The sequence below is a fragment of the Bombyx mandarina genome, chromosome 07 (assembly GCF_030267445.1).
Source record: "Bombyx mandarina strain Sakado chromosome 07, ASM3026744v2".
In the NCBI taxonomy this organism is placed as follows: Eukaryota; Metazoa; Arthropoda; class Insecta; order Lepidoptera; family Bombycidae; genus Bombyx; species Bombyx mandarina.
The window spans coordinates 6,604,111-6,723,769 of NC_143214.1; the positions used below are offsets into that span (position 1 = coordinate 6,604,111).

Here is a 119,659-nt window from a genome sequence, read left to right on the forward strand (position 1 = left end):
GCCGGGGCCCGCTGGCGCCACTTCGGTACTGACATCGTCCAAGTCCACTCAATAGCATCTTAGTTTAATTAATTGTTATAATTATATTTCTATAATAAATAAGTTCATAGAATTTTGGTTTTTTTTAAACGCTACGGCTGTAGTCTACATAATTGGCGCAGTCGGTAGGATATTCGAAGCAGTGCGCGGCGCGGTAAAGAACACCAAAAATCGTTGATTCTGCCGACTCCGTATAGTCGCTGCTCGTGCTATCAAGCCCTTATCGAATACCTGAATCGTGAAGACACGGCCGGCGTAGTATCTGGAAATCGATACGCGAGAAGACCAAAATGATATATCGTATGTAAGTACTTGAACCTTCTTTTTGTGTTGCCTCCTTGTCAATCCAAATCCAAAATTTTTCATCCGAAGAATTACGGTGAAAAATCTGTCTCCTCAAGGCAGATTAGTAGTAGACAGAGAGACGTCGATTTAAATAGAAATTTAGATATTAACGTAAGTTATAAATTAGAAATGGCCGTAGACCCGGACCAAATCTACAAGGCCCTTCGCCCAGTGCCAGAGTTCGACGGCAATCCGAACATACTGACTAGGTTTATCAGAATTTGTGACCAAATCGTCACACAGTATATAAGAACAGATCCTGGCAACGAATTAAATAACCTCAGCTTAATAAACGGTATATTAAATAAAATAACTGGTCCTGCCGCCAGGACCATAAATTCAAATGGCATACCAGAGAACTGGTTAGGTATCCGTACTGCCCTCATTAATAATTTTTCAGACCAAAGAGATGAGACCGCTTTATACAATGACCTCTCCTTACTAACACAGGGAAACAGTAGCCCCCAGGAGTTTTACGACAAATGCCAGACCCTATTCAGCACTCTCATGACATACGTAACTTTACACGAAAGTATTGCCACAACCATCGAGGCAAAACGCGACTTGTATAAAAAGCTAACAATGCAAGCATTTGTTCGAGGCCTCAAGGAACCCTTGGGATCTCGCATACGCTGCATGAGACCGACCTCCATTGAAAAGGCTCTGGAATTTGTACAGGAAGAACTTAACATAATGTATCTACAACAGCGAAACGGGTTCACCTCTGAACGGCGCAACCTTATTCAGCCTACACCGACACCACCTGTAAAAATACCACCTATGTTTCCGGTAGCAATGCCGAAACCGCTTTCATTCGGACCGAACCCAGGACCGAGCTGGGAGCGACAGCCACCACCAGGACCTAATAACCATTGGAAACCTGCTTTCAAATTTAACGCCCCTCAGCGCATGCCTAACATGCCATCACGCACGCAGCAAATGTTCGCATCGCACCCACCAAACTACAACCCCCGTAGCAACGTATTTAGGCTACCTCAGCGGAACCAGGGACCGCAACCTATGAGTGGTATTAGTCACTACGTGGCAAAACAACTTCCACTCACAGGTCATGATTGGAGTAAGTCAGGTAACCCACCTCCAACAAATTATTTTAAAACAAGAGAGATGAACATTAACGAATGCTACAATAGTGACGGTTATTACTACCCCGACAATGACTACTATACCCACGACTATGACCGTAACTATTATACAGATTACACTAACTATGACGCGGACTATAATAACTATGAAATATACGAATATTACGACCCTACAATAAATGACTGCCCACCAAACGAAAATAAAGTTAACGAAATAAGTAGTATAGGAGCCGAAGCGCAACCCTCTACTAGTCATTCGGATCAGGATTTTCCCGTGAGCCCCCCATTAAAACTGTTAAAATAGAATTAAATTTACAAACTCAACGCCAGTTACCGTACCTAAAAATTAAAAATCCACCTCTAAACATATTAATCGACACGGGCGCAAATCAATCCTTTTTAAGCCCGAAAGCGGTGGAAAAATACTATTCAAATATACCTCTTAAATATGACCCCTTCGAAGTAACGAACGTCCACGCTACAACTAGGAACGACTTTTCTATCACTATACCAGCTTTTTCAGAATTTAACGACGCGGGACCTATTAAACTGTTTGTCTACGATTTCCACAAATTTTTTGACGGACTTATTGGTTTAGACTTGCTGACTAAATGGAAATCTAGAATCGACCTTAAAGACAACTTACTGATTACAGACAATTCTACCAACCCTATTGAAATGTTCAATTCTCGCAACGTCAACCTGTACGAAGACATCGTACCGGCTAACTCTAGTAAGCTAGTTAGAATTCCAATAAATTCATCTGACGGCGAAGTCTATATCCCGCAGCAATATCTGAACAACTGTGTGGTGAACGAATGCATCACGACAGTCGTTAAAAACCGTGGTATAATTGAAGTCGAAAACACATCACATAACGACATGATATTTTCAATGAACCGCCCCATAGAAGCGTTAACGTTTAATATCGAGTGCAGCCGTACCGAACAAAGTCGTAGTCGCGTTGATCAGGTCTTATCGCGATTACGTACCGATCACCTTAATGAGGAGGAAAAAATGAATTTAATTAACCTCTGCTCGCAGTACGCTGACGTATTCTATCTTGAGGGTGAACCGCTCACCTTTACTAATAAAATAAAACACCACATTAGGACGACCGATGAAATTCCGATCTATACAAAAAGCTATCGCTATCCTTTTGTCCACCGGGAGGAAGTTAGAGACCAAATTTCTAAGATGCTGCAACAAAATATAATAAGACCATCCGACTCAGCATGGAGCTCGCCTATCTGGGTCGTGCCTAAAAAGGCAGATGCATCTGGAAAACAAAAATGGAGATTAGTAGTAGACTTCCGTAAGCTAAATGAAAAAACTATCGACGACAAATATCCGATACCAAACATATCCGACGTTCTAGATAAATTAGGTAAGTGCCAGTATTTCACAACCCTGGACCTGGCAAGCGGATTCTACCAAGTGGAGACGAACCCTGAAGACATCCCAAAAACTGCGTTCAATGTAGAGCACGGACATTTTGAATTTCTAAGAATGCCGATGGGATTAAAAAATTCTCCGGCTACATTTCAAAGAGTTATGGATAACGTCTTGAAAGGTCTTCAAAACGTTATATGCCTAGTATATCTTGATGACATCATCGTTTTTAGCACATCTTTACAGGAACATCTTGTTAACCTCGAAAAAGTGTTTCAGAGACTTCGTGAGTCCAACTTCAAAATACAGATGGACAAATCAGAATTTTTAAAATTAGAAACAGCCTACTTAGGTCATATAATTAGCAACGAAGGAATTAAACCTAATCCCGACAAAATTGCCACCATACAAAAGTACCCGATACCAAAAACCACAAAACAAATTAAGCAATTCCTCGGACTTATAGGATATTATCGAAAATTTATACCCGACTTTGCTAAAATAACGAAACCATTCACACAGTGCTTAAAGAAAGGACGGACTATAACCCTTAGTAAAGACTACATAGACTGTTACGAAAAGTGTAAGCAACTTTTGACTAACGACCCAATATTACAGTACCCTGATTTTACAAAAGAATTTATTTTAACAACTGACGCATCAAATGTGGCTTTAGGAGCTATATTGTCACAGGGCCCCATAGGCTCCGATAGACCTGTATGTTACGCCTCGCGTACCTTAAATGAAAGCGAGATGAATTACAGTACAATTGAGAAAGAATTACTCGCAATCGTGTGGGCCACCAAATACTTTAGACCATATTTATTTGGCCGAAAATTTAAAATAATAACGGACCATAAACCATTACAGTGGATTATGAACCTTAAAGAGCCTAACTCACGTTTGACCAGGTGGCGACTTAAACTTAGCGAGTATGACTACACCATCGTCTATAAAAAGGGCAAAACTAATACAAACGCCGACGCCCTCTCGCGAGTAGAGATACATAACGAAGATGTAAGTTCCATGATAGCGAACCCTTCAGAAAAACCACCCTCAGTCACTGGTTCAACCACCGCCACAGCTCATACCAGTAATGAAAACCCCATATTAGAGGTCCCCATAACCGACGAACCATTGAATAAATTCTATAAGCAAATATGCATAACAGTGGTCGGAGACATCAAGAAACGACCCGTTGTCAGTAAGCCATTTGAAACGCACACTCGCATATCTATACAAGTTTCTCAATCAAACTTAAGAGAAGACATCATAAACGCCATTAAAGAATTCGTTAATCCTAAAGTAAAAACTGGCCTCCTTATTAATCCAACATTAAGCATGTACGACATTATACCCATAATTCAAGACACGTTCAGAAATTCGGCAATGAACCTCCTACTCACAAAGGTCGAATTAGAAAATGTGAAGGAGTACCTTCGGCAACAAGAAATAATAAGCCACTATCACGATGGAAAAACTAACCACCGCGGAATAAACGAGTGCTATTTAGCTCTTTCGCGAAAATATTACTGGCCGAAAATGAAAGATCAAATTACAAAATTCATAAACGAATGTACTATATGCGGACAAGCTAAATACGATCGCGCACCCATTAAACAGCAGTTTAGCATAGTACCACCCCCGAAGAAACCCTTCGAAATAGTTCATATGGACTTGTTCACCGCCCAATCCGAAAAATACCTGACATTTATTGACGTATTCTCTAAGTACGGACAGGCTTACCTGTTGAGGGACGGCACAGCAATTAGCGTATTACAGGGTCTATTGCAGTTCTGCACGCATCATGGTCTACCTTTAACGATAGTAACTGATAATGGGACAGAATTCACAAACCAATTGTTTTCCGAATTCATACGACTTCACAAAATAAATCATCATAAAACCCTAGCACATACACCTAATGACAATGGCAATGTAGAGAGATTCCATTCAACTTTGCTAGAACACCTTCGCATACTCCGCTTACAACATAAAAATGAACCTGTAATAAACTTAATGCCTTATGCAATATTAGCTTACAACAGTTCAGTCCATAGTTTCACCAAATGTCGCCCTTTTGACATCATAACGGGACACTTTGACCCTAGAGACCCTCTCGACATTGACATAACAGCCCATTTACTGCAGCAGTACATGGAATCACACAAAGCTCAAATGACTACAGTTTATGAACTCATAAATGAAACCTCACTTGCTAACCGTACATCGCTCATTGAAAATAGAAATAAGAACCGCGAACCAGAAGCGACGTACCAGCCTAACCAACAAGTTTTCATTAAAAACCCGATAGCAGCCCGACAAAAAACAGCCCCGAGGTACACTCAAGATAGAGTGCTAGCAGACTTACCAATTCATATCTACACATCGAAAAAACGAGGCCCTATTGCTAAATCTCGACTTAAACGTGCACATAAAGACTTCCAATTGTTACAGGATTCTACTGAACCTCCTGACCCGACATCTGACGACCGCACACGAGATAAAACTTGAGACCCTCGAGAACGGACCTGGACTTTTACCTTTTAAACTCGGACAGACTAGACTCGTATCCCACTATCATTCCTTTTTACAATATATAGAATTAGCTGATGTAGACAACAGACTCGACTCAGTACAAACTCAACTAAAATATTTTAAAGACCAACTAGACGAACACACTTATCTCCTTTATGAACTGCAAATAAACTACCTAACTAGCAAAATCACTAAAATCAATTCTAAAATTAACAGCCTCAAACCCAATCGTGTAAAAAGAGGTCTCATTGATGGCTTAGGTTCAATTGTTAAAAGCATTACAGGTAACCTAGACCAGTCAGATGCCGAACTTTACAGTAAAGCTATTAAAATTTTGCAAAATAATGATAATCAGCTATCATCCGAGCTTAACCAATATATTAGTCTGAACAAAGCATGGATGACCGAACATACACAGCTACTTTCCGAAATCGCAAAGAATCAGGAAAAAATTAATGTTACCTTAAGCTGGTTATTAGACAGTAAAATATATGCCGATAGTAATCTGCTTAAATATGCTAAATTTGCCCAGTTACTAGCTATCATTAGTGAAAATATTGAGGATTTATATAACGAATTATGTAGGATTGAAAATATCTTAAGTTTTATCCGTGCATCAAGCACACACCATAGTATGATAAGCATAGATACGTTAAGTAATATGACAGATAGGTTAAGAAAATTATATACGGAAAACCGTATTTTAAACGTAGATTTAAGAGAATATTATAATATTATAAAACCAGGCTATTATTATGTAGGAAAGAAAATAGTTATTGTCTTTAAATTTCCTGTAATTTCTCCGGATGAATTCGAACTATATAAATTAACCATTGCCCCTAATAAGCATCAATTAACTTTCGTCCCTCCTTATCCTTTCATCGCAACAAATAAGAAAGCGTTCATGTACATAGAGGCTGAATGCCCGAAGTACAACAGGTACTACCTCTGCGAGGAAAATATAAATCACCAGCCAAGAGATGACCCTGATTGCATCCACGATCTTATCTACAATCAAGCCATGAACACTTCATGCCAGCCAACCTCTGTTTCTTTCACTAAAGAAGCCATGGAACAACTAGACGATAAGCATTACGTCCTTATTTTCCCCGAGACCACGAAGATCGAACTTCATTGTCAACGCCTGGAGTACAGTACGCTTCAAGGAAGTTATCTCGTTACCATTCCGCAAAATTGTAAGCTGCGAACCGGACGACTAACACTAGCAAACAATAATGATCAGATCAACGGACAGCCTCTGAAAATAACTGAAATCCCGAAGGATGCAAAAATCACAGGACCCATTAGACCTCATATCAAGCTCACCTCCTTGAACCTGGAGAAAATACACCAAATCCAAGATGATATAATCCAACAACATCCTGTGGACCTGGAACAAAGTGACGTCACGAACCAAGCACTCTTTCATACGACAATACCTTTTTACGGAGCACTCTGCGGCGCAATTGTCCTAGCTGTTGTAATCGCTGTTCATCGGCACAAGTCTTGCAACATAACCCTGGAAAAGAAGCCACGCGAAGAAACCTCAAAATTTCACCCGTACGAGAGTCCAGAAGAACCCCAGAAGAAGGACCGAATTCCGGCAACATTTGCCCTCAAGATTATCAAATAGTTGCCGAGCTAAGGGGGGAGGTGTTACGTACCCTAGTTACATGCATTTTGCTAATTCGCGATTTCGCAATTAGCAACCAGTGGCGTACGTGACTACAAATTGTCGACGCAGCAACCTCATTCCATGTTCATGGAAAAATACGCGACTGGCGTCAAGTGCTGACACTGCAGCGTCGCTATGCCGCCCGGGCCGGGGCCCGCTGGCGCCACTTCGGTACTGACATCGTCCAAGTCCACTCAATAGCATCTTAGTTTAATTAATTGTTATAATTATATTTCTATAATAAATAAGTTCATAGAATTTTGGTTTTTTTTAAACGCTACGGCTGTAGTCTACATAATTCATAAGACCCCGCTATATTTATAAACATTAACAAAAGCAAAACATTAGCTGTCCCCTTCACTCTCATAAGCTAGACCGCGCGCGCATAAACACTACATAAGCGCAACGTGTGAATGTGTTGAACGCGAGCTACATAGTAGGCGGAGTGGGGGTGTTAGGTTTTATTTTCGTTACGGAATTTCTTGATTCGGTCGCCGCGCTCAAAGCCCACGATAAAAACTATGCATTAGCTTAAAAATCTAGCAATTTTCAGGTGAATTTGGATCCTTTGTCGATCACTCGCAGTATTTTAATCTATACTGATTTAAAGATCTACAGTGGTTTTTACGGATGTTCCGTTATAACTACTGGACCATGCATCCGATTGACTTGAAACTTGGTATCCACGTAGAAAATACACGTACTTAATGGATAGGCTAATATTTATATGAGTGTTGGACTCCCTAATAATAATGACAATAAATAATAATGTTAATTTTAAATGCCCAGCCAAAGGGCGAGTACGGCTAGTATACATATAAGTTTACATTATAAGCATCGCATACTATAATATTTAAAATCACATTTGCTTTTACGATCAAAGGACAGGGACATAAATAACGCTTTTCATGTTAACGTTACCTGAGGATTAATAATAGGACAGAAAATCTTTTTAAAAAAACTAAGGATTTTTCCCAGTATATTTTGCCAGGTTTTTTAACTAGTACCTTTTTTTTTCTACCAACAGCATTTTGAATATCCTTTCAAAAATTTAAAAGCAGTCATTGAATATTGGTTCAGAGACAAAATCTTTGCAGTAATTTATAGCACTCTAGTAAGAGTGAACCTAGTTTTCATATCTACTTCGCTAAATCTACCATCGGATCAGAATCATGATTCATGACTCACCAAGAAGATCCGACGAGAAACTCAGTTTGTGTCTATGTCTATGGGCTAGGTTGCACGTGGAAATTATATATTCAAATAGAGCGGTGACGCGGACGGGTGCTTAAACAGCTTAAAGAACATCGTCAGTGGGTTCGGTGGTACTGACAATCTATGTTATCCCTCTGTTTAGGAAAGTATAATAACGGTGGCTTATTAACTATTTAATATCTGTGAAAGCGCTTAAATGTGGGAAATGTGGGGAATGAAACATAGCCGCTGAACATAGTTTCTCGGAATCAGCCAAAAAGTCCACTGAAAAAGTATCAGTCAATAACTGCCATGTTACTGAGAATATATTTCATCCCCTAAAATCTCATCTCATTTCATTTAACTTCACTTCAAATGATTATTTTTCATAAATAAAATATAAAAGACTGGGCTGTATGGTATGATACTTTTGTCTTACCAGTTAGAAAAATAGAACTACCACTAATGTTAGAAAAGACTGTCAACTGTCAAATCTTGTCAACAAATTCATAACCTCAATCTTTTCCTTAATACCCTTCCATAAAAACAATATATTTTGGTAATTTATGTACTAGCTGAATACAAAAACTTGTTAAAAATGTGCTTACTACAAATGGCAAAATCTACTGTCACGTACTAAAATGGTCAAAATATCATGTCACTTATTAAAAAATCATATTGAATTGAACAACACAAAAACCAAATAATTTAGTATTCTTTTCTGATCAATAATCATTATCATTTTGCCCAACGAAATGCTAAGCCGCAGAATTTTCAATTTTATCAGATACATCACCCGAACCCATGTAACGCTCGCAGGACGTGGTACGAGAAACTTTAGAATTCCAATTGCATTAGGAATATTTAGTGCTGCAAAATGCGACAACATTTTTGACGATTCATCGAGTGCCGATACGTTAGAACACGAGTTTTTGATTAAGCAGGCGACAACAGTAAATGTTAATGCGGCCACACAGTTACTGACCGTAACTCTAGTAGCTATACAAGATACAAGTGAACGGTGAGGTTATTTTCTCAATAAAAAACTATACACTAAAATAATTTTTGTTTTTTAAAGCTGCCAACAGTATAATAAAAATGAAACATTTTCTTTATATGCAGATTACGTGATGCACTATCAAAAGAAATATGCTTAGTACAACAAGCACTTGAATGGGGGGAAGAAGGAACACCTCCTCATCATTGGGATCAACTTGTTGCAATTCGAGGATCTTTGAGTGACCTTAAGCACAATCTTCGTACTTTGATAAGTAAGCAGATTGATTTATCTTGCAAGACTATCTTAAGTGCAATATTTTGTTATACTTGTCGCCACGTAAGTTGGCAAGGTTTTGGAGTAGTGGAGGTAAGGTCGCGCATATTGCACTTAATGCAACAAAAAAAAAGGGTGCGTGTACTTATGTACGTGCGTAAGAAGTTATACTTTATTTTTATAAAATTTATTTCTTTTTTTTATTAAACTGATTAAAATCAGTTTGAAAAAAAATCGATTAAACAACATCCTCAAACACGCATATTTCCCTTTTCTTGACATCGTATAAATTCGGTAATTCTCGGTATGGTTCGGAAAGTTCACCTGCGGCTATATTCAGACTCGCCAAGTTACGTCGGTCGTATTGTAATGAGCGATTTAGTGGGCAACTTCATTTCTGTTAATTTTGTGTCACGATGCGCGCGCATCTTAAAATTTCACTCTCATCAACTTTTCATAACGCGCCTAAAGAAGTATAACTTCAAAAATTGTCACTTTTATTGCCCGCATTATTCTACGGTTATTGAAATAATTTTGTTTTAATCATGTCCGTTTAGAAGAAAATTAAAGAAAAGAGAGAAATTCGTGAAGTGTATTAGGTGTTATAAATAAAAGTTAAGATGTTTATTTAAAAAAATATACTTAATATTAAAAGTTATGTGTTGCTGTCTATCATTTTCTAATAGTGCTACCCCTTGCATTAAATTTATGGTAGCACCTGAACTGGTGGAAGGTCTTGGCTCACTATCTATATGGTATGACGACTATATGGTCACTTTGGATGTAGTCAGCCTTAATTTTTTTTACCTTCCCGCATAATTGCGACCATAAACATACACATCATAAACCATTTTTTGGCATGGCCGCGTAAAATGGTATTTGGTTCTGGCATTGCAGTAAAATTTAAAACAAATAAAAACTGAATTTGATAAAACAATAACAACTCGTAATAAAAGCTCAACATAAAAAAAGGGTGCAACTTTAGTACACGCAAGTGTGATCGGGAGCGAACGGAACGTAGACGCGGTGCGGGGGGCAAGGGTCGACTGACGCACCAATCGTGCGCTCGGAACGGTGCTACGTCATTCCCCGCGTCCCGCTTGACAACCAAAAAGACCTAAAAAACGACTCTTGCCAAGTAACGTGCCGGGGACGTAATCGTAATAGAATTCTGGTCTATCTAATTTAGTGTAATTTTAATTATCTAATATAGTTTAATATGCAAGCATGGGCTTTAACAAAGTCATTTACTTAACTTTTAGAATGTTCTTTACTTCTTACTTTTTAGGTTATATGGATTATGCTGAAAAGCTGGCCACAGTTGCAGCAGAAATATCATATTTATCTGGGAATGTTATTGCTTCAGATGCTATTTGTGAAAGGATAGAGCATGCTAACAGGTAAATAAAAACCAGAATAGACATTAAAAAGATTTATTAAAGCATTATACAATTTTTAACTAAGTAAATCATTTTGAAAATGAAATGATAACTTTAAGTTGTTTTTGCAAATTGTCATTCTACAAATAGACACTTTGCTAGTTATTACACAATAATATTTCACATTTAAGAACAATAATAGCCACATCTTTTGACCTCTAACATTGTAATAATTGATAATATCATAAAATAACAAAATATAAAATAAACAAATGCAGTAATACTTAATTTTATGTGTTTATATACAGTGTAATTATAATAATTAATGTATGAATTTTAGGACATGCAACATTCAGAAACAGTTGAACCATGATCTTCAGCAAGAAAGTCTTGAACTTCAACAAAGAGCTATCATCACATCTCCACAGCTCGAAGAGAAACTGAAACAAGATTCAGCAAAGGATAAGTCTAATGCAAAGACTTGAAGATTATTATTTATCTAAAATTTGGTCACAAAAATGTAAATAGATTAGAAACAGAAGACAATTCGATAAACAGTATGTGTTATCATTTCAAATGGTTGTCAAATTTATGTTTTATTTCCTGAGCTTTATTATTTAAACATGCATAGAGTGAACTTAGATCCCATGACCACAAAGTTACTCTTTACAGATAATTTTTTTTTTTTTCAAAATACAAATTGAAGATTTGTTTTTTTCTATACACTATTAGAAATTTGTTTTTAATAACGTTCACTCTTTTACTTAAATATATGTACCTGTACATAACGATTGTTAGGGAATGATTTACAGTTTTTCAAACCAGTGTGAACATGTTTTTGGGTCTACTACTACTACTCATTAAGATCCCAATTGCATGAACATGTGTAGAATAACTTGAACATCAGGTTTTTAGTTCTATAGGTGCCAGTAACTTGATTTTTCCAAGCAGTTTTCATATTTACTATGGTATGTCATTCTGTACATATCATACTTAGTTACTGTGTATCCAATACTAAACAAAACTGTACAAAGAAAAAATTGACTAGTTTAACTTGTTACGTCATCTCTTTGGTACAAAGCACTTACAATCTATGTACTGAGAGCTATGAAATCAAATTTGATATTGATCGAGAAATGCACATTTTCTTACTCTACTTTTGCTGAGTATATTTAGTTGATCAATAAACTGAAATAATATTTGAAATAGCAACATACTTTGAAATTTAGAATGTAGCATCTTTGCTGAGATGGGTCTCGATATCGACACGGCATATTGGGCAGTGTTTGTTGGTGCTGAGCCACTGGTCCACGCACTCCATGTGGAACAAGTGCATGCATGGCAGTCGCCTGGAATTAATAAGCAATCATAATACAATCAACTCAATGTTAATTTAAAGTAGATGATAGTATGTGATTTCTGAAATTTTGGTTTAAAAAAAAGTTTATTTTTTAATATTCGTATTATTTTTATATAAGGAGTTACGCACAAGATGTTTCCTGTTTGATTTTGTAAATTAGTTTATTTTAGTAGAAAAAAATATTTTTTTCATGATAAACTATATCGAAGTATTCTTATGTAACCTAGCTATTCAAATTCTAATTAAATCAAGCAAGAGCGAGTGCGCCGCTCTTTTAACATTTTTTTCACGTCTGAACTTTAATGGCAGTGACACTAGAGACCTTAACATATTTCTAATGTTCTTGTTATTTGACGCTCAACAAAATTTTTTTTTTTTTTTGACTAACAAATTTAGTCAGCACTCCTGATCTGTTGAATTACTGACCTGCAGTCGGAATCGACTTCGAAGATCGAGAGACAGATGGTGCACTTCTCGTCCTGGTGGTGCGGCGCGGGCCGTGCGTACGCGTGTCGGTACGTGTTGCGGTCGATGACGGCCCGCGACGCGCCGCGCGCCGCCCGCCACGCGCCCCGCCGCGCCTCCGCCGCGCGCACCATGGCCGCCGCGAACGAGCTGCTGCTCTGTATCTAATAGGCATCGAATATTTTACAAGACACATTTTTTGGCGGGAACGCGAGGAGTGAAACTGTGTTATTTGTTTTATTTAATATTAAATTATTATTTATTTTCAAACATTTACACAAAATATTTTTTTTAATAACCTAAAAGTACATATTATTATCCGCATCACGCTTCGTCAGATTATAGAAACAGAGTTATCAGCAACATGCTTCGTCTTTGTTTTATTTTGTCTATTTAGTGTTTCTTCAAGTTCTTGAAATGTGTAATAACGGTGATTTATTAACTATTTAATAAACCCGCAAAATTATAATTTGCGTAATTACTGGTGGTAGGACCTCTTGTGAGTCCGCGCGGGTAGGTGGTACCACCGCCCCGCCTATTTCTGCCGTGAAGCAGTAATGCGTTTCGGTTTGAAGGATGGGGATGCCGTTGTATCGTTAAAAGTGAGACTTTAGAACTTATGTCTCACGGTGGGTGGCGACATTTACGTTGTAGATGTCTAGGGGCTCCGGTAACCAACGATTACCATCAGGTGGGCCGTGAGCTCGTCCACCGATACAAGCAATAAAAAAAAACAGATGCGGCTTTGGGTGTGTTGCCACAATATTTAATGTGCCACATTACGGTCACATTAAAACAAACACATGCAGGTTTCGATGTGTTGCTATATTAAATAATGTGCCATATTAAACTAGGTAAAACAAAGATCTTTTTAATTAATGTAAATATGGAGACGATCTCATGGCCAGTACGAAGCTCATATACAATTGTAATACAGCTATCCAAATGAGAACATTATGAAATCTCAATTGTATTGTATAACTGAGGACATCCCACGACGTTTCAAGCTAAGACACACGATTGATTCTCGGTTCAAATAAGCTGGATAGTGATACCAGCCCGCACAATGGTAATGTATGCATTCTACATGGAATACGTCATTTAACGGCCGTCTGGTGTAGTGGTAAGAGACATGGTCACTACACTAAGGGGTCACGGGTTCGAATCCCGCCAAGGGAAGATATTTGTATGATAAATATAAATGTCTTTTCCAGGGTTATGGATGTATATTAAATAAATGTGTGTGTATAATAAAAATCTTACATTTATTTCCGTTATCTGGTACCTGTAACACAAGTTCTTTACGAACTTACCACGGGACCAGTCAACGTGGCGTAATTCTTAGTAAATATTTATTTATTATATTTAAAAAAAAAAAACACATAAAAGAAAAATCTTACCATCGGTTGTATTGATATGTGGACGTGAGGCGGATGCATCTGCAGATAGTGATGCATATGATGGTGCACATGCTGCCTGTCTCTATAACAAAAATTATAATAATCAAATTAATAGTAAACGTCCTATACTACGCTAACGAATTGACAGTCTCTGATAATGAGTAACTCACATCATCATTTGTGTTGGCGGAAGTGGCATTTCTCGTGACTCCAACTCATCCGGAAACTAAAAGATTAAAAAAAATATATTATACTCTATGCACGCAGGTAGAACATCAAACGGTATTTGAATTACACATAACTTGTATCAGATTTATTTTATTAAATCATTAGGTATTACACCATGAAACCATGAAACTTGACGGTTTAGTGTAGTGATGATCCGATACAATAAAAATAAAAAAATCGAGGAACTACTACTACATATTGCATTTATCTGATCGCACAAAATATTTATCCAACTGGAAAAACCAAATCGCATATAATCTATACATTAATACGTGAAGCAACGACTTTGTACCCCTTTTTACGAAAATTGCGTGGACGGAGGAGTATGAAATTTAACACACTTAAATAGGATATAGAGAAGTTCAAAATTTTAATATTTTTTTAAATTATACAGCAAAATACACTAAATCAATAAAAAAAACATTACACACTACCATGTATTTGACACACACACGCATGCATATTATTTGTTTATTATCAAACTTTTCTTATTGCTTATAATCTGTGGTCAAATTGAGAATAGATTAAATATTGTTTGTCTTTATTTAATATTTACCTACTATTTTACCTACTATTTAATATTTATCTACTTAATATTTACCTAAAGTGTAGTAGAAATCGGTGATTATAGAAATATAATAGTCTATGACAATAGAACCATACCTAATAATGTTCAAAATTATAATTTCAATTAATTATAGTCGAACTTCGACTACTGCGTAGTAATTATTATAATTCAACTAACGGCTAGGACAGTAGTGGGAGCTAAAGCCACGTGTGGGATCGGCGTGAATCCCGAACCGAAGCCAACGCCCATGTCGCCCATCATACTACGACGCTGCAGCTCCTGGTAACACAATCAGATATTATATTTAGTTTATTTATTTATTTAACTTCATGCACAAAGGTACAATGGCGGACTTAATGCCTGAGGCATTCTCTACCCGTTAACCAGGGGTGTCCAAGCAGGCAAGTCCTGTGGTGGGTACATTACTTAATGTGAAAATAACCAAATTGATAATAATATTACATACATACATACACAAACACATACACGGTATATACTTAAGTCTGGCCATAAATACTGTTACAAAGAAAAACAAAAAAAAATCTATGGCAAATAACATTTATTACTTTTACAGTGTGTTAGTTTAATACATAAATATAAAACAATTTAAAGTATAAAAAGCTTATTCGAAATGGTCTCCATTGGCTGCAATACAGTCCTTTAAACGTTGAGGCCAGTTATCAATAGAAGCACGCACTCTTTCCATGGGAAAATTTTTCACTGCCAATCGTACGGATTGTTTTAGGGACTCCGAATTATCATGGCGTTTAAAGCAAACCGTACTCTCTAAAACTGACCATAAATCATAATCCAGCGTATTAAGATCGGGACTAGACGACGGCCAGTCTTCAGCTCTAATGAAGTCCGAAACGTTCGTTTCCAACCAAGACTGCGTAGACAGAGCTTTATGACCTGGCGCCGAGTCTTGCTGGAAGGACCATTCTTGATTATTGAACATGGTGTTGTTAAGGGGCTTCACTACCTTCTCAAGAATGGTACCTTGATACATTTATGCCGATGTTTTGATACCTTTTTCACAAAAGTATGGCCCAGTCACTCCTTCATAGCTAATATCCCACCAAACCATCACTGAAGTCGGATAGTGCTCACGTTGCACTCTGTCGACTAATTAGGAAGCTTCCTTAGAGCTTTGAGCATATATACGGTCATTTTGTTTGTTAAAATGTTGCTCAATTGTAAAAATTTTCTCATCCGTAAACAAAATTTTTCTATGACCTCCCTTTGCGTACCGCTTCAGTAGTTGTTTCGATTTTGCCACCCTGTTCACTTTTAAATTATCAGTTAAGAAATGACCAGTACGTCTCTTATAGGCTGTCCTAAGTCATCTTTTAAAATACGCGACATGGTTGTAGGTGCTATATTCATCTCCGGAGATAAAATCTTTTGCTTTCGGACAGGATTTCTTCGAATTCTTTCCCTTACTGCTTTGACCACCTTTTTTGTAGGAACACTACGTGGACGGCCAGATTTTTTTCTGTCACAAACAGAGGAAGTCAAATTGCATCTATTAATAGCCCGGTACACAAACATTTTACTAATACCAAGCGTATGGGAGTTTTAAAAATTGCATTTGGCTCTATACCTACTTTGTGTAATGCAATCACAGCGATTCGGTTCTCTTTATCACCCCACTCCATTTTAATATCACAAAATACTGTACAACGTATTGGCGCCAAAATGAGAAAACTCAATGAGCAATCATATAAAAATGACAGATTCCAAATTCAAATGTAATTTTTTTTAATTTTTTTTAATTGTAACAGTATTTATGGCCAGACTAAGTATATATAGACATAAAGCAATACACAATACACACAGTACACAATAACGTTTAGTGCGCCAGATTAGGACGCATCGTACAACGCAGTTAACGCGGCCTATAAGCATCACAACGTCACCCGCCAGCACTAATCAGTTCTCAAGTCTGAATGTTATTGTATAAAGAACGTCCCATTCTTACAGCTGGATACGCCCAAAATAACCCAAATTCTACAAACAATGCACATTTGTCTTGTTTAGTCGTGCGCACACGGCTTATATTACAAGCCAGATTTCTTACTTCGTCGTTGCAAATTGAAATTCTCCTATGTGACATTCTGGGCCAAAAATTTTATTTACATAATAAGAAGGTTATTTTGAATACCTATACTCAACAAAAACTTCCATGTGCATATCTCAATATTTCACTTTATTACGCGTCAATCTTAAACACCCCAAGTGTCGGTTTGTATTTTATCGTAGATAAAAGTATCCCATGCGCTAAAAAAAATATTTGCATTTTTTTTTTCAGGGGGCAGTTTTATTAGATTTTCTCGAAAACTACATTTATACACATTAGAGATTTCAAATTTGCAAAGCCGATTTGTTGTTATTTATTGTGTATTTTTTTAACTTGTAATGTGTATTGTGTGCCTAATAAAAAAAAACGACGTTTATTCCCGTACTGCAGAAATCGTTAATGAAAACGAGTTAAGCACGTATTGCCTTAGAACAATGTGTACTTGGCTGCGGATTTTCACCACCAGCCGCATTTAGTGAAGCTGAAAAGGCTTTGAGAATGAGCTATCCATAATTCCAAAAAAAATATGACAAAGCCGCGTCCTTGACATGAGTATACTGGGCGTTTCCCCTTTAGGCCACGACGACATCAAAGAGACTAGTCCTTTGTATATATATTACAACTTGATCCATTTTGAGTCATTAGGTTGTCTCAGTTGCATTGTAATTACGATAGGACAAAAAATACAATAAAAAAAGATTATCCGAGATTCGAACGCATGGTCGTTTCACGGTCATCTACGTATTGAGTATTTCTTTCGAGGAAATTGATTTTGTCAAATCGGTTTTCAACTAATTATAATAAGTGCTTTCTTTCAATTTTACGAAAACACATCTCGCTTTCACAGTTATAATATATGTGCATATGTATTTGGCAACTTTGAATACTAGGGCTCTTGATTATTCCTTTGCCTGTTAAATTGCTCATTCAAGCAAACTAATGTATTTTTTTTTTCTGAAAGGTTATGAACGGTTTTACACTTACTAGCAGGACTTTTTGACGGCAACGCGAGGAGTGAAGTTGTGTGATTTGTTTTATTTTGTCTATTTAGTGTTTCTTCAGGTTTAAATGTGTAATAACGGTGGTTTATTAATTGTTTAATATCTGTGAAAGTGCACAAATGTGGGACAATGGTCCCGATCCTGCGGAAAGAATGGAAAGCAGTCGACGTCGCCCAAAACACGTCATTTCGGATCCTCCCGATCCACTAACGGTGCTTTTAGGTACTTCAAGCACCGGTCACCGTTCTCGTCGAACCCATCGCTTGCGACGAAGAGCTCGACGAGTAATTAACCCTCAGACACAGCCCACTGAGTTTCTTGCCGGATCTTCTCAGTGGGTCGCGTTTCCGATCCGGTGGTAGATTCTGCAAAGCACGGCTCTTGCTAGGGTTCGTGTTAGCAACGTCGTCAGGTTTGAGCCCCGTGAGCTCACCTACTAGTTAAGGTTACGCTGGAATAGCCTCTCAAGGCTACCAGCTTAGGTAGGAACAAAAAAAAAAGGGGACAATGAAAAAAGATCCTCCAAAAAGTCCACTGCAAAAATCTCAGGAAATGACCACTATTTTACTGAGATTTTTTCATCTCATCTCATTTCATTTCATTTCATCCCAGTTGATCAATGTCTCAAATTAATCATTTATTTTTCATAAAAATAAGAATATAAATTAAAATAAGGTCATAGTTACCAGGTCATAAATTCCCTTAAAAAAGACACTTACCAGCATGTGATGTTGGCGCTGCCACAGACGCTCGTGAACCAAATACGGAGGAGCCACCGATAGTCCGTCGCGACGCCTGTCACCCACTGAAAACATATATACAAAATATACTCGTACAATTTGCAGCTTTGTGAAATTGTGATGTTATAACACACAGACAAAAGGAGAAAATAAAATAAACACATCCTTATGGTAATTTGGAAACAGATTATACAAAACCTTATAATAAAAATCTTTTACAGGACCATGTATAAATTATAATCAAGTCTAGTAAAATATATTTTACAAGGCCATGTATAAATTGCCAAGTCATCCATAAAACTTTGTCACAAGATTACAACAAATTCTTTTTCAGTATTCAAAACTCGTTTTTTTTTTAATTGTGTACCTTTATTTTCATTTCTTTCTATATTTCAGTTACATTGGGGAATCTATAATTGACTGTGTTTAGTCATCATTAGTGTAGGATTGGTAAGAACGGAACGTATGAAAAGAGCGTGGAACGGAACGTTAAGATGTGAGTAAGAGAAAACGGAAGGAAAGGGAGAAGAGAATGACAGGCAGAATGACAGAGAAAAGAAAGATGGCGAAGACGGTTAAAAAAATTAAGCAAAGCGTAATAAATGTGTTCATTAATATTTAATTATTATTTTAACAGAAGATTTTGGAACAGTGGAAGATTTATTGTATGCGCTGCGATCCCTATTCTACATTAGGTTTGTACATTTTATTTAAAGATGGCAACTGTTGGTTATCTGTAAATAAATAAGAACTTTTTGGCGGGAACGCGAGGAGTGAAGTTGTGTGATTTGTTTTATTTTGTCTATTTAGTTTTTCTTCAGGTTTAAGTGTTTAATAACGGTGGTTTATTAACTATTTAATATATCTGTGAAAGTGCAAAAATGTGGGAAAATGAAACAAAGTCGCTGGACGTAACTTCCCGGGATCCTCCAAAAAGTCCAATGAAAAAATTTCAGTAAATGACTACCATTTTACTGAGATTATATTTCATCCCATATCATCTGATCTTATTTCATTTCATTTCATCTCAGTTTATTTAATGTCTCAAATTAATCATCTTCATTTCATTTCATTTCACTCCATATTATCATTTTTCATCAAAATAAGAATATAAAAATTTAAACAAGACATGACTTAAAGGTCTTAGTTACCAGGTCATAAAATACCTTAAAAAAATATGTAAATAAATAAATGAGTAGCTAATACTGACAGTGTGCCGGTGGAGCGCGCAGGGAGGGCGGCACGTCGGGCGCGTGCGGCACGTCCGCGGGGTGCGGCACGTGGTAGTGCGCGCCGTGCGGCAGCGACACGCAGCAACACCCTCCGCAGCCCGGCCCGGGTCTGCCGCCAAACGTATATCGCGTCAGGGCTCACTCAACTATACAATTCGCACCTTTAGAATTATAGAGACCCATTTACGAATACCCGGTCGAGGGGGGTAACGGACCGGGTTATGTTGGACTACGGCGCCTCCAAAGAGGAAGACGAGGAGGGCCAAGGTCCTCCACATCCCCCAATTCCTCGCAGAAGACTACGCCTTGAAAAAGGCCCGCGAGGCGCTCGCCCCGCAAAACCAACTACCGACTAAACCACATCGAGCTCCGCTATACCGGCTACACCAAACTTACGGTACCGCAGAGCGCGACGAAAATTATAGAGACCCAATCCAAAAATATATTTTTTTTGGGCCAAAAAGACCATAAAGAGGAAGGGGACGGAGTGAAAGAGACGGATGGATAAATATGTCCCTTCATAAGCTAGTTTTGGTCATTTGATTAACAAGAATCGCTGAAAAGGGTCGTGCTAGGTCCATTTTTGAATTAAAGGTAAAATCCAATTTTTTTTTAAATAGGTTTCTATAATTCTAAAAGTTCGAATTGTTCCCATTTTCCTCTCGTTAATTTTGTACATTTAAACGCTTTATACATTTGATTATTAATTAGTACGCACTTAGGTGATGAAAACGTTTCAACTAAGTAAAATAATGACAAAACAGAAAAGGCAAACAAAAACTTTTGGTTTTTCACTTGCCTCATTCTTGTCATGATGTTGATAATTAAATACTATAACGAACAAAAAAATATCGAAGACACGATGAAGATATTCTAGACACATTACAAATTAAATGAAAAAAAATTCTAAGTATAATTTGTGGTACTTCAAAAAAAAAAACATACCTATTGCGCAATAGATGTGCCGGTGGTGGCGCATCATGCACGTGGTGTTGAAAGGGTGCGAAGGCTCGGGCGGTGTGGGCGGGTCGCACGGGGGCGGCCGTGTGCGCGGGGGGAAGCTGCGGGGGCGCGGGCGGAGAGGTGCCGACCTCACTGGCGGCGCCCTCTGGCGATCCCGTCAGATCTATTACCAGCCGCTGAAAATACACTACTCTTACCAATCTGCTACTATCTATACATATAAATAAAATTGGCGTGTCTGTTTGTAATATTGAAATAACCGCTTTTTACTACATACATGCATATGAATATATATACGGTACATACACCAAAATAACATTTTTTACAATTTTTGTCCGTCTGTTTGTTCCGGCTAATCTCTGGAACGGCTGGATCGATTTTGACGGGACTTTCACTGACAGGTAGCTGATGATATAAGGAGTAACTTAGGCTACTTTTTTTAGACTAGCTTCACCCCGCGGCGTCACTTGCGGTACGACAATAGCCGCGGGTAATATCGCGAGACCAGCTATTAATAAAATTTAATGTTTCCGAAGCGAAGCGAGGGCGGGTCGCTAGTACAATATAATTTGAATTTTGGGATCATTGGTTTTAGCTGGAATGTAATCCTTGTTATAGATAAATATAAATTACGTTTGTTTAATTTGGTGGTACTTTTGGCGATATATTACTTTAAGCATGTTTTTTAATAACAACGTTTATCTTACTCAACTGTATCGTTTTCGAAAAAAATCTTACTAAGGACGAGGTCTGTTTCTCTTTTAAGCTTTACTTAAAACATTTTATGTGAGCTTAAGCTCTCTGAACTTCTATCGTAGTCCGAGCACTAGACCCACCAGTGTATTTAAAGCGCCTTCTAATCACTACACTGTAAGAAAGTGTTTGACGACTTAAGTCTACATAACCAAACCAAACATCAGCAAGTCTTTTGTCCTTAATTGTATGTGAAAATTGAAAACAAACTTGAAAACTTAAATATAAGATCATTCACTTTTTAGTGACAAGAATAGTTTGGGCTCCAGTAACCACTTAACACCGGGTGGGCTGTGAGCTCGTCCACACATCTAAGCAATAAAAAAAGTTTTTAAGAAATATAACACCACCATATTATGTTAATTAACAAGAATTTAATTTTTTTAAGTCAATTTCTTTAATCGAAAATAAGAAGAAGTAAGCAATTGTTTAGTTTATATTAATATATATATAAAATCAAATATTTATATTAAGTCCAAGGTGAGGATTTCCAAAACACAGAACACAATTCGACAGAGCCTCAGTTGTGTAATTAGGGAGACTGTTATTAACTTTTATGTAAGTTGATTATTTCAAAGTAAACACTGAATATTAACACACCACATCCGGCCCCAACAGTTGTACGTCGTCATCTGAACTAGAGTCTGAGACCCAGTCTAATTGGAGATCAGGGGCCGCCAGTAACATGTTTGCAGATGAGGTATCCAAGTCCTAAAACATATTAAATCTTTTATTTTTTTAATGTTATATTGAAATTATGATAATTTTAAAAATGAGGGTATTACATATTTACATCATCAATATTCGAAAAATAATTGAGGGTATGAGTATAAAAACTATCAGCTTTTGTGATATCGTTCATGGCTAATTAAGGCAGGCATGTACTATATTGAAACATGTTGGGCATCCTTAATTTATAAATTGCAGTTTTAAATGAACGATTTATCATATTATTTCAGAAAGTCTTCCCATGCTTACTAACCAGCAGCAGACTATAATTTTTATTGACCGCTAAAGTAAGGATTTTGAAGTTCAATTTGCACAATTTGTTCAAAGGGCACTTTTTATACAATCGAGACTTTAACTTCTTATCTCAAAATTCATTTACATTGTGTTTCAGTTAACATCAGGTCATCTTACATTTTCATTCTTAATTTTTCCTTGACCCAAACAATAACACTATCCCTAAAGTAACACGGCAATGAAATAGTTTGGTGAATGTGTTGCTAATATAAGCTGTAAGATTTTCTGACTGTACATCCCTGAATTTTGAAATAGTAGAAAGAATATTAACCTTCTAAAGATTAGTCTAGTTTAGTATATATTTGTAAATTCTAAACCAAGTTCCTTAAGAGTTGGAATGTCATCCAAGAGTAACAGCAATTACCACTGTCTTTGACAGTATGCATATATCTGCAAAAACTAACTTCCTACTTTATTTATAGTTTTGAGAATTACAAAAAAATCTAAGCTCTTTTACCTCAACTGCATTGGGTCCAACTAAGTTTATATTAGTTTGAACAGATTTTGCACTAGTGCTGGGTTGTGGAGATGTATTCCCGGCTACAGTTTCATTGTCAGCATCACAGCTCATCCTAGAGGTGTTACCACTCTCAGTCTTTACTGTGACATCTAAACTTTGTTGTTGATTTGAATTGTGTGGCTCAGTTTTGATCTGAGAAGTTGGTTTTATCTCTGGTGCTTCTAGTTTGACTTCGCGTGGTAATGTTGAAGAACTCATTGAACTTGACTCCTGTTTTACTGAAGGTGAATTCTCTGGTTCAACTTTAACTTGAGATGCTCGTGATGTTCCAGGGTTTGGGTTGCTTTCAGTATGGGCGTATCCAGTTACCTGATGATAATTTTGAGGACGATGGTGAAGACGTTGGTAAGATCCACCTTGGTGGCCACTATGTGATGAAATGTTTCTTTGACAGTCCCTTAGGTGTTGTTGCAAATTATAAAGATGATTCAGTCTACTTGTTTCTGTAGAACTCGGAAAACAGCCTTTAATTTCAACATTCTGACTTGGGTTATTTACTTGTGCATTCAATTGCTGCTGATTTCCATCTAGATTATTTGACGACATGCCTGTGTTGCCATTTCTGTCTACAACCGAATCAGATGATTGAGCTGCATCTAGTGGTTCTTCTTTAACATCGACCCAGGCAGGATCAACTGTGTGGGCAGTACTTGTTGATGCTTCGGCTCTAGCATGAGTTTGATGATTTGTGTTGTTAGGGCCTTGTTTTCTCTTAGGGGCAGATGCATTGTCATCCTCATCAGAACTGAGTTCTATTGGGTTTGAGGCAGGTTCACTCTCTCTAGATTGCCTTCTCCTTGGAGATATATTTAGTTTTCTACTGGGCCTTTCTAAACTACTTGGGCAGAGATCACGGCGACTGTTTTCAGATGTTATGTTTTGATTATATGTCATGTTAATACCCACCGAGCTATCGTGTACCGGTCCACGTCCATTTGGTGGTAATCCATATGGAAGTGGATGAGACATATAATTTCTATTGTCACTAAGCACAACAACATTATTGTGATATGGTGAACTAAAGTATTCCCGATAGTGAACATAGTTTGGATAGAAGCAGCTTCTTTGAAGCATAGGTGGCTTCGGCTGATACCTGATGTTTACATCTGGCATGTGTCTGTTGCCAGGATTAGAGTCCAAGTTGTTTAGACATTCATAATAAGCGTTTTCAATTGAGCTGGAACTATCAGGTAAAGGTTGATATTCTTCAGGCACTGGAGTATGCGCTGATGAAGGTTCTGAGAGTGGTTGTAAGTTAACATCAAATGTTGGATTTGAGATTGTTGAGTTCACATAGTTAGATGATACTGGTTTGGGCACCTGTTCGTTAAGTATATTTGATGCAATATCAGATGTGGGTAGCACCTCCACTTCATCATCACTCTCAGCAAACAAAGCATCACACTCCATTTCTTCTAAAATACAAAACAAAGTTGACAGGTTCATAATAATAATAATCCACGTTAAAATACCTAAGATTAAGGCAGGTACAGAGGCGTGTCTTTGAAAATAAAAAATGGTTTCGAGATTATAAAGCAGTTAACATTTTTAACAAATTAATAACAATTAATATAGTACGAATTACTTGTGATGTAGGTATCTGCATAATATGTACGTAATAGAATACTGCGTAATTGTTTGTAGTTAAAATTGACTCTTATTTTAATTATTCTAATTGTCATTGTAAAACTTAAAAACACCGCAAAACGTAAACAGAAATACCATTTCTCTGTTGATTGTCAGCACTAGATGTGAAGGCAGTATCCAGAATAGCACCCAGAGACGACGGTCCGGGAACGTCCCAAGAAGACGTAGACTGTTCGCCTTCGAAACCCTTCTCAGTCATTCTTTTTAATAATGTTATCCCATACTGCACTTTAATAATTCAGGAAACTCGGACTGTTTGCGTCAGAAAAGGTTGATTAACCATTTCATTGGTTATGGGAGAATATTTAAACATACATAGCTATTTTTAACATGAATTTTCAAGAAAAACAAATACGAAATAAGTTTGTTCAATTTTGTTATTGTGAACAAAAATTTACATGGCTGAATTGGCACTTGGCAGGTGACTGCTTTTTTCTCTGACAGTTGAAACAAGATAGAGTCTTTTGAGCTTATGAAAAACCCTGTGATTTTAAGAGATGATTAAAATGTAAAATTACTGTATGTTCCTAATATTTTTATTAAATTCGTAGTTTATACCCACGAAATATTAAAAATCTTAAATTTAAATAACCCGATGCAATCTCATCGAGTCGTTGATTACTGACTGACTTAAAATTTTCTTTTTCAAAGTTAAATTTATTCGATTAACTGGGATTGTGATATTATATGTTATGATATACTTATCTAATTGAAGAAGAAACATACAAATTTCGCTCTTTTATCATGTAAATTATGTTAAAGTCTAAAGCTAGATGCTGTATGTGAAATTTGTTGCACCGTCTAAGCTATATCCCTGCTGTCTAGACTTTTAGAGGAAACTAGAAAAAAAAGCGGCTCGAAAAAATTTAAAAGAAAGGCAACAATCTCAGGAATTTATATAGTAAATTAAAACATGTTTATATAAAACTGTATTCTTAAAATAATATTAAATTTCATATTCGTATGAGTACGCTTAATAAGAATACAATTCAGAGTAAAAGCCCTGCTATAAGATTACTTTTAGGCAAATTAAATATGTTCCAAATTACAATTTCAACATTGATGCAATATACCTACTTGTAAAAAATAAAATTCTTTAGTAATTTTGCAATCCTTAAGCTCTTTACTATTTAACATTATTAATTTACTACTATTTTTCCTTCTAATCGGAGTTTTGTCAAAGGTCTAACCAGAAGACATTTTACCTCATCTCAATTGTTACACCGGTCACTCACATGCGCACGAATACGCTAACCCACAAGTGTAGGACGACATTTGCGAATGATTCTGCAAAGTTTTCGCTGCATTCGTGGTTTTCCAAGCTGTGTCGGTTTTTTTAACAGACATCAAAGCGCGCGAACCTCGAACCTTCGCGTAGTTTCCCACACATTCGCTTGCCCAGTTGCGCCGACGATTGCGAAGTTAACGGACGTATACTATAGCCATTTTCATAGTTCGTGACGTCTACTGTGTAGCGTATCTTCATCAAAACAAATCCCATAAAAACAGCATGGCTGTTAATGATGTCTGGGAAAGAATTCAAAACTCTTTTTCTCTTCAATGTTCTATTGACGAATTAAAAAGGAGGAGAAATTCGTGAGACATTCGTAAACAAGTGTAGGAGGAAGCGCAAACGGGTTCGCAAATTGAGTATGCAAACCCATTTGCACAGCTGCTAGGTTTGCGAATGAATGTTTGACGGCCCTTCACATGCGCGCAAACATTCGTACAATGTACGAATATTTGCGCGCATGTCAGTGGCCGGCATTAAGAATGCCCAGCTAATGTTAAGTATTCACATATTGAGGTAATCCTCCATATTTATAAAACCATTTCTAAACTGTATGTAGAAAACGTTTTTATGTCATGTCAAAGGTATTCTTTTAAGAATATAAACAAATCTATCATTTTTCTTTTTCCTTAAAGCATAATTATTGCATTATTTTCAATTTCGTACAAATTTTGCAGCTCTAGCTTTAAAATCAATGAAACTAAAATTCTGACTTTTCCAAAAGTGCTTAGGACAGAACAGGTTTACCCGGTCTTTGATGACTGGGTCAATCGTGGCGAGGGACGTCTCACCTTTCGTCTGGTGCAGGTGCTGACCGGGCACGGATGCTTCGGGAAGTACCTGCGCCGGATAGGGGCTGAGCCGACGACGAGGTGTCACCATTGTGGACACGACCTGGACACGGTGGAGCATACGCTCGCTGTCTGCCCCGCTTGGGAGGTGCAGCGCCGTGTCCTGGTCGCAAAGATAGGACCTGACTTGTCGCTGCCTGGCGTCGTGGCGTCGATGCTTGGCAGCGATGAGTCATGGAAGGCTATGCTCGACTTCTGCGAGTGCACCATCTCGCAGAAGGAGGCGGCGGGGCGAGTGAGGGAAAGCTCTCCTCACTACGCAGAAACCCGCCGCCGCCGAGCAGGGGGTCGGGACCGGGGTCGTATCCGTGACCTGGCCCCCTAAGAGCTAGGGGTCCCACCCGTTTTGTGCGGGGAGAGACCCAGACGTGGGGTGGCGTGCTTTGCACGCTCACCCGCAATAGGAAGCCGGGTGATGGTAGACCGCGTTCCCCCGACCGCTCTGGGGGAAGGTGTAACGCGGCGCCATCAAAGCGGGCTCTCGGCCCGCTGAACGAGGGAACCGGTGGTCGTGTCGCTGGCGGCCACCGGTCCGGCATCCGTGGGACGGTGGGATGGATGTAATGTGCTCTGCGTCAACCATGTCCCGCCGTTTCAATAGCCCCGACTGGGCTCCGGCCCGGTCCGAGGTAGGGCGCCGGTTGTGAGCGGCAGGAGTTTTTAGTGAGGTTCAACTCCCACATACCCCACCTGCCGCGCGGGTGGGGATCCGGCGATTTTCTCCAATGGAAAAAAAAAAGAAAAAAAAAAAAAGGACAGAACAAAGAATAGAATAATAAATGTAACATATTTTATTATTTAAAATGAGGGAACGGAGGAGGGAACTTTTTAGCGGGGACGCGACTTGTTTTATTATTGTTAAATGAATGATTCATAAAATTTAAAAGGTGCCATTTTAACCTTTAGTGTCTGTGAAAGTCCTTAAGCATGGGAAAATGAAACAAAATTGCAAATAGCTTCTGAAATTCTTTCAAACAGTCCGTTGAAATCTTAATAAAATCCAGCCATTTTAGCGGAAGGTTACATTTAACACTATCCAACATATATTCGGTGTGATCTCATCTTATTTCATTTAATTTTATAATTAATTTTCCAAACGACTTTTGCGGAGGGTACTTAGCGGTAGGTAGCGGCTTGGCTGTGCACCTAGTATTGGTGATGGCCATGAGTGATGGTAATTAATCAACAGTAGACTCGACGTATGCTCGTCTGCCCACAAACGCTATAAAAAAATTAGGTTCAGCTTTTTGTTATGAAACATTGCGTTCTATTATAGTCCAAGATCCCAGGGCCACCAGACGTCACGTATTTTCTGACGAACGAAATGTGGCCGATTGCATAGTGTTAGTATGTACTAAGAACGTATGCCTGCCTGCTAGACGGCCAATTTTCAGGTATCAGGTAATTATATTATACATAATTATATATAAATTTTTTTACCCGGAAGGATAAAATTCAAGAATAATGGTAGTCAAAAGAGCATTTTTTTCCAAATATATTTTAATTATTTACCTGAATATTTAATTTTTAACTGTATTTCTTTTAATATTAATAATTAATTGATATGAGTCAACTATAAGAGAGAGATAGAGAGATAGAGATGTCAATATATCTTAATACATGTCTCACTAAGTCTCATGCGCGTGGATAATGCCCTCGCGCTCTTTCCTACAGAGGTATTAAATTGAATTTAGGGGATGATTGGCCCCTTGGATCGGTCTGTCTTTTTGTAAGAGGTTTTAAAATAGTTGTCTGGTGGACATATATAAAAATGAAGCATCAGAATTTACGTGAAGTTAGGTCATTATTTTGGGAGCTTTAAAGCGTTTGCAAAGCAATTCGGCCGACGGAAAGTGGCTGGGAGTATTGGCGACCTATTTTTAAAGATATTGCCTAAAGTATACGTAAAGATCAGCTTTCAGAATTTACGTGAAGTTAGTAATGATTTTATGTACCATGATTACCTGATACCTGAAAATTGGCCGTCTAAGCAAGCTAGCAGGTAAGCATGCGTTCTTAGTACTTACATACTAACACTACGCAATCGGCCACATTTCGTTCGTCAGAAAATATATGACGTCTGGTGGCCCTGGGATCTTACTCTATTAGTTCAATTAACTATTTACGGAACAAATTAAAATAAAGAGAGGCGATAGAATAATTATATAAAATCTCTGTTAAATGGGTACGCTAAAACCGAAGTTGTTTATTGGTCTATTTTGTTAATTTAGTATTTCTGCAGATTTAATCAAACGTATAATAATATACACTTAACCGTATAGGATCTGTGTGAAGGGTATGGAAATGCTCAGATGATGGAAACAAACCTTTTATTAATATTAGTTATTTAAGACATTACTGTTTTTATTGATTTAAAATTTCTTGAGACCATAGTTTTCAAGCTACTCTTCTATCCACTGACTTTAAAATATTACTAGTGTTGTGCTACAGCTTACACTTCTTAATAGGGATGTACCTACTAACACTGAAAGTACACAATCGTGGAATAATGAAATAATCGCTAGACGTATCATCTTCGGGGGATCAAAAAACTCAGAGTATAAAAAATAAATAAGTGGGAACAAAGCACGCACGGTCATCGGGCCCTAATTTAAGATACCCTATGCTATGGGTACCAGAAACTAACAAACATACATATATACGTTTAAATATACAGATACACATAAAGATAATAAACACCCAGGCAAAGAGCAAACAAACCTGTTCATCACACAATGTTTGTCCGATGTGGGAATTGAACCTATGACCTTCGGCGCACTAGTCAGGGGCGCTAATCACTGCATCATTAAGTCGGTCAAGTCAGTTAGTGAAGTCATAGTAAATTCCCACTATTTGAATGGAAATTATTCCATTAAATCTCATCTCCCTTCGTACCATTCCATTTAATTTTCATCCTGATTGATTACAATTAAAAAAAAAAATCCCATTCCGCTCAATATCAATTTGCAATAGAATTTGTACGTACAAATTAATTAAAATTTTAACATTTTTATAAACCCAACACTGACAGCAATGGTATTTACTGGTGGTAGGACCTCTTGTACGTCCGCACGGGTAGGTACCACCGCCCCGCCTATTTCTGCCGTGAAGCCATTGCCATACTAAATAATAGAAGGAGAAGAATATTTGGTAGGTAGGTATGGATACGGTACGGATGGTGGAAGTGTGGAAGTAAGTAGGTAGGTAGTACAGTCACAGTCGCTATGAACAAGTAATAGTGTTCTGTGGCTATGAAAATGCAACCAATAACCAATTAGGGTGCGTCACCCACCACTTGCTAGCTAGCGATATTTTTGTTGGGTTTTGAGTTATAATTGATACTTTTTCAACTTGTCCCCATTTAAGATGGTTCTTCATATCTTACGAAGGGTACCTACATAGGTAGTACGGTACGGTACATAACTGCAATATACCTACCTACTTGAAATGTGAATCAGCTGTCAAGCGTCATTTTGATAATATTTGATTATTATTTTGATCTAAATGAACACTATGAAAGCCTGTTTAAATTTTAAAGGAAACGTTTGTTTACTTTGTGTGTAGTTTCAAGATTATGGCCGTGATAAGGCTTGTAATTTGTAATAATTAATCTATGGATTTTTATCACTTTTAAATTATCGTTATAAATTACTTAAATCATTCTTAAGTTGTGACCTAGATGAATGCCACACAGTTGTATTTTGTGTCTGGTGATGAAATGTTTATTGCGTCAGTTTTTCGTAATTAGTTCATTCATTTACTTCTAAGTAAAAAAAAGAATCGCATGAAAATATTTTTTCAATTGAGGAAAATGTCATCAGTTCTGCCTTTTTTCCTTGAAGGAGAGGTAGTCAAGGGTTTTGGAAGAGGTTCTAAGGAACTAGGATGCCCAACAGGTAATTCAATTTTGAAGTAGACATGACGTTAATTTTTGTCTCAAAAACCAGTATTCACCAATGGTCATAAAATACCTACCTTGTTTTAAAATATGTGAAAATAATAATGTCAAAATATGTTAATATTAAAAAAAAAGCGGGAATAAAAAATTATCATGTGCAAAAAATTTATAGTTAAAAACTTAGATAGCAACAGTAAAGCTAAGCTAAAATAACTTTTTTTCAGACTTAAGATTTTATAGTTAAATGGAAAAAATCTAACCCTATCAAATGTGATTTGATTGAGTTTCACCATTTATTTATGTAAGGTCCATTAGTAATTGGTATACCAAATGAAATGAATATAACAGGTTTTACAACAATTGTAATTCATTGGAGGTCAAGTGGTACCTAATGTAAATAGGCAAAAGTAGCTTATTTGCACTTTAATGTGTGTTCAGAAAAAGTTTTAAAAATAAAGAATTTGTTGTCCATCATAAAATTATATCTTATTGTTCAAATTGTTCTGTATCAAATTGTTCTGTATTTAAGACAGTCTTAAATACAGAATAATTTTAAGTCAAATAGGGCTAAAAGCTATAATAAGATCAAAAATAATAAAAAGGTGCATTTGAGAGATATACATAGTTTTGTGTACAAAATAACTAACATTTGTGCGGTTTAATTAAAATAATTCCCAAGTTAGCATATGATTAACACCACATTTGTGACTAAATTAAGCCTCCTCTAGTTACTGCTAGGTACTACTTTTGGTAATGTAATAGTATCCTCATCTATATAAGTAAGGAATATTAGGTACCTACAAGCAACTATGCAGATGAGTAAAATCATCCTGCCTATGTTTAGTTTGAAGCTTGATAGTGTCTATAGTCTCAAAAAATGGTCTCCTGTTAGCTCAGGTGAGCCATGAGCTCTTCAGACTCTGCTAAAACAGCTATGTAGGTATTACAATCCCACAGAGAAGCAATCCACTAATGATTACATTTTTGTTCTACAATACTGGTGATTCCAGCACCACACACAGCAGTAAGAAATTAAAGAATTAATTAACGTTAAGAATGCATAATTAATTAACTGTTTAAACAGGTGTAAAATTTAAATGCACTTCATTTTTATTAAAATTGGAGCAAAGTTTGGATTCGCTTAATTCAATATACTTTTTTTGTATTTTTTCGTGCCGGAGGCCGATCCTAGTACGAGGTCCCGCGCCTACGTGGCGCGCGGTGTATGTGGGACTCGTCCGTGACCGCGAGTCCGCGGGCCCAAGGATGTTTTTAGGGCCCTACCCACCAAACGACTCCCCTGCACTCTTCGCCCAAGCGTCCGATCCCCACCGAGGTCAGAACCCAGATGAGGTAAGGAGGTTGCCGCGGTCAACACTACAACCAGACGGCGCAGCTCACCCCAAGGACGCCCGGCGGACGGAGCCTTCGAGGCGAATCGAAGGCTCTGAAACGTCGGTCGTCTCGGTACGGCAGCCCGTCAGGCCGCCCAGACGGTGCCGTTGGTGTTCTGGGACCCACTGGACCAGAAACAGCCTGCCAGGTCTGGACGCGATACACCGCCAACCGATTGCTCTTTCGTATCTCCTTAGCGGTGCGCTAGAGTGCTGGTAGCGCGCCGCGCGGTCTCGGCCCTCTCAGGTCGCCCCGTGATCTTCACCGGGGGGAAGCCGCCACCTACAGAATACAATACATAACAATTCTGAGGTGTTTTTATTGGGAAAAATAAAAGTTCTCTTTGGCAAAATTATCCTTACTAAATTCAAATCTGTGCTACTACGCACGGCGGACGGACTATGAAGAAACAGCTAGAGGTTTGATTTAAGCTCTGGTCACTACGCAGAAATCCATCGCCGCCGAGCAGGGGGTCGGGACCTAGGTTCCATTCGTGACTCGGCTTCTAAGAGCTTCGGGTTCCACCCGCTTTATGCGCGGAGGAACCCAGGCGGGGCGTGCTTTGCGCGCTCGCCCGTAATAGGAAGCTGGGTGATGGTAGACCGCGTTTCTCCGAAGGTGCAGCGCGGCGCCATTAAGGCGGGCTCCCGGCCCGTCGACCGAGGGAACCGGTGGTCGTGTCGCCGCACAGTGGGTCGATACTATGATTTTAGTGACTTAGGCACCAACTTTGTTTTTTTACATTTTTCTTTATGTAGATAGATAGAGCTCGTTAATCTAAATAATAATTGTTTTAGGCAAAAATGAAAAAAACTTTATAGTTTGGTCAGAAAAATGTGTTATGTGATTTTTTTGTATGGAGCGGGTCACATTAAATTAAATTCCTGCTAAGTACTGCGAGGTCCCGCTTTGAAACTTTATTTTCCTTACACCTTGTCTAGTCTACTATCATTTGATGCTATGAACATGTGCATAAAGTTGCAACTCTGCCAAATAAATGGATCGAAAAAAATGAAAAAATACATAGAATAAAAACCTTAATTTTTTTTTTCGTAAGTGCTTTTAAGTTAAATTTTAACCCATAATTAAACCCATAATTACATAATACCTAACAACAATACATTTAGTAGGTCTCTAATTAAGCAATCTCTCTAAGTTTTATATATTTTGTTTCACCATTCGATCTTTAGGCCAGAAGACAAAAGAAGATTGTGTAAAATATCCTCATTAGTCGACGTTCTACTTATTTTTCTAAAATAACAACTCTCTGTATATTTCCGAAAATCTTTATTGAGAGCTTCCGCTGCCTCTTCCGAGAGCTTACCTATTCGAATGGCACCAAAGTTCTTCATTATTGTATATCACCGCCATGAGCCAACAATTTATGGATACTGAAAGGCATATAATACCAAGGATATAAATTAACATACAATTCTGCAGTATATCTACAAAATTCGGAAAAATTGGAAAGGTCCACGCGCTCTCCAGATGCAACAGTCTGAAGAATCACGTGAAACCTCTCTATTCAATCTTTACGTATTCCTGTTATGCGGGCTGTTCCTTCTGCATCCCTGAAAAATCTTCTGGCAGTATTGTCATCATTGGTTGTTCCTACTTCTTGCTTGAAAACATCTATAAATAAACCGCATTCCTTTTTAAACGCTTACTGTATAGCGCTCTTTCTGATTGATATTTTTTCTTTGTCATCCCCCCCTGTAACCCCATTTCTTGAAGTCCAAACGATAAGACGAAAACAAAAAAGTGTCATAAAAAATAATCTCACAGGAAACCACGTACGATGAAAAAATTGTGAAGTAATAAAATTATATTTACCGATATGAAGTAAGCACTCCATGCATCTTATCCAGGCATGTAAAGATGGCATTCCATACTGGAATATTTCTTCATTATTTTCTCTTTGACAAGCAAGTGACTCCAAAAAACTCTGACGGTTTTGCTTTGCAAATATCACAGATAGCAGAAAATGTTTCTAACAAATATGAGGTTATTTTGCCGTCTATCATCGTCATGTGCAATTGATGCTTCACTTCAACTTGTTTGATTTTTGATGGCTGAAGTCATTCTATTTCTTCTGTTATGCTAGCTTTTATAATTGCCACTGTTGACTGCGTTTCTTTTGTAAATTTAAACATTATTGGACGGCAATAAAAAGTTGATTAGGGTAGATCGTTTTCCCAAGCAACTGTTCCATCAAATGTCTGAAGCCTTATAAGAACTAGACTGACCATGAAATAGATGAATCATCAAACTCTGTTTCAGTTTTCTGTTTATAATTACTTTGACCTGGGGCTCTATCAAAGCCTATTTGCTTATAAGCAGTAGCTCTCTTGCTGAGTCCAAATCCGAAGTAATCACATCTAAGAGCCTATATAGCGCCAAGTTTAGTAATACTTGCATTTTAATAGCAGCTCCTTCTTCAGTAATAATTACCTCGTCTTTCCCTGGATAACATTTGGTTTTTCCTTGCTTAATTTTATATTAAGAAGGGTATAAATCAGACCCATTTTCACTTGCTGCTTCTCTTAGCTTTATATACTGCCACTTACTTAATTTAAGTGAAACTAATAGTGCCTTATCGGGAGAATATGTACTACTTTTCACTTTACTTGTACTTAAACACTCCTTAACTTTTTCTAGATCTTCGGGGTGATTTGACAAGTGGTTTATTATTTCTCCTACATCTTCATTTCCAGTGTTTCTCAAACTAGCAATTGTAGTAGCTTTCATTTAATCCGGGGATAACGAAAGCGATTGGTAAATTTGTTCAATGCGTCTTCGTTTTTGCCTGGATCCCAATTCTTCAAAAGGTTCGAGGTGTAAAAGTAGATGTCGAGGCTTCTGTAGTACATTTGAGGGTGGTACATTTTCAACATCTTCAGTAGTAGAAATCTCGAGTCTTTCCTGTACAGTGTTGATAGCTTCAGGTATCATTCCTACGGGCCAGTTTATTGCACCTTCTAACCAATCACATTTTTTCTTATAAACTGTGCTAACATGCAACTACTTCGTTTTTATATTGCACTTATATTTGAACAAAGTGCGTATAGAATTTTTGGAGCTCAATACTTCGGTCACGTTTATTTGATTTTGTAGGAATTGAAAGAGTTTTTTATTATGAGACAGCGACTGTAGTTGCTCTCTTAAAATCATAAATAATTCTAAATTGTTAACAAAATTATTCATTATAACGGAAAAAGGAAGATCACAACGACAATCACGAGATGTTAGTAGTAGTTAGTAGTAGTACGAATAAACGAACACTAGTTAGTATATAATAAACATGGTCACTTTATACTTCCAGAGACAAACAAATATTTACTATATTTTCTACTACCCAGTAATGGTTGCTTAACTAGTTATCCTCATTAAATAATGTTAACTATCCTAATAATTAGAGAGATTGCTTAATTAGAGACCTACTAAATGTATTGTTGTTAGGTATTGTGTAATTATGGGTATCATTACGTGCTTTTACTTACTAATCCATATCAAATAAAAGCAATTACGAAAAAAAATATAAAGGTTTTTATTCTATGTATTTATTAATTTTTTTCGATCCATTTATTTGGCAGAGTTGCAACTTTATGCACATGTTCATAGCATCAAATGATAGTAGACTAGACAAGGTGTAAGGAAAATAAAGTTTCAAAGCGGGACCTCGCAGTACTTAGCAGGAATTTAATTTAATGTGACCCGCTCCATACAAAAAATTCACAAAACACATTTTTCTGACCAAACTATAAAGTTTTTGTCATTTTGCCTAAAACAATTATTATTTAGATTAACGAGCTCTATCTATCTACATAAAGAAAAATGTAAAAAAACAAAGTTGGTGCCTAAGTCACTAAAATCATAGTATCGACCCACTGTGCGCCGGCGCGGCGGCCGCCGGTCCGGGGTCTGGGACGGCGGAATGGAAGTAATATGCTCTGCGTCGACCCTGTCCCGCCATCTCAGTAACCCGAACTGAGCTGCGGCCCGGTCCGGAGTTGGACGCCGGCTGTGAGCGGCAGGAGTTTTTAGTGAGGTCCCATATACCGGGGATTCGGTGATTTTTCCTGTGGAAAAAAGTGTCCAGTTCGTAGTAGGTATCCATATTTTATTAGTGCCCACTGTTTGTTGTGGCATCGAACATGGAAACAAGATTATAATAAAAATATTATGATAAACTCAAACGTTAATACAAACTCCGTGACTTGGCAACTACAAGTTTTGTGTTCCAAATGAGATTAGCATTGCAAAATACATAGTCCTGCTTTTTTATCTTGACTTAATTTAATGTTTAATAGAATAATTTAATGCTTACAATAATGAAAAACCGAGTTTCTAGAATAGGTAGGTACTTCACACAAAAAAGAGTAAATTTCGCGGAGATTTGTGTGAAAGAAATCGCAAAAATAATTGCTACATTCATTGATGGGGCAGTTGAACGCCAGCAACCAACACTTCTTTATGTTAAAACCAAGCTTCCGGTCATAGCCGCTGCCGAGCAATTGAACATCAACACAATCATAACAACTTACGCAATGACAAAATAGTTTTTTTAAAGATAAAGTTGTTCTGTCTGTCAACTTTCGCGTTATTAACAAGTATTTTGGAAGTAGTCATGATTTTTTCTAAATGTAAAAAAATGAATTTACTTATTAGCAATTACGAATGAACACTACCTAATTAAAAATAGTGTTCAGACCGTTACAATGTCTTTTTTAACGTATGACGGTATGATACCATATCAGTATCGTGTTTTATTTGGTTTAATTGTACCTACCTATACCAGTTGTTGCGAGGTCATTCGCATGGCGCGAGGCGCCATACATAACATAAATGAGAATTTGTAATCTAAATGTATTTTGGTACACAAGTTTGGTAAGCAAGTAGTTCTTAAAATACAGCCAATTAAAATGGATAATTAATAAATATCCGATTGATACAGAGCCGCCTTGTGCAAAAAGGTGATAATAACATTAGCAGTGCATTTGCAAATATTGTTGGCAAATCGCAAAGAGCTGCGTAGAGCTTTATTTACGGTAATCACAAAACATGTTGTCGTCGTCGTGGCCTATACGATAAGACGTCGGTGCATTCGTATCTAGCGATGCACCGGTGTTAGAATCCAGCAGGTGGGTACCAAATTTTTCTAATGAAATACGTACTTAACAAATGTTCACAATCGACTTCCACGGTGAAGGAATAACATCGTGTACCTAATAAAAATCAAACCCGCAAAATTATAATTTGTGTAACCACCAGCAGTGGTAGGACTTCTTGTGATTCTGCACGGGTAGGTACCACCACCCTGCCTATTTCTGCCGTGAAGCAGTAATGCGTTTCGGTTGAAGGATAGGGCAGCCGTTGTAACTATAATGAGACCTTAGAACTTACCTCAAGGTGGGTGGCGCATTTACGTTATAGGTGTCTATGGGCTCCAGAACCACTTAACACCAGGTGAGCTGTGAGCTCGTCCACACATCTAAGCATAAAAAATAAATAAAAACTTATAATTTATATAGATTAGATAAAATTATAGATAGATAGAAGTTACATTTTAAGAGGATTATCAAATGGTTGAAGTATCACAACTTGTGCCGTGCACCGCATTCCATCAGCGCTGACCAGAGCATTCGATTTCAGACCAATACACGATTTGAGTGGACTTACAATTTTTATCACAATTACAAATATACTTTAAGCGCACTAATGTTCAATAGCATACAAGCCCAGGAATCATAAGGAATCAATAACATACAAGCCCTCTCCTTATACACGCGACAGTGTATTTGGCTTCAATGATCGTATATTCATGATAACTCAAGCCTCCGTATAGCTCACAAAGCCAAGTTTTAAGATCTGCTGAATTAGGTACCGTCATGATAACGCTATGAAGTAGGTAAGTTCTACTATACTGGCACAAATTTTGGGGCAGAGGCATGGTACCGTCTTTGGTTGGGTACGTGTCTTCGCCAATATGAAGTAACAAAAAAAAAGTATTAATAACTATTACTGTCTGTTTTCGTCCTCATATTGATCTTCAATTCTGGTCGTAGTCCAGAGCTTTTTAAGCAGACGTTAATTTCAGCAGCTCTTGTGCCTCTGGCCTAACATTTTTCCTGATATCTTGCAATGTTCTATCCACAGCCTCTATTCGTACTGCTTTACAGTATGCTATCGTGCATTTATACCACAAAATAGATATCATTCACACAAAACCCGTAGAGAATAAATTAATACTATCTTATTGAATAGTATACATTTGATATTAAAATACATAAACTAAAAATAGATTATCGCTGGTGGTCATGTCGGCGACACAAGCCACCATTGCTTAGGGGTTGAGTGAGAACCTCCTCAAGTTACGCGTCTTATCAAGAGTAATTGCTTGTACAAGGCCCTTAACCCAGATGGATAACAAAGTTTTTATTTATTAGATATTAATTTTAAATACAGAACCGATATATCGAGTACAACCGTTCGCGTATAGACGTATCGTCTTGTCTCAAACTGGAGGAGCAGAAAATGATACGGTTTCTAGAATAGCCAAAGCGCTACCTTCACACTTTGACCCATATGGCGACCCAAGGAGTGACTCGATTGATCTTTCGTTAAATTGAAGTCAGTCTTGCTGCATGGGTGCGAAATATGGAGGTTAATTACTTAGTCTTTTCCGATCTGAGAAGATCACCAACTAACGCCTGTGAGAGGAGTGTTGAGAAATTGACATTTGACAAGCAGATCATGCATCTCAAATGGATAGGCCATACTCTCAGAAGAGATCCCATACACATCCCGGAGTGGACCCCCCAGGACAAACTGAAAGCAGACCATCCCAAGCAGACCTGGCGACGCAGTGTTAGCGGAGATCAAGATAACCGGGTGAACCTGACCTGAAGTAAAGCGTGTAGCTCGATTAATAAATAATCGATAAAGCCTCACCTGGGGCCTTAGGACCTCAAACAATTTAAAATATACTAGAAAATCAATGTTCTGCTGCCTTCTAATCTGTTTTCGTATTTAGGAATTAAACCATTCCCATCCTAATATCCCATGTATATTTTGTTAGCAGTAAAAATATGATCCTAAAGGCGTCACCAGTACCCAATCTAACGATTCCACAATTCACAAATTATGTTTTTTGCACAAGCACAAGTTCCAATTTTTTATGTGGAATTTTATTTTAATATTCTAATGAGTTAAGTTCCAACTAAGTCGAGTAGTTGTATACAGCTAAAATATGAATAAAGAATTGCTGCATTCTATTACGTTATAAGTGGAAACTACAACTGTTTTAATATGTTTCAGCTAATTATCCTTTGGAAGTTGTAAAATCTTTACCAAAGGTTTGGAGCCAGGTGTTTATTATGGATGGGCTCAAGTTGACACAGGACCTGTATATGAGATGGTAGCAAATATAGGATGGTGTCCTTTTTACCAAAATAAAGAGATGTCTGTTGTGAGTTGACTAACTTAATATTTAAATAACGTCACTATAAAACTGAATTAATTCGTCTATTTTGTTTTTAAATTACTAATATGACATATTTTGTTGATAAAAGTACTACTGGATCGAATAAGAGTCCCAATATAATGTCAATTTTTTTATCTTTCAGGAAACCCATATAATGCATAATTTCCAGGGTGATTTCTATGGTTCTAATTTAAAAATTGCTCTAATTGGGTATCTGAGGGAGAGAAGAACTTCAATTGTCTGGATGCTCTCATAGAGCAAATTCGAGAAGATATAAAAAATTCTGAACAAAATTTAAAGCAACCCTCAGCACAAAGTCTTCGTAATCATAGCTTTTTCAATAAAAGCATGTAATTGATCAATGATCAATAACTATAACTGGATGAGATACATAAGATATCCCATTTCCAAATCAATTTGAAATTAGAAAAATATAAACAAATATCAAATTATTTAGTAAAAGGAAATAGCTATTGTTGGTTCAACTTTAAGAGAATAGATCCCCAAATCACTAGCAAGGAAATTAGCAAACAATTCACATCAAGAACTTTTAGTGTTGCACTTGCATAGAAATTTTAATATTAAAGTTTTGTCAACTGGGCTACATTGTATGTTTTCTACTATAATTTCAACTCTGTGCCAATACAGTGGTATGAGTTAAAACCTAGTTTACTAAATCTTAAAAAAATGTGCTGGTTGTTTTAAAATTTCCCCAACTAAACTCAAAACCCAACATTGAACAGCTATGCATTTCAAAGATCAATTAATTAATAAAATTATTGGCAATCAGTAACAAATTTAAAAAAAGTTTTGCACTTTTAAAATACAAGCAGCATAACAGCTATATATTCGATGCTATATAATTATAACAATACCAATAACATTTAAAAAAAATTGCTCACCAGACTGTATCCACATTTCTTTTCAAGAGGGGTTTACATACAATTAGGACAATTGAATGCATGCAAAATACATGTTTCGGTTAGTTTATAGTAAATAAGAATATATTTTTGTTTCTAAAAAATCGAATTTAGAAAACCATTGTTCCATATAATGTGATATTGTTGACTATAATATATATATATATTAAAGATTGTGCAATATACTTTTTATAAATAAATTAATTAAAGAACTTACTATTGTTATTTAGTTGTTTTTTTTGTAATGAAAGACAAGATTCCCTTTGAAAAAGCCTTTATTTGTAACGCTCAGATGGATCCATTGTAGTGAACTTGAAAAATATCACTCCATTATACAATTGGAAAAAAAATCTTAAAATTAAATAGGCTCTGTCCAGGACTTAAATGTTAATGTTGTTTTCTTCTAAAAGAACATCCTGAAAACAAAATTAAATCAAATAATTTAATTTTTGCGTATTGTTTAGCAATCTAATTCTGTTTTTATTGCTAACAGTTCATTTCATAGAGTATGGAGTAATCAACACTTCAAGCATACTGCTAAACGTACCATTTGCAATTGTTGAACGGTTAAATTTTGAGGGGATTGGGTTCTGTAGGTGATGAGGGGCTATTTAAAACACTGCTTCATTATAATTATACTGCAGATAGTTTGAACACTGTTACACCATTTTAAAATAATTATCTTTTATATTTTTTACAAAACTCTTACATGTTTCTTTGACCGTGTCTAGATTAGAAGTTCTGACTTTTTCTATGAGAATACAATCATCTGTTTTTTAAACATTTAAAATAATTCTAATATTCGAAATCTGTAATCATGTGTCAAGTGTTGCCTGCCATTACATTTATATTCAAGCTCCAACAGCAATGTTATTAAAAGTAATGTAGTATCCTCAAATAATCAAAATAGGGTAATCATTGAATCAAATATTGACTGATACTAAATTGAGCTTAAGCAAGATTGTGCAATTCATTCTTATGGGTCACTCAGGTTCCAAACTTTACAGCATCTTACCTTCAGTTAATCTAGCACGGCCACCAGTGGGTTGACAAAGGATCGTTGAGCATCCAGCGCAGACCACCACTCTCTGTGCGTGACTAAAAACTGTTGTAATCTTGTAACAGCCAGGGCACTTAACATCCATGAAATAAGAGTTAGGATGTGGCACTAGCCGCTTAAGCTTATGTTTCCTCCTCTCCGACGCAGGGGAAGGATGCAACAATCAATTGCGAGCTAGAAATGTAAACACGCAAATAGGTTATTTCACCATGAATCGAAATTAATATTTTTCTTCACCTAAATTAATTTTCATTTCTTAATTATTATACTTTCAAGTTCAAATTTCGATATTATACTACTCCACTGATGTATTTTACGATTTGCAGTATATTTATGTGAATTAATCAATTGCTTCTGACATTTTATGCCATGTGTACTTTTCAGTGTCTAACCGTATTTATTTGAACTTGCACTCAATACCGTTATTAATTTATACTATTTTATTAATATTAGCACACGCATATCTTTTAATAACCAATGAAGTCACTTTACGCTATTTTAACAAATGTATTTTGTAAAATACACACCGGCATGGTTACAGCTTTAATGCACAACCGGAAAAGGAAAGGCGTCCAGAGTACCAACGACAAGTATCAACTATCAATCACTAAGCATAGACTATCACTTGGAGCATAGAGTAAATTGTCCAACGCCATCAATGCAGCTAGGATTTGTAGCGGATACAAGGTCCGCTAGTAAATAGAACGATTTCAACCTGTTTGGAGAGAGCTGGAAAATAAGTGAAGGGAGAAGAGATATAATGAAAAACATGAAATCACTTTCATAAAACCATATTCAAATAGTAATATGAAATACTATATACAGAAGCCTATCCCCAAACTTCAATAAATGATACATTATATGTACATATATTCTTTGGTGGAAGCTCGTGCAATAATCTAAATTGTTTAAGTTCGTCAATTTGATATTTCTTCAGGTTTAAACGTATGATAAAAGCGCATTACTAATCGTTTAGTATCAGTAAAAATGCCCGACTATGCAAAAATCAAACAAGGCTTTTAAAAAGAGTTCATTGAATCCTACATTTAAATTCCTACCATTGCATTTTATTAGAGAATCAGTTTTATTTTACTTGTCGTACCGTAAACTCCTTAGTTTAAAAAGTTTTAGTTGTATGAGCTATTTTCCTTAACGAATACATTACACAAAAAAAGTTGTGAAATGTGAGTAGAATTTATTCTATTATTAATATTTTGCTTCGATAGGTAAATGAAACAAAGCCGCTGAACGTAGCTTCTCGGGATCCTCCAAAAGGTCCACAGAAAAAGTCTCAGTAAATGACCACCATTTTACTGAGATTATATTTCATCCCATATCATCTCATCTCATTTCATATGATTTAATTTAATTTCGTTTCATTTCATTTCATGCCATGTTTCATATTAATCAAGTTTATTTCATAAAAAAAATTTCATATATTTTTTTTAAAATATTAGGTTATTATATGGTATGACATATTTGCCTTGCCAGTTAGAAAAATACATCTACTACTACTTACAAGTAATAGTGTTCTGTGTACTTACTACTTTTGACTTTTGCTTCGATCAACATTAATTGTTGTTTTGAAGATAGTTTGCTAAAATCCTACGATCACTTACCTACTCAGTGTTTATTCTTTGTTCATAACAATAAGAATAAAAACGTTGTTTAAATAAGTTTCATCAATAGAATACTATTTTTTTATTTTATAAATGGCAGATGAGGAGTACGAAGCCGATGATGGTGGTGCAGATTATGACGACATTGCAGAAGAAGATGATAACATTGAAGAAACAGAAGAACAGGAAGAAGATGGCTATAATGTGCAATGTCTGGCTTTGGGACAGGCTGGCGGTGGAGTTGACAAATCTAAACGTATAACTACTCGGTACATGACCAAATATGAGCGCGCGAGAGTTTTAGGTGAGGTTATATTTGAATAAGGATAAATTTTTGTGCTATTCGTTCTTACATTAATAACTTACCCGCAATCAAACCGTGTGTTATATTAGACTGGTTCATTCAGCACCACGTCAATATGATTATGACTAAAATTAAGGTTTTTGAGACAATTTTTTTGGTCCATTTTGAATAACGAAAAGATTGTGGAGGCTCTGACTTAATTACTAGAAGGTACTTGGCGAGGTGTGAACCAGAGAAAAAATAATTTAAGGGCTAATTAAGGATTACTATTATAATTTTTCAGGAACCAGAGCTTTGCAAATAGCAATGTGTGCTCCTGTCATGGTGGAACTTGAAGGAGAAACTGATCCATTACAAATAGCCATGAAAGAGTTGAAGCACGGTAAAATTCCCATCATAATTCGAAGATATTTACCGGATCATTCATATGAAGACTGGAGCATAGATGAACTCATAATCATAGATCAATAAAATTAATTATAAAATATGTTTACATTAAGAAATCTTTCTAACTTTTATAAATTATTTTACATTTCAAAATTGAATTCAATCTCATCATCATAAAAGTAAATTAGGTATTGAAACTCAAATATTTACTGTTGATTGAAAGATTGAATTTTTTAAATGAATAAAAATAAAAAATAAAAATGTGTTTTTATAGAAGACCTAAGCTGATCCAAGTTTGAGAGTAACCTTTCTATAATTTTAATTGGCTATATTGATCTAATGAGAGAGGATTTGCTGGGTGCAAGCAGTGTAGGACTGATCGTTGTGAGAGATCATGCCAGGCTTCGGGGAAACCTATGCCCAGCAGTGGGTTGATTGATACTGATCTGCACATTTTGCAATTTATGAAGTATTGTAACATGACAAAAAAAAGGGGGAATTATGGCATTTCATTAAATAAAAATACTAATGATTAAAGAATTAAAAACCATAATGCATTACTGTTCCATGGCGGTAATAGGCAGGGTTGTGGTATCTACACATGCAGCAGGCAAGTAAAAGAGTAAATGATCTTATCTCATTTTGATATTGAAAATCATGATTTCATATATTTTGTACCTATTGGTCAAATGGGGAGCTCTCAGAGAATCTACTTGAGGTACTTCATCTTCTTTTTAAATACTCACCATACCAAATTATTTAATATCCTTACAAAAAGGTGATCCAATGAAACTAGATACTACAGTATAGTGGGTTAGACAATAAAGAAAATGTGGATAAAGTAGGCAGAAAAGAACTTAAGAGGCCTGTGGTCCCAACAGAAGTGACCCTTGGTTGTTCAAGAACTCACTGAACACCCAGGCGTTTATCAAGGGCAAATCATTCAGGCAAAGTATTATATGTGAACTCTCAAGAAAATATATGATCATTGATACACACTAGAAACTTAGCAGCAGGGTCCCAAAAAACTAACAAGTCTAAAAGAATAAAATTTTTGTTGCCCCCTTCATTTCGATAAAGCGGCACGACACGAAAACCCTCTTATCGTGGCCGCCGGTAATTACATAGCCGATCCTGCGGATCGAATTATAAACAGTCGACGTCCCCCAAAACACATCTCGGATCCTCCCGATCTACTAACAGTGCTTTTAGGTACCCCAAGCACCGGTCATCGTTCTTGTCGAACCCGTCGCTTGGGACGAAGGGTCCGGCGAGTAAATGAACCCACAGACACAGCCCACTGAGTTTCTCGCCGGATATTTTCAGTGGGTCGCGTTTCCGATCCGGTGGTAGACTGCGAAGCACTGCTCTTGCTAGAGTTAGTGTTAGCATTGTCATCAGGTTTGAGGCCCGTGAGCTCACCTACTATACCGGCGACGCTGATGACGCATGGTCTCTCTAGACCATCGGCTCGGGTAAGGAAAAAAAAAGTTGCCCAAACATGTTTGTAAGCTTGCATTGCTTGCTTGTAAGTATGGTGGGGTAAGTCATATCAGAGATGAATAGATTTAATACTCCTGTGGTTCAACTACTCCCGGTCGAGCCTCGGATGTGACTACTTAACTAAGACCTTTATTATTTGCTCAGCTGCTCACCTCGTCAAATATTTAATAGGGGCTTTTTACTTACATGTATTGTTTTGAGAGTGTCTAAATAAATATTAAATGTTTATCATGTTCTTGTTTTTTTGTGTTTTGTTTGAATAGACGCCGAACGAACTAACAGTATTTTGAGGTCTGAGCATCTGGCACTGCAAATAAAAAACGCGAGATTAAGCCGCCAAAGCAGTTTTAATTATGTCTACGACTCGCAAAACCGAAGAGAACCAATATTAAATATACGCTAACTCATCAAAAATATTAACTACCACTAGTTACTAATGAAAAAAAAACTTAGTTGGAAACACAAGTGTTTATTTTATTGTCCAAGTGGGTAAACGAGCTCACGGTCCACCTCATGCTCAGTGGTTACCGTAGCCCATAGACATCAAGAGCATAAAATTAAATGCATCCACTCACCTTGAGTTCTAAGTATTCTATAGCATTATAAATGGCGGCTCCACCCTTCGAAACGAACGCATTACTGCTTTGCGACAGAAATAGGTTGGTATATACCTACCTGCCCATGCGGGCTCACTAGTCACCAGTAAAATTTTGTATATAGATAACTGTTATATCTCTTGAAATTGATTAAATTAATAAAAAAATATACTTAGATATTTATTTTCCCTTGCACATACCTAAATGTGCTACATAAGTACCTATGCATATTTATAAAGTTTATTTTGACATTCATTACCTAAGTAAAAATGGCATCCAATTTACAAAAACTAAAGTGAAGTACATAATAATATCTTGTCGTAGAGTTGCAGATTCATTTAGGAACTAATTGAAACAAAAAAGTCGTAATTAAGCCCTTTATGTTTGTAAACATGTACCTATGTGAGAATTCGAAAAAGCTATGAAAATACTATCTTGTTGTTTTAAGTTCGTCAACCTTTTCCGCCCGATATAGGTACTGATGAAACGTCTTTAGAAAAGTATCTGTTACAGCAACTACTAACAAAAAATCAAATGAAAATACAAATTTAAAATAGTTTAGGTACATACGTGTTATTAAGGCTTTAGATTAATAATTAAGAGGCAAGAACATTTTAATTCAACAGCTCGTGTTACAACTTCAAAAATGCATGCACACGAACATCATTTTAGACAGTAGGTATACGGCCTGGCCTACCTGGTGGTGAGTGGTCACCGTTGCTTATACGTCTGTAATGCTAGAAGGATCTGCAACGCCAAGGCGCTGTTCAACGAATCTAAAAATTTAAAGCAGCTATTTAATATCGGCAACCGGCGTCTAAATTGATTTGAAGGTATTGAAGGTAATATCAATTATTTATACTTAGATGTCGTTCGTGCTTTTAAAATCATCGCTCACAAAGTTCTTAATAGTAAATTATGCGAGACTATTAAGCCTTTTTTTTTCTCTTATAGCCTTGAGAGGCTATTTCAGCTTCACCTTAACGCGTGTAGGTGAGCTCACGGGGCTCAAACTGGAGTGTTGCTAACACTGACCCTAGCAAGAACAGTGCTTCGCAGAATCTATCACCGGATCGGAAACGCGACCCACTGAGAAGATCCGTCGAGCTGTTAAGCCGGACTTTACTGATGAAATTGTTTTTGAGAAACATTTCTTTAACATATAATTTTGCTATTATAAAGAACACTGCCTACAATAATGCTTTTGTAGAAAATTTCAATGAACTCTTGACTTTGAAGACATAGAAGAACTGTGTAAGTAGGTACTTAATAAAATTATTTATGACCGTATTTATTAACGGTACCTCATCTCTGTACTTTGGTTTGTGTGCATTGCGAGTAGCAATAAAATTGTTTGTGGAATGTTAAATGAATTCATGAGGTAATAAGGAATCGATAACCGTATGCCGATAAAATACGCATTTGAAACAAGTTCTTTACTGCGTTTAGTTAACGAACGAAAACTTATTTGAATTGTAATTAATGTATATTTGTAGCTTAGTGCGTCAGTGAAACTGTTTGATTAGTTTCAGGCGTCGGGAAACAATTAGTTAGACGGTAGAGAAATGACTGTGATGGAGCGCGTCGCGTGTGCCGTTGTCGCCTTCGTTCGTGGGCCGAGCTTGGCACGCGTACCACGCTGAATATTGCTGAGAGTTCTGGCGAGGGGAGCACCTCACACGCGCGCCAGTACCCCTCCGACCAGCGATGCTGTGCTGTCTCCGGAAATAGAGTACGTCCGATTTCTTTGCGAATATCGTAGTTGGCCAACCGCATTGCACCGGCGTGAAGCCGATAAACTGCGGTTCTGGTTTGATGATAGAGGCTATTTGGTTCAATTGATCGAAAGTTACTAATCCTTTACAAGAATTTACTATACCGCATTTTAACGGCAGCTATTTCAACCCGACCTTCATTCTGCGGAATCAGAGTCGGGCTGAATTAGTGCATTTAGTGTTTTCTCTGGTTTAGTGTAGATGTGTACAACGTCTGTGGATCGACAGATCAGGTGCGCGAGTGTCAGTGCAAATGACTAAGAGCCCGCCGTGACGGGCTGAACTTTACAAAATGTGGACCAAGAGATTAACGCTATGGAGGCTTACGTTGTGCGTGCTGGTATCGTTATCGGCGCTGGCCGCCCTGTCGCAAGGTGAGTCCTTGTGTCGCGCCGTTCTACGAGTGGGAGACGCACATCTCATTCGCGCTCTGCGTCACTATATCGAGGCTATTTTCGGAGTTACATGCGCTGAAATTATGTAAAAAGCTCACGTATGTGCGCTATTTTTGGCGATAGCCTTAGTAAAATTTTTTGTATGTCAAAATGATCTAATTGACCTAAATGCGTCGGAAATTACAATAGCAAATGCTATAAATTGGTAACGAATAACAATATTTCAGTGCCATGGCAAAATGCCGTCAAGCGTTGTACATCACAAAGTCAGATACGCAAATAGAAATACTGGGATTTGTCGCTGAGCGTCGCCATCTTGTGAAAAACGATAGGATCGTTTAATGCCGCCATAAATTTTCAAGAAAGTAGTTTTAAACGTTCTCGTACGATTCTTTTCTTTTAAACTTTATGTTAAAATTTCTTGATTCCATAAAAATTCCATAAAATGTTCTAATATTATTTTGTAGTATTACTTACTGACTGGGTCAGCCATCATTTGGCTGCTCCAGTTCGTAGGTATAGCTTAGCATTTTGTATGATCCTATAGATATATTAGTCCAGGTGTCTATGATTGGATTGATCTAGGTGTATTTTTTGTGCGTTTTCATCTTGTTCTTGAAATTATAACGGTCGAAAACAATTCATATTCATTAATTGAAATATATGGATAGAATAAGCAACTTTATACTTCATGTAGGTACCTATAACCTAACAAATTGAGGAAACTGTATGTTGGTTGAATTTTTATTCACATTGATTAAATTCAGACAAAAACGGTTTACCGTACAAAAGCAATGTAAGAATTTTCAATGAACCTCCGTTATAATTAGTTAGTATTAACATTATTAGTATTAACAGTTCGCAAAATCATATCATCATCAAGAATATAACAATAATATCAAAAAGTTTAATTTTATCTATATCTATTTTTTTTCTTTCAATTTATATTACAAATGTAAACTTAATCAATGTGAAGCATAAACATCATTAATTTCATGCAAAGACTTGCATGCACCTGCCCACGAATACTGACTTTGTGCGGCGAGGTCAAACTTTCGGCCGTCAGATATAAATAATAGCTGATAGTAAAACTGATGAACGAAAAGTAGCGCCGAAGAAATATATTATGTTCTTTAGATACGTGAGATTTTAAAATGAGTAATACCTATTCTATTATTCCTGTTTGATTTTGAATACCTACTTTTTTTTAAGTGACCTACTCACGTACCATTATAAGATACTAGCCGTACTCGCCCGCTTCGCTGGGCATTTAAAATTAACATTATTATTTATTGTCATTATTACTAGGGAGTCCAACACTCATATAAATATTAGCCTATCCATTATGTACATGTATTTACTACATGAATACCAAGTTTCAAGTCAATCGGATGCATGGTTCAGTAGCTATAACGGAACATCCGTAAAAACCACTGTAGATTTATATATTAGTATAGATTGGTCTAATTTCCGTTATAAAGTAGGTATTTAAATTTTTATAATACTTATTATTCTGTTAATATAAAATATACTTGCACATTTTCCAGTAAAGACCAATTCGATCAGAATATTCCCGGCAAGACTCAAGCTTAATTTTTTATTGAGCGAAATTATATAAATCTATAGGTACCTACCTACTCGTAATAGCAATAAAGTAGTCGTTTTCTGTTTAGAGCCATATGCTATCCGCCTAAACTTTAGGTAACCTAAACTTTAGGTGGATAGGACATGGTCTATTTCATTATTTGATTAACTGTCATGTAGAAATTTACGGTCGCGCGATGTGGAATAGTTATAAAAGCCGTTGTATATCACGTGTTGAATACGGCTGCTCATTCCGAGACATTAGATTACTGGTGGCAGGGCGTCTTGTGAGCTCGCACGGGGAGATAGCACCGGCCTGCCTATTTCTGCCGCGATGCATGCGTTTCAGTTTGTGGGATGGAGCAGCCGTTATACCATAGAACTGACCCTTTCAAGTCAAGTCATAAAGTGGAGGTCGGCATTGATGTTATTGAAGTCTCAATTGCTTCGATAAGTTCTTGTGACAGGGACTTTGGGTTTCTATTTCCCTCTTGGTGCCGTATCGCCGCTGGCGAGTTTGAAGACTTCGGCTGTATCTGTATTTGTATGACACGGGTGCCGGAATTCACGTTGTGTAAGCAATGGGCGCCGGTCGCAGATGATATCGTCCGTAGCAGTCTACACATCAACAGCAATAACTCCCTCTACCCAGATTTAAGCAGAAATCATGGTTGGTTTCCATCTAAAGCCTAGGTTAAGTTATAATCAAATTATAAATGTAAATGTATGTATGTATTGCGAATTTTTTGACGTTCTCCATAGCGTAAAAGTTCACTAAAATTTGTATGGAGTTGGAACGTTTGCCTACGTTTGCCGCTAGGGGCGCTGTTCTCCATACAAATTTTAGTTAACTTTTACGTTATCGAGAACGTTAACAAGCTCGCACTAAGCACACTGTTCAATCTTGTGCTAAATTAATAGTTTCGGTTGACTCAAAAGGTTGAAGATAAAATTAAAATTACTTTGTCAATGTTTTGTTGACATGCATTGATTATTTATTTTTTGTAATAATCGAGGATTACAATGTCAATTGAAAAAAAATACTACTTTAGATAGATCAATTTAATGAATAATTTTAATTAGAATGGAATCTCGATATTGATTTTCAATTAAGAGTCAATATTGTATTTAATTTTAATGTAAGCATTTTGTAGCTAATTTTTAAATCACATACCTAAAGCTGTTCTATTTCTTTTCGATAAAGTAATTATTTAGTAAAAATATTAATTTAGTATAAATACACCAACTGTTTCTTTATTTAATATACGGGAAATGTGTGAGTTCTGTATGACGTGTTTGTACAACGTGCCGAGCGGAAGACTTGAGCTCAACACTATGTGTATACAATCTTTGTTTTATAAACAAAAATAGATCTTCTGAAACTAATGATCAGGCAAACCTTAGAAACCATCTTAGTACTAACATTTCGTCAGGTTCGTATTTCATATTTTCTTCTATGGACATGATCTCTATTGGACTTAAAAGCATTACTACTGCGCGGCAGAAATAAGGACGATAGTAGTAGCTATTCGTGTGGGCTTACCATACGCCCTATCGCCTTTAAGAGTCCATTGGTGAACCCAGTACACTGGTAAGTATATACATGACATGCTGTCTATTGATGGCATGCATTGCTATGCGGATGACAGCACGGGGGATGCGCGATATATCGGCCATCAGAGTCTCTCTCGGATCGTGGTGCAAGAGAGACGATCAAAACTTGTGTCTGAAGTGGAGAACTCTCTGGGGCGAGTCTCCGAATGGGGTGAATTGAACTTGGTTCAATTCAACCCGACAAAGACACAAGTTTGCGCGTTCACTGCGAAGAAGGACCCCTTTGTCATGGCGCCGCAATTCCAAGGAGTATCCCTGCAACCTTCCGAGAGTATCGGGATACTTGGGGTCGACATTTCGAGCGATGTCCAATTTCGGAGTCATTTGGAAGGCAAAGCCAAGTTGGCGTCCAAAATGCTGGGAGTCCTCAACAGAGCGAAGCGGTACTTCACGCCTGGACAAAGACTTTTGCTCTATAAAGCACAAGTCCGGCCTCGCGTGGAGTACTGCTCCCATCTCTGGGCCGGGGCTCCCAAATACCAGCTTCTTCCATTTGACTCCATACAGAAGAGAGCCGTTCGGATTGTCGATAATCCCATTCTCACGGATCGCTTGGAGCCTCTGGGTCTGCGGAGGGACTTCGGGTCCCTCTGTATTTTGTACCGCATGTTCCATGGGGAGTGCTCTGAGGAATTGTTCGAGATGATACCAACGTCTCGTTTTTACCATCGCACCGCCCGCCACCGGAGTAGAGTTCATCCATACTGCCTGGAGCCACTGCGGTCATCCACAGTGCGTTTCCAGAGGTCTTTTTTGCCACGTACCATCCGGCTATGGAATGAGCTCCCCTCCACGGTGTTTCCCGAACGCTATGACATGTCCTTCTTCAAACGAGGCTTGTGGAGAGTATTAAGCAGTAGGCAGCGGATTGGCTCTGCTCCTGGCATTGCTGAAGTCCATGGGCGACGGTAACCACTTACCATCAGGTGGGCCGTACGCTCGTCTGCCTACAAAGGCAATAAAAAAAATAAAAAAACTCAGAAAATTCGGTGAATCCCTTACCTTCCTCTTATTTACTTATTTTAGTGCACGGACGAGAAGAGATGAGTTTGTGCTATAATATTATTTCATATAGCTACGTGTTTCTGTTGCAAAACATCAAAGAGTTTAATCGGAAGTATGGTTTCCTCTCAAAGATACCAAGTAAAATATTTGATAAAAAAAAATGTGTTTCAGAACACAAAGTATCACTTTATTTAATCTCACAAACATATGATATAGTACAAGTACAAGTAAAGATAACAATGAACAATAGTGTTGAAATGGTAGATAAATCCATGAAAAATGATTCGAAAAGTCAAGATTTTAATTATAGGGAAATCCACAACTACATTACAATACATTTAATTTTGTCTTAATATCATACAAGTTCATCAAAATGTAGGGTTATATAGTAAACGAAAAGATGTGCATTCGATATATACTAGAAATAAAAATAAGGTTCAACCATAATTCAATTTAGCAGTTAATTATTGTAAACCAAAATAATCACTTGTTCCTTGGCCAGTGCATATTATTACAACAAGGGTATTTTGGATCGAACTCTTTTAATATTAAAAGTTTATCGTAAAGAAGTCTCATCAAATTAAACAGTATAGTCTAGACTGTATATCTTATTTAAACGTCATGCTAACTATGAAATACGTGCCTAATCATCACTTCACAATAAAACTTGATATGCTTTGTGGCACAAACGCTCTTTGACAACTTTAAAGAATACTATGTGAACACAAAAATTTAGTATTTAATACTAGAACGTTTTGTGTGATATATTGGAACGAAGTTCCTTACGGAAGGCTTGGAGGGGATAGGGATTTTGCTGCGCGACCGAACTGAAAAAAATGTGATAGTAAAACCGTAAGAAAAAATCCGTGGAAAAAAGTGCGTGGAAAAAAATCCGTGGAAAAAAGTGCATGGAATAAAACCGTTAAATGAGACGTGCGCAGGCGCGACAGTCGTATACACAAGCGAGTAGTGTATAATACCTTTCTCTTTCTCCTTCTTTCTTTTCGTTCTCTCATCCCTTCTCTCTCTATTTTGTAATTATTTCTATTTCTATGTAATTTTATGTTGTCAAACAAAAATAAAGAGACATATTTTGTTATTTTAATTGATAATTTGAATTACGATTTTTTATTTTTATTTTACGTAATTTATTATTTCCTAAAATACTGAATTTTCTAAATACTTTCCTGTACTTAAATAAAAACTAATCAGCAAAATTTAAGAGAAAAATCAAGAAAACCAACATAAAATTGAGCACGTTTTTTTTTTGCAAATTGTGTTGATTCTACATTAGCCGAAGGAACTTCGTTCCTACCTGGTGTCCCACGACACCACATAATTAGTTTTTTTCATGTAATTGGACCACTGGTAGTGACTGTTAGTTTCTTATGTTATATTGCGCAAATCAGAACCTTTGTCTTTATTCTTACGCATCCAGATAATGTCAAGATTGAAGTAAAGGCAACTAAAGTGATTTAGTTAAAATGAATTGTTTTTAAAATTAAGCCTCAAGGGATTCTCCTCACGTGTACTTCTATTTTGTAGAACGAACAAACGAAAAAGAATATCATTTTGAAATCTGCACTGCCTCATGTAGCAAACAGCCATGAAATAAAAACAATTAAATATGCACCGTCGTCGCTAGTATAGGTTTTTTAAATGCAAATATTGCCCTATTAAGTTTGTTCTTCACAGGAACACGTGAATTTCACCGTTACACGTAGGTAATACCAAGAAAAACAACCGCCCACACTAAAGCTCGTCGTCTTGAAGTCGTCGTGGCCTAAAGGATAAGACGTCCGGTGCATTCGTAGCTAGCGATGCACCGATGTTCGAATCCCGCAGGCGGGCACCAATTTTTCTAATGAAATACTTACTCAACAAATGTTCACGATTGACTTCCACGGTGAAGGAATAACATCGTGTAATAAAAATCAAACCCGCAAAATTATAATTTGCGTAATTACTGGTGGTAAGACCTCTTGTGAGTCCGGACGGGTAGGTACCACCGCCTTGCCTATTTCTGCCGTGAAGCAGTAATGCGTTTCGGTTTGAAGGGTGGGGCAGCCGTTGTAACTATAATGAGACCTTAGAACTCTTATCTCAAGGTGGGTGGCGCATTTACGTTGTAGATGTCTATGGGCTCCAGTAACCACTTAATATCAGGTGGGCTGTGAGCTCGTCCACCCATATAAGCAACAAAATAAAAAAGCTCCAAGCTCTCTAATTTACGAGCTTTTATCAGCGTCAGCGAGTTTAACATTTGCAGTAGAGTGAATAGTCAATATTGTTTTTTTACTATTTTACAATATACTGGCACCCCTATTGTTACTATCGTAAAACTGGCAGTCCAATAGGGTGCTTTTGCTCGTGGCTGTATTTTAAACAATAAATCGGTCTATAATGGCGAGGTGGCATCATATTCTTTGAAAGTTTTATCAACACTTATATTACGAGTATTAAGAGGTATGATTTGTTAAGCCTTGACCGATTCGTTTGCTTTTAAAGATACTGCAACAGCTCTTTACATGCGCCTGATACAAAAAAAAATACAAGCCATTCATTGGGGGTCCAGTCTTTTTTTTTTTTTTTAAAACCTAATTTTAGATCGGAATTATTTTAAGTTTTTATTATCAAGAAATTCAGAAACAGTCTCTAGTTCCACCTTTAGGTTTTTTTTACGATTAATCTATTTTGAAAAAAAGCGCTGTCGTTTCATTGTTTGCGATTTATAATATTTCTGTTTACTTATTCCAGCTGACGGCGAAATACCTTCAGAATCACAGTGCCGTCCTTACATCGAAAAAGCCCTTAAAGAGCTTGAATCTGGAGATTCGGAAAAAGGTATTGTGTTACAGTAAACAATGTTTTTTTGACAAGACACCTAGACGTGATATTGATTTGAGGTAATATGCATATTGAGGTCAATGTATAAAATTCGTCCGTCTTCCAACGCCAAAGCATGAATACTATGCGGTAGTAAAATTTATGTACATATGTCGCGGTTGTTTTTTTCCATCCATCTGCACTGCATGTATCCGTAGTTTTGTGAATCTGTTGATCATGATTCCTTTGCCATTCGATAGATGTTCATAATTTCTTAACGATCTCTTAATACAGTCTCTAAGTCTTATCTAGGTCTGCTGATAGGAATTATTTGTTCTGATTTGATGAGTAGGATAACAGGTTGCACGCAGTTGAGATTTCACCTCGTTTCAAAGTAAATGACGCCATTTACGTTGTATTATCTGTGGGCTTCGATAATATCAAGTGTTTTCATCGGTTTTTGCGAATTTTATGTAAACATAACTAAAACTATTGTTACGGTTCAATCTCGAGTCTCTCGACGGCTCGTTCCAAAAATTGATTGGGAGGAATTAACTTTCGGAGCATACGTTTTTGTTATAAGTTATCAAAAACTTATGCAGATGAAATTCATAGTAGATAAAAAACGAGAATCTCGATTATTACTTCAGAGACCTTTGAGCACGCGAATAATAAGAGTGATTAGCGTTGCAGAGTTACTCGGTAAATTTGTTTTAATTTAAATTTTTTTCAAGGAATCATAGTTGCCTACGTAGTAAAGTTTTTACGACCTCGCTGAAAACCAGGAATAGCTTCGAGATTGACACAAGTTTGTTGGTGTGGATGTTGCGTCTATTTTAATAGCCCAGATACCGGGCTGCGTCATCGATATATTGCGACGTTAAAGAATAGCCATCACTTGGAACTCTAATAAACTAGTTCGACGTGAATGAATCATTAACGAAATTCCTCATTCGTTTCGTGTTTGGATGAATATTGACTGACACTCGCAGCTGTCGACATTACACTCGTGACCTTGTAACGATATTTTATCGTCAACAAAGTCATTAAAACCATGTAATAACCGTACTTCAAAAGGACAGTGAGAAAGTTTTGTATTTTAATTAAAAGAAAACAATTATTTATCTCTAAGAAGGTATCCATGCCGGCACGCGATTTAGTGTTTTTAAAACCGTCGCTTCCGTATATTGTTAACTATGTAATACAATGTCCTAATACTGCCAGGCGTGAGCAATCGCGACCACACATCTCATTACTTATGACGTATGCCCCGTCGATCTTATATAAATCTGTTTATATTTTAAAACCAAGAAATGGGTTTCTTCTTAAGCCATCCTATCTGCCAGTAGTTTCGAGGGTCTTCTATTCCAATTACGTGCGTACAGGTAGGGCTCCGTCTAATATAATTTACTAAGACTAGCCTTAACTAGGGCAGTGCTTCGCTGAATCTACCACCGTTGTGCTTAGTTAGGAACAGCTTCCCTTCGCTTGCCGCTAGGGGCGCTGTTCCAACTCCATACAAATTAGAGTTAACTTTTACGCGATAGAGAAGTTAAAAAAACTCGCTCTAAGCACACGAATCGGAATCGCAACCCGCTGAGAAGATCCATCGAGAAAGTCAGTGGGTTGTGAGTGTCGAAAAGAGGTACGCGACCTCTGCTTAAACTGATGCTTCCAATTAGGTATCTAAAACTGAAGCTGACGTAAATTGTGTAGAAAATTTTCTCTCATTATGTAGCCTGTTAGCATTTGTGGCATGAAATTTACACTACACGTATATCAGTATAAAGTATAAACTAATTCTTAACAACTAAACTGCTCAATATCGTTTAAAAGACGTGCGAGTTTATTTAAACAAACTGACAACAAACAAACGAAAGCACAATAACACTTTTTGTAATCTAGATAATGTAATATCGGTAGTTAAGTAACATAACCAACATAAGCATAACATAAGCATTCAATTAAAAAGCGATCAAATCATATTTTTGTAACTCCGACAGTACATTTAAAATTATTAAACACTAGCGACCCGCCCTCGCTTCGCTTCGGAAACTGTAATTTATTATTGATTTCTCCACTATTTAATGGATGTTATTATACATATAAACCTTCCTCTTCAATCACTCTATCTATTAAAAAAAAATCGCATCAAAATCCGTTGCGTAGTTTTAAAGATTTAAGCATACATAGGGATATAGGGACAGAGAAAGCGGCTTTGTTTTATACTATGTAGTGAAGTATGAATTTAATTCGGAATAGGAATGCTGCATTTAGAAACCGGAGAGTTTTTATATTACTAAAGTTTCAAAAAGTATTTCCATTTACCTACATACCTAGTACAGCACCATGATTGGAATAAAAACTAAGGTAGAGCTGTATTGCTTTTCAGGCCACGTGATTGATAAACACGATAATGCATAAGCGATAGTTCATATATTACGGATATTTATATGTATGTATGCGTATAAATTGCGAAACAATATAGACCTTTCAAACCGCCATCAAAAAAATGAATCAGGCTCCCAGATGTTCTTAGCTAAGGATTTGATTAAACTTTCCATAATATGGCTGAACCATAACAATATTAATTAAAAAAGTTTATTGTTTTTTCGAAACAGAACAAAACCTTTAGCGGATTCGAAGTCAAGCATCAAATAAACGATTTTATGAGGCTTATTTTTTGGACGTATTTTTTTATTGTTATTATTTTGGCTGATATCGATTATACTAAAAGTATGTTATTTTTGAATGCAAAAAAGCTTTCATAGGAGTTTGTCACTGGTTAATGGTGATTAGGTTTTTAATATGCAGCTTTCTCTATATTAAAAAAAACTTACGGCAGAACGTTGTTATTCTTTATGTAAAACTTACTATGTTGTTTCGAATGCTTTAGAGATATCGTGGTCTTCTAATGCGTGTTTTCAAACGACTTCAACGATAAAGGAATAGCATCGTGAAATAAAATTCACAGGATTATAACTGTATAATATACTTGAACATCGCAAGCCCGGGAGCTACATAATTTATAGGGTATAAAATACAACCTTAGGTTTCTGTTCACAACGCAGGAACCTATAGTATATTATAGTACCATGAAAATGTATTTTTTTTCTTTATGGTAGCTACTCATATGGAGTAACAATTATTCCTTAGGTATTATTTTTAAGTGATTGACACTTCTATCGAGAGTACGTTGACATACTCTCGACTCATCTTAATAATACCTTGTCAGTTTTTTGTGGTTTTTTGTAATAATCTTAGGCTTAGTACCGTGATTTATAATATATTTTCAATGCATTACAGATTCCACAGAAAAAAACGACAGTAGTGAAGTAAGTATAAACGACGACACGAATGAAATAAGCTCTTCAGAAAATGATGGGGAAACGCTAGAGGCCGGGGAAAGCAACGAAGACGATACACCTTCTGTTGAGATTGCAGACGAACCCTATGTATCTCAATTATCTGTGGAAGATTTAGATGACAAGCCGGACGAATCTAGTGAGGACGTTGCGTCTGGACCTCAAGACGAAGATAGTGTCGAGCAGTCAGAAAATAACGAACAAATTGAAGACGGAGACAGCAAAGAAGATGGAGAAGCATCTGCTGAAGAGACAGCTGAGCAAGGTATATATAATAATATATCCATAACATTAATATTAATTTAAGCAGTTTTTTTTATCATTAACAAACAATAATCAAATTTCAGACAGCGGTGAAGAAAAAGAAAGTGAGGATGGCGATGAAACAGAAGATTCTAGAGAAGATAGTAAGGAAACAACAGCCAATGACGAAAATGATGATTCGAGTAAAGAAGATGGTGAAAACGATCAATCTGACGATGTAAATGAATCTGCGGATGAGGAATCTTCTGTTGAGGCTAAGGATGACAAGTCGAGTGAAGATGATGACGGATCTCATGAAAAGGCTGATAATGAAAACAAAGAAGACCAGGGCGAGTCACTTGAAGAAAGAGAAGACGGGGCCGATGAACAATCAGACGAAAAAGATGATCACTCAGAAGACGGAAATGGTGAGACTAATGATTCGGAAGAAGCACAAGACGATGGTTCTGAAGATAAAAAATCTGCAGAGAATGAGCCTTCTGGTGAAGATAAGGATGAATCTATCGAAGAAAAAGTTGAAGCTGAAAATAAATCAGACGAGGAAGATAAGGAAGATGTATCAAAGGAGAACGATGAAAAACAAGAACAAGACAGTAAAGAAGACAACATCGATGAAGGAAAATCTGAAGAAGCAAAATCCGATTCTGATGAGAAAGATGAGAAGACGTCCGACGAGGAGGAAGGAGCTCCTGAAGAAGATCTATTGTTGGTTTGTATTTTTATAAGTTTAAACGGCCAAACGAGCTAAACGCCATATCAGCTCGTTTGCGTTAAAAAAAAAAAAAACCCATTAACACCACTATGAGAATGACTTCTCTCTTACAGTGAGACGTTTACTTGAATTCTATATTGCATTGGTATAATGTCTTTCTAGCTCCTTAGACCAGAACACGTAATTACTTTGCAATTGAAAAAAAACCGGCCGGTGGTCACAACTTGCGCGGGCTTACAATTTACTTATTTCCTATTACTCAAAATATCAATCATAGGGAAGGTTCCGAAAGCTTGAAAAATATATTGTAGCTGCTATTATCACAACCGAATTCATATGAAATTAGTTCCCTCTGACCCACTCAAGTCAGAATAAATATCAGAGTATATTTTAATGCGTGAAAACGATACATTGCAGACTGGTGAAATTCCTGAAAATCTGAGATCTCGTGAGCATATCAACCAGATTCTGAGACTAGACGAGGAAGCTAGTGAAGCTGAAATAACCGTTGAGAGATCGGCAGATATAGTACTCAGGGACTTGAAAAGACTCTATGAGAATTCTATCAAACCATTAGAAGGTCTTTACAAATACAGAGACTTAAGTAATCGTCATTTTGGTGATCCTGAAATATTCTCTAAGCCTTTAGTACTCTTCATGGGACCTTGGAGTGGTGGAAAATCAAGTATAGTGAATTATTTAACTGGCTTGGAGTTTACAGAGTGGTCCTTGAGAACAGGTCAGTTGCTAAATCATTAAAGTATGTTTTTTCAGTTTTGGAATAAACTTCCTTTTTTTTTTGCTTTGATGGGTGAACGTGCTCACAGCCCACCTGGTGTTAAGTGGTGGTTTTAAGTGAAGCTCATAGACATCTACAACGTAAATGCACCACCCACCTTGAGATATAAGTTCTAAGGTCTCAGTATAATTACAATGGCTGCCCCACCTTTCAAACCGAAAAGCATTACTGCTTCACGGCAGGAATAGGCGGGGTGGTGGTACCTACCCGTATGGACTCACAAGAAGTTCTACCACCAGTTCCTTCAACGATGCTTCTTGATCGCCATAAAATGTAGTGTATATTCTCTCAGCCTGTGACTAGTAAAGTTGGTGAATAGTTTCTGTGAATTCTGAAATTATAATAAATACGACTTCAATTTCATGTCTTAAAACTCTCAAGATTGGCGGCGGTTGAGACAGTGCGATCTCTATGGGCTCTAGCAAGAGCAAAACGCGTGGCAGTCTGTGAGTTCATCTACTAATTCAATTCGCAGGTGAATAGACTATAAAACAGAAAATTCTCTGTTCTAAAAATATTTGTTTGAAGTCGATCTTCAGTCATTTTTTTTAATTAGGTGCTGAACCATCGCCCGCCTATTTTAATATCCTAATGCATGGAAAAGATCCTCAAGTTTTGGACGGTACGCAACTGGCCGCCGATTGGACGTTCTCTGGCTTGCAGAAGTTTGGTCAAGGATTGGAGGAGCGACTCAGGGGCTTGAAACACCCCAGCAAAATATTAGAAAAGGTAAAATAGTGAGATTAATATTATTATGTGTATTAAGCACTGCCACGCCTGGGAAGACGGCAGGACACACTCCGGCGAGGTGGGCAACAATCGGCCGGAGCGTTAGGGACTATTGGGAGAGAAACCGGCGAACTATACGGGCATTGTCGAGCAAGACTGCTTTTTGCATTTGGGCCACCACCGACTTTTTGTTGAGACCAAGCCTCTCGAGATGTTTTGAGAGGCTTTTAGGGACCAAACCATTCACCGACACAACTACCGGGATTATTTCTGTAGATACCACCCTCCACCATATTATTATTATTATTATCTACATACGACAAAACACTTGAGATAGATGTACGTCATTTGTTTCTTTATTTTAGGTGAACATTGTGGAAATTCCTGGTATTTTGGAAGTTAGAAAACAAGTTTCACGAGTTTTTCCATTCAACGATGCCTGCCAATGGTTCATTGATCGAGCGGACATTATCTTCCTTGTTTATGATCCTTCTAAATTAGACGTAGGTCCGGAGACTGAAGCTATTCTCGATCAACTCAAGGGTAGAGAGTCCCAGGTAAAATGAAAATGGAAAAAGCTATGCTTTTTTAATACGCTTTTATTAGCTTCAGACGTATATAAGTTAGTATGTAACGGAATCTTTGAACATGATTTTGACCCCCCTCAAAACGTCGGATTAACTCGAAATTTGGCATACTTATTAATGACCGATTCCAATTCAATATTAAAACAAAATATTGAAAAAATTTAATTTCAGCTAAGAAATGAAAAATAAATAATAGTTTAAAAAAAACTAACAAAATACGCTTTTATAGAAAATCCAACTAAAAGTAGAAATTTAATTTTAATAAATTTGAATTAAAGTAGATGCTTTTCAGGATATTATCAAAATAACCCTTCTACTCATATCTGTTCATAAAATATTTATAACTACTGATACCATGCACTCCACGCTTTTTTTTTACAATAAAATCATTACAATAAAACATATTTAATTAACGTGTTATTGTTGTATCTTTGTAGACCCGTATCGTGTTGAACAAAGCGGACTCCGTCAAACCCGAAGAGCTGATGCGTGTGCAAAGCGCGTTGATCTGGAACATATCTCCACTGATGAGTTCCCCGCAGCCCCCGGTCATGTACACGGTGTCGCTGTGGTCGATGCCGTACGAGGGCGGAGCGCCCGTGCGACTGCTGCAGGCCCAGGAGCGCGAGCTGCTGCGTGACCTGCGACACGCCATCGACAAACGCATCGAAAACAAAATCGCTAGTGCTAGGAGATTTGCCGTAAGTTAAATTTTTAATTGAATTAAAGGAAGATTACTACAAGGCAACTTACACCACTTCGAAAAGCGGCACGACACGAGAACCCTCTCACCGTGGCCGCCGGTAACTACATTCCGGTTCCTTTCGGATCCTCCCGATCCACTAACGGTGCTTTTAGGTACCTCTTTTATTTTATTTTTTTATTGCTTAGTTGGGTAGAACGAGCTCACAGCCCACCTGGTGTTAAGTGGTTACTGGAGCCCATAGACATCTACAACGTAAATGCGCCACCCACCTTGAGATATAAGTTCTAAGGTCTCAGTATAGTTACAACGGCTACTCCACCCTTCGAACCGAAACGCATTACTGCTTCACGGCGGAAAATAGGCGGGGTGGTGGTATCTACCCGTGCGGACTCCCAAGAGGTCCTACCACCAGTCATCACCGGTAAGCACCAGTAAGCACCGGTCATCGTTCTCGTCGAACCCGTCGCTTGCAACGAAGGGCTCGACGAGTAAATTAACCCACAGACACAGCACACTGAGTTTCTCGCCGGATCTTCTCAGTAGGTCGCGTTTCCGATCCGGTCGTAGATTCTGCAAAGCACGGCTCTTGCTCGGGTTCGTGTTAGCAACGTCGTCAGGCTTGAGCCCCGTGAGCTCACCTACTAGTTAAGGTTACGCTGGAATAGCCTCTCAAGGCTATCAGCTTAGGTAGGAAAAAAATAACAACTTACAATTACAGTTGCACTAGGTATATGTATTATTATCTAAGCTATATTTTTATTTCAACAGGTTCGAGTGAGGAACCATGCGAAGATGGTTGATTGTTACCTTACTACCTACTATAACCATAAAACAATTTTTGGCAACAAGAAGCTCATAGCTGACGCCATTAGTGAAAATCCGCAAAACTACCACATCTACGAGGGGCTTAGCACACTTACCAATATTTCAAGGTATGTATATATTTAAACTTTTTTTTATTGCTTATATGGGTGGACGGGCTCACAGTCCACCTGGTGTTAAGTGGTTACTGGAGCCCATAGACATCTACTAACGTAAATGCGCCACCCACCTTGAGATATAAGTTCTAAGGCTTCAGTATAGTTACAACGGCTGCCCCACCCTTCAAACCGAAACGCATTACTGCTTCACGGCAGAAATAGGCCAGGAATTACGCAAATTCTGAAAAGCGCGATTCACTTAATAAAAACGTTACAGGTATGACTTGCCGGATCCGGAAACATACAGAGATTTCTTCCGGCTGAATCCGTTGTACGAATTCCAACAATTGTCGGCAACATGCACCTACTTCCGCGGGTGTCCCATCACAAGGCTCGACGTCGCTATCGCCTATGACCTGCCGGAGCTTGTGGGCAAATACAAGAAGATGGTTGAGAGTGCTACGCCCCAAGGCATGCCCAAGAGTTGATGCTTCAGCGAACGAACGAACCCCGCGCCACTTACCTAACTCCTGCTTATTAATTTTAGTAAAATTGGGTTTGTAATATTTTGGGCACATTTTGCATTTCATTGTCTAATCGGGCATCGAAACAAAAAAAAAAAAAACTTCGCATTTTGTTTTACGTCTCTATTATCTTAATTTTTATTTGCTTACACGAATCTCGCTTTTTTCCGTTTCGAGTGAATGACGTGTTTGTATGGTAAATTATTTTCATTGTGTTTCTTTGAACGTTATTTATGGTTATAGTAAAAATAATTTGCAAGACAATTTTCGATATTTTATAACACGAATTTTATACGGTTCTCAAGAAAGTAACTAAACTAGTCATTACATTAACGTTTGTTAGTTAAAATTGTATTATTATATAAAAGTAGATGTTCCTATTTAGGACTAATCAATATACGTAAGTGGTCTCTTGCCTTGATTAATTTATTTTTTGTTAGTAATTTAAATAAGACAATGTGACTATTTAAGTAAAATAAAACTTATTATTTAGTAGGAAGTATTTTATTTTAATTACATATTCTCATTAATATGAAATATTTCTTATATAAATAAATAAAAAACAATTGTAGGTACATAAATAACAACATAAATAAAATTTGGAATTATATCATATTTGAGAAGCAACACAAATAGGAATGGTAAATTTCTTTTCCACTATTATTTTACTTAAATAAGTAGGTATACCTGCACTGCACCACTTGACAATATTTTTTATTCGAAGGAATACATTATATTTTTATGCTGTAAAACGGCTGACTCTTTCAGAACAAACCCCTTTTTTGGTATCGATGGGGAATTACAATTGACGGATACCTGGCTGACAGGGGTACGACTGGATTATGTCGGACTCCTAAGTCCTCGGCCTCTTCCATTTGATCCTAGAAGACTACGCCTTTAGAAAAGTGCGCAAGGCGGCGTTATGGCGCCACGCATAATGCCTACCGACTAAACCCCGACGAGCTCTTCCTTTCAGACTAAGACGGGACCTACAGTTCCGCAGTGCACGCCGCAAGTTCGTCTACGCCGGATCCCACCTTGGTGGACGAGTAGGATCTTCACCAGTCATTACTGACCAATACGTCACCACCACCACGTGAGGGGTGTACTAGAACCAGCACTGGCCTTTCGCCGGAGGCCTTTCGCCCACACCGCCAACCCCGTCTCTGCCTCCAATGAGGAGTCGACGTCGGATTTCTCTCTCCCGCTCCTCAGTTTCTCTCGGACATGGCGAGGTCGCAATACATGACTATCGTCTCCCAACACTCCTTCCTATCTACAATTAGTGTCACTACCGTCGACAATGTGAGGTTCGCTCTGAGAACCGCGACAAGTGACTTCTGCGGTTACTCCAACCTCGGGCACGCTTCAAGGGCGTGTTGTGCGCCATCGCCCGGGTGCCCGCACTGGTGGCAACCTTGATGTGGCTCCCTTCAGACTCTCTACAGGTACCTCACGAAGAAGCCATGTCCCGATAGGACCTGCGTGAGACGCAAGGAGCGCACATCATGTCGCTGAGCAGACTATTTCTTCAGTACAGGCATCAGGGCCTCAAGTTTGCGCCGGCGGGTTCACGACTAACCCTTAATATTAATGGGGAAGCTCTTGCAGTGAGCTTAGATATTGTGATGGCTTTCACGAAGATCTGGCATGGGGAACATCTGTCGAAGCTACCGGCTTGCGTGATTTCTGTCGTTGTTCACGTTTTCTGCTTTAATACCATTCCCGTTAAAGCTTTTGTATCGGTATCGTAGTTAAGTGGAGTGGTAGCTTTACCCTAGTTATCATCTGAAGTGTTGAAAGTCCTCAACAGAGTAGTATTTCACACTTAGAAAAATTATCACAGTGGCTTCTAAGCTGTGTAAAAAGCTTTTAACCCTTAATCAAATAACGGGAAGTATTTTCCCACCTCCAAAAATCTTTCTTTTTTCATAAACAGCAACATTGACCAATACCAGTCTTAACAAAATAAATCTCGGATGTAATTCTTTTTTTTTTGTTTGGCAACACTTTAGTGACGGTTAGTTTAAGTCGCCGTGAGCTAATGTCAAAGTCAAAAATTGCCCGTTTTTTTGAAAGTGGTCGGAGTGCAACGTTATTTTTTTGGAAATTGTTAAGAAAAAAATCTGGTAAGTACATGAACTTATTGTCAACTTAAACTAGACTCATTTTTCAAGGTTTTGGCTGTAAAATAACATTGATAACGTTATAATTTGACGGAAAAATATACTATTTAAAATGTGGGAATTTATTTCCCCTTGTCTGTTACTGACATAAAAAAATTCAAACTATATATATAAAATGTTTATCTGTCCAATGGGAATCACTTTGTAGGTTTTGGTTTTTTTATTTTGTTATTATATATGATTTTTTATGATTTTCAGCTATTTCAAAATGGAAAAAATAAATAAAAGACCACTCTCAAAGAAAGAACTCGAAATATGCATAGAAAATTTAGCGGATCTTTCAGATTTGTCCGAATGCGATGAAGAAGACGATCCTTGTTACGAAAATAGTATCCATTCTCCTTCTGTACACCTAGACCAACCAGATGCTCAGACAGAAAGTCAAGGAAGTACTGGATGAGACTTTTGTTTTTCTTTTTTGACGCCTCAATAATAAATGCGTATATCACCTACAATCATACACATATACCAACGCTGCATGGACATCGCGAATTCAGGTTGCGTTTAGCACGTTCACTGATCAATAGCTACACCACCAGAAAAGAAAACATCCAAAGTGTCGTTTATAAAAACAAAAAAGGTGGAGTTTTCGGAGTGCCGGATGAAATCCGTCTGATGAATGTGGGTATTCACATGCCGGACGTAATACAAACTTATAAGAGATGCAGGTTTTGTAGCACGAAAAAAATAGAAAAGAGGACCAATATACAGTGTTCAACGTGTCAAGTAGCCCTGTGTGCCAAAATATGCTTTAAATCTTTTCACGCTGCTCCTTCTCAGTAATTTATCTAACCTATTTTGTGTTTTTTTCTTTCCTATTATTGTCCCACTGCTGGACAAAGATCTCATCCAAACATAGTATATATGTTATACGTATAAGAGTACTTATTATTAATTGTATCTTTGTAAAGCTTAGTAAGTAATGAAATATTTCTGAATAATTATTGTTTTTTATTGTCTAAAAAAAAAATATTTACAAAAATCTGTGGCAAATCCGAGGTACTAACTAGTCTAAAAAATACTCCAAAACAATCTTAAGTGGTAACGGATAACGGGAACTATTTTCCCATTTGGCGATTTTTGTGTTTGCGAATACGAATAAGGGGAAATAATTTCCCACCGAAAAACACCCCCTTCCCTCCACTTTTTCGAAATTCCACTAAGATTTTTGGAATCTACGGACCTATTTTACTTAAAAACCAACCTTACTTTTAATTTATCTCACAAAAAGTTCCGTGTTTGATTAAGGGTTAAGTTGTGTAAAGCATAGGTTCGGCTTCCTGTGCTTTCATTTCTGGATCTGTGTTCTCAGGTACCAGCTGTTTCCACTTGACTCCGTAGAGAAATCAATCATTGGAATTATTGATTATATTCACATGGACCATGTAGAACCTTTGGATCAAAACAGGGAGCTTAGCCATCGTTATAGAAAATTTGATCAAATGAAGTAGGTATGTTATTTTTGCAGTCTGATGATCGAATCAAACAAACAATAGCAATTTTAAACCTTAAGCTGGCAAATGTCAAGATTTTTAGCGGGAACGCGAGAAGTGAAGTAGCGTGAAATGCTTCATTTTGTTAAAGTCTTTGTAATTAACCATCACTTTACTGTGACTTTATTTCATCCCATTTCATCTTATTTCATTTCATTTAACTTCATCTCGACTGATTAATGTATCAAATTAATCAATTTTCTTTTATTTCGCTCTATATATCATTTTTTATGAAAGAGAATAAAATATACACATTAAGTACCAATAAAGGATTAGGCAGTATGGTGTAATATCTACGCCTTTCTACTTGGAAAAATGGAGCAACTACTACTGTCACTGTTTGACACCAAAGTATGACATTTGCCTTATATTTGTCAATAGAAGAAAATTTACAGAAATAGAAGTCTGTGAATTTCTTAGACGAATTTTGATTAGGGAATTATATAACAGAAAGTTACAATTGCATAATTTCTTCAAGAATTAAATTTGTATTAAATAATATTGTTTATTATAAAGTATAATAAAACTTATTTAAGTTATGCACACGGATTTGTCACCCCATTTACACACCGATGAGTGTAATATTTTTATAAAAAAATTAGTAGATTGCCACTTAAATGTAAGTTTACTAATTGTATATTAAAAACGATTTAGTCCACAACTTACTGTAATGTAACGTGGAAACTATGCTTCATACTTTTGTTTTTAGGTTATAATTGAACCTTTCATTGTATTCAACAAAGATAGTACTATCATAAAATAAACATAAAAGTTTCGTTTCAGCATCCATTTCGTAAATTTATAGGTTATTGCAATGATTATGATCGCGACATGAGGAAATGTTTGAAAGCTGAAAGACTTCAGAGACAAAAAGCTAATCTAGATGAATCTAGACAACGCCACGCCAATATTCGAGCACGAATTTTAGCCCAGAGCGCAGCAGCCAACTGATATATATTTAAATTAGAAAACATAGTTTTGTGATTATGAAAACAATGGATTTCAACATTTTAGATTCAATACCAGATTTAGACAATTTGAAGACCTTCACAGAGAGATACTTTTCAAAACGATACTTAATCAATGTAGATGGCATAAAAAATAATGATATGATGATAATGTTTCATTCAAACCGAATTGCATTGTTGTGTCTAGCACCAAGCCATACCTTCTTCAGTAAAGACGAACATTACAAAATTAACTTCAACATTGGTAAAATTGATCGTTTGAACAATTCTGTCAAAGGAAAAAGTAAAAAGGGCGGACAACTATTATCTCCAAAATCTGTGATTTGTAAGATAGAATTCAACGATGAAAGCATATTCGAAGTGCCCTGTTGCATGAAAGGTACTTTGGTTGAAGTTAATGAAGAACTTGTACAGAATCCGTTGTTGCTGAAAAACATGCCAGATTCTGATGGATTTATTGCCATTATGCTAGCAAGTATAGCAATTTCAGAAGCGACAAAAAGTGAGTTGTTAACTCATGAAGAGTACATAAAATGTATTGATTGTTCTGTTAATAAAGAATAGTATTGACTTTTTAAAGTTGGGTTTTATTTATTTGATATTGTATTAAAACCAAATTAACTACAATGTAAACTCTATCAAATCTTATTTCAACAGGATTATTCCTAAAAGTGATTAAGTTCATTGGATCTTTGTTATCATAATTAAAAGTACTTTTGTGACTGTTCATGTCATATATGATCACGATTGTAAAGTATTGAATACAGTCAGATATCCATACAAAAAGCATCTCATTCACAATAGAAACTGTTTTATTATCTGTTAGAAAAATTATGTGATACCAGACAAAAGAATTGGCGCTTTTCCTTGATCATGAGGACAAAGCAGCCCAACAACTAGTGATAATGAAAGTATAAAAACATGATTAAACTGTAAAAAGAGTTTTAATTACTGCTGCAACTCTTGAAACCAAAGGTGGTGCTATGTTAATAATTCATTAATTTCACATTTAATCGTGCACTTTATTGCAACTGTAAGTGGATGACAGCCTGTGATGCTGAGTAGGCTACGAATAAATAGACTTATTATTTATTCACAGCCTACTTGATGCTAAGTAGGCTACGAATAAATAGACTTATTATTTATTCGTAGTAAGTAGGTCATGGACATTAACAATGCCAGGGGCACAGACAAGTTGTCACCAACTCCAAATAATCTTATTTATTTTTAGAAAGTTAATATCTAATAGTGAATATCTTATAAGTTTAGTTTTTTTCTTTTCCCAATCAAAAATATTCACAAGTAATTTCACAAAACAAATTTTGTGAAACACTTAACAACAAAATATTATTAAGGCCCTATGTGTTGTACACCCTAAATTAAGATAAAATTATTTTACGCTGAAACCGCTTCATTACTTTACGATATCGAAAAATAGGTAGAATGGAAAAGAGCTTCAAGCTTAACATAACCCATAGACACAGCCCACTGAGTTTCTAGCCGGATCTTCTCAGTTGGTCGCGTTTCCGATCTGATGGTAGATTCTGCGAAACACGGCTCTTGCTAGGGTTCGTCTTAGCAACGTCGTCAGGTTTGAGCCCCGTGAGCTCACCTACTTGTTAAGGTTTCGCTGAAATAGTCGCTCAAGGCTATCAGCTTAGGTAGGAAAAAAAAAGCTACAAGCAACCATTTATTTTTAATCAATTCAAAACGACTTCGATTTTTGTATCATATGCAGTGTATTGATTGGTTTCATTTTTGGTTTGATGGTACTCCTGGAATACCTACTAAAAATAAAAATAAACTTTAAAATAGATTTATTTTGTTGAGATTTTCAAGTTAAATTTTAATTTTATTGAACTTTGGAAAACTGAAATATTGAACTTATTTTTAGTACGACAGAGGATAGTAAATAACAAATATATGAGTCGACTATTATCAAAGCCGGCAATCTGACTTTTGGACAATGATTGGTAAATCAGAAAAACGAATTATTGACTTTGTATTCCATTGGCAGTCACAAAACTCTTCGGAACGACATCTTAGATAAATAACTGGTTAACTATTAACCTTTATTTAATGCAGGTTTTGAACCGTATTCTTTGAAGGAGACGATTATATTCAAATCAATCTGTAATCAATATCAATAATTTTTTTTTGTCCAAATGCACAGATTGCCACCTTTGTTATTAGACGACTCATATTTACTTTTTTATTTTTGTTTACCCCAATAATGGAGTTATTATTAATGCACTATGACATCGTAATGTTATCGGTATTCCATTTTTATTTGACCTCTGGCTCTAGTACAATTTAATAAACATTGATAACGTCACGTATGATAGTAAAGCAAGCTCAATCTCTTTATAAATTGTTAACAGTCATCATGTGTTCAATACTTTTGTTTGCTTCTAAACTCACTAGAGGCAGAGTTAGGTTACCAGTTTTTTGTAATTACCGACAGTATAGTGATGAGAAAAGCCCGATTAAAACTCCGTTGTATGAGTTACATAAGAAGTACGGTGGAAAATTAGTGAACTTTGCTGGTTTCCTACTTCCTGTGCAATACGTTGATACAAGTGTTTCTGCTTCCCATCTTTTCACCAGACAGAATTCATCGATATTTGACGTATCTCACATGTTACAAACAAATGTCAGCGGTAAAGATTGCTTGCCGTGGTTCGAGTCAATTTGCCCCGTGGATCTTAAAGGGCTACCGAACGGATCGAGTTCACTGACTGTTTTCCTGAACGATAACGGTGGGATAATTGATGATTTAATAGTGACAAAAGTAAACGAGCAACAGCTTTATATTGTATCTAACGCTGGTCGTTTAGAAGTAGACAAGCAGCACATGCTAGAAACTTCGGAATTGTTCAAGAAAAAAGGTAATGACGTGAATGTCAGCTTCTGGGATGTGAACGACAGAGCACTTCTAGCATTACAGGGGCCGAAAGCAGCCAAAGTATTGCAAACATTGACTGATTTTTCTTTAGATGATCTAGTATTTATGACATCACGTGAGGGTCGTGTCGCCAATGTTGGTTGCAGAGTGACGCGCTGCGGATATACTGGCGAAGATGGTGTAGAACTCTCTATTCCGGCAGATAAAGCAATCGCTGTTGCAGAAGCATTGATGGAATCGAGTGATGTGAAATTAGCAGGACTCGGGGCCCGAGATTCATTGCGTTTAGAGGCAGGCCTTTGTCTTTACGGTAACGATATAGACGAAACGGTAACTCCTGTTGAAGCTAATTTGACCTGGCTAATAGCGAAACGTAGGCGACAGGAATCCAACTTTCCCGGAGCTAACGTTATAATGAAACAGATTAAAGAAGGAGTATTAAAACGAAGAGTTGGTATTAGATTAGAGTCTGGACCTCCTGCTAGAAAAGATGCAATTTTAAAGGACCCAATCAATAATAAAGAAATAGGTAAAGTTACAAGTGGATGCCCAACGCCCTCACTTGGTGGTAACATAGCAATGGGATATGTTTCCGAAGCATTCAAAAAAGGAGGTACTAATCTTTTGGTGAACATTCGAGGCAAAGACGTTCCGTGTTCTGTGGCTAAAATGCCTTTTGTGCCGTCTAAATACTACATTAAAAAATAAAACCATAAAATTGCAATTCAACATTTATTGTATGCCTTCACGAAGGTAACAGGTAAAATAACTTTACTAAATCTAGATAAACTTAATAATGGAATTGTTGAAAACTATCTTCTAAACCAATGGAATAAAAAAAAACCTAAATAATTTTATTCGTATTACCACGCATTGGTTACTAATATGTACACATTACTAAACATTGGAAAATAAAATATGTTTGAAAATAATTATGAAACTGAATTTAAAGGAATGCTTTATTTTTTGAACTTATTGTCGTTTAATACTGTTCTACTTCTGTCTTCTAATAACTATCACAGGATGTTTCGTGCTTCACAATTACATGTTTATAAATCTAATAACATTTGGAATGATTTCTAAAAAAAATGTGCTCATTTTGTGATAAAAAAATACTGCACAATAAACTTGTGCTATAATATCCTGTACTTTTCATATATACAGCCAAGGTAAAACACATGTATTAATTAAATTTTGGGGCAAAAATTCAAGTCTTTAATAACATTAATTTAGAACTATATTACATCACTTAAGTACACTAACAACACAGTTTGAGCCTTTAAGTACATCACAAATATATATTATCGTATTTTGAGCCGACTGCAAAATTCAAGTAATGCAGTAAAACGATAGTGTCATTCTGATTCCGTGTGGTAACGATGACTTCCTTATGACTTCGTATGGTGTAATCAAAATAAGATCTGAACTACAGGTGGCTTCTAGCTGTAAAATTTCACTACGATTTTCAAGGAAACTATACTCTAACACATCAACTAATTCTTATAAATGCGGCTTAAAAATAATACATGTTTGATTCGGTTTCCAGTTTTAATAGTAGGGGAGCCCAAGCGGGAATTTCGGGATTAGCTTTATTTAAGGTTCACTTAAGACCCCCTAACAAAATCTGACCCGATTAATTTTTTTTTTTTTTTTTTTCAACCCTTCCCTACGGCCACCCCCATCGTGCAAACGATCAGATTAACATACGTACATTATTAAAAATATGTAGGACATTTATGCTACTAATATCTGACACGCTCGATTATGTCCATGCAACAGTTTTTTTTTTACAAATTTGAAAATCTATAGCCGCTTCCCCCACCGATGAAAAGGTATACATTATATGACATTTTTTTCTTATTACCATCTAAGCTTTGCAACCGAATAGGTCTCTATGACGCTCGATAAATCCCCATTTAGCATCGTGGGCTCCCCTACCATAAGATTTTTTACTTTGTTAACAACCATTATGGCGGGAGGTCAGTACCGTTCTTATTTTATTAGCATTGTATTGTTTTAAGATTAATTTCTACAAGAAAGAACCTTTTTCGAATATGAGTATCGTACGTTATTATGTCAAGTGAAATGATTGATCGAGCGATAATGACATTAGTAAAGCTTAGCTTTACAAATGACGTCCCTTAAGGTTTGTTCACACCGAACAACAATATTATTTCCCGATATTCTCGCATGCTCGAGAAATTGTTGTTTTGAAAATCTGCTTTCAACGTACAGAATATTACGACTGGTGTCCGACCCGTATCGGCATCGTGGCAATGTCACTTACTACTCGTTGTTGCTTCATCGTCCATATGAAAATGGGCCAGCCGTGAAATCTCTTGATTTATGTTGTTTATTCTATCAGAATACTGAAAACGATACATCTTTTTTATTATATCGAATTGAAATCATCAATATTGTATTAGGTTCAAACTAGCCCTGCATATTTCTGCCGTGAAGCAGTAATGCGTTTCGGTTTGAAGGGCGTGGCCGCCGTTTTAACTATACTGAGACTTTAGAACTCATATTTCAAGGTGGGTGGCGGCATTTACATTGTAGATGTGTATGGACTCGGGTAACCACTTAACATTAGGTGGGTCGTGAGCTCACCTACCTATGTAATAAAAAAATAAAAGTCGACGGTTGAAAGGTTATTTCGTATATGCGGCATTTGTGCAACTTTAAAATGTCGAAGAAATATTATGACAAAAATACTTCAGCCATTTGAATGGTGTTAACATAATTAAAAATTGGTTTAAAAACATCCAACTGTTGATGCTAATACCAAATAAAACGTACCTTTAATTACAAATATATATGTCGCTTAAACTAAATAGTCATTCACACCTCGATATTGTGCTAAAAAACTTGATTTTTTCATCAATAAATAATTAACACAATACGCTGTTTATTTCGTATCGGCGCGGCGTGGCGAAACATCGACTATTTGTCGACTGCATATAAGCGGAAAAAAATAGATAACACGAGTGACGTAATTAATGTGCTCTTGTAATAAACTGATGTTTGTTATAAAGCCGACAGACCGGTTGTCGCATCGCACCTGTAGTTATTTCATCACACAGCCGATTGTTCGATCTTTAAGACGATATCCTACTGTATGCGCGCGAGTTCATGTCCATCGGCCGTCTGGTGCAGTGGTAAGTGACATGATCACTGCACAAGGGGGTCGCGGGTTCGAATCCCGACAAGGGAGGATATTTGTACGATGAATATAAAAATATCTTTTCCAGGGTTGTGGATGTATATTTAATATATGTATGTGTATAATAAAAATATAATATTTATTTCCGTTATCTGGTACCTGTAACACAAGTTCTTTACGAACTTACCACGGGACCAGTTAACGTGGCGTGATTGTTAGTAAATATTTATTTATTTATACATATTTATTTATTTTATCGGGGCCAGAGGCGACGCGCGGAGGACAGCTCGCCCCACCTTCGTCCGTCTGCCCGCATTTGTCTGACGTCGAGTGTTGTCCGTGACGGTTGTGACGCGCGCTTATCGATATCGAAAATTTACGCTCACGCTATTGTGTTATTTAACCATGACTACTCCGCTTCCAACAAGCTACTGAAAAAAGATACATACTGATTCCGACTCTGATCTGTCGGTTGTCTTTTCATTCGATAGTGATTGAATTGGAATTTAAAAAATTATTCTCTATTAGAAATAAACAAGTAATTACTTATCACATTTTATTTTATTCCATAAATTGCAAAATTAACTTATGTTACATTAAACCAAATTGACAGCCGTTGACTAAAACGGTAGTTATTATCGACATTACCATAATTAATTAGGTCGCAGCGCTACCGCATTCCTCAGGATGGACATGAACTCGCGCGCCTACAGTACTAGTGGTAGGGCGTGTTGTAGCCCCGTACGGGTAGGTACCTACCTACCTGCCTATTACTGCCGCAACGCAGTAATTGATTATACTAATTCAATGTCTCAAGTCGAACCGTGGCAATCACGATATGATGTCCATGGGCTTTTATAACCGATTGATGTCGACATGACGCACGTCTCTTTATTGGAGCGAAATAAAAAAATTTAGGTAGGTTGAATTTTTGAAAATTTTTATGCGCTGTACATTGCTGTTCGAAAATTTTAGTGTAAAGTAATATACATACATCCGACTCTATGGATTGTTGGGAGTCCTGCTGCTTCTCTGTGTTCCTCTCCTCCTGTATCCTACAGTTTATGTGGCTGTTGATTTGATTTTGTAGTTTAAAGAATATCTTCCGATACTCCTCTTGTATTCTATTCATTTCGTTAGTTATGTGCATATCTTTCTTTTGCACATAATCCTGCAAATTAATATAAATTATATTGAGTCTCGAGCATTGCGTCTTATAAGATATATGAGTATGTACCATCTTTCTAATTCAAGCGTCATGGATCCAAAGGTAGCGGTTCCTTCAAGTGAACTTGATATTTCGACCTCAAAGTAAGCGGCAGTTCACGTCTGCAGCGTCTGCAGTGACCTACGTACCCTTGTATAATCAATCTATATATATAAAAATTAATTGCTGTTCGTTAGTCTCGCTAACGACAGCATCATTGGGTCAGTCAAGTCAGTGAAGTCTTAGTAAATTCTGACTATTTGAATGGGAAATTATTCCATTTAATCTCATCTCCTTTCGTACCATTCCATTTCATCCCGATTGATTACAATTAAAAAAAAACATCATTCCGCTTAATATCATTTTTCATAAAATAGAATTTGTATGTACATATTTAAAAATTGAAGATTTTTATAAACCAACACTGACCGCAATGGTGTCGTTGGAAGTTGGTAGCCAATGCCATCTGCATATCTACATTTATATATATATAAAAATGAATGGCTGTCGTTAGTCTCGCTAAAACTCGAGAACGGCTGGATCGATTTGGCTAATTTTGGTCTTGAATTATTTGTAGAAGTCCAGAGAAGGTTTAAAACATAGATAAATATGAAAATGCTCGGAATTAAAAAAATAAAACAATTTTGTTTTTCCTTTGATGTGTCCCATGTCGGATGGATTTCTTTTGTTTGTTTTAAGTATATTTTATACAAAAGTTTACGTCTTTTATTTATCGATTGAGGCACTATGAAGTCTGCCGGGTCACCTAGTAACACACAAAAGCCATATCTATATTAGTTCGTTACCTTATAAGTCAATATGGTCTTTTTAGCGTTCTTGTATTTCTCTTGAACCGCCGAATGTTCCGAATGTAATGCCTCATATTTATGTTCGATGTGCGTCAATTTCAGCTGTAACTCCGTGAGCTTAGTTCTCATCGCTTGACACTCGTCCGTGCAACTCCTCTGCTTGATGTTTTCACGATCGCTCTTGAGCACGTCCTCGAGAGAGCCCAGCTTGGAGAGTTTCTCTTTGTACCTGTCCGATTTCCTCTTGCACTCAACGAGGGCGTCCTTAACGTCCTGACATTCGTTCTGTAGCTCGTTGTGTTCCTTTATGAGCACGGATATTTCGTTTTCTTTCGCCTCGAGAATCTGAGTGACCTTCGTTCGCTCGGTGAGTATGAACTCTTTCAATTTTTCGACTTCCTGCGCTTTCCTCTCGAGGAGGTCTTTGAGTTTCGCGATCGTTTCGAGTTGTTCGTTTTCGATTTCTTTGATACGACGAGCGCAGTTCATCTCTACGGTTTTCATTTCCAATGTGAATTTCTCTGCGATCTGTTCCCTTATAGCTTTCTCTTTCATCATGAGGGCGGTCTGTAAAATAAAGAGTAAATTTAAAAACAAAAAGAAAATCTATACTACTACTCGAAATAAACCAATAGATTTTTAAGATTTAATCACGACTAAGTTAATTCGTTAACGTGCCTATAAAATGTTCAAAATGTCGTAAATAAACGGATTACACTTATCACAACGTGATTGGAGTCAATCACCGTCATATACAACGGCCATCCCACAAACCGGAACGCATTGATGTTTCGCGACAGAAATTAACAGGGTGGGAGTATTTCACCGTGCGGGCTCACATACCACAAGATGGCCTGTCAGTAATTAAGCAATTAGCAATTTTTGCCGGTTTAATTTTTATTAGACTACATTTTATTTTTAAGCCAAAGGCGTACCTTACCTGACTATTTAAAACTATTTATGACATAACTAACAGCATTTTAGATCATGTCAAATACTTAGACATGTCTCATGCACGCCACACATGCAGTTACACAGTTTTAAGTCGTCGTGGCCTAAAGAATAAGACGTCCGGTGCATTCGTACCTAGCAATGCACCAGTGTTCAAATCCTGCAAGCGGGTACCAATTTTTCGAATGAAATACGTCCTTAACAAAATATGTGCACGATTGACTTCTACGGTGAAAGAATAACATCGTGTAATAAAAATGAAACCCGCAAAATAATTTGCATTATCTCTTGTGAGTCCGCACGGGTATGTACTACCACCTTGCCTATTTCTGCCGTGAAGCAGTAATGCGTTTCGGTTTGAAGGGTGGGGCAGCCGTTGTTACTATACTGAAGCCTTAGAACTCATATCTCAAGGTAGGTGGCGGCATTTACGTTGTATATATCTATGAGTTCCTGTAACCACTTAACACCAGGTTGGCTGTGAGCTCGTCCACCCATCAAGGCAATAAAAAAAAATACACTTTTTAAAGTGAAACTTTTATTACATCGTCTAAAACTTTTTCGACACATTGCATGTCGCGTGACGGTCGGCCGCGGAGTTGGGATAAAGTGAAAGGCGTTCGTCAGAGCAGCCAAGGCCAATATGGCGGCGCCTATAGTTCGATTTATTTCAATTTTGAGTGCTTGAATTTATTATTTAATTTATACCCTTAATGGTAAATATTATTCCAAATTTTTTTAGTTAGATGTCTATAATGTGAAAAAAGTTTCACTTTTACCGTGGTTTCATAAAACCACACAATCCTTTTTTTTAGGTCTAAGGCGTACCTTGCCTGACCCTTTAAAACTGTTTAAGACAGAGCTGACAGCAGTTTGGATCATGTCAGATACTTAGACATGTCTAACTGTCACGTCACACATGCAGTTAGTCCCTTTACCTTCGCAGCCAGAGTGTCGTCGTCGTGCAGACGGGGGTCGTGGGGCGCGGGGTCGGCGGGCGGCGGGGCGGGTCCGTCCGTGTTGGTGGCCACGCTGCGCTGCTCCTGCAGCTTGTTGAAGCGATCCGTGATGTACTGGAGGAAGAACTCGCCTTTGCTCTTCAGTTCCTTCATTAAGGCCACGTTGCTCTCATGGGAGGCTGATTCGAGTTAAAAAAAGACGCTTTAAGCATTCGTTTGGAGATATCGGTCACTATATAAATGTAGGATTGGTAAGAACGGAACGTATGAAAAGAGTGTGGAACGGAGCGTTGAGGTGTGAGTGAAAGAAAACGGAAAGAAAGGGAGAAGAGAATGCCAGACAGAATGACAGAAAAAGGAAGATGGCGAAGACGGTTGAAAAATGAGCAAAGCGTAATAAAAGCGTTAATTATTAATTATTATTATAACAGAAGATTTTGGAACAGTGGAAGTTTTACTTTATGCGCTGCGATCCCTATCCTATATAAATATGTCGGAGAAGCCACAATTATTAACACCATCGTCAGATATCATAGGGGCGAATAGAGTAATCGAGCTAAGAGAAATATTAAGTACACCGATCACGTTTGTTGTCTTAGAACAATATACAAATCTTCTCTTGACGTTAGCAAACGAAAAGGAATGACAGTTCTTAGGACGGAGGCACCGCTCTTCAAGAAGGCCGGTTGGTAAGTGTGTAATGGTGTCTACGCGCCTCCATCTGCTAGGCTCCGTCGTAGCACGAAGTTAGCCGAGTTTCGACGATACCGCGCTCGTGCTTACGATACCGCACCTAGTGTTAAGTGGTTACTGGAGCCCATAGACATCTACGACGTAAATGCGCCACCCACCTTGAGATATAAGTTCTAAAGTCTCGAGTATAGTTACAACGGCTGCCCCACCCTTCAAATCGTGCTGCGTTTCGTTTAGCTAATAAACTAATATGACCGTCTCCGACAAATATATCCGAATAATATACCGAACCGCTGAAAGTGGGTACCTATTTATTATATATCATCATAGTATATTATATTAGGAACAGTGAAGTCACGTTTTTTGTCCGCGATGAACTTCTCTATTAATGAACCGATTTTAATGAAACTTCGTACAATGAGCGTAGTCTAGTCTGATTTGCGAGATAGTATTAGCGCTGATGGCGATACCAGCAGGAATGAGTGTACAGTATGAGTTGTGTGGTCCCATTTGCGAGATAGTATTGTCGGTTATGACTATAGCAGCAAGAATGAATGTACTAGTATGAATTATGAGCCACGTGACAGCGCGGTTGCTACCGACTCACCCAACTGTATAGTACATTTGCTGAGCTGTTCGTCCAGAAGCCGGATACGTTTCAAATGTTTCTCACAATGCGAGCACGGCTCCATTTCTTTTCTCATAGCTGTTTTTTCATCTGTAAAAAAAATAATTAAATGTTTTTTATTTTGGATAACGGCAGCGAACGGTTTCATAGTGAACAACTTCGATCAAAACTTTTAATTTGGAGCTACTTTTATGGTTTAATGGCCATGAAACCTGAAGAAAAAAAAACGAAACGTTGGGAATAATTTAGTGATACCTCAAGCTATCGCTGTCCTACGGGCCTACGGGGTTAAAAGTCTAGTGGTTTATCTCTCTGGAGACCTGGACTTCTGGACGTAGAAACCGCCATCAGTGAAGAAATGTAATATTTTAAAATAGCGTGTTTTTTAATTGTTTTGTCTAATCCTTTTTTTAAATGTTATTTTATTAATTGTTCCATATAAATGTGAGTGACCAACAACAACTATCGTAAGCATTCTAGGGGATTTTGTTAAAGACAAAAGTTGATGATATATTAGCCTCCCAAGTCGTATAGATGAGTGTTGGCGTGTAACATTTCAACTTTAGGGTTGCATATTTAAATTAAAGGTTTGAAGATGACTTGTTCAGTTTTTGTGTTATGGAATTATTTTTGATCCCTAATTTATTGGTTTCATTAAATGATGATTTCCATAGGTTCTTTTGAAAAACGCGCGAGTATTTTTTTGAGAATAGTAAGGCTCCGCGTGACGTTTCCGTTTGCTATTGGTCGCTGCGTGCGCGCCGCGTTCGGTAATCGCTGCAGTAGAGCGAGATAGCACTAGTCTTAGTTTGTGTTAACTTAACGTCTTAACGTAGTGCAATAAAGTCTATATTTCAACGGTGTTAAACTAGTGTTCAATCGACTTTAGCTTGCTCTTTACGTCATTTTGGATCCTCCCGATCCATTAACAGTGCTTTTAGGTACCCCAAGCACCGGTCGTCTTTTTCAGTGAGTAAATTAACCCACAGACACAGCCCACTGAGTTTCTCGCCGAATCGTCTCAGTGAGTCGCGTTTCCAATCCGGTGGTAGATTCTGCGAAGCACTGCTCTTACTAGGGCTAGCGTTAGCAACGGCGTCAAGTTTCAGCCCCGTGAGATCACTTATTAGTTAAAGCTATGCTGAAATGGTCTCTCAAGACCATCAAGTTAGGTAGGAAAAAAAAAAAAAACGTTCTCTACAAAACTGTGTACTGTGCAGACTAATTTTACTTATTAAATCCGTACGTACACATTTTGAAAAAAACACGAGTTACTTGGCAACAGACAAGCTATTGTAAAGAGTCAAAGTTTTCTTTTTTAATTGTTATTTAACTCGGGATTATTTCGGACGTATGTACCTTCGAGATATTTATTTAATTTCTCGGAAAACTCCTTTTGTTTGTCGGTAAACTCCCGCTGCAGCTCCGATATCCTCCTGTTGGCGCCCTCCAGTTCCGCCTTCGTGGCGTGGAACTCCGCGTTTAGCTTCTCTATGGTTTGTCCCTGGCGCGCGGCCAGCTCGCGACTGTCCCTCTCTTGTGCTCTGAAATATTCTCGTTCCTTTTGCATCGTCGACTGTTGTTCTTTCAGTTCCCTCGTTATCGAGTCGCGTTTACTACAAACCTGTACAAAATAATAATTAAAAAAAAACAACCCTAACCTCTGTGAAACAGTATTATTATTAAAGACATTTGTTTATAATTAATCGTTTGGCACCGACCGGCCATCAGTAACGGTAATACATATAGAACACGTATATACGCTGTGTGTGTTTGAAGCAAAGGGTTCCAGTATTGTCAGTCAGTCATTTATTTGTGATTTAAATTTTATTGTATGATCTTTAATCGATAATTATTCCTGCTATTACTGTTGTACCAGGCTGCGTAGTTATATACATAAATATATACAAGTTTTTTCAACGCATACGCAAAATCATAAATTATAATGTTTACTAACACGATATTTATCTATGGCAGTTATCGTTTTTTTTTTTTTTTTTAATATTAATTCCATAGATTACTGAATTTTATACCATAGACTACGCGGCCTTTAACACAATAATTTTGATACCTGCAAATACAAGGTTTTCAACTCTCCGTTCTCTCGAAGCGTGTCCTTGAGCTGGGAGCTGTATTTCTCCAGCTCACGCAGCAGGTCCGCGTTGGCTTCCTGCACGATGGTCGCCCGACTGCCCTTTTCGCTTCTCAACTTGTCGTATTCCATTTCTAATTCGGCGTATTTCAGTCCCGCCTTTAAATTATAATACAACATTCAATAGTTTTTTTTTTGTGCAAATTAATCTATATATTAATACGTGAAGCAAAAACTTTATATCCCTTTTTACGAAAATTGCGCGGACGGAGGAGTATGAAATTTTCCACATTTATAGAGAATATAGAGAAGAAGTGCACAATGCTAATATTTTTTTTAAATAATGCATAAAAGATACATTAAATAAATAAGGAAAACATTACACACACTACATACCATGTATTTGACGCACACACGCATGCATACTATTTATTGTCAAACTTTTGTTCTTGACGTATATTTTTTATTGTGTAGCCTTGGCGAAATTTGTGATTATAGGAGTATAAAATACAATCATAATAGTGTACAAACTTACAATTCCAATTAATTATAGTCGAATTTCGACTACTGCGGGACCTCTAGTTAATTTAAATGGCCATTCATAGCGAATTACAATAGCAGTTGACACTAATTTTCAAGGTACGCTTCGGATACGTGGTGCAATCTAACTCTCAGACATCCCACTCTGAGTTTCATGTTTGAGTGTGACATATACGAAAAGTTCAAAAAGTAATAATCTCAAAAAGTGCACATAGCAGATTTTGGTTTGACAACGACGATATATTTTATATATACACAGATAAAAGATAGAGAAAAGAAAGAAAAGAAAAGATAGAGAGATAAAACACGTACGTTTTTAATTTCCGCCCTCGCTTCCTCCAGTTCGCTCTGCAGCCTCTCGTTTTCATTTTTATAGCCTTCCAGCAACTCACTGTCGGAGTTACTGCCCAATAATTCGATTTTATTCTGAAGCACCGCCAATCGCGAATTGAGTTGCATCTCTATACCCTTTTGCTCGTCGAGTTTCGCACGCAGCTCCGATTCTAATTTACGGTTTTGATCAATTTTTTTGTCCCTGAAAATTGCGTAATTTGGCTAAGGTAATGGTTGTATGAACATATTAGGGCAGCGCATATTGGGTCAGTAATGAAATCGATATGTTAATGTTTAATTACCTAAGTATACGATTATATACCTAAGTATCCGATGAATAACGTTGCAATGGACTAGGCACCGCGAATGGACGACGATGAGCAAGTGTCGAGACTCGAGGGAGACCGGGGCGCGTGCCGATATTCGAAATTTAAAAATATATCAACTAAATATTACTATCTTTTTAAGGTTGTACGGCCTGGTAACAAGACTTATAAGCAAGGTCTTATATTTTTACTTATATCCTGTTACAATATAAACAAAAAAGATATGAAGGGGACTTTTTGGCGGGAGCGCGAGGAGTGAAGTTCTGTGATTGTTTTATTTTCTCTATTTAGTGTTTCTTCAGGTTTAAATGTTTAATAACGGTAACTGTTTAAAATCTGTGAAAATGCACAAATGTGCGAAAATGAAACAAAGCTGCTGGACGTAGCTTCTCGGGTTCCTCCAAAAAGTCTACTGAAAAAATCTCAGTAAGGCTGATTTTAGTGTCACGCGGACCGTCAGTACGGATCGCTCCGCGCGTACTTGATCTGCGCTTATCGTCCGCGTATGGCGTTTTAGTATCATCCTGACAACAGCGGTGTACAGACGCACGCAATGACTCCAACGTGGCGAGTGTTATTACTTATTGCCCTATATTACACAAGAAAAAAAAATTTCAGCGAAAAAGGAAATTACATGTTCACCCTTTAATAGAGCAGAGAGCCGTCGCGGGAGAATTGGTCACATTATACGGCAATTCGAGGGCTGACGAAATAAAATTTTTTAACAACTTACGAAAGTAGTTAGACATGCGAATGTCGACCAGAAGTTTTGATGAACTGCTGTCAAAGACAAGAAATAAACGGGTCTGTCTGGTTTTTGTACTGTGGATCAGAGGCATCCCACAAACATTTCCTCAAACGAATTTCATTGATCAACGATATATTGTCATAATTGTACTGCGCTGATGCGTGCGCTCCGGATGATACTAAAACGCTCACTGCAGGCAGAGGCACGCGAGCAGCGGTCCGCGCGGTTAGCTCCGCAGCACGGACGCGCCACGCGACATGCCATAATTTCATCCCAGTTGATTAATGTCTCAAATTAATTATCTTCATTTCGTTTCAGTCCATATTATCATTTTTCATAAAATTAAGAATATAAATTAAAATAAGACATGACTTAAAGGTCTTAGTTAACAGTCGTAAAATCCCTTAAGAAAAAAAAATGAAGTGAAATGAAATGAGGTTGACTAATACTAATATAAAACTTTAATCGATTGGGTTTAAATTAAATGAAACGAGACGACATAAGATGAATTTAAGTTTTAATAAAATGCTGGTTATTTACTGATACTTTTTAGTGGACTTTTTTTAAGATCCCGAGAAGCTACTTTCAGTGGCTTTGTTTCATTTTCTCACACTTTTACACATTCACAGGTGCTAAACGGTTAATAAGCCACCGTTATGACACATTTAAATCTGAAGCAACACGAAATTAACAACACTAAAGCAAAAATGTTTTTTTGTTTATGTTGTTAATTAATTAATTGTTAAGCAAAAATGTATTTTCGGTGTTTCCCGAGCGCTATGACATGTCCTTCTTCAAACGAGGCTTGTGGAGAGTATTAAGCGGTAGGCAGCGGCTTGGCTCTGCCCTTGGCATTGCTGAAGTCCATGGGCGACGGTAACCACTCACCATCAGGTGGGCCGTATGCTCGTCTGCCTACAAAGGCAATAAAAAAAAAAAAAATTAAACAATTCACACACCTTCACTCCTCGCGTTCTCGCCAAAATGTTTATACTGACTAATTGTAAATAATTGGACATTACTTTCTCCGGTCCATTAAACGCTTACCGTTTTACGATTTCGTCTTGCATCGACGACAGTTTCTGCATCTGCATTTTATGTCGGCTCAGAATCTCTTTGAGCGTTGCCAATTTTCCTGGTGACGGAGGTTCCCCTGAGGAACGGAAAAAATTATTAAAGTTTTAATTGTATTTTTTGTTTCTATACTGAATCTTAGATAGATAGAACTGTATCTTAGATATCACGACGCTATTGCCACGTCTTTTGAGCCAGTTTAAAGGCTTCGTCAAACATAACGCGTACTTAGCGCTGCGTTTTAATGTCGCGCTCTTTTCATGTCACACAAATTGACTAGATGAGCCCAACGCTTCTCGACGCAACGTAACATTCACCAAATCATAGTGCCTTTCAATAGCAGTGTGAAAATTTAACAGTATTAAGATGTCGAGTGATTCAGATGTGGCATTGTATAAGCATGGGTAGTTTCTAACTAATTCTATCAATTTTTCGGGCATTATCCAGTTCTTACTGGTGGTAGGACCCCTTGTGAGTCCCCACGGATAGGTACCACCACCCTGCCTATTTCTGCCGTGAAGCAGTAATGCGTTTCGGTTTGAAGGGTGGGGCAGCCGTTGTAACTATACTGAGATCTTAGAACTTATATCTCAAGGTGGGTGGCGCATTTACGTTGTAGATGTCCATGGGCTCCAGTGACCACTTAACACCAGGTGGGCTGTGAGCTCGTCCACCAACCTAAGCAATAAAAAAAAATGTTGAAGTTTAGTAGAAAGTTAATTAGGTTTTTTTATTGCCCCTATTTTTGTTAATAAACATAAAAAGAACTAAATACAATACCAGACCTCCGGATAAAGTACCTCTTGGGCACTCTAAGATCCTCCTCATCTACGTCAACAATCTCAAGTTAGAATGTCTTCCTGAAAGAGCTGGCCTGGCATGTGAAATAATTTTTTTAACATTATCAAATAACGTTACCGACCTAAATAAGTATTTTCCGGTAAAGATTCCACCAAAATCTGATGGAGCGTGGAACGCCAATTTTCGTATTCTTTCTGGTTCGCGGTGAGGTTGTTTCTGCAGATCACTAGTTCTTGCGCCGTCAACTGCAATTTGGACTGAAAATGAAAGAAACAAATTATTTTCTCATGTAAAACATTTATAGGGAATCGAATATCTTCGCTGGAGAAGTCCTTTTTTTTGATTGCTTAGGTGGGTGGACGAGCTCACAGCCCACCTGGTGTTAAGTGGTTATTGGAGCCCATGGACATCTACAACGTAAATGCGCCACCCACCTTGAGATATAAGTTCTAAGATCTTAGTATAGTTACAACGGCTGCCCCACCCTTCAAACCGAAACGAATTACTGCTTCAGAAATAGGCAGGGCGGTGGTACCTACCCACGCGGACTCACAAGACGCTCTACCACCAGTAATTGGGCTATTTGGCGGCGGACTCTAGTTGGAGGGTGGTCGCAGCCAGTCGGACTAGTCCTACTACCGATTGTGTTTTCGTGTCCCGTTTAGCACCACCCAGGGGTCACTTGTAGGGAATCGCAGGTTAAACCTACGGAAGCGGGAAGCAATTAACCCCCAACTCACCCCTAGTTCTTTAATTTGTTCCTTTGCAGTGTTCCTTTCGGTCGTTAGCTGCAGGACCTTTTCCTTCAGCCTGGCCGTGTCCCCGTTGAGGAGCCTGGACTGAGCCACTTCTAGTTCGCTCGCTAATCGATTTATAGTGCTACCTTTTTCTATTAACATTTCCTCCTTCTCTCGCACATTTTCCATGCAACGTTTTTCTAGTCTTTTTATTTCATTCTCCTGTTTAGGGATGCAAAACAATTTATTTATTTAAATAGTTTTAATTGATTAATTTAGATATGCAATAGACGTTTCATACCTTCTCTTCGAGTCTATGTTTTGCTTTTGTGAGGTCATTTTGCAATCTCTCCACCTCTTCTCGGTGCCTGATGACATAAGTTTAATTAATAGGCGAGTCTTGTGTGAGCTTTATATATTTACAGATAAGTATTAAGTTACTTTGTTAAGTTAATCACAAATTTGATTATAAGTACGTCATTTACCTCTCTTGCTGTTCTCTGAATAATGTATCGGTATCATGTGTGTGCGTAACCTGAAATTAATAGTCTGTTTTGACTGATTGTAATAAAAGTTGATTACAAAAATAATCTGTTTGAAGTTAAAAAACATCAGCCAGCCAGTTCTATCACAATTCATTGATGTGCCAAGACGGACTGCTTTGTACAATACCATAGAGATGTTTCAGCTTGTCTCTTTTTATTTATTGTTTAGTCGAGTGGAGCTCAGAGCCCACTTGCTATTTAGTGGTTATCGGAACCCACTCACATCAACGTTAATGTCGCCATCCATCTTTTCTATAGTACAACAGCTAGATTAGGCATATTAACCTGCAAATTGTGACATCTCTGCTGTAGTTCTTGTAAGCTCATGTTAGCAGATCGCAGCTCCAATTTCAACTGCTCTTTGGCTTGATCGCTTTCCATGAGCTTTTTTGTTAATGCGGTAATCTGCTGTTCGAGTTCAATAATATTATGCTTGCTTGATGCTGAAATTTTAATAGAAATTTTAGTACTTTACTATCTGACAGTAATTGAATATATATACTACACAGAATTTTTAAGGTGTTTGATTTAGTAATAATAGTTCATATAAATATCCTATGATAGACCAGAAAACAGAGTGAATCCTCAAATGTAATGGTTCCATCAATTTTGAAATCAACACCTAATGTACTGGTGGGCATGAACTAGATAGATATAATAAAAAAAAGAAAAAAAGATGTCTTGTATGGTGATGCAAGCTGCGTAAGATACAGAAAATAAAAGTTGAAACTCAGAATAAAACATACTAAACTGTTTCTGAATTAAATATTCGAAACAATTCCAAAAATGTATTACAGTCAAACCTGGGTAAGTGAGAACTGGATAAGTGAGAAAACTCTATAAGTGAGAGTAATAGCCAGGACCCGTCATTTTAAGCTTCCAAAACCTCTATTAGAGAGAAACTGAAACCTCTATAAGAGAGAGTCGTTTTTCCCTCATGGACCTCCGTAAGTGAGACTGCTACTTATCTATACCTCTATAAGCGAGAGTCGAGCTTTATTTATTTATATTATTTAGGAGGAACAAATGAAAAAACAAATTCCAATTTTAACATCTGCTATTTTATGACTCATTCTTAACTTTTGTGAAACGTCCTACCATTGTTTTTGAATTGTTTTCTCGTCAATATTGAACCTATTCTATTTCGTGGAACTAAATAACGTTGTTATTTTATAGCATTCTTTTCGAATGGACACGTGTGCCTGTGTACCGTCCTGTTTCTCGGACTTACTCAGTTTATCGTTAACCAATTGCGAAGAAAAGCTCTGTTCTGTATCATGTCAAAACGGAAAATTAAAGTACTGTCATTAAGTGATAAACTTAAAATAGTGAATGCGTTTGAATCCGGAAAATCGAGAAATGAAATTCAGAGGGAGCATTAGTGAGAAACTCGAGTTAGTGAGAAACCTCTATAAGCGAGAATGAGATTGTGCTCCCTTGAACTCTCTCTTATCCAGGTTTGACTGTATTAACACCGTAAGCAGGAAGATCACCTTAGAAAGTGATAATTGTAAAAAAAGAGATCCAAGTAGCTACATGAAGGAGTATACTACACATATTATTAATGCACTCTTAGTCTGTAATTAGAGTTTAATAGTAAATAGTATTTTCTAAAGAATGAGCATAGCACAAGAGTATAACTTTCATAAAAAGTATTACATGCAAAAATGACTATTAATACCATGCAAATGTTGGGCTTCTTGCAAAGATAGTTCTGCTTTGTCCTTATCATTAATAGCAGCAGATAATCGGGCTCGGAGACTGTCTATTTCTGCATCTGATTTCTTTATTTCCATTGCCAGCTCCTGACACTCTTTCACACGCATCTATGCAAAATGGTTTTTAATATTTAATGAAAATCTTATCTTTTTAGCATGTTGTAAGAGTTTATTGTGTTATACATTTTCTTAATGAAGCCCATTGAAATATTTAACTCACCTCATATATGACTTGTAATTCTTTGTATTTCTGATATTCTTGTTCATCAAAATTGTTCATGCCATTCAGATGACCTAAACATAATAACAAAAGTGATTGCTTACTTTGTTATTTGTTTAATTTAAATATTCAGTGTGTATTATGCATATTGGTGCTTAGTATAGAATTGTTGCCATAGTCCACAGATATTACAATATAAATGTTATCTTGAAGCATAACATCAAGATCTCAATGATAATTTAATAAATTTACACTAAGTTAAAAGTGAGGTGGTTCAGCCATGTATGTAATGGAAATAAAATAAAATAAAACTAATAAACCCTTACCTCTCAAGTCCTGTTGACAATAATTAATTTGCAAATCACCCCCTCCAAAAGGGCTAAACTGTTTGTGGATTTTATCCTCCTGATTTTTTACAGTATGAGATCTATGATTTTTAGAGCTCTCACAATAATTTTTTGGCGTTTCCCCAATGTTGTGTGCTTCTGTAAAATGTTTTAATGAATCTACATAAACTGGAGGTAATCCTGTGCATGTTTGTGGAACTGGAAATTTATTATTTTATGTATTAGCACTCAAAAATGTATTTCGTTTCTTTAATCATGAGTACTGGTGGTTAGGTATGTTATGATTTTGCAAATATTAGTACCAGTTCTGTTTCCACTACATAACATATTGAAATGTAGTTACAAAGTATGTTATTCAAATTTGAACCATAATCCATTCAATTATTTTAAAATATAAACAACTCAGTAAAATTTCATAATTCAAGCTAAAGATTGTGTATTCATGTATTTCTATGATTGAGCCATAGTCGTTTATTATTTATCTTAAGGGTGCTATGTAATAGTATGATGCTATTGTAATGTAGTTTGGAGTTCAAACTGGTGATTGTATTCAGTAACAGAATTCATAAGTTTCAGTGACAACTTAGCACCTGACATGGCCTTAAAAAACTACACTATTAAATTTTTGTTATATTAAAAGTTTTTATCATTACCATCATGGGTATGTGGATCCAGAGTAAAGTTTCCACTACTGTTGACCGAGCTAGCCTCATCCTCATCAGACAGATCATCAAAACCATTAGCCAACTCTTGTTGTAGCTGAAAGGAGTGTTATAGAGGATTCAGTTTCTAAAATTTTAATTAAAAGTTTAATAGTTGTCTGTGATCAAATGTATTGTTATTTACTTCTGATATTGTTCATTGATAAATCTTTGTTTCTTCAATCGATATTTCATAATTAAAGCTAGAAAATAATTTTGAGGGAAACGTAAAGTAAACAAAAAATTGTTGGCATACTTCTTTGTGTCTCCTCTTTTGATCTTCAATTTCTTCTTGTTCTTCCAGTCTGTCTTGTGCACTATTGTTTATATGAATACTCATTGCACCTTGAAATAAACTCATACCCTGTCCATCCATTATCGAAGTTGTTGATGAAATTAAAGCGTTTTGTAATTGTGAAAACGAATTAACAAACAAAAAATAACAAGTTTGGTGAAGTGGCTTCGTGTTTTGAATTTCAATAATGTCAATGAAACATTTTGGTAATTGCAGTTCTATTTTTCCAACTGGATATGCAAAGGTATTATACCAGACTGCCTAATCTTTAAATATTTTTTTAATGAAAAATGATAATACGGAGTGAAGTGAAATGATGTTGATTCATTTGAAACATTATTCAGTTAGCATGAAATTAAATGAAATGAAACATGAAGAAATAATATAGGATGGAATTTAATCTCAGTAAAATTGTGGCTATTTACTGATTTATGTGTGTTATCTATGATTAAGACTTTTTCAGTGGATTTTTTGGAAGATCCCGGAACATAGATTATACACTTGTCCCGGAAGATACATCCAGCGGCTTTGTTTCGTTTTCCCACATTTGTGCATTTTTACAGATACTTAACAGTTAATAAGCCACCGTTATTAGATATTTAAACCTGAAGAAACATTAAATAGACAAAATAAAACAATTTACACAACTTCGCTCCTCGCATTCTCAAACATTTGTTTGTTTAATTCGCGGTAAAGCGAACAAACAAAGTGAACAAGTCCATACAGCTTAACTTTTAAGACAGAGCTCGAGAAGCCGTATTCAGCCTCTTACACATTTTCCTAGATACTAACCACTCAATGATGAGAGATAGTAACTAACACATTTCATCGGTTTAATTCTCTAAATACCACTAGCTTTGTTTGTAATGTAGGTTACAACACATTACTCCCCAGCAAAACAATTTATAAGGTATGGTAGGTATAGGATACCATTGCCTTTTCAATTGGAAAAATTAAGTTACCACTACTGTCAAATGTTTAGTTTTCACACCGAAGTAGGAAAAATTTTCAGTTTTCAAATTTTCTTTTAGATTTCAATGCTAGTGTGCTATGTTCAGTGCATAGTAGGTACTTACTTAAAACGTAGTAAAATAATTATTGTTCTCTTTGATTAAGTCCATTCAGTTCCATTTACACAAGTGTATTGGTATTTTTCTTATTTCATCAAGATATTTGAAAATATGACGACTTTTAAGCCGGTAACGCACGTTCTCTTTGATATGGATGGGTTAATTTTAAGTAAGTTTGAGCATCTGAGGGAAAATTATTATAGAACTTAGAATTAGAATATGTGTCGTATAACTAAAATGCAGTTGCATTCATATTATTTTTATAGAGCGTAACCATTTAATAATCATCGGTTTTGTTTGCTAAATAAAGAGAAATAAACGTTTTGATAAGCTATATTTTATAGATACGGAAGAATTATACACGGTTGCTTACCAAAATGTATTGAATGATTACGGTAAAACATATACATTTGAATTGAAAACAAAGTTAATGGGATTCCAGTCCCACGAGAGTGCAAAGACTATAATTTCGGAACTAAATTTGCCATTAACTCCAGAAGAATTCAATGAGGCAACTAAGAAACAGTTTGAATTAATCTTTCCTGACACTCAAGTTATGCCGGGTAAGTTTTTAATGCATTTTTTAGTATTGTTGCTGTGGTCAATGCATATGTTTAGAAATTAGATTTCATTAATATTCTGCAATGTACTATTGTTATGTAAGACAATTAATCCAATTTGTTTCAGCTGATTTTAATAGGGCTATTCCGTGTCTGTTTTTTTTAATGAAACTCCTTGTTTTAGTGCTTTAAATGATCATCCACAACCCGTCCCCACAATGAGTTGTTACTGGAGCCTATGGAAAACACTTTTTATTTTTTATTTATTGATTATTTGGACGAGCTCACGGCCCACCTAATGTTTGTGGCTTGGGTCACCTATTGTAAGAGGTTATAATTGAGAGACAAAGGGACTCTCCTTATTTAAATAAGAGAGATTTACTGACACTGCGAACTTAAAATAGGCTCTACTCAAAGACATTGATTTTTAGAGAACTGATCTTTACTGTATATCATAATGTTGTAGGTTTGATTATATGGTAAGAAGTGATTCCTTCAGTATTATTATAATTTTATAATAAACGCACTAGGAGCTTGCACTGAGCACATGCTTCAAAACTTAGAGATTTGAAGTGGAAAATGTTTGCGAACACAGGTTAGGTATTTATTTATGTAGAAAAAAAACAAATATTCTTAGAATTTTAACTCTGGTATACTAGTATTTTTTAACTATGTATTACAATTTTGGTTAGCGTGGTATGAACATGTGATCCGTAGAGAGGAGATACATGTGACTTGGAGATGTATGGAAATGGTAGGGCAAGTTAGAGGGTGAAGAGGTTAGCCAAAGAAGACACGCATGGAGTGTGTGAATAACGACGAGAGAGAGAGAGGAGTGAGTGTTGAGATGAAGCCTGATAGAAGAGAATGGAATAGAAAAATTCACTGTGTTGACACCTAGTGGGACCAAGAGAGCCTATTATTATCTTGGTGGGCTTAGTTGATCATGAGTTACGCCATCATCCAGTATCAGCTTCAGGCCTCAGGTCTTATCAAGTTAATACTCCTGTTAGAATAGAGGTATTATTTTTTAATAAAATAATAGTCTATTATTATCTTGGTGGGCTTAGTTGATCATGAGTTACGCCATCATCCAGTATCAGCCTCAGGCCTCAGGTCTTATCAAGTTAATACTACTGTTAGAATAGAGGTATTATTTTTTAATAAAATAATAGTTGCGCATGTATTACATATTCATAAAATCTTTACAAATTGAATTTTGTAAATGTAAATTAAAGCTGCATAATATTATTATATAACCTTGAAAATAAAATATATAATAAATACATTATGTACAACAAAACATCAAGTAGCTTTTTTTTAATGTGTCATAACATTTCACATAGTGAGAAATTTATATTAGGGATGCCAGTGCCATCATTTTAATAACACAAAAGTATGAATTAAACTTTGGTTTGGGTAAAATTTGGTGCTTGTCTTCATGCCCTCTTCCACAAAATATAATTTTAAGCTGTTAGGTATACCATTTTCATACATCTGCTGTTGAAATATAATGTCAGTTTTAGTATATTACTTAACTCCTATGTGGAGGGTGCATACCAACACTATGTGGGTTGTGTCATCCCATGTATCCTTCACTGTCGTACCATGCACCAAGAGAGATCTAAGCTTAGACAGGCAAAGTATGCTTCTAGTTTTAATTTTTCTAGATAAAAGTTACATGTATTTTTCAGGTGCTAAAAGATTAATTGAACATTTGCATAAACATAATGTGCCTATTGCATTAGCTACTAGTTCAAGCATTGAAAGTTATGAACTGAAAGTCAATAAACATCACCAGGAATTATTTTCATTATTCCAATACAAAACATTTGGTTCTTCTGATGCTGAAGTGCAAAGAGGGAAACCGTATCCAGACATATTTCTCGTTAGTGCAAAAAGATTTCCAGACAAGCCTCAACCTCATCAGGTAATACTCAATTAAAATTATACCATATATGCGACAACAGCTGTGTTATTCTTATTAAATAGTAATAAATAGGAAATATAGTGGTGTGCAGATGGACTTAGAGGTTTATGAATTAAATTAGCTAAAGTACATGGATTCTCTGTTCTTGGCAGGCTGTATGTACATAGAGATGTATGTAGCATACGGTTGGTCTGTTTTATGGTTTTCAATGTATTTACAAGATTAATTTTAAATTAGTTTTCAAGTATTTTATTTTTTCAAGGCAGATAGCTTAAGCTACCTTTAGTTTCTTCAGTAAGATAAAATTGGGCTTGCATGGATAAATATCACCATTCTGGTAACTTCAGCCTTGTATTGTTTCAACTGTAGGATAGTGGCTGCACAATGCGTTGGAGACTTCAACCTCAAGCCTCAAAGCTGGTGGTAGCTTTTACATTACTTGTCTTGTGACATAGTAATCTATGGCTTGTAATATTTTTCTAAAAATCTTATCTAGGTATATTCTTCTTATATACTATTTACAAGGTTTTTGTCTTATACACCAGTGCCTCGTGTTTGAAGATGCCGTGAATGGAGTAAAAGCAGCTAGAGCAGCTGGAATGCAGGTTGTTATGGTGCCTGACCCAAGGACTGACAAGTGTTTAACAGCTGAAGCTACATTGGTATTGAATAGTTTAGAAGAATTCAAACCTGAACTATTTGGGTTGCCACCTTTTGACAACTAGATTTCTGAATTGCAGATAAAATAATTACATATTTTGAAATTGATACTTGTTATGCTGCTATTTGTGTTATTTAATTTATTCAATTTTTAAGAGCTGATAGAAATTTCGACAAAAATATCAAACAATACTTTTTTGCGTTCTAATTTTATGTGTTACGAAACATACGAATGTGTTACGCAGCTATTTTTCAGTGCATTAAATGTCGGACTTATGTCGAGCCCGCACGGTGTTAAGTGGCTAATGAAATCTACAGGAATCAAAGCTGAATCCCATGGGAGGGTCATCCAAGGCCTTTCTTAATATAAAATTACAAAGTAATAATAAAAGTGTCAGACATTACACTGATAAAATTAGTGAGAATCATTTTACTTCCTAAGTATGTTGATAAAGGTCATGCATTAATCTCGTGAGTTGTTTGTCTTTCAATTTAACCCCCCTGATGACATAGAACGAGATTCGATGCAACTCCTCTCCCTCACCTATAAAGTGCAGAACATTTAGGCCTACTGAAACAAAATTACGAAGTAAAATCAAAGGAAAACATGTAGGTATCTATACTATCAACATATAAATCTACAGTAGTTTTTACGGATGTTCCGTTATAACTACTGAACCATGCATCCGATTGACTTAAACTCTGTATCCATGTAGAAAATACAGGTACTCAATGGATAGGCTAATATTTATATGAGTGTTGGACTCCCTACACCAGTTGCGGGGGCGTTAATGATGAGAATCTTTGTAGGGTGAGAAATAATAATGTAAATTTTAAATGCCCAGCGAAGCGGACGGGTACAGCTAGTATTCCTATAAATTTGTCACGTCAAAGTAAATTTTCACGAAAGTAAATAAAGGGCGTCTAAATATTCCAAGAGGCGTGTGTTTAAACGGTCGACGGACACGAACACGCAATGTACACAATAATCAGCTGATGAGCAACGGCCATATTGTCCGTTTTGGATTCAGGAACGGTTATCTTTTACCTTGTCGCTCTTTTTGCAACCCTTACCTACCTTACCCTTTGAGGTACACTGTCCACAACGCGTGGAGTAAAAAGTGAAGTAAAATAACAAGGACCTGGTATAATAGCCGGCAAACTTCTTGAGCATTTGTTGACGTAGTGGGGGTAAGTTTGCGCATGGTACACTCACGTGCAAAAACATTATTTACTCTGCGTCATAATGCAATTAAATTATTAAAATCAACATATGTATTTATTTATATATTTATGAGAACATCAATAAAAAATATAGGTTAATAATTGTAATAATTTAATCTTGGGGTAAAATAGATATTCCTTCTATTAAGTCAAAACTAGAGCTGTTGCCAGGTCTTGGTTCAGTTGAAGCGAAGCTGGTATTTGTAATTTTTTTTTTCGTTATCATAATCTTGACCATCATCATCACTGTTTTTATCACCCGAGTTGCTATCATCGTGATGAGTCGACATAGGGATCATCGGTGTAGTTTACAACTCGGTCGGTTTGGTCTACTTTTTTGTCTATAATTAATTATTTTTTTAAGATATTCGATTCGTAGTAGTCGAATGTAACTTTTTTTAATTACCAGCTTCCGATTATTTTCTGTTTTTTTCCATCTGAAGCCTAGCTCTTTCATAATTCGTCGTAAACTTCATACCGAGCCATTAAAATTTATATCTTCTTTAAATTTTTCGAAGCCTTTCTACGGTACGGAGTTTCGCTGCTTGTTATGTAGTTATTATGATTACATCTTTTTATTACAGATTGAACGAAACTATCCATTCCGGTAACTTTCTTCTTCCCTGATCTTTTCTTACCCGGAGTCCGAAACACGGCGAGCAAGCCAGAGCCTTTAGCTTCGTTAATAATGCACCTAACAGTACTCACGGATGTTTTTGTTGCTTCCGAAGTCTGTTTTACTTTTTCCATAACATTCTTCCCCTGTTTTATAATGAAGCAATATACGTCGTACACAAATTTTCTACCCTTTCTTTTGAATACTACACCAGTTTGTCGCGGCGTAGTGTATTTTTTATAAAAAATCAACAAATACTCAACAAATAGCAATGGCAACAAAGTCAACAAGCAATTATAACAAATAACTTAACGATTAATAACGATAGACTTTTCACTGTACGCAAGCGTACTTTTGGGAGCAAGCGGAACGAGGGCGCGGTGCGGGACGCAAAGTTCGACTGATCTACCAATAACGCGCTCGATACGATTTCCCCTGCCGTCGCGCCTCACCCTCACCACCAAAGTGATCTAAAATTCGGTTCTGCGCAGTCAAGGTCATTTGCTCAAGAAGTTTGCCCGTTACTATACATACAAAATTTTTATAAAAAGTCTTAGGACCGCAAAGGGTTATCAGTAATACTTAAAAACTGAAGTCATAGGAGTTTCGTGTGTATTATACTTAGCTGTAAGTAAAATAAATACGCCGTGAATCTTACATTAGTTATTCAGTTCCTATTTAATTGTCTATAATATTCTTATCGCAGTATCGTGCCGATCGTATACATTAAATAACAAGCACTTATCGTCATGTAGAAAAAATGTCTTTGTTTGAAACATTAAATAACATTTCTAGGTACTAAGTATATTTTTTTGGTGATTGAACTAGAATTATTTTATATTTATTTATAAGTAGTGCCTTCTTAATTCATTAGATTGTTGCATTTGATAAAGTGTTTGATGCATATAGTTATTTAAGAATGCAGGAATATTAAAGGTGCGAGAATATTCTAGAAATTTCTACTTATTGAATTATGGTTTACTAGATATTACTTATTTAAATACAATAAATTCCATACTAGTATTATAAATGTGGATGTAAGATAAAGGTTACTTTTCATCCAACTGCGATCGGAAAGTTAGTAAAAAATATAGCAGAAACTCATGATTTATAATGTACGGAGACTTTTGGACAATTAATAAAAACTACATATGAAAACATAGAAATAATATTTTTTGATTTTTTTTTTGGTTTTATTGTTGAGCAACATTACGATGATAAGATAGATAGACGATAATATGACGCAGCATTACCATACCGTGGCGGTACCAGACCAAAATAGATCCATAACGTGAATGTCTTAGAGGTTATAAGCATAATTATAAAACAAATTGATACAATAATTCTGTGATAAGAACTGAAATAAAATGATTTATTTGCCTGTTTCGCATGTTTTATTTGATATGGACGGATTACTATTGAGTAAGTTGTGTGTTTTTGTACAACAAATCTGATTATGTTCTACGATATCTTACTAACATCTTGACAATTAATCAATAAATTAATAGTAAAAGTTTAAACAAATTTCCTTCAGACATTCCTTGTTGATATATGTTCGATTTAATTTAATAAAATAAAAAAAGTAAGCTCAAAAAGCATTACAAAGCTGACAGCGAAAGCTATGACTTAAGGCTTAAATAAGACTAATAACATTTAGACTTTATTGCTATTTCCAATTAAGGCGAATTTACATTACGAAATCAGTGGCATGAAATTAATTTCGTGACATTAGTTTTACCAACAGTTACACGTGTAATTTAATACTTTCGTAATGCATGCATTAATTTCATGCATGCAAATTAGTTTCGTGCCCTGCGCGATTTTTTGGTGAAATTACTGTCATGCAACTAATTTCATAGTGTAGACGCGACGTGAAAGTAAGGTATATCTGGATGATGACAATAGGAAAACATAACTGTTCACATTAGTATCGTAATAACCTTCACTATAATTAGATGTTGATCGAGGTAAATGTCCTTGATTGAGGAAAATATGTGTTGTACCTATCGTATGTATGTAATTCTTCGATATTGCTTAATACTCTTTAATTACATGCAAATTATATGAGAACCGAGTTTAATATCATCTGGTTGATCCTAAAAGGGATCATTGTCAAATAAAAAAAAACCTAATCAAAACTACTCACTATATTATCGAGAGGTGAAAGGCTATTTGGTTTAAGCGACATTTTTGCAACTTTACAGGAAAGCCTTTGAAAGTTTAAAATTTGGAGAAAATATCATCACTTCTTTAGCTGTTTCATTGGAGTAAACTTAATCGAAGTTCAATTATAAACATCGAACTGTTGATGCTAATTAATACTAAATAAAAATTGTCCCTTCAAAATTACAAAGAAAAATTACGTGTAATAAGCGAAATGTCGCTCAGACCAAATAATCTTTCACCCCTCGATATAGAAGTCGTTTAAACCATAATGTATTTTATTACATTACTAAAATAATAGCAAAGTTTGGTACTTCATTTTCGTTTTAGAAGATGAACGATGAAAAAAGAATTAAACTGTACAAAGATGCAGACAGACTACCTATTTTTTATTTCGATCGATTATGTATTTTATAATAATTTTCAGATACTGAGGATTTATACACGGTCGGGTTTCAAAAAGTGGCCTCGCGCTACGACAAAGAGTTCACGTTCGAATTAAAAAGTCGGATAATGGGACAGCAGACTAGAGAGTTTGCCGGGAACATAATAAAATATCTTGATTTGCCTCTTACAATCGAAGATTTTGTATCAGAGACACGTCAAATCTTCGAAGAACTTTTCCCTCAGAGCGAAATACTGCCTGGTACGAAGTTTCAACGATTTTTTTATTATTATCTCCAAAATTAAAAACATATTTGCTTTTAAAACTAAAAGTGGTGATGACATTATACTGTACACGCCGATCATAATATATTTACGTAAGATAATAAATACATTAAATTACCACAGCTGTTTCCGCAAAAAGATTTTTGTTGATTTATGTATTTATACAAAAAAATGTATTATTTTCATTTAAATGTTGGACTTCATTAATGGTACTAAGTGTTATAGCGTGCATGGGTGGGTGTCATGGATGTCGTTTTTTTTTATTGCCCATGTAGGCAGACGAGTATACGGCCCACCTGATGGTGAGTGGTTACCGTCGCCCATGGGCTTCACCAATGCCAGGGGCAGAGCCAAGCCGCTGCCTACTAATTTAATAACAGAGCAATCACGTGTTTTTGCAGATAGATTAACTTTTTCATAATACAATCGAAGCCTCGAACTCATGTCTCTAGTTGTGCTAGTAGTTATATTATTACAATGTACCAATTCAATAACTTACTGTTTTCATAATAGGAAAGAGAGCAGCCCTTAATTTTTTATTATCTTAAAATTACCGTCCAAATCGTATAACGATTGGGTTTTTTATTTATTTATTGCTTAGATGGGTGGACGAGCTCACAGCCCACTTCGTGTTAAGTGGTTACTGGAGCCCATCTGTTTTTGCAGATAGATTAACTTTTTCATAATACAATCGAAGCCTCGAACTCATGTCTCTAGTTGTGCTAGTAGTTATATTATTACAATGTACCAATTCAATAACTTACTGTTTTCATAATAGGAAAGAGAGCAGCCCTTAATTTTTTATTATCTTAAAATTACCGTCCAAATCGTATAACGATTGGGTTTTTTTTTTTTTTATTTATTTATTGCTTAGATGGGTGGACGAGCTCACAGCCCACTTCGTGTTAAGTGGTTACTGGAGCCCATAGACATCTACAAATGCGCCACCCACCTTGAGATATAAGTTCTAAGGTCTCAGTATAGTTACAACGGCTGCCCCACCCCTTAAACCGAAACGCATTACTGCTTCACGACAGAAACAGGCAGGGCGGTGGTACCTACCCGTGCGGACTTACAAGAGGTCCTACCACCAGTTTGGTGGGTGAGCGCAAACAAATGCTGTCTTTTAAGATCAAAATAACAATGAATCATCAACAATAAGGTGTCATACGAAAGAGTTTTGTTGTATTAAGAGTTTAAAAAAAAATGCATGTTAGCTTCGACGCGCGATTAAAGTTGCTCTAAAAGTACGATTGTCTTTAAATATTCAATATTAATTAAATTAAGGTAAAGTGGGTATATAAATGCATCTTCTATTAAGCTGAAAGCATGTACACAATACCGTCTTTACCATAAGGGCACATGGGGCCCGTGCCCAGGGCCCCCATTCTCAGGGGCCCCCGAAGGACCGACAATTTCTCTCACACATTTATTCTCAAAACATTTTTGTCGGGCACATTACACTTTTTTCACAAATCACTAATCTTATCAGAAGGTATTTACAAGGCATATACTACGCCATTATATCGATGACTGCGCCTATTCCTACTCTACTAATTAATAATATTTCCGGACGCATCCTACCTAATTTACTAAGTACACCATCTAGCGATCGTTTCCGTTATCGTAATCGTAACCAAAAAACCAGCATCATTCTAATATCATTAATGACATATTATATCATACCGTATTTGATTACCTATAATAAATGGTCCTACTCAGTAAAAAAAAATGTTATTATAGAATTATAAGCGAATGCTTTTTTTATTTTCCAAAAGGGCCTCAAATTCTTGTGTGCCCAAGGGCCCCAGCCTAATTTAAGGCGTCCCTGCATGTACACGCTTTTATTTATATTAATTCGATATTAATGTTAACATATCGTAAACGTAGCATGTCGATATTAACGTTAACGTGAAATAAATGACTATACGAGTATGTACTAATATTTTTAACATCATGTTAATTATTCAAGTCACCTCAGATTCCGATAGAGGCACCCGTCACGTGCGGACGTGCTCATCGTCCACTCGATCGCCCGGTCTTTGTTCGCCCGGCTTTTGTTAGCCCGGCCATTGTTCGCGCGGCCTGTGTTCGTGATACATCTGCCGACCAAGTGTGTTTCCTGGAAGCTTTTATTTGTTTTGTTTTAGTTATTTTTGTGTTCGTGGAACATTTGCCGACAAAGTGTTTTCCTGCAAGTATTTATTTGTTTTGCTTCTTTTTGTAATTTCTGTTTTGTTGTGCTTTTTCTTTGTCCTGTAGTAATCGCGCCGCATTGCCACCTGTGTTCAATAGAACCGCTCAGGTCCGAGAAGTTGGGGCCTCGCCGCAAGGCGAGTGTTTTCAAGACCCGGGGCCGCCCCACCTGGGTACTCAGCGATCATGGACGCTGTATTCGTGGAATTCCTCCGACTTCGTCACCCACAGCTCGCCTCAGAGTTTCTGGCTTTCAAGGCCAATCACACTGCGAGCTCTCTCGAAGACTCCGCCGTGCTCGCTGCTCCTGCGTCGCCTTCGTGCAAAGCGTCTACATCGAGCACCGCAGCCTCCGTCGTGCCTGCCGTTCCTGCGTCGCCTATACTGGCGAGTAAAACTACTGCGTCGTCCGCCGTGGCCACCGTTCCAGCAGCGCGATCATCCGCGGCCTCCGTCGCGCCCTCCAAAACTCCTGCTTGTAGGTCACCTGCGCCCGCCTCCTCGTCCTCCGACTCTGACTCGGAGATGGAGGTCGACCTCGCCCCCGCCTCATCGACGGATGGATTCACCCTGGTACAAAAGGGTAAGAAGCGTGCCGCGGAGTCTCGAGCTCTCGCGGCCGCTAAAATTAGCAAAGCCGCGAACGCGTCGCGCCCCCGCCCTCAGACTCCCGTTGCGCCTCCAGCCCGTGCCACTCCGTCGCCGCGACCGGTGGCGCAATCTAAAACTCAGACCCTTCCCCCGGTTATCCTTCAAGAGAAGGCAGCTTGGGACCGAGTTTCCCTGGCCCTTAAGGCCAAAAATATTAATTTTGCCAGCGCCCGTAATCTCGCCAACGGGATTCAAATAAAAGTAACGACACCCGACGACCATAGGGCCCTCTCAAGTTACCTCCGAAAGGAGCGTATAAGTTTCCACACTTATACGCTCCAGGAGGAGCGCGAACTCCGCGTTGTCATACGTGGAATCCCGAAGGAGCTAGATGCCGATCTCGTCAAGGCAGATCTGATAGAACAAGGCCTACCAGTAAATTCCGTGCACCGCATGCACACCGGCCGCGGTAGGGAGCCATACAATATGGTTTTAGTCGCCCTCCAGCCTACCCCCGAGGGTAAGCAAATTTTTAACATTCGGACCGTCTGTAGGCTCTCCGGTATTGCCGTCGAAGTCCCCCATAAAAAAGGCACTCCTAGTCAGTGCCATAACTGCCAACTGTACGGGCACTCTTCCCGTAACTGTCACGCGCGCCCCCGATGTGTTAAGTGTTTGGGCGATCACGCCACGGCCCTCTGCGCTCGCGACCAAAAAACCGCGACGGAACCGCCTAGCTGTGTCCTGTGCCGAACACAAGGTCACCCCGCGAACTACCGTGGATGCCCCCGAGCTCCAAAAATAAATCGCCGCGTCGCCCGTCAAAACCGCCTCCGAGCTTCCGGCCCAGACATCAAAGCCACGGTACCCTCTGTGCCGAAGGCTAAGCCTGCTTTCGTGCCGGCGTCGGTGCCCAGCGTCTCGGCTTGGGCTAAACCGTTGCCGTACACGAACACGGCTACAACTCTCTCCCCCGCGACTCGTCCCACCCCCGCGATACGTCCCTCCCCCGCGACCTGCCCTCCGACCGCGTCCGAAAATCTCGCTCTAGCGATTGACTTTTTTCAGTCGATCAACTTTGAGCGTGTTAACGCTTTGGGTGACGCCATTCGCGCCGCCTCCACTGCACAACATTTCATCGCCGTTGTGCAAGAATACGCTGACGTATACGCGTCGTTAAATACGTACGTCCTCCCCTCACTCCGCCGGTAATCAATGGCGTACATTAGTAGAATAAAACCCTTATCCGTAACAATAGGATTTTTTAACGCTTACGGTCTCGCAAATCAACGTGATCAGGTTTGTGATTTTTTGCGTGACCATCAAATTGACATTTTCTTAGTGCAGGAGACCCTACTTAAGCCCGCGCGCCGTGACCCTAAAATCGCGAACTATAACATGGTCAGGAACGACAGGCTCTCTGCCCGTGGTGGTGGTACCGTTATTTACTATAGAAGAGCCCTGCATTGCGTCCCGCTCGATCCTCCCGCGCTCGCTAATATCGAAGCATCAGTGTGCCGAATCTCACTGACGGGACACGCGCCGATCGTTATCGCGTCCGTTTATCTTCCACCGGATAAGATCGTTCTAAGCAGTGATATTGAGGCGCTGCTCGGTATGGGGAGCTCTGTCATTCTGGCGGGCGACCTAAATTGTAAACACATCAGGTGGAACTCACACACCACAACCCCGAATGGCAGGCGGCTTGACGCGTTAGTCGATGATCTCGCCTTCGATATCGTCGCTCCGTTAACCCCGACTCACTACCCGCTAAATATCGCGCATCGCCCGGATATACTCGACATAGCGTTATTAAAAAACGTAACTCTGCGCTTACACTCGATCGAAGTCGTTTCAGAGTTAGATTCAGACCACCGTCCCGTCGTCATGAAGCTCGGTCGCGCTCCCGATTCCGTTCCCGTCACGAGGACTGTGGTGGATTGGCACACGCTGGGCATCAGCCTGGCTGAATCTGATCCACCATCGCTCCCGTTTAACCCGGACTCTACCCCGTCTCCTCAGGATACCGCAGAAGCCATAGACATCTTAACATCACACATCACCTCGACATTAGATAGGTCATCGAAACAAGTTGTAGCGGAGGACTTCCTTCACCGCTTCAAATTGTGCGACGATATTAGGGAACTCCTTAGAGCTAAGAACGCCTCGATACGCGCCTACGACAGGTATCCTACCGCGGAAAATCGTATTCGAATGCGTGCCCTACAACGCGACGTAAAGTCTCGCATCGCCGAAGTCCGAGATGCCAGATGGTCTGATTTCTTAGAAGGACTCGCGCCCTCCCAAAGGTCTTACTACCGCTTAGCTCGTACTCTCAAATCGGATACGGTAGTAACTATGCCCCCCCTCGTAGGCCCCTCAGGCCGACTCGCGGCCTTTGATGATGACGAAAAAGCAGAGCTGCTGGCCGATACATTGCAAACCCAGTGCACGCCCAGCACTCAATCCGTGGACCCTGTTCATGTAGAATTAGTAGACAGTGAGGTAGAACGCAGAGCCTCCTTGCCACCCTCGGATGCGTTACCACCCGTCACCCCGATGGAAGTTAAAGACTTGATCAAAGACCTACGTCCTCGCAAGGCTCCCGGTTCCGACGGTATATCTAACCGCGTTATTAAACTTCTACCCGTCCAACTCATCGTGATGTTGGCATCTATTTTTAATGCCGCTATGGCGAACTGTATCTTTCCCGCGGTGTGGAAAGAAGCGGACGTTATCGGCATACATAAACCCGGTAAACCAAAAAATCATCCGACGAGCTACCGCCCGATTAGCCTCCTCATGTCTCTAGGCAAACTGTATGAGCGTCTGCTCTACAAGCGCCTCAGAGATTTCGTCTCATCCAAGGGCATTCTCATCGATGAACAATTCGGATTCCGTACAAATCATTCATGCGTTCAACAGGTGCACCGCCTCACGGAGCACATTCTTGTGGGGCTTAATCGACCAAAACCGTTATACACGGGAGCTCTCTTCTTCGACGTCGCAAAAGCGTTCGACAAAGTCTGGCACAATGGTTTGATTTTCAAACTATTCAACATGGGCGTGCCGGATAGTCTCGTGCTCATCATACGGGACTTCTTGTCGAACCGCTCTTTTCGATATCGAGTCGAGGGAACCCGCTCCTCCCCACGACCTCTCACAGCTGGAGTCCCGCAAGGCTCTGTCCTCTCACCCCTCCTATTTAGCTTATTCGTCAACGATATTCCCCGGTCGCCGCCGACCCATTTAGCTTTATTCGCCGACGACACGACTGTTTACTATTCTAGTAGAAATAAGTCCCTAATCGCGAAGAAGCTTCAGAGCGCAGCCCTAGCCCTAGGACAGTGGTTCCGAAAATGGCGCATAGACATCAACCCAGCGAAAAGTACTGCGGTGCTATTTCAGAGGGGAAGCTCCACACGGATTTCCTCCCGGATTAGGAGGAGGAATCTCACACCCCCGATTACTCTCTTTAGACAACCCATACCCTGGGCCAGGAAGGTCAAGTACCTGGGCGTTACCCTGGATGCATCGATGACATTCCGCCCGCATATAAAATCAGTCCGTGACCGTGCCGCGTTTATTCTCGGTAGACTCTACCCCATGATCTGTAAGCGGAGTAAAATGTCCCTTCGGAACAAGGTGACACTTTACAAAACTTGCATAAGGCCCGTCATGACTTACGCGAGTGTGGTGTTCGCTCACGCGGCCCGCACACACATAGACACCCTCCAATCCCTACAATCCCGCTTTTGCAGGTTAGCTGTCGGCGCTCCGTGGTTCGTGAGGAACGTTGACCTACACGACGACCTGGGCCTCGAATCAATTCGGAAATACATGAAGTCAGCGTCGGAACGATACTTCGATAAGGCTATGCGTCATGATAATCGCCTTATCGTTGCCGCCGCTGACTACTCTCCGAATCCTGATCATGCAGGAGCCAGTCACCGTCGACGCCCTAGACACGTCCTTACGGATCCATCAGATCCAATAACCTTTGCATTAGATGCCTTCAGCTCTAATACTAGGGGCAGGCTTAGGGACCCCGGTAACCGTACTCGTCGAACTCGACAAAGAGGTCGACGTGCAACCTAACCCATGCATCAGCCCGCTGAGTTTCTCGCCGGATCTTCTCAGCGGGTCGCGATTCCGATCCGGTAGTAGATTCATTCGCGAAACAATTGCTCTTGAGTTGTTAGGTCTCCTTCGGAGGCGCTCGGGCAGTTGTTAGCAAATCCCACCCCTCTTGGCTGAGCCTTAGCTCGCCCACCTGTCCTGGTGAAACTGGAAAGGCCTTCGGGCCACCAGTAAACTTTCAATCATAAAAAAAAAAAAAAAAAAAAAAAAAATTATTCAAGTAATGGATTCAACTACTGCCGCCAAATCCTGGTGCACACTGAGTGGGGCATGACAGTTTGGTATTTAAGAACTAATTTAAAAAGTATGTTATTTTAATTGAATGAAAATAACGCTTTTTTGTCAACACTTAATTTTACTGTGTCTCAATTTTTCGCACCGGGCGCTTTGAATGAAATAGATTCTTAGGGTGAAATCTTCAAAAAGTTTTTATTTAGATTGTTTTTTGTTGTTATCTAGTTGCCTATTAATTTAACTTTTTTTCTTCCAGGTGTAAAGAAACTCATTTATCATCTAAATCAACACAACATTCCAATGGGCTTAGCAACGAGCAGTAGTAAGGAGTCGTACGAATTGAAAACGCTCAAGCATCAAGATTTATTTGACCTATTTTCACATAAAACTTTAGGCTCTTCAGATCCAGACGTGAAGAGAGGGAAGCCACACCCCGATATATTTATCGTTGCCGCTAATAAGTTTCTCGATAAACCGGATTTAGAAAAGGTTAGAAATATTCTCTGCTAATAAATTGCGGTTATTCTAAGTTACTAATAACATTTAATAAAAATAAAAAATAAAACCCTTTAATCACGATTTGAATCCAAATCTGATTACCTTGGTCGTCTGCTTCTTCAGCTTGACACATAAAGTTGAAGTCAAAGGGGCACTGCCATGGCAGCTTTAGGTCGGAATGAGTTATTGGTTCGCGTTATGAATAAATAGGATAGTGATATAACCGGCTGTGCGCTTCATTACCGCCTTGCGATCAGATTAGTAGAGGAAACCCTCACGGCTAGGCGGGCTAGGTAGGGCCGCCCTGCTTATTGTTGCCGCGAAGCAGTTGTTGCCATCACAATATCCAATAGAGTTGCCATAATAATATACACAAGGTATCTTTTGCCATAAAAAATCCAAGGGACGCAATATCGAGCCATTATTTCCCAAATCCCTATAATCTAAGAAGAAAGTAGGAAAATATATGTAATAGTTTGACCGGATGCTGAAGAATTTGTAATATAGCCGTACTTTCTGTTTTAAAAACGTGCAGAATGTCTTGACGTCACATCTGCTGTTTAATATTAGTACATTGTGCAATTAATTTTACACGCGGGAGGAAATGCCCAACTTTTTTCCCCACGGTGCACATACTATTTTTTCTCCTACCAGGCCGAAAGTTCGTGGAGTACCGAGCCGGGGTCCAGGGGCGGAGCCCCCCCATACTCTTAAAAAAAACAATTAACATAATTGTATTTTAATGTTTAAATAAACTACTACTAATTGAATAAGAACTGCCTGATGAAATCATCTTTGTTTAATACTTCACTATTAAATTTTATTGCCTTTTGTTTATTTCACTTTTACACTAAACACAATATTGCAAATTACCCGAGCACAACAATGGCGGAGAATTTTAGGTGCGTGAAAGCAGACGTAGACACTAACGCGCATGCGCACTTGTACCCAGAGAGAAAAAGTTACACTTTCTTCCCTGTACAGCGGGACGAAAACCGAACTTTCGGCGTCGGTAGGAGAAATAAAATATTTAAAAATAAAATATAAAAAAAAAAACAAAAAACCGAACCGCCTTCAATGGCAATGACGCTTTAAGTAATTCAGATATTTGTCGTAAAGACGCTCCGTCAATTCGGTACAATTCTTCTTTTGTACTAATAACTCAATTTTATTTGCAGTGTCTCGTTTTCGAAGATTCCATTAATGGCGTGAAGGCGGCGCGCGCTGCTGGCATGCAGGTCGTGATGGTCCCGGACCCGAGACTAGATCGGAGTCACGCCACCGAAGCTACACTTATCCTCGACTCAATGGAGGAATTTAAACCAGAACTGTTCGGTTTACCGCCCTACGAATCCTGAATTGTCCAAAATAAACGCAAATTAAGCGCTCTTTTTCTTCAGTATACCATGTATCTCTAACAATTATGTCACGAAATTTTATAGGACGAAATAATAAATGCAAATTTATACATATACAAGCGGCCCGCTCCGGCTTCGCTCGGGTCTTTAACAAAAATTTCAACGATATTTGACGTTGTTTTCTTTTTTAAAATAAAATAACACTTATTGCGGCGTAACTATAATAGTTAGACATATGCTGTTGCGACACTTTTTGTAAATAATAATGTGTTCCACAAAGTCGTAGTACATTATTTTATTCTATCATCAATAGTTTTCGCAGGGCACGCGATGTAAAGAATATTTTAAGTAATTTTTTTACACGTTGGGTTACATTATTGGGGTTTTAGTAAGGATCCCTAATTTTTTTCAAAAAACACCTTTGTCAGTCGAGAATAGTGTAGTTTCCAAACAGTGAAAGAATTTTTCAAATCGGTTCAGTAGTTTCGGAGCTTATTCAATAAAAACAAACAAACAAATCTTTCCTCTTTATAATATTAGTATAGATGTATATGTTTTCTGCGACAGCAATAATGTAATGACCAAAAATAATGCAATCAAGATAAACACGCAAAGTGGAAATAAGTTAAATTGCATTTGAAATGTCTGGACCATCACTATACAGGGTGTGTTGCGAAGTGCTCCCGAAAATGAAGACGAATTAATGGGTAGCAAAAAAAACATTGTGCGCTATGTAAGAAAAAATAAATAAACTGACGTGTTTATATATTCTCTTAAAAGGGTTGGGTGGCAGTTGTCTGCGTGATATTGTCCGTTCACTCATAATTTATAAAATACCACATAATGTCTCAGAGTGAGTGCAGGCGGTTACATTGTGGTTCTGAACTTTGCTGAGCAAAGGGGAGCCGTGAGCTTATTTATTCAAAAAAAATAAAGGTTTTTTTTGTTAAGTTTAAATAAATGAATGTTAGGTAAGTTCTGTTTATTTTAGTTTCGGCTTGAACTCGAGAAACGAAATATCTATTAACACCCTGTATAAATCATAATAGTACTTAACTAGTAAGCTAGAATTCCGCTCTACTTTTTAATTTCTAACTACTCACATATAATGTTACCGTACTTATATGGATAGAATCTGAACTATTAGAATCCCGTCCTGCTTTGATGTATGTACTATGTGTAGACTTTATGGTTTCTATACAATATTATGTAATTTAAATAATTAAGATCTGAGTCTTAAACTAAATTTACTATTGTATTTAATATTATTTGTTATCGTTTATAAATTATGACATAATATCACAGTATATTTTATTTTAAAAAATAAAGATGTCTGACATTAATTTTGTGTCTTTTTTCATTTAATAAAAATACTTCATTTAAGTTAAAAATATAGTAATCATTTATTTGAAAAGAAATTAAATATACGATCATTGCAAAGACAGTCAGATCTATGGCCACCTGGTTGGAAATGGTTATAGAATGGAAATGGTGGTTCATTTACGAGGGCGGGGTGATAAGTAACTAGCCTCTGCTATTTAAAAAGTTAAAATTCAAAAATTAAATGTCATTTGTAAATTCGTCTCTGGCCACCTGTGTTCTAAATTTCAATTTGGTAGCGTGAAATTTTTTTTGATTTTTTGTCATTTGAAAATATATTTCGTCAAGTGTTTGCAAAATGGATAAATTTGAACAAAGGTCGGTGATAAAGTTTCTTCATATGTAGGGCATGAAGTGGAAAGATATCTATGACGAGTTAAAGAATGTTTTGGGTAAATGTGCTCCTTCTTATGCCACAGTAAAAAACTGGGTGGATAGTTTAAACGCGGTCGTACATGTGTCCAAGATGAAGCCCACCCCGGACGTCCAAAAAGCGTCACGACACCGGAAATGGTCGTGAAAGTACATGATATGGTTTTAAGAGATCGACGATCGAAATTATCTGAAATAGCTGACACTACAGGTATCTCAAAAGACCGGGTACATCATATCCTAAGTGAGGAATTAAATATGAAAAAGTCATCGGCCCGTTGGGTGCCGCGATTGCTTACGCACGATCAAAAAAGGATTCGAGTGCAAAACTCAAAAGCATGTTTGGACCGTTTCAGAGTAATAAAGCCGATTTTTTACGTCAATTTGTAACAGCAGATGAAACATGGGTTCATTATTACACGCCAGAATCAAAAAATCAATCAAAACAGTGGACGCAATCGGGATGGGTCGGCTCCAAAAAAGGCCGGCTGTAAAGTCGGGTGGATAAGTCATGGCTTCCGTCTTTTGGGATGCAGTTGGGATCTTGATGATAGATTACCTTCGTAAAGGTCAAACAATTAACAGAGAATACTACACTAATCTTCTAGATAATCTTCATCAATGTATTCAGTAAAAACGACCAGATTTGGCGAAAAAAAAAACATTTTCCACCCTAGGGTCACACATGTGTTAAAGCTATGGCAAAAATCAACGAATTGAAGTAAGATTTGCTGCCCCACCCACCTTATTCGCCTGATATAGTGCCATCAGACTTCCACTTATTCCCTAAGCTCAAAACTTTTTTGGGCGGACAGAAATTTGCCACAAATGATGAAGTCATAGCCGCTGTAGAGGAGTATTTTACAGGCCTCGAAAGAAATTATTTTATGGAAGGCATTACTGCTTTAGAACGAAGATGGAATAAGTGCGTAGAGGTTCACGAAGACTATGTCGAAAAATAAAATTAATTTTATCATGGAAAGTTAAGTGTTTCATTATTAGGCTAGTTACTTATCATCCCGCCCTTGTAACATAGGTAATGACGACGCCCACCACCAAAGAATTATTCTTTGAGATTTCTTCTGAAGAAGGATATGTCTTATTGGATAGGGAGCTTTTTGAAGCATTTTTTTTATTGCCTAGATGGGTGGATGAGCTCACAGCCCACCTGGTGTTAAGTGGTTACTAGAGCCCATAGACATCTAGAACGTAAATGCACCCACCTTGAGATTTAAGTTCTAAAATCTCACACTTCACTGGTGGTAGGACCTCTTGGGAGTCCGCACGGGTAGGTACCACCACCCCGCCTATTTCCGCCGTGAAGCAGTAATGCGTTTCGGTTCGAAGGGTGGGGTAGCCGTTGTAACTATACTGAGACCTTAGAACTTATATCTCGAGGTGGGTGGCGCATTTACGTTGTAGATGTCTATGGGCTCCAGTAACCACTTAACACCAGGTGGGCTGTGAGCTCGTCCATTCATCTAAGCAATAAAAAAAAAAACTTTAATAGTACAACGGCTGCCCCGCCCTTGAAACCGAAATGCATTACTGCTTCACGGCAGAAATAGGTAGGGTAGTGGTACCTACCCGCACGGACTCACAAGAAGTCCTACCACCAGTAAATAAAGGACGTATGCGAGCGTAGCGGCATCTAGTTGACATAGAGAGAGAGAGAGAGAGAGAGAATACACTTTATTGCACACCAACACAATTTACATTTAGAAAAAAAAAACAGTCAAAAAAAAGTATGTACTATTGTACATACGATTGCGATAAGACCGCCTATTGGCGGTCTTATCGCTAAAAGCGATCTCTTCCAGACAACCGTTTAATTTACAGAAATTCTGTAAAATATAAAAATATGGCAGGTATGTTGCGGTGTACCATAGACAATACATTATTATAGAAAATATATACATATAATAAACAGATTTATACCGTTTACATAATATAATATATACCAATATACATACATACATACAAAACATACTAATATACTGACATACTGACATAATGGAAACTCAATAAATGAGGCTAATGCAGTGATGCGCTGCGAACATTTCGAGGCGATAGAGAAGAGCTCTTTGTGCTTAGTGTGAGTTTTTTACGTTCTCGATCACGTAAAAGTTAACTCTAAATTGTATGGAGTTAGAACAGCGCCCCTAGCGGCAAACTTGCCTGCTGTTATTTTGTGAGCGCGAGATGAATGAACGTTGCGGTCGAGTAACTTTACCGAAGTGAGTACCGCGAACGACATTTGTGCGAGTGCGAGTTACAAATGAGTGGATTTTGACATTTCGATCGAGTATTTCTTCAGTTTCGAGCAAGTTAAAGTTGTCACTGAAACATATACAACAGGTGTGTGGTGTATTGAACTAGTAAGAGTTTCAATCACTTATCGTGAATATATCATGTTCTTGTTCTCAAATATACTTGTTGTTGCAATACGTTTGGAAAAACACAAGTCTTCATAAGCGTGATGTTCAAAAACCCGTACACAACATAGCTCGTACCAGGAGTACTCCAAATAAGAACAGATAGATTATAAGTCCATATCCGTCCATATCCAGATCCGTCCATAGCTTCAGACTTTCTTCCTTTGACATTAAATTCAAATCAATCAAGTTGAATACTACCTTTTTAAGACACTTTTTTTACATTTGTGGCCATCATACATCAATTCAAATCAATCAAGTTGAATACTACCTTTTTAAGACACTTTTTTTACATTTGTGGCCATCATACGACGCAAGATATTTGACAGATTTATGACAGATTTATTACTGGTGGTAGGACCTCTGGTGAGTCCGCGCGGGTAGGTACCACGACCCCGCCTATTTCTACCGTAAGGCAGTAATACGTTTCGGTTTGAAGGGTGGGGCAGCCGTTGTAACTATACTGAGATCTTAGAACTTATATCTCAAGGTGGGTGGCGCATTTACGTTGTAGATGTCCATGGGCTCCAGTAACCACTTTACACCAGGTGGGCTGTGAGCTCGTCCACCCATCAAAGCAATAAAAAAAAAAGATGCCTGAATCTCGCTTACGACATTATCAAGATAAGCTTGCTTAAATACAAGTTCCGAACAACAACATTCGGACCGTCGGTTTACCGAGCAATATCATTGGCTCGGTGGAAGGTCTTCCCTTTATCGGATACCCGCAAACTGGTGACCCCGACGGAACAATTGCAGCCTTCACACTTCATCATCAGCGCATCAAGAACTTCGGCTACCACCATTCCCGCGTTCTCGCAGATAAAAACAAAGTCATCAACAGTCCTCTCACAGCAAGCCAGCATCGCAGCCTCAACATGTCCATCGCAACCAACTCACCGCAGACTTCAAGCAGCACTGGCAACACTCACACAGCTTTCAAGCTCAGGTTCGACTCGCCGCAAACTTCAAGCAGCACTTATGACATTCACGCAGCATTCAAGCTCAGTCTCAACTCACTGCAAACTTCGAGCAGCACTGGCCCTTGCAAGCTAATCTCAGCATGGACACGCTAACTTAATGACACGACCTCCGGACTCGGAGGGGAGTGATGTGGCGGGTAGCCATCATACAACGCAAGGTATTTGACAGATGCCTGAATCTCGCTAACGACATTTTCAAGATAAGCTTGCATTAAGTTCCAAACTACAACATTAGGAACCCTCAGACGCAGCTCACTGAGTTTCTTGCCGGATCTTCTCAGTGGGTCGCGTTTCCGATCCGGTGGTAGATTCTGCGAAGCACGGCTCTTCTTGCTAGGGCTCGTGTTAGCAACGTCGTCAGGTTTAAGCCCAGCGAGCTCACCTACTAGTTAAGGTTACGCTGATATAGCCACTCAAAGCTCTCAGCTTAGGTAGGAAAAAAAACAACATTAGGACCGTCGGTCCACCGAGCAATATCACCCGCTCGGTGGAAGATCTTCCTTTCGTCGTTATACCTAGACGTACTTTTTTACGACATTAGACGTATCACTTCAATTCTTAATTTACATTATTAGCCGCAAACTCTATGTACACTAATATGTATTTATGTATTGGGCACTAATATGTTGTACATCACCACAATACATCACAAGTAGCCCACGAGTTCACGGCCTGCCTTGTGTAAAATGGATACTGGAGCCCATAAGGTTCAATAATGTAAATGTCGCCGAAAACTGAGTAGGTACGTTGAGAAATGAGTTCTAAGAGCCAGTTTCCCAATACAACGACTGTGTCCCCATTCAAGAGTTACTAATTTAGGAAGAGTGTTACTGCTTTACGGCAGATTCGTATCGTAATATCAAGAAGAACTTCTCGGCAAAGGTCTCCATCACGCTTGGGAAGAGACAGTTCATTAGCTGTGTCAAAGGAGTCATGATAACTAGCTGCTCCTATTTAAAGTACTTCTAGTAGGATATACGGGTTTTCGTTTATATCACCGACACTTTTTTGCCGATATCTGCCTCGAAGTAATTATACTTGAAGCCAACTTCTATCCCATGTCTCAGGCGGTTAGATACAGTGGTGGTCGTATAATTAGAAATACTACCAACGGTCCTTGACATTATGTAAGATACTTCACCGCAATCGTTTTTATTTTGAAATTAAACAATAAATAGGACAACAATATGTTCAACGATTTATCATTTATTAGAAAAACAATTGTCATAGTCAGGTTACAGGCAAATGATCGTCCAAGTAGGGAATCATTGTGTCTTCTAAAATATTTTTGTATTGCCATTGATCCATTGTAACGTTAATCTTCTGAACGGGTCTAACTCCACATCCGGAAAAACACCCCCAAACTTTAACGTTATCTCCACCGTGCTTGATTATACTCCTTGAGTATTTATAATTAAAAGCATTGTTTACAGGACGTCTAATACAGCGCTTTCCATCGGAATTTTTTAATTTTGTTTTATCTGAAAATAGCTATTTTTTCCATTCTCGTACCGTCCAATTAACGTATTTTTTAGCTAATAATAATCGGTTCTCTCGGTGCTACTTGGTAAGAAGCGGTACTTTTCGAGAGGTTCTTCCAAACAATTTAGTTTCCACTAATCTTCGGCGTATCAATTTTAACGAGATGTTTCTCGGGTCATCAGGCGAAAAAAATTGATTTTTAATTGATTTTAATTTTTTGGCAACACGAAAGAATAGCGTATCTTCTCTGGGAAAGGTTTTTCTTGGCCGAGTCTTTCTAAGAACATTTTCAACGTTTCCATGTGTTTTATATCAATCAATTGCATTAAAAACTTTCTTAACAGAACAATTTGATTACTCAGTTATTCTTCTGTACACCCACTAATGGTCTATATTCAGGGCCGGATTTAAACTTAATGCCGCTCCTGGGCACCGGAAAAAACCCGCCCTAATACTGGAATTTCACTTAAGACTTAAACTATAGTTTATATAATATTTATTTTTCAAAATTAAATAACTAATTTATTGCAGAAACTTTATTATATGTATGTATTCCAAAAACATAAATAAAAATTAGTTTTTTTTTCTAACAATTATATATAAATTTAAATTTAGCACTAAGGGTGACTCATAATTATATTTTTAAAAAAAACTTTAATTCCAGAAAATAGAAAAATCGATTATTATTTCGAATCTCTAAGGAAATAGATTGATTAAATCATTTTGATTATTAATTTTTACCAAAAGTGCCACTATTATGATTCATACATAATTGATAAATTGAATTTCTTGAATTAACAAAATTATTGATTCATAGATGTAATTAATTATATTGAGCAATCTTGATAAGACTAAATTTTTTTTATTCACTTTCAAAATATTGCCGCCCTATAAAATTTTGTCGCCCTGGGCACTTGCCTCGACTGCCCTTAGTGTAAATCCACCACTGTCTATATTATTTTCCTAGCTGACCTGTCACAACATTTATTTTTAACCATTTTGAACAAAATAAAATTCAAATTAAATTTTGAATTGCCGCCAAAATAATAGAAAAAGTCAAGAAAGAAATGTTATTCCCCAATTTCAAAAAAAGAACGAGCCATGGATTAATTTTTAAAATGTTTCTAATTATGCGTCCAAGCGGCCAGTAACAGAAAATAAACTCTACTCTGTAAACCCTATTTTGTAATTAAAAGTAAGATATGATTTATATTTTATGCATTTAATGACTTTTTTATTTGAGTCGCTATGTTATTACATGATTATTAATTATTGAATGTGTATATTTTTTACGAACACTTGTAGGTTGAAGTTATACTTTCTTTATTCATAAGAAGTGTTTCTAATTGACCACTACTGTTTAAGTATGTATTTAGTTGGTATATAATCATATGGTTGGTTTGGTTCTAGTAACCGCCTAAGATGAAGTGGGCCTTGTGAAGTGAGATCAAGTCAATGCCGTAAATGCTTGGCTGTAAATGCTTCGCCAATAAAAAAGCAGCTACAATTAGTCAAAACTAGTCTGTAATAGTACCTATTTGTATATTATGTAACATTTAAAATGTTGACAACCACTGATATAGTTTAATCAGTGCACAAATTTTATCTTAATATTGAAAACAAGCACTAGGGTCAAAATTAATTGAACATAAATTGAATTATTTTCAAATATCATTGTAATTTGATTTTAGTATCCGTGATTCGGAAATGTTTGATGGGGAATAATAAATACATTATTGTAATTATATAAACAAAAATGCGGTGAAATATATTGTGGAGTAACTGATAAGTTCTGGTTATGTATTAAAAAATACAAAAGTAACAGTATATGTGTGCGAATTTGGAGAATAAATAGAATTCCGAAGACTCTATTAACTCAACTTGAAACATTTCGAAATTGAGGTAGCATTGCTTATTAAAGGCCCACAATTGTTATGTTTATAGACTTCATGCAGAGTCGCCTTGATTGAATCGTATGAAAAGCATTTTCGTAATTACGTTCATCATATTAATAAATCTTAATCTTATTATTATAATTTGGGACTTGTTGACGACTTTCCTTGTTTACGTAAACAAAGATATATAAAAAAAACCGAACATAAGATCTAATTCTAATTTAAAAAAAGAACGAACGAAAAGAATGAAAACGACTGGAAGTGACACATGAATTTTATGTATAGCTTCCGATCACTGATAGTATTGATAGAAAAAATGAGATTGTCCACATTTGGTGGGATATGAGTAAACTCAAGTAACGCCGGTCCAGTTATTACGTCTGGATTCCGTTTTCACAGACAGATCGATACGGCGGAAGATACGATCTCCAAGATTCCTGCAGTTTGCGTGGTCTAGTCACTATATATGTATAATGGGACATGTCAAGTTTTTATGGCAGATGTAAACCAATTTCTAAGTAATACGCACCCAAAAATTGTTCACGACATCCCCATACAAGAATTAGCTTCCTGATGTAAAAATACAAACATAAATTTTATGCTTAATTAGTCATGGATGGGCGATGGAGAAATGCTCTATGCTCGATATCTCTCTAAGGGTCAAAATCCGGAACGAAGAAATTCGACGGAGAACCAAAGTCGACGACATAGCTCTCAAAGTTAGCAGGCTAAAGGGGCAATGAGCTGGTCACGTCTGTCGAGCCAACGACGCTAGGTGGGGGAGGAAAGTCCTCGAATGGAGGCCACGGGTACCAGGAGCTTGGGGCATCCTCCAACCAGGTGGACCGACGACTTAGTGTGCACGGCGGGAAATCGTTGGATGCGGAAGACGGAGGACCGCATTCTGTAGAAGGCATTGGGGAAGGCCTATGTTCAGCAGTGGGCAGATAAAGGCTGATGATGATGATGGTCATTTTTTTGCTGAATGAGCACACGGCCTCGCTGGTGTTAAATAGCTACTAGATCCCATAGACATCAGCAACATAAATGCCACCACCCACCTTGAGTAATGAGTTTTAAGTCTGAATTCTATAGTATAACGGCTGCGTCACCCTTCGAACTGCTTTACGGCAGAAACAGGTGCTATCAGCGCTGACCCCAATGACGCTCTACTACCAGTAAAAACCAGTCAATCTTATGAGTATCGAAATATTCATTTTTTCTGGCTAGCGAGATAGTACGGACGTTACTTCTTATTCTATTAGTTAGTCACATAATCCACCTAGTAGTTAGCGGCTATTGGAGCTCACTGATATCACAAAAAAATAGTCCAACCACATTGAGATAAGGTAGATGAGGAAGAGATAATATAGAAATCTTCATAATATTTTAATGCACCCATCCTATTGTTCAGACCGGAATGCACAAATAAGTCGCGACAGAAATAAGTTTGATCCATCCTATATCTAAGGTTTCACAGTACGCCACATCAAAAGCCACTTTATGGAGATCTTATAGGGAAAGGCAGACAGAATTTGCGATTGAAAAGATATTTAGAGTAAAAATACTTCTTGGTTTACGGAAATATATTAGTAATAACCACTCGGCCATTCAAATTTGGTAATACATACATATGTCGCTCTAACATGCGTCCATAGTATAGCACAATACTTTGATTATAACTCCGGTCACCGTTCTCGTCGAACCCGTCGCTTGCGACGAAGGGCTCGACGAGTAAATTAACCCTCAGACACAGCCCACTGAGTTTCTCGCCGGGTCTTCTCAGTGGGTCGCGTTTCCGATCCGGTGGTAGATTCTGAGAAGCACGGCTCTTGCTAGGGTTCGTGTTAGCAACGTCGTCAGGTTTGAGCCCCGTGAGCTCACCTACTAGTTCGGGTTCCGCTGAAATAGCCTCTCAAGGCTATCAGCCTAAGTAGGAAAAAAGAAATTTAATTAATATTAAGGGTGTGTGGGTGGGTGTTCAAAAGTATCTTTTATTTTCAGGCCTGAGTCCATCACTAATTGTTCCAGTTTCCTTGCAAAGATATTTTTGAAATTATGAGCAGACAATGTGGTAACCTCTTCATACATAAGGTACGCAACAGTAACAGCATGGGCAGAGTGGCTCATTCCTCTTCGCCACAGTATCGATAAACTGAATCAGCTCTAAGGCTTTGGTTTCAATTAATACCAGCGCCTTAAGAGCCGCCTGACTTACACTCATTTCTATCGTGATTTAGTAATTAAAATCAATTGTTACTGTCACGTACTGCCATGTACTTGTCAATTATTTCATGTAATGCCAATGACACCGGTTTTAATAAAAACACTTCAGGATGAAATTTGCAGGGTTTGCATTATAATCTTTGACCCAAGGCTTGATGTCTCATGGTGAAGGTGGCAGTCCAGTGGTCATTAACGCATTTAATATTAATTAAGGTTTGTTGGTTGGTTGATTTTTGATTTGATTTGTTTCCATACCCGATCCTGTAGATCGAATGGTAAACAGTCGACGTCACCCAAAACACGTCATTACGGATCCTCCCGATCCATTAACGGTGCTTTAGATACCACGAGCACCGGTTACCGTCCTGGTCGAACCCGTCGCTTGTGACGAAGGGCTCGATGAGCGAATTAACCCATAGACATAGCCCACTGAGTTTCTCGCCGGATCTTCTCAGTGAGTCGCGTTTCCAACCGGTGGTAGATTCTGCAAAGCACTGCTCTTACTAGG

The 119,659-nt window shown here is 37.6% G+C and overlaps 12 protein-coding genes and 2 long non-coding RNA genes across 20 annotated transcripts; 10 read left to right on the forward strand and 4 right to left on the reverse strand.

The window, feature by feature from the left end:
- The first annotated feature begins 8,783 nt into the window (after positions 1–8,783).
- On the forward strand, positions 8,784–13,046 carry LOC114243588 (uncharacterized). Its single transcript, XM_028175129.2, has 4 exons — positions 8,784–9,307; positions 9,409–9,557; positions 10,848–10,959; positions 11,279–13,046. The coding sequence occupies exons 1-4, from the start codon at positions 9,042–9,044 to the stop codon at positions 11,421–11,423; spliced, it is 672 nt and encodes a 223-aa protein (XP_028030930.1). The 5' UTR covers positions 8,784–9,041; the 3' UTR covers positions 11,424–13,046.
- LOC114243586 (uncharacterized) lies at positions 10,979–25,400 on the reverse strand. Of its 2 annotated transcripts, none has more exons than XM_089728560.1 (12): positions 24,994–25,400; positions 23,209–24,686; positions 22,329–22,439; positions 20,958–21,151; positions 19,991–20,121; positions 18,760–18,845; positions 15,137–15,238; positions 14,334–14,389; positions 14,164–14,245; positions 12,725–12,927; positions 12,156–12,287; positions 10,979–11,378 (listed from the first exon to the last, which is right to left on the reverse strand). In XM_089728560.1, the coding sequence occupies exons 1-11, from the start codon at positions 25,115–25,117 to the stop codon at positions 12,164–12,166; spliced, it is 2,691 nt and encodes an 896-aa protein (XP_089584686.1). In that variant the 5' UTR covers positions 25,118–25,400; the 3' UTR covers positions 10,979–11,378; positions 12,156–12,163. The 2 variants fall into 2 exon arrangements, with proteins under 2 accessions (XP_089584686.1, XP_089584687.1); XM_089728561.1 differs by having other exon boundaries at positions 23,209–24,683; positions 24,994–25,345.
- Positions 25,401–30,476: 5,076 nt separating this feature from the next.
- Positions 30,477–40,437, forward strand: Rfk (Riboflavin kinase). The gene is given in 5 exon segments (XM_028175131.2): positions 30,477–30,956; positions 39,671–39,706; positions 39,709–39,821; positions 39,979–40,051; positions 40,054–40,437. Coding segments are annotated over 5 exon segments (471 nt in total). The 5' UTR covers positions 30,477–30,844; the 3' UTR covers positions 40,191–40,437.
- On the reverse strand, positions 33,624–34,594 carry LOC149502642 (uncharacterized). Its single transcript, XR_016323315.1, has 2 exons — positions 34,187–34,594; positions 33,624–33,744 (listed from the first exon to the last, which is right to left on the reverse strand). It is a non-coding gene; the product is annotated as an uncharacterized LOC149502642 (long non-coding RNA).
- Positions 40,438–41,013: 576 nt separating the features above from the next.
- RpS27 (ribosomal protein S27) lies at positions 41,014–42,472 on the reverse strand. Its single transcript, XM_089728924.1, is given in 3 exon segments — positions 41,014–41,172; positions 41,772–41,990; positions 42,442–42,472. Coding segments are annotated over 3 exon segments (279 nt in total). The 3' UTR covers positions 41,014–41,143.
- An 882-nt stretch (positions 42,473–43,354) lies between these two features.
- On the forward strand, positions 43,355–44,387 carry RpII18 (RNA polymerase II subunit RpII18). The gene is made up of 2 exons (XM_089728563.1): positions 43,355–43,739; positions 44,023–44,387. Exons 1-2 carry the CDS (start codon positions 43,529–43,531, stop codon positions 44,208–44,210), a joined length of 399 nt encoding a protein of 132 aa, XP_089584689.1. The 5' UTR covers positions 43,355–43,528; the 3' UTR covers positions 44,211–44,387.
- A 3,435-nt stretch (positions 44,388–47,822) lies between these two features.
- On the forward strand, positions 47,823–64,525 carry LOC114243660 (sarcalumenin). Of its 4 annotated transcripts, none has more exons than XM_028175230.2 (11): positions 47,823–47,957; positions 48,197–48,374; positions 55,356–55,442; positions 58,731–59,054; positions 59,137–59,762; positions 60,183–60,504; positions 61,121–61,293; positions 61,659–61,850; positions 62,318–62,581; positions 63,355–63,518; positions 63,784–64,525. In XM_028175230.2, exons 2-11 carry the CDS (start codon positions 48,293–48,295, stop codon positions 63,992–63,994), a joined length of 2,445 nt encoding a protein of 814 aa, XP_028031031.2. In that variant the 5' UTR covers positions 47,823–47,957; positions 48,197–48,292; the 3' UTR covers positions 63,995–64,525. The 4 variants fall into 4 exon arrangements, with proteins under 4 accessions (XP_028031031.2, XP_028031032.2, XP_028031033.2 ...); XM_028175231.2 differs by having other exon boundaries at positions 47,827–47,957; positions 48,202–48,374; XM_028175232.2 differs by having other exon boundaries at positions 47,829–47,957; positions 48,229–48,374.
- A 1,415-nt stretch (positions 64,526–65,940) lies between these two features.
- Positions 65,941–67,154, forward strand: LOC149502643 (uncharacterized). The gene is made up of 2 exons (XR_016323316.1): positions 65,941–66,159; positions 66,415–67,154. It is a non-coding gene; the product is annotated as an uncharacterized LOC149502643 (long non-coding RNA).
- Positions 67,155–68,048: 894 nt separating this feature from the next.
- LOC114243634 (COX assembly mitochondrial protein 2 homolog) lies at positions 68,049–68,660 on the forward strand. Its single transcript, XM_028175193.2, has 2 exons — positions 68,049–68,328; positions 68,493–68,660. Exons 1-2 carry the CDS (start codon positions 68,248–68,250, stop codon positions 68,658–68,660), a joined length of 249 nt encoding a protein of 82 aa, XP_028030994.1. The 5' UTR covers positions 68,049–68,247.
- Positions 68,661–68,695: 35 nt separating this feature from the next.
- LOC114243633 (protein Abitram) lies at positions 68,696–69,256 on the forward strand. The gene has a single exon (XM_028175192.2). It carries the CDS (start codon positions 68,696–68,698, stop codon positions 69,239–69,241), a length of 546 nt encoding a protein of 181 aa, XP_028030993.2. The 3' UTR covers positions 69,242–69,256.
- A 1,726-nt stretch (positions 69,257–70,982) lies between these two features.
- LOC114243714 (aminomethyltransferase, mitochondrial) lies at positions 70,983–72,523 on the forward strand. Its single transcript, XM_028175306.2, has one exon. The coding sequence runs from the start codon at positions 71,016–71,018 to the stop codon at positions 72,288–72,290; it is 1,275 nt and encodes a 424-aa protein (XP_028031107.2). The 5' UTR covers positions 70,983–71,015; the 3' UTR covers positions 72,291–72,523.
- Positions 72,301–90,695, reverse strand: asl (chromosome segregation ATPase asterless). Of its 3 annotated transcripts, none has more exons than XM_089728646.1 (19): positions 90,431–90,695; positions 90,127–90,232; positions 89,453–89,611; positions 89,127–89,200; positions 88,870–89,014; positions 87,474–87,631; positions 87,129–87,178; positions 86,945–87,011; positions 86,647–86,865; positions 86,028–86,163; positions 85,079–85,184; positions 82,937–83,159; positions 82,064–82,243; positions 81,352–81,616; positions 79,972–80,082; positions 78,651–78,850; positions 76,759–77,328; positions 75,740–75,916; positions 72,301–73,951 (listed from the first exon to the last, which is right to left on the reverse strand). In XM_089728646.1, the coding sequence occupies exons 1-19, from the start codon at positions 90,548–90,550 to the stop codon at positions 73,862–73,864; spliced, it is 3,156 nt and encodes a 1,051-aa protein (XP_089584772.1). In that variant the 5' UTR covers positions 90,551–90,695; the 3' UTR covers positions 72,301–73,861. The 3 variants fall into 3 exon arrangements, with proteins under 3 accessions (XP_089584772.1, XP_089584771.1, XP_089584769.1); XM_089728645.1 differs by having other exon boundaries at positions 89,453–89,671; positions 90,431–90,679; XM_089728643.1 differs by lacking the exon at positions 72,301–73,951 and having other exon boundaries at positions 75,454–75,916; positions 89,453–89,671; positions 90,431–90,682.
- A 740-nt stretch (positions 90,696–91,435) lies between these two features.
- LOC114243715 (pseudouridine-5'-phosphatase-like) lies at positions 91,436–94,797 on the forward strand. Its single transcript, XM_028175307.2, has 4 exons — positions 91,436–91,708; positions 91,884–92,102; positions 93,794–94,029; positions 94,575–94,797. The coding sequence occupies exons 1-4, from the start codon at positions 91,651–91,653 to the stop codon at positions 94,752–94,754; spliced, it is 693 nt and encodes a 230-aa protein (XP_028031108.2). The 5' UTR covers positions 91,436–91,650; the 3' UTR covers positions 94,755–94,797.
- A 1,404-nt stretch (positions 94,798–96,201) lies between these two features.
- LOC114243716 (pseudouridine-5'-phosphatase-like) lies at positions 96,202–109,721 on the forward strand. Its single transcript, XM_028175309.2, has 4 exons — positions 96,202–97,951; positions 99,120–99,338; positions 106,779–107,011; positions 108,199–109,721. The coding sequence occupies exons 1-4, from the start codon at positions 97,897–97,899 to the stop codon at positions 108,376–108,378; spliced, it is 687 nt and encodes a 228-aa protein (XP_028031110.2). The 5' UTR covers positions 96,202–97,896; the 3' UTR covers positions 108,379–109,721.
- Positions 109,722–119,659: the final 9,938 nt, after the last annotated feature.

Excerpts from the sequence above, each read along its gene's own strand:
- LOC114243588 (XM_028175129.2), top strand. The coding sequence starts at position 9,042 with ATGCTAAGCCGCAGAATTTTCAATTTTATCAGATACATCACCCGAACC. Across the intron at positions 9,308-9,408 it reads ATACAAGATACAAGTGAACG|ATTACGTGATGCACTATCAA; the intron begins GTGAGGTTATTT and ends CTTTATATGCAG. Across the intron at positions 9,558-10,847 it reads CAATCTTCGTACTTTGATAA|GTTATATGGATTATGCTGAA; the intron begins GTAAGCAGATTG and ends CTTACTTTTTAG.
- LOC114243586 (XM_089728560.1), bottom strand. The coding sequence starts at position 25,117 with ATGACTGAGAAGGGTTTCGAAGGCGAACAGTCTACGTCTTCTTGGGAC. Across the intron at positions 21,152-22,328 it reads AACTGTTGGGGCCGGATGTG|CGGCTGGTAATAGATCTGAC; the intron begins GTGTGTTAATAT and ends GTGTATTTTCAG. Across the intron at positions 14,246-14,333 it reads CCGCCAACACAAATGATGAT|AGACAGGCAGCATGTGCACC; the intron begins GTGAGTTACTCA and ends TTTTTGTTATAG.
- RpII18 (XM_089728563.1), top strand. The coding sequence starts at position 43,529 with ATGGCAGATGAGGAGTACGAAGCCGATGATGGTGGTGCAGATTATGAC. Across the intron at positions 43,740-44,022 it reads TGAGCGCGCGAGAGTTTTAG|GAACCAGAGCTTTGCAAATA; the intron begins GTGAGGTTATAT and ends ATAATTTTTCAG.
- LOC114243660 (XM_028175230.2), top strand. The coding sequence starts at position 48,293 with ATGTGGACCAAGAGATTAACGCTATGGAGGCTTACGTTGTGCGTGCTG. Across the intron at positions 59,763-60,182 it reads CTGAAGAAGATCTATTGTTG|ACTGGTGAAATTCCTGAAAA; the intron begins GTTTGTATTTTT and ends GATACATTGCAG. Across the intron at positions 60,505-61,120 it reads AGAGTGGTCCTTGAGAACAG|GTGCTGAACCATCGCCCGCC; the intron begins GTCAGTTGCTAA and ends TTTTTTAATTAG.
- LOC114243634 (XM_028175193.2), top strand. The coding sequence starts at position 68,248 with ATGCACACGGATTTGTCACCCCATTTACACACCGATGAGTGTAATATT. Across the intron at positions 68,329-68,492 it reads TAGTAGATTGCCACTTAAAT|CATCCATTTCGTAAATTTAT; the intron begins GTAAGTTTACTA and ends GTTTCGTTTCAG.
- LOC114243633 (XM_028175192.2), top strand. The coding sequence starts at position 68,696 with ATGAAAACAATGGATTTCAACATTTTAGATTCAATACCAGATTTAGAC.
- LOC114243714 (XM_028175306.2), top strand. The coding sequence starts at position 71,016 with ATGATAGTAAAGCAAGCTCAATCTCTTTATAAATTGTTAACAGTCATC.
- asl (XM_089728643.1), bottom strand. The coding sequence starts at position 90,550 with ATGGATGGACAGGGTATGAGTTTATTTCAAGGTGCAATGAGTATTCAT. Across the intron at positions 87,179-87,473 it reads AGAGATGTCACAATTTGCAG|GTTACGCACACACATGATAC; the intron begins GTTAATATGCCT and ends TATTAATTTCAG. Across the intron at positions 85,185-86,027 it reads ACCGGAAAATACTTATTTAG|GGGAACCTCCGTCACCAGGA; the intron begins GTCGGTAACGTT and ends TCCGTTCCTCAG.
- LOC114243715 (XM_028175307.2), top strand. The coding sequence starts at position 91,651 with ATGACGACTTTTAAGCCGGTAACGCACGTTCTCTTTGATATGGATGGG. Across the intron at positions 91,709-91,883 it reads TATGGATGGGTTAATTTTAA|ATACGGAAGAATTATACACG; the intron begins GTAAGTTTGAGC and ends TATATTTTATAG. Across the intron at positions 94,030-94,574 it reads ACAAGCCTCAACCTCATCAG|TGCCTCGTGTTTGAAGATGC; the intron begins GTAATACTCAAT and ends CTTATACACCAG.
- LOC114243716 (XM_028175309.2), top strand. The coding sequence starts at position 97,897 with ATGATTTATTTGCCTGTTTCGCATGTTTTATTTGATATGGACGGATTA. Across the intron at positions 97,952-99,119 it reads TATGGACGGATTACTATTGA|ATACTGAGGATTTATACACG; the intron begins GTAAGTTGTGTG and ends AATAATTTTCAG. Across the intron at positions 107,012-108,198 it reads ATAAACCGGATTTAGAAAAG|TGTCTCGTTTTCGAAGATTC; the intron begins GTTAGAAATATT and ends TTTTATTTGCAG.